Below are 144,179 nucleotides of genomic sequence, written 5' to 3'. Positions count from 1 at the left end.
ATAACCTAATATTGTGTTGGTCCCCTTTTTTCTGCCAAAACAGCCCTGACTTATCAAGGCATGGATCCCTGAAGGTGTACTGTGGTATCTGGCAGCAGATTCGTTAAGTCCCGTAAGGTAGACTTGTTTGTCCAGCACATCCCACAGATGCTTGATTGGATTGAATTTGGAAGCCAAGTCAACACCTCAAACTCGTTGTTGTGCTCATCAAACCATTCCTGAACCATTTCCGTTTTGTGGCATGGTAGGTGATAATTGTCAAATTAGCATCCCCATGGATGGCAGAACTCAAAGTTTCCCAGCAGAACATTGCCCAAAGCATGACACTGCCTTCTTCCCATAGTGCATCCTGGTGAAATGTGTTCCCCAGGTAAGGGTGCGCGCACACAGCCATTCATGTCATGTAAATAAAAAATGTGATTCATCAGACCAGGCCACCTTCTTCCATTAGGTCCAGTTCTGATACTGACATGCCCATTGTTGGTGGTGCACAGGGGTCAGCATGGGCACCCTCACTGGTCTGCAGCCCCATACACAACAAACTGTGACGCACTGTGTAATCCAACACCTTTCTATCAGAACCAGCATTAACTTCTTCAGCAATTAGAGCAACAGTAGCTCGTCTTGGATTGGACCACATGGCCATCCTTCATTCCCCACGTGCATCAGTGAGCCTTGGCCACCCATGACCCTGTCACCGGTTCACCACTGTTCCTTTCTTGGACCACTTTTGATAGATACTGACCACTGCAGACCGGGAACACCCCACAAGAGCTGTAGTTTTGGAGATGCTCTGATGCAGTCATCTACCCATCACAATTTGTCCCTTCGTCAATCTCGCTCAAATCCTTACGCTTTCCTATTTTTCCTGCTTCTAACACATCAACTTTGAGGACAAAATGTTCACTTGCTGCCAAATGTATCCCACCCACTAACAGGAGCCATGATGAGATGATCATCAGTGTTATTTACTTCACCTCTCAGTGCTCAGAATGTTATGCCTGATCTGGGTATATGGAAGATATTTACTATATATAACCTGTAATATATTCACTGACTATTTTACATCATAAATCCCATCAAATTCAGAAAGTAAGGCAGACAAGCAGCATATGAAAAAAGAGGCTCTGTGATCTTACAACACATGATGAAGATAAGCAACTTATAAAGATCTGGGCTGGAAAGAGAGTCAAACAAAAGCAAGAGTTTGATATAATATGAGATGATAGATGAGATATGGTACAAAATGGTATGAAAATCCAAAGTACTACAAAGTGCAAGAGACTATAGGAAAAATTATAATATGGAAGAGGTCACACATGCTTCATAAATCTGAGAAACTGAGAGTTAATACAAATATCCTGATAGTTATGAAAGCTTTAGTTAAGCTGTTTGTATTCAATGTATAGTGTACTAAAGAAAATTAGAAAGAAATGTACAATGCAATAAAAAAATATCAATATACAAAATAGTTTACTTTCTTTAAATATCTAGTACAAAATCTGTAATTTTGAAAATCTGTTCATTTTCTGTAAAATTTTCTAATTTCCAATGTGAAAACATTGACTATAGTTTCATTTAAATTAGTCATTAATTTAACTAAAAGTGTTTCATTTATTTTTATTTGTTCTAAAACAAAATGCAGTCCTACAGTTTAGCTAGATGCTTGTATGTATCATGAGGCAGATGTACATAGACCTTCAGTGAATTTTTCTATAAATTTTTGACCAAAAGGTCAAGTGAAACCCAGGTCACTTTACATTTAGCCTTTTTAATCATCCCCCTTTTATTTCTCTTCATACTCTTAGCTGCCCCCTGGCTTACTTGTAGGAATATATTTTAACCAAATGAAGACTGTAGTAATTAGGGAGTGATAAAGAGCTTTGCAAAGCCCTACCTCAACATGATGGATACTGGATAAAGTACTTCACGTACCTGCTTTGCTGCAACATGGCTAAGTGCTCCATCTTCTTCTATCTTCCCCTTAGGGGACTAAGCGTGCTGCCTATATCACTCACATGGCTGCTACAGCAGATGCTGGAGAATGTCACAGGCGTTTTGTCTGTAAGACTCGGGGCTGAGCAGGCGGGAGGTACATCCTTGAAAACTTTTTTTCTGTGGAGATTACAAACAAGTCATCACTATCTCATATTCAAATGTTTTTTTCCCCTGAATTCTATGTCCAGTATCTAAGACTAATGTTCAAACTGGCATAGTGAATTTTTTATAATTTGAATAATCACACATTATTCACACATAGTACACTGCATAAAAATTCAAGTTAAAAAATATCATGAATATAGTCAAAATGATCTATTGCTTATAATGTGATTATTAAATCTATTTCTAGATATATATTGCTAATTTTAAGATTTACAAGCTCGTTATATCGACTAGATTATTATTATATAGATTATTTAGGTCATTTTAAAGATTCATTTTATGAGGTAAATAAGCTAAAAAAAAAATAGTAAAATATGCCTAGAAATAGGCTTGATAAAAAGATTACATTTTTTTAATGTATCTAGACCTTTCTGTATTAAATTTGCTATTAAAGGATTAATGTTAGATATATGATTTATATCATTATTTAGAGACCTATCTAGTGAACTCCATTTTGTCTTAAAAGCCCCGTGAACTAATTCCGATAATTAACTTTCCTACAATTAAAGCTTTCTGTGGTGAATTTACTACCAGCATTGAAAAAGGTTGGTCTTTTGAGTTTAAGACAGGTTATATGAGGTTATTTAATTGGTGAACTTTATTTTAACTTTAAATTTTAACCATTTGATTTGTTGAATTTTCTCCTTAAGGACAAATTTTTCATCATTTATTTATTCTTGGTGGATCTGGAGTCTATACCAGTATCACTGTGAGGCTGGGATACACCCTGGACGGGAAGCCAGTCTGTTGCAGAAAAACACACACATTCGTATCTACAGACGATTCATGCTAGCTGATGTACCTACTGCTAACTTTCTTGTAGTTTGGAGGTAACTTGAAATTCCAGAAGAAGGAAACAGCTTTACTTTGGAAGTGTTTATTACTCCTGACAACAAAAATCCAAGGACATTTCAAGAAGTAATCTGAGCAACTTCATATCATGTACTTAACTGTATGTTTAATCATGCACTTTTAAAGAGCATCGCTGCTTTGAGTGACAGGCAGGGTGAAGGACATGGTGGGGGAGTGTGGAGTTTGAGGTATTTGTGTTAGGGGGTATGGAATATTAAAGCTTTATTAGTTTCACCCCAGTTATTTTAAACAGAAAGCCTACCTACCACTAGTCTGCCATCATATTCTATAAATACTGCATCACGTTAGGTATCGGTATATCCGCAGTATAAATAAGAGCTGACAAATGTCATTTTTATTTAATAGGATTACATTTCCTGTTCAGGATCTCTCTGCAGTAAAGCTGGCATTCATAATAATTCCAGTAAAGATGATAATAAGCAACAAGGTTGTGCTTTAAAAAAGAAAAACACTTGTATGTGAAGTTCTCAGCATACAAGTCAAAGAGAAATTTCACGAGTATGCAAGAAAACCTTTTTTCGAATAGATTTTAGTCTCTTCAGACCATTTGGACCATCTCTTTGCTTACAATTGTTTACATTTACCAGGAATAGATTATCTTAATTGCACTGGCTTAAACATTGGGCTATACACACACACAGAGACACAAAACACACATAAAAGGGTGATAGGTGAATGTCAGTGTGTGTGTGTGTGTATATATTTCATAAAACATTCTCTACAGAAGGTCACCTGCAGACTTGGCTAAAAATGTACAAAATAATAAAGGCTCTAAATCTGTTTTGGCGCCTACATGAGTGTAATTGGCAGAGAAACTATTTTAAATTTTGATGAGCAGATGGTATCAGCTTCATGTTTTGAATATTAAGAGCTTTCAGTCAGAGGAACAATCCACTTCTGCAACTCATCTGTCAAACCTTGTGAAAGATCACACATCATGTGATGACAGACACCAATCCATCGCTGGACAATGATTAAAATTGCTTTTCACAAATATATAAAATGGTCAATAAATATTACATAGAATACAACTGTGTTTGTCTAAAAGTGCATGGATCAAGCGTTTGAGGACATTTGAAAGAATGAAATATGTCTCAGTTCTTCAATAATGCTTTTTCCTGGCCAAGGTCAAAGTGAATCTGGAGCTAATCCTCAAACGCTGGCCATAAGACGCAAGTACACCCTAGATGCATCACCAGTCCATTGTAGGTCACCAAACACACACACATTTAGGTCACTGTAGTGCAGACAGCACCTCCTCTAATGTAGAAACTGAGCTTCAGACTGATTTCATCTAAGTAGATCATGTGGGTTTCTTGATCTTCGATAAATTATATCAGCAACACTAATTTAAGAACATTTAGCTGTACATTTTCAATTTAAACATTGGCAGACTAGAGTAATTAATCAATCAATCAATCAATCAATCAACAGAAAGGTTGTAGTCCCATCATCTGTAGTTCAAATCCCAGGGCCTGGAGCTAAAGGAGCAAAACTGTATGCATTCTGGGTGGGAGGGATGGTGTACTCTCTCTCTCTCTCTCTCTCTCTCTCTCTGCCTGTCAATCACTAGCTAATCATGCACATCGTATGCAGAAGAGAGCAGACAGAGCTTTCCTCAGAGTGTGTTCTGCTGCCGTGTGATGCAGCATGAGCAGTAGTTCGAAAAAGATGCAGTTGGCTGGCTTCATGTGTCTCTGAGGAAGCATGTGTTAATGGGGATAAAGCAATGAATCAATCACTTCAAATATTTATAGACACTGGAGGAGGCAGAAGTGGCCTGCAATTGGGAGGGATTCAAATGTAAGGAATTGAAGATGAGTGTATCTAACTTTTTTTTCCAAGGAACTTTACAAGCTGGACATTAGGTGGCAGTCACCCAAGATCTAAAATAGCTTCATAAGGAGCCCAAATAACTGAGTGTAAGAAAGTGCCAATAATACACGATTCATATGAAATTTTAGAACATGGCTGTTGTACTGAAATACGTGAATAAAAACAGTGACGGAAAAAGGCTTTTGTCCGAATAATATTGTATTTCACATTTCAAATGCTTTTAAAATGTCTGTCATAAAAGTATAATTATTTCTCTATTTATGGATACAAAATAAAACACTCAATGTGTGAATATTAGAAATTTTACCAGTCAAGTGTGTCAGCATTGCAGCTTTTGATCATTTACTTTTCTAGATTGAGAGAAAAATAGATATTTTAATTTTTGTCTTGTTTTTTTATTATTTAATTCATGTCTATTTAGATGGAAAGAACAGCACATGTGCGCCTGTTGCTAATTACTCACAAAACAGAGTCTAGAGTGGACGAGTTGTTTGGGCTGACAGCTGGCAGAAACAACTTCATGTAGGCTGTACTGTTGAATGTGTGTGTGTGTAAGGAAGAGAAAGACAGAAAAATCCTTAATTACAGTGCACAAGCTTCAAAGAAGCGCAGAAGGTGGCTGAGCCCAGGGGGCAGCAGAACACAACATATGAACCAGTGCAAATGAAAGTCATCAATCAGTAGAGGATTCACTTCGTTTAGCAGGTCACATAGCTCAAAGCCTCCGCGCGCACACACACACACACACACACACACACACACACACACACTGCAGGTGAGCAGACCACTCAGACCAAGCTGGACTGGCTGAGACTTAACCTTTTTCTCTGTTCAAGTTAAAAATGAATTACAAGGTGTTTAAATGGACATGAAGAGTGGAATGATACGAATCATGAAACATTATTTTCTGATTAGTTTGGTTGAATTTAAGAGACTCTCTCTCTCTCTGCTCTCACTGTCTGTTACACACACACACACACACACACACCGTTGTATTTGTCACCAGATCCTTGTGAAGATGATCCATTGACATAATTAAGAGAGCAGCTAATTAATGATATGCTAAATCTAATTCCAACCTTAACCCCGGAAACCAAATGAAATATTTAGGCTATCTAGCATTTTAAATTTTGTTTTATTTAATTAAAGCACTTTTCTGCCTGGGGAGGACATGCAAACACACACAAAGGGGCTTTGAGAGTCTATGTACAGTACATGTTGCTCACATTAAAAGTCTACATATTTGTTTCTTTTGCACTACAATAAAATCAAAATCCTTGGACAAATCAAATGCATTTATCAAGGATGTACGTCCTTGATAAATACCAACACCTGCTGGGTGCAAACTACACCATTGTTACTCATATTTCAATAAAATGTACATTTTTAGCAGATGTTTCTTGGTGAGTAATTCCAGTTAAAACTGTTGGCAAACCTTCAAAAAGTTTTTTGACCTTAAATAAAATAAAATAAAAAATAATAATAATTGAATTAATAATAATAATAATAAATAAAATAACACCCGTTGGTTTAAATAAACTTAAAAAAAAATCTTACCTTGGCAAATCTTGAGTTTAATGTACAAAACATAAAATAAGGATGTACAAATTTGTTTATTTCCATGAGTTAGCTTTTCTGGTTCTAATGAAACTATAATTGTGTACACTTTTTATTTTAACCAATAAACAAAACTTAATTGTGTACAATAATGGCTTGATTTTATTCATAGCGTGTGTGTATTGTTTGCTAATATTGTAAGGGGAGAAGTTTAAATCATTACTAGTGAAGGTTATTTAATATCCTTATTTAATAAACCTATTTTATAGCATAATTAATAATAGAACTTGATCTTGTTTTGAGGCTCTTTATTCTATGTGTATCAGTGCTTGGAAAGATTTATATTATAATGAGCGTTTCAGTCCTGGACAATAAAATATGCTTTCAGTCATGTCCTAGCATCTTTGCAAGAGACTTTGAACAAAATATGAAGGCTGTTACAGAAGCAATTCATTCCATATGTAGAAATAAAACTTATAGTGCGTGATATGAATGCATAATTAAAATCAACATGGAGTAACTTTGCCTCTGCTTTAAAACATGGAGTTATTTTTACTCTCCAGGAATGTTCCAATTAAGGAGCACAATTCCTCCTTGAGTAGACCGCCACAGCTGGGCAGAGTAATTATGCCACTGGTAATTAAATATTCATTTGAACAATCAGAACTGTGGGGAGAGGTGTCTTTGTCACTGGTAGCATACGCTCTTCTGCAGCTGCTCAAATGTCCTTTCGAAGCACCTTGAAAGTGTGTGTTCTGCTCACTCTTCCTTCCTCTGGGTGTGTTTTTGAGTGGTGGTGGGAGTTTGTGGATGTGTTTCCTCATTAAAAGCCATTATCCTCTACTCAAGATGGGTTTTTATCTGTGTGTCCTATATCAAAGCTCAGAGCAGAGGCTTCAAACAAACAGAGTCATACAGGGTGAGAGATCACACACATTTTCATGAAATAACATTTTCCCTTGACGATTCCACACTTGTTCCGAAATCAATTTTCTACCCAGGATGTTTGAGGAAATCAAAGTAGCATAGTACCCTGGCAGCTGCTCAGCAGGGTATGACTCAAATAATTTCCTTTGTGAGTAAATCAGAAATGATCAAGGCAGAAATATGGGAATACAACTGGGGTCAAATGCTGGGACTGCAGCAGTGGACTAGAATATAAAGTCGGAGATCTCGGTTTTTCCTGTTAGATTTACCCTTTAAACAGGTGAACGTTGCTTCAGCTTCAATCATGTGAGGTGCACAATGCATAGAATCATCAAGTAATATTTACACTGAATGGTGGAAAACGTGATCTTCGTGACTCTGATTATGGCACGGTCAGGTTTCAGTATTTGATTTGAAAGCACTTTTTCAGCTTCAGCTGTCCATTTTTGATGATCCTGTGTAATCTCAGATTCCCGTTGTTCCTGGCTGACTGGTGTAGAACCAGAGGTTGTCTTATGCTGTTCAGTCTATCCACCATGTCTGACATGTTGTGTATTCTGAGATGCTTTTGTGCTCACCGTGGTGATAAATAGTTGTTGAGTTACTGTAGACTTCCTGTCAGATCAAACCAGCTCTCAGCAACAAGGCATTAATACCTGCAGAACAGCTGCTCGTAAGATATTTGTTGGTTGCCCCAATTCGTATAAAATTTAGAGACTATCGCATGAAAGTCAGCAGTTTCCTAAAATACTCATCCTCTCCGACACCAAGATCTCCCCTTTGCTGTTCTCAATCTGTTAACCTGTGTGTGCATGACTTTATGCATAGTGCCGCTGCCACGTGATTGATGGATTAGATGCTAGCATGACTGGGCATTCTCTGTGTGTTTAGACTAATGTCTGTGACAGACCATTTAAAAAAATGAATGAATGGACAGAAACCAGGCAAAATAAACAATAAAAAAACAAGAATACAAACAAAGTTTGGCAGGAAGGGCCAGTCTGGAAGCCTATTTGATTTTCTGTTAAACACACACTTGTCCTTAGCCATACACACAACCAAAATATTGGTCTTAAAGAGTTTTTAATAATGATGTATGAATTTTTTTGGACAAATGTAATGTTTTAGGGTCAGGTGGAGGGGTGTGTACAAATGTACTATTGAGAAGGTTTGCAGACAAATTCAAATCGAGACACAAAATCATGATCAGTACACAGGGGATGGACAAGTGAATGGACAAGGCAAAAAAAACAAGAATCAATTGAAAAACCAGATAACTAGAAACAGGTCAAAACAAGATAAAAATGCATGGCTTGGTAACTGACTGGTAACAAGGACGCCAAGTGTATAATTTGCTGTGAACTGTGGGTTGTGTATATATATAGCATTGTTTATGATTAAGTCCCGGTGTGAATAATCAGCATGATCGTGACTTTGAACGCGACAGAGGATGCGTTTCAATCAGCTCTCTAGTTCAGTAGTCAGGGCACTGATCAGGAAGTCGGACAGTTAAGGTTTCGGTCTCTCTCTGTCTCTCTCTCTCACAGTCTCTGTCCTTCTCTCTCTCTCTAGCTCACTGTCTCTCTCTCTCTCTCTCTCTCTGTCAATAAAGCTTCTTTGACTTGACTTGTCTGTCTCTCTTTCCGTCTCTCTATCTCCCTCTTTCCGTCTCTCTCTCTCTCTGTCTCTCTCTCCATCTCTCTCTCAACAGCAGAATCCTTCCAGTGTACTGGAACATTCAGTCTGTTAAAAAAACTCCCACAACACACCACAAGGCCCAGGGAGTATCACTGTTCACTATGTTTCCTAGCTGGAAATGATGTCATATTTTCTGAAGTCTCTCGGCTGGAAAAAAAATATATATATATAGTGTACAAACTCGCAGCCAACTTGATCCACAAATGTTACTAGGCTGTTATCGTTGTCATAGCTCTCAAATGATTACATATGTTAGCAATTTCTAACTCGACATTCTATATATACACAGTTTGCTTGAGTCTTATGACTTAATTGTTTAAAGATTTTATAATATTGTTGTGGTGGTGTTGTAGCGACTTAGATTTTATCTCATTTTTGATACAACTGAGCGGTTGAGGGTTAACCACTAAGCTACCACTTCTCTTTATGTTAATATCCATGCATAAATTAATTAATAATAAATTGTAATTAATAAATTAAAATGCTTTTTCTGATAGAGTTTTCATTTAAAATTAGATTGTGTCCACCAAACAAAAAGTACATTCAGAACTAAGAAGCTACAGACAATTAATTGAAGAAGAAATACAGTACTGGTCATTTTCCACTATTTAAACATCTAGAGTGAATGACCGAACTATTCTGATTTTCTATAGCCTTGAATAGTTAGTATTTTTGACGCTGTAAAAATCAAATGAATTAAGCTATTCAAGACAAAATAACCAATGAAATGCAAAACCCATTATCCATTAGAATTTGAACACGCATTAGCCGCTCACTTTCAGCCAATTTCTTTCAAGCGTCAGCCTTCATGCCGTTTTATAATACACATATTTGTTCTGTTTATCCCAACATGCATATAAAACCCTCTTCAAAGTCTCAAAAACAATCGTGAGGAAATTAAATATGTATATTGTAGTTATCTCGATAAATAATTCACCACTAAGCTGCATGAACAGAATGCCTCAATGCTAATGACTGGAAATTACAAGCATTTCAAGCACACGTGGGAGGATTTTTTTTTTTTTTTATTTCTCCGAATAAACAAATAGAAGTCTAATTAACAACTTATAGAGCAGGAAAAGAGCTGCCAATCAGGCAGTCAGTAAACAATGACTTGACAACCCCTTTCACTCTCAGCTTCGCTAGCCCATCAAAAGGCAGTTGCCATTTAGTTGCAATTATCAATATACAAGGAGACTCTTAATAGCTCAACTTCCTTTTAATTGTGCAATGGCACAGGAGTAATTAAAGATGCATAACTCTTGCTCCAAAGGACCCTAATGCAACACATTAAATCGAGAGATACATCACACAAGGGTATTTATGAGGATCTTATAACTGCTATTTAGAATGTCGGTCAAAAGTTTGGGGACACAGCTTTTGAAATGGGGTTTAATTAAGAGAGTGTTTTCTGTGTTGTTTTCCCAAGCAGGATTGGACAGCAGTAGAAATGCCAGCACTTTCAACATGGTGTGTGGATTCTGTATTAGGATGCAAGTGCTGGTTCTTAATGATTTTATTAATAGTAGCAAACATGGCAAAAAAAAAAAAAAAGTCATTCAAGCAACAGACAAGAGTCCGTGTACAACAAACAAGAGCCAGCAAGAGCAAAAACATTACCAGAAGGTACACAACAAGAACATGTGGCTTGGTAACATCTGCAACAAACACAGATCGCATTGTAAAAGGACTAAGAGTCGATGGCAGCATCTCAATCATCTCCCAGGGCACCAACCAAGACACTGATCAGGGAGTCGGCCATTTTTAAAGTCCTCCCAGTTCACCGGAACATTCACATGCTTAAAAGTCCAACAATGCACCACAATAAGCCAAAAGCAGCAGGTCTTCTACTGGACTTAATGACGTCATATTTTCTCAGCTTGAAAACATATTTAAGTAATTTGTTATCGTTGTTCTATCTCACCAAGGACTTGAGCTGTAAATGCATGAAAGCTCTATATACACCCTCAAGTAAATGAGCATAATACTTATGTCTTTAGGGGTTTATTTTTGGTCCTGAATCACACAGACTCCCAGTGTAGTCTCAACCAAATGCCCTATGAACCTTTCCGAAAAGCTTTCTGACGAAGAAGAAGAAGAAGAAGAAGAAGAAAAAGAAAGCACGTCTCTGATTCTTGTCTATAATCAAGTCTGAACACATTATCCGTTTATTCTGAAACCTTAAGACTGTCCACGTTGTGACAAAAATAGAACGCAAAAAGGTTTATTATTGTAATTTGATGTAATTAAAGTAGACTGCTCCCAGAATGATGTTCCTCATTGCTTCAGAGAGCAGAGTATAGGATCTAATGAACCATTCTGCAGTTTTAGATTAGCAGTCTACCAATCCGAAAAAAAAATATGCTCAGGTCAACAACATTTTGAGGAGAATCCGAGGTTTCTTGCTCCTTTTTCAGCATACGTATTGCTCAGATCACGACTAATATTAAATAACACATTAGAGATTAAATGCAAGGCAAAAATGTTATTCATCTCATACATCCATGTTTCCTATGAGTGAAAGAGTGAGTGTCTGAAAGAGCTGATGGTGCAAGTCTGACACATTTTGATTAAATCTGAATGCCTTTCTACCGTGGTGGGAGTTAACTGCTGCCCAAATTGTGAATGTCAGAGAGAGATAACGTTGCTCTGATTGGAGGGCCTTTCAGCAGAGAAAATAGCATACTATGTTCTGTGTGTGTTTAAAAGGAAAAAGAAAAGCCAGCGAGTACTGTGATGTCTTTAGAGAAAAGGCGAGCATGATACGGCTTTTAAGCTCACATCACACATTTGGAGAGGGACAAGATAGGCAGAACAGGGGAAAAGAAAGAAAGAAAAACATCGCGTGCAATAGCCAAGACTGCATGAAGGCCAGATTCGAAAAGGGGAACATAGAAAAATACAAGAAAATATGGTATCTTACAAGTAGTGCATTTACAGAAGTGAGCACTTGTATGCTAGAATTCCTGGAACTTGTGAAGTTGAGTGCTACTAATGCTGCGGCAATTGAATTCGATACAGCTTTTTTTTTTTTTTTTTATCTATTAAAGGGTTTATATTGTGATCAGTTTATAATAAATAATCCTATAACTTTAATGTCTCTGATATCTCTGTTGAGAGATATCACTTTGTTGAAGTTCAAAAGGTTAAAAATTTTAATAGCAATAATTTTTAGATATATTGCATACATAAAAAAAAATACATACATACTATCTACTATGACATATGTACAAAAAAGGGATAAAAGAAGTGCAGTTTTTGAAGAGAGAGAGAGACTGAAGATTAAATCAGTTTCAGACGAGTTGATTTGTCTTTTTTTAACTTTTAGAAGGAGTTAGAGAAGTTATTGTTCCAGAGCCTGGAAGGTGGAAGGAGGCTGAAAAAAAATAAAATAAAGATGATAATATTCAACAAATAGGAAAGGGAGGGGAACTGTGGAAAAGCTTTACAGGTGAGTAGTAGATTTTTGAATTGGTTTTGATGTTTTGTAGAAATCTATTGCAAAATGTGTAATATGCAGGGCTTCAATGGAGAAAGTAAACAAGATGGCCGAATTTAGTCGTTTAATACACGTTGAATGCGAATGATAACTCCGTGCAAGTTCAATCGCACAAATATGGCTTAAGGTACACAGATCTGGACAAATTATACATGCAAACATGCATTCATTATATCCTGATGTTGGAGGTCCATGCTATTTTCCTGCCTTTTAACAATAACAGTTACTTGGAGGAAAATGGAGAGCCTTGTCTTCAGTGAACTTCAGGGCTTAAAACTTACACAAAGTCCCTATTGGCTTTAAAAAATAAAAAAAAAACATGCCGAAAGGTGCATTGGCTGCTTTAATTAGCCCCTTGGTGCGAATGAGTGTAAGCCTACAGTTCTGAACAGAAGAACATTAACCATCACGATGCTTAGGATGTGACAGTGAATGTATACCCCAGATGCCAATCCATCACACATCTCTCCCTCTCTGTCTCTCTCTCTCACACACATACACACTGAATTAATGTTGCCGCAGACATGGTTTAGTTAAAAATCAGTGATATAGCAACTCTGTGCAGGCCTCATACAAACCTTCAATGACTCAGACTTGTGGTAGGCATCTCAATGCACTAAACACACCATCATCACCATCCCCCATTTACATGTATGGCATTTGGCAGCTGCCTTTATCCAGAGCGACATACATTTTTATCTGAGCAACTGAGGGTCTTGCTCAGGGGCCTAGTAGTGGCAGTCTGGTTGAACTGGGTTACGAATTCAAAACCTTCCGATGAGTAGTCCAACACCTTAGCTACTGAGCTACCACATCCCCCTTAACACAGAGTCTAGCAAGGTACAACCTTGAAGAGTAGAGTTCTGCCACCAGCCTCCAACATTTAAAGGCCTCAAGCCCTAGACAGACATCAACAAAGTTATCACTCTGTCCCAGTTCACTACCAAGAAGTTGTGTGATTAAAAGAAAAAAAAAAAAGTAAGGGCATACAGTTCAAAACAAGTCCTGTGCTTTGTTGTCTCAAAGAATCATGGGTTTCTTCAGGATATATTGAAGCAGCTGAGGAGCAGACCATCAGGGACACTTCGACCATCCGCAAACACATTACAGCACTTGCTCTCATGTACTCAGAAAAATCTCCCTTTCACCAAAAACAGGCCAACCAATGAATCAGGATGAAGCAGATTAATCGAGAATGCTAGCCACCCTGTCACCTCAATGTGTGGCACATATTATTGCAGTAGCCAGTCTGAATTAGCCAAGCTGCTATGGGTACGTACTGGCTCTTGCTGAGGATGCTAGGATTGCTAAAAGCAGCCACAGCAGTGGTCCACTGGACCTTGCAAAAATGAAGACATTTTTGGAAAGGAGTTATCAGCAATGTTTTATTGAAAGAAGAAAAAAAAATAGCCACCAAGGATGCCTTCCTCACTGGATGGGGGTAATGTGGTGCTGAATGTGTCCCCAAGGTATGAGACCAGAATACATTGCACTGGTTATGAGACATCATGTTCCACTTGGGCAAATGCAAGACAGTCAGCTACATCAATAATCTAAGTGGATGTCTTTTTTGCCTCGCCCTATTGGGAGTTGATACACTGTCAAGATACCGTGTAAAGTGGCAACTGTACTCAGAAGTAGACAGATTTGGCAAAGTGCAGGCAAATTGCCAAATGTAGTTTTCCTTAGAGGGTTCCTACACAGCCCACTGAGACAGGAAGTATTGGCCCATATCTGAAAGTCAGAATACAAGACTTGGTGACGCACAACAATAAACAATCTGTGGATTCCTGTAACAAGAGTCCACAGCTGACTAGAAGCATGGTGACTGAGAGTGATGTAATGCCAGGACTGTTTATTTTGCATAGATATTCCTTTTTATTTATGAACACTTCAACTTCCTCAGCTGGGATATGCAAGGAAAAGAATTCCACTGTGCTGTAATGTACTGTGTGGTGATAATAAAGGCTTCTTCTTCTTCAATTTCATTTCCAGGGCTTTGTAATAGCTCTGAGGCTGACCAATTCAATCATGTCACGCTGGCTTTTAAATGCATTTTGTAGATGGTTTGCACAAAAAAGCAATAGATTTAATATATTGAATGTTAATGTCAGATGCATTGTGGTTGAATCAAGGCACATTTTGTGCTTGGACTCCTTATGCACATACGTTCTGGACATATATAATTTCAAACAATTACTGCACAAAGCAGGGAGGAAAAAAAACTTGTTTCTTGTCCATTATAATTTATTCCCCAGTAATGGAACCACATGTATCTTTTCTATTCTCTATAATAGTACAAATAAGTATATGCATAAAGAATAATGGGTCTAGTTTGTTACGGCCATCTGCCGCGAAGCACGTTTTTGCCGTTTGGCTTGGTTTTATGTTCTGCTTGCTGGAGTCTCAGCCTGGAAGAGAGCTTCGAGTGTAAGGTGGATCCACATTCTTATTCATGTCGCGGTTCAACCTGAATGGGCCATAACATAAATTTTGGGATTTGCCCCTTGCTTTGACTTTATATGATAGGAATTAAATATTTTGCTGGTTGTTGGTATCCTTTACAGGGACAGTATGTATGTGTGCTGCAAAGATAGCATTAAAGTCACAGATTTGACTGATTTTATTAGTTCCTCTTCCCTACATAAATTAGATCAGTTTTGTAAGGAAGATTTGCGATTGCAGATGACGTAAGATTAACATTTCAGTCTCTTTAAAAGGATTTAAAATATGTTGTTTTGCAGATGTTGGTGGAGGAATGCGTTCATCTTGCTGCAGTGTAATGTAGGAGGGACTGGTGTTGCCTTGGGTAAGTAAGATGCACTGACAGATACAGAGGTTGTTTGTGGTAGTGCAAGTGCCCAGTGCATAGATCCTGCATGTTCTCTGCTGGGTGTTAAGGATACTGTGGACTTGCAACCTGCTATACAGCTGAAAGAGACTCCGTGTCAGCAAGAGCATACTAGAGGTTTAAGCTTGCAGTCTGGCCTGGAAGTCCAGTCACTTTTTTTGACAGTTCTTAATTATATATTCTTAATTGTTTTCCCATTAAAACCCTTTCAAATTAAACAAGTATGCCGCTCTTTAACATTTATTGTTTATTTGTTATAAAATAACATTTATTCATATGCTCGAACAATTGACTACCTCTTTAGGACAAGCACCGCAACTTGGATATCATCGTTACCTGTTTTAACAGGACCCCTGCTCATAAGCAGGGCATCTATGATATTAGCAAATATAAAACCATTAGAGCATAGAATAATAGAATGATAAATGGTCTGACATTAAAACACTCCAACCTACTATGAAAAAAAGAGCCTCCCACAGTGTCACAGTTGCCAAAGACCAGAGCATAACAGACCTGGTTCTCTGCCAACACTCATCTCCTCACTGTAGCTCAAGGACAGAGATTTGGCCGGAACATTAAATGACAACCATTTCTGTTTTAAATGAATGTAAGTAATGGGTGTATGTGGTTCTGGTTTAAACTGGGATCAACCTGCTGGTCCAAAATTATTGCTTTCTTTTCCCTGGAACTGAACTAAGGCTACTCTTGCGAGTGAAACATTAGCTATGAATTTGAAATACAACACAGAATTTTAGCCACTTTCATACAAATAATGTTTCCTGAATTTGTAGATCACAAGAATTTTTTGCTGCGTAAGTCGGCAAAGCTGAGCTTGCATTTCTCAGTTATTTATACTTGGAGATATCATTAGAGTCTATGGATGATGCAGCATGTAGTCTATTAACTGCGTCTCAAATTAAAAAAAAGGTTATGTAGTGTCTCAAATGATATTTACATTTGACATGGCTTATAATCATAGACTGCAACTGAGTGACTCACTCATTTACTCCCTCATTAATACTTAGCAGATAGATATCTTACCAAAAATGGGAGCAACCTTTGTGTATGATATTTTTCATTAAAAAAAAAAAAAAAAAACTGCCATGAAGCCATATGAGCAGGATCTTTACGATGCATCGGTATTAGGGTCAATAAAAAGCAAAACCTATATGCAAGTAGATAGATGTGCCAGGCCCAAGTTATTTTTAAATACTTCATGCATTTTTTTTCAGCAATGATACACTGAATTCATTAATATCTAAACTTTTATTACAGTGTGACTGTTAAAAGGAAAACTATAGTTCCACATTTTGAACAAAGTCTAGAAATATTCAGAAAAGCCACACCAATGTTCAGTAAAACATAAATGACAAATACATATAAATACAACACCACACACTTGCTTATTCATACAATTATCTAATCATGGGGCAGCAGCACAGATCTCCAGATACAGGTCAGGACCTTTGGTTAACGTTCAAACATCAGAATGGAGGAAAAAGTTTCAGTGACTTTCATTGTGGCATGGTATTTAGTGCCAGATGGGCAGGTTTGAGTATTACTGAAATTGATGACTTGCTGGGAATTTCACATAACAGCCTCTAGAGGTTATATAGAATGATACAAAATTAAAACAAATACAATAAGCAGCTGTTCCACAAGCAGAAATGCCTTGTTGATGAGTGAGGCCAGACTGGATTGTGCTACAGTAACTCAATCACTACTTACAACCTTAGTGAGTGAAAAGCATCACAGAACACAAACAACCGAACCCCGAGGTGAATGGCCTTTAACAGCAGATCTAAACAGTCAAGAACAGGAATCTGATGCACAGATGGGTAGGTGAAGACTGGAATGTTTTCAATCGTCAACTATTTTAGTCATTCTACTGACCTCTCATCAACAAGGTGCTTCCACCCTCATAACTGCTGCTATCTGGATGTTTTTCAAACCCACCTGATTGGCGCTTATAACTGTGCTACAGAGATCATCATTTTTCCCTATTCTTATATACAAGTATAAAGCTTTTAGTAGTATCATGATTTGTATAAATTGTGCTTCTGCTACATGCTTCACTGATTAGAAAATTGCATACAAGACCAAATAAATAAAACACTTTCAGAAAATTGTTATTATTTTGTCACAAATCTGGCAACCACATCAAGAAATTCAACACATTACATTTTTTTTTCCTGAGTTGTGACATTTTCTAAATTCCAAACTGTCGTTATCTAGAATAAAGTGAATTACATTTAATTGCTCTACTTTCATATAAAGCTTATTCCGAACACAGCGGCCTTTTCATTAAAACCAATTATTAATCAAAGGACGTATTAGCTATATTAAAATCCTCCACAGTGTTCACTTGTTCTGCCTTGTGCCTTTATTTAATAAGGACTCCATTTATTAAAAATTCTTTGCAACCAAACTAATTGATAGGTCTTTAGTTGACCATTTTCACAAACGTCGTTCAATTTTATATTGCAATTTGTACTTACTAGGTGGCTTAAATACTCAGTTCAAACAAACTGATGTACTTCCGTCCCTCTGTCTGTTTTTGCTTTGCGCACTGAATATCTTATATAGGTTAAAAATGCATGCATGTAAAACATTTACTAAGGTCATGCTTAGACTTTTCCGATGTTTAGTGGACTAAATGGATGTTGGGGTGTGTGTATATTCTACCCATTACTTCAATTGAAAAGGAAGTTTTGAGATACAAATAGAACAAAATTAATAGGACTGCATAAGAGCTAGTTTTAGATGCTGGAAAAAAAAAAAAGAAAAACAATTAAACAAATGATATGATTTGATTTCTAACACTGTACATTGTCTTACACAGCTCAAGGATGTTCAAAAAGCTCAATAGCAAATGGGGAAAAAATCATTTTGTTTGTTTCCGCACTGCTGATTTAGGGTTGTCTAACAATATGCACAAGCTGTATTTTCACTCTGGGATAATGCTTCAGCTTTGAAATTCTGCCCAATGCGTGCAGGCTTACCTGTCAGTCACAACTAAATGCAACAGCGAACATGCTGCTTCTTTAGAGCTTTCAGTTAGCTCTAAAAGGGCATCCTAAAAACTATCCAAAAAAAATTAAAATGCTGCCTATATATGTTTACACATTAATAACTTTGTTCAGTTTTATCTGGACTTATTTGACTTAATCTATTTTTTTTTTGTTGAAATAAAAAAATTTTCAACAGTCATTTGTTTTCATCCACATATCCTATGCACATTTTGGGATATCACATTAAAAAAATAAATAAATAATTGCTGTGGATTAAAACACCAGATGCGAATAAAAACTCCGAATTTATTAGTGCAAGGTATATTTTTTTTTAATTAAAAAACCAAAGAAAAAAGAAAATGCTAAAAGCTTAATAATACAGCTCTGGAATAAAATAAGAGACCACTGCAAAATAATAAAGTTTATTATGTTTGTTTTTTCTTACAGGTGCATGTACAGTTTTGTTTAATTTTTAGTGAACTGCTGACAATATTTCTCCTAAATTCAGAATATATGCAGTTATTTAGAGTGTATATTTAAAGGAAATGACAACACATCAAAATAACTCAAGATCCTGCAGTATTTGCAGAGCTTTAATAACTCAAATTAATTAAAATGCAGATAATTTGTAAACAAATTGTGTTAATGCTTTGGCTAAATGAGTATTTGGTGGAATAACCCCGATTTGCATGCGTTATGGCTCCATGCTCCCCACCAGTTTTTCACATTGCTGTTGGGGAGCTTTATACCACAAGCAAGCAGCTCAGCTTTGCTTGATGGTTTGTGACCATCCATCTTCCTCTTGATGACATTCCAGAGGTTTTCAATAGGGTTCAAATCTGGAGATTGGGCAGTGGTCTCATTTTTTTTTTCAGAGCTGTATATATATTTAATATTACAATAATATATAATTATAATATGCTCTATTAAAAAGGAGAATTTAATTTTATAAGACGATTTGCACGTAAGCTACAATGGAAAGACAGTTACTGAATAAATTCCATGATGTGCATCAAAAAAACCTTCATGTCACTTGCTTCAACAAATCTTGGAAGTAGCCATTTTGTTCTCTTGAACAAATGGTATGGAAACAGTGCTTTACTCTACAAAAATCAGCAACTAGGATGGAAGCTATTGTGTCTTCCATAAGACATTCAGGCCCAGTGATGATGATGATGTGTCAACATTTGGACAAGTAGCCAATAACAACTACCAAATAAGAATTTGATAATTATAATAGCAATTATGGGTGGGGTGTGGGACGGTGGAATGAAGCAAACTTACAAGTCCCATACTTAACAATATTCTTATTGAAAAGATTTCAATTAGGCCAAATATTTTCAGTCAGGTTATTGAAAAGATTTGGCCTAATATCAAATTCCCACAGCTGGATAGCATATATTGGCTAGCTGCAATAAGGTCTCCATCACTTTGGCATCCACACAACTTATTTGCTGTTACCAAATGGTTTAAAGTGTTTTTTGTCATCTCATCCCAGCTTATGATTATTGAAGCTCAGCAGTTCCAGGTGTCTGTGCTGCATTTTCCCCATTTCACTTAATCAGCGAGCCTGTTTTTAGAAGAAGTGCTCATAATCATAAACTAAAAGAAGCATGCGACAGTACCAGACATTTTAATTATAAAGTAACCAAATCTAAACACAACAAAATCTACCAATATAGTAAACTATCACCCCCTGTGTAACACATTAAGTGAAAATCAAGTTCTAGTGTCAAGGAATTGTAGAAGCAGCAGATTTTCATTTTATAAAGGTGCAACAAAATGGGAAGTGTGAAGCAAGTGGTGGTGCTCATCAGGGTGGTGGCTCCAAACATTTGTTATACTTTATTAAAGATGATAAATCTACAGTGGATAAGAAGTAATATCTCATTGACTCAATGTACACTGTCATCAGTGCTGAAATAATTCCTTTATATCAAAAGAATGTTCTCTTTTCCAGTGCCGAGACACTTGATGAATTTAGGGTCTTCTACACTCTATTGAAATAAATGATTGCTATGTTGTTGTTGTTTTTTTACAGCTAATAATACATTACTACACGCGGCCAGTCAATCACACAGACGTTATGAAAGTAAAATACACTATATGGCCAACAGCTGACCAACACACACATACATGGGTCTTTCCCAGTCTGTTGCCATGAAGTTGGATGCACACATTTGACCAGGGTGTCTTTGTTTTAGCATAAAGATTTCCCTTCACTGGAACTAAAATTCTATCCTGTATGACAAGACACCTGAGCACAAAGCACACTCCATAAAGTCATGCTTTGCCAAGGAGAAATGTGGGAGAAAATGCCTGGCCTGGAAAGAGCCCAGCCCTCAACCACACTAAACACATTTCACTTGTCAAGTTTGAGCCTGACATCAGTGTCTGACCTCACTAATGCCCAGAAGGATCTCTGAATAAGCACACAGCCACACTCCAAATACTAGAAGCAAGCCTTCCAAGAAGAATGGAACAGCAAAATGGGACCAATACTATATTAATGCCCATGCTTTGGAATGTGATTCAACAGGTGTCCATATAATTTTGACCAGATCCTGTATTAATAGGCCAAAAACAAAACAACCATGGCTGTCAGGGATTACCTACAGTGTTATCAGGTCCATATGCCAGATTCTGCTGCCTTCACTTCACTGAACTTTATGGAAACTATACAGATGAATACCACTTCTCTTTTAAATATGTACAAGTGCTTAATACGCATCTCTAAAATCTCTTGTGTGGACATAGTACAAATATTAATGTCCATCTGGTCTTTCTCCAACACAAAGCACATAATCATAGATTCATAAGAACATATATTTTAATTAATATGACCTAATGACATTCAGTTATAATCTCATCATTACATTATGTAGGACAGGAGAGCGGGCCAGTTGTTTAAGCTTATGTTAAACATCTGTTCTAATCATAATGGATCAATGACTTTTAGAGACATTTAGACATTCATCCAATGTATTATTGCCTTAGTGACTTTTTTTTTTTAATTTATGTATAGTCACCATGACCATGGTGCTCTTGCATAGTAAACATAGGAAAGGTAGACATAGCACACACCTTCTGAACACAATATCTCTTTCATGAGATCTGTAATTGTAAGTTCATGACTTCCTTTTTGATCAGAGTCTCTGCATGGGTATAAATAATAATTCAAACAGTGCCTTCATGACAGACTACTGCTCTCATTAGTTAAGAAAAGAAAAGATAAAAGAACACGTGTTTCTTTTAAATTCTGTCTTACCACCAGAAACAGTGTCCAGAGAAAATGAAGTCAAGAGGTTTCTTCTCAGGGATATGATTCATTGTCAGGGTCAACTTCAGCATCCACATCCAACTTTGTTTCTCATGACCTAAAAACAGTTTAAAAGCACTAAAAACCCAAGACACAAGAACTCGGTCATGCTCACTCTAGACTTTTAATCATGCACACCTGTTCCCAATCACACACACACACACACACACACACACACACACACTTTAAAAAGAGACTTTCATTCCTACTCTGGTTGCAAAGTAATACTCAAAGCCTTTTGGTCTCTTTCTTGCCAAGAAGCTCAGTGCCATTAAGTATAAGGGTTTTGTACAATTGTTTGGTTCTGTCTGGTCAATTTCTGGTCAACTTTCTGAGCTGGCTCTTTAAAGTGCAAGTTTGTCCACATACACTATGTTGCCAAAAGTTTTGGGACATCCCTCCAAATCATTGAATTCAGGTGTTGGACTCAGCCCCCTTAGTTCCAGTGAAATGAACTCTTAATGCTTCAGCTTCATACCAAGACATTTTGGACAATTTCATGCTCCCGACTTTGTGGGAACAGTTTGGGGATGACCCCTTCCTGTTCCAACATGACTGCACACCAGTGCACAAAGCAAGGTCCATAAAGACATGGATGAGTGAGTTTGGTGTGGAGGAACTTGACTGGCCACAGAGTGATAGAACCTGATAGAACACCTTTGAAATGAATTAGAGTGGAGACTGTGAGCCAGGCCTTCTTGTCCAACATCAGTGCCTGACCTTACAAATGCGCTCCTAGAGGAATGGTCAAAAATTCCCATGAACACATTCCTAAACCTTGTGGAAAGCCTTCCCTGAAGAGTTGAAACTGTTATAGCTGCAAAGGGCGGGACAACTCCATATTACATTCATGTGCATGTAAAGGCAGACGTCCCAAAACTTTTGGCAATATAGTGTATGTGTTATGTTGTTAGCACATGAATAGCACAGTGGTTTTATAAACCTTGGCAACTATATTTTGAAACAATCATCCAAATCATCCATTCTTGTATGGAAGTATTTAAAACATATTCCTCTTCAGACTTGAAAAACGCACAATATAATCTGGTTTCTATCTGATTGTACAGCTTTGGGTTTTGTTTTTTTTTTTTGGTTTTTTTATTTGTTTCTCTGTTTGTTTGTTTCATCATTCTCTCATCATTCTTACTCCTATCACTTTTCAAAACAAACGATTAACAAACCATTTTTGGTTTGAACAGAAAAAACGGAAACGATTAAGATTTCTCACTTAAATGAGCTGAATCTCAAACTCATCCAGTGCCTCAGGCGTCTTGTTATGATGTCATAAAATGTCATAAATGATTGCTTGTTGCTTGTTGATCCTGTAAACGTCTTCAGAAATGTTGACCTCAGGACAGTAGCAACGTGGTAATATTCAGGATTGCACAGTGTTGGTAGGAACATGGAATATTCGTTGACCTTGCGTTTTGTATGTTTCATATAAAGAGATGTACCCTCAAGTTTAGGGGAAACAGCAGAAAGGTACTGTTTAAAAAAGTTTTCTGTTGGTTTAGATGTGCTTTATAAATAAACCTGATGAATACTTTGCTAATAATTAGAAAATATGACTTCATGAAAAGTATTGTAAAATAATTTCGGGGGAAAAAAATCACACATAGCCTTGCAAAATGTCATTTCTCCAAGAAAAGTAAGACTCCAGTTCTCTGTGTTTTATCCAAATCTCTCGGACACCCTCATCCATCTTCATTGCAGGTCTGTTTCCCTCAGTACCATACAGTCATTGCCTCATACTCACCCCTTCTCACTTCCCTTCCTCCTCCTCCTCCTCCTCAGCTCTCTCTCTCTCTTTCTCTCTCTCTACCTTTCTATCTCTGCACCTGTGTAGAGCAAAAATCCACTCACATGACTCAGCTCCCCTTTGCATTATTATGTTTTTTGAATTACCAACCACCACCTGATCTCCCCAACACCTGCAACACACATACACACACACACACACACACACACACCAGAGACAGTCTACCCCCGCTCAGGCACCTACAATCAATCAAAATATATTTCCCTCAACTCAATTCTATTCCCTCATGGGCTACCTCTCATAAATGTCAAGGGTGAACATTTTGATTTATCTACCCAGAATGGGGTGCACTGTATGTAGGTCTCACATCTTGTCCAAAGACCTGTGGCTACCCTGAAGTTCTGTATTAAATCTTTGGAGACACCAATCCATTTATGAGTTTCTCCTAATTCTGCAACAGCAGAGGTCAGTTTATATCTAAGACCAAATCCCTACAAATCCAGGACTGAGTGCCAACTGAACTGCAAACAGTTCAGTAGTCGATGTGTATTCATCTATTTCCAGATGCTTCTTGCATCCTGGAGCTGGGATAAATGGAAAATGAGTTGGAAAAAGAATGTGAAACCTTTCCTCATGACTGTGCATGTCTGTAGACACACGACTATTTAATCTGAACTTTATCTTTTAGAATTTTACATTAATCATGCAAAAAAGCAGTAATTAAAATAACAAAAAAAATTATTTGTCTGGAAACCAAGGCCGGTTACTTCTTATAAAAGTTAGAATAATTCTTAATATGATTTAAATCCAAAGGAAAGCTACACCTTACGTAATAAAATTACAGTATTGGAAAATACTATGAACCATATTTACCAAAATATATTGAAATAATTGTGTATTTCATATATTTATTATAATAATTTGAAATACATTGGATAAAACATGTCTTACTTTAGTACATAAAATATGCATACATATTATATATATATATATATATATATATATATATATTACTGACCAATAAATGTACTCAATAAACTCAAGCAGCACCTTCTCTATGCTATGATGAATATATATATATAATATATTGATTCTCATTTTTCTTTTTTTCTGCTATGTGTTAAATTATCAACCAGAAATTCATCATAGCATAGAGAAGGTGCTGCTTGAGTTTATTGAGTACATTTATGGCTCAGTAATAGTTTTGTGAAGACACATACACGGTATACATCAAGACAAACAAGAATCTTTTTGTCCATCAAGAAAACACTGATTGAATTAAAAATTAAAGATATTTAGTAATGCTTGGGTTTCATCAAACATTACAGTTTGGTCCTGAGCAAAGCTAAGTGGAGCAGTTTGGATACATTACAGGCATTCATCTTCAAAACAGTAAAAAAGCAGTCATATGCCTATGAATGCTTGGAAGGAGTAGAGAAAAAGTCTGCATGTGTGCATGAATAAAGGCAGCATAAGACAGATTTAACCATATCTTTACTCCTCAAGGTCCAGACACTAAAACCTATCAACCATAACAAACAAGACCACAATCCTTGTTATCAAAGATTGTTGTTTTTTTTTTAATTCCCTTTATTAATTCCCCTCTCAGCATTACTCACAGTGGACAAAACAGCAAAGCTCTTATTTCCACACGTTTTCAGATTACTTTCGAATCCCATAGGATAGAAGCCAACAAACTGTGCAGAGCTTTAATGGTGGGGAAGTTAAACACTGGATATCATCAGCTGGCAAAATCAAGGAAGCACATCGGGAAACTGGACAAATTTCTTTATTTCTCTGGCTAAAATCAAAAAGTATATGAGTATATAAGTGCTTTCTGTGAACTCTGGGAAAAGCAGACACAAGACATAGACACAACATGCATCAAAACAAATTATTAGAATTCTCAGATTACCACTGAGCTTCCATTCCTGTTTAAGTGCAAGGATTTCAACAAGGGACTTTTGTGAATGCAGAGAATGTAGGAAACTAATTCACCAGTAGTTTGGTTGAATCAAAATTGTGGAATGCATCAAGGTAAAAATTACCCCACACTGCCCAAATAATATTGCCTATCCCCCACATGATTCACATACACTTGATAAAACCTTTGATTCCTGGGTGCTTTACACTATCAGAGAGATCCTTGATGTTGATGAGGTAGAATGCAGCACCTCACTAATTGGGAGGAATATGGTTCTAAAGAAAGATGCTGGGTTCCAGCTCATGGGGTCTTAAACCCCATGTTTAATCAGAGAATTTCATGCCCGCTGCCTCAACCACTATCTGGTATGGAGCATGGTGGTTGAGGCAGCAGGCATGAAATTCTCTGATAAGCATGGTGAGCTCTTGGGTGGGAGGGGTTTCTGTTTAGTCGGTTATCTGCTTGCCTGATACTCTGTCTGTGTTCTGGTTTCGAGTTTTTCCTTGTACTATGGATTTGTCTGTATTCTAATGGGCTGTTGGAAGTGGTGGTGGAAAAGGGAACACTCAAAAGCCATTCTGGACAATAAACAGCATCCCCTCCATGACCTACTGGGTAAATAGCAGAGCTCCTTTACTAGAAGAGGCATTCAGCTCTGCTGTAGAAAGGAACAGTGCAGGAGGACATTTGTACCAACTGTACAATAGCTCATCACTGTATTGAGCCTGTCTAAGCTCACTGGACCATGCTTGAACAACCACCATTCACCATTACTCATATTCATATGCACTGCACTACTTCTATTCATTTTCACACTGTTTACAATGTTTACACTGTTGACGCTGTTTGCTCTGCAAAGCCACTTTAATTCCACTTAGGTCTGCTGTTTAAATCTACAATGTTTACACCCTACTGTAATACCCTAACTCATTCTTACACTGTATTCTACTGTTTATATTATTTAGTTTCATTTATAACATTAGTTTACTGTTAGTATATGTCTAATTTTTATGCTACTGCTATAGGTGAATTTCCCTCTAAGATAATTAGTGATCTATCTATCTATCTATCTATCTATCTATCTATCTATCTATCTATCTATCTATCTATCTATGTATCTATCTATCTATCTATCTATCTATCTATCTATCTATCTATCTATCTATCTATCTATCTATCTATGTATCTATCTATCTATCTATCTATCTATCTATCTATCTATCAATGATAATTCAGTAATCAGTGTAGACATTTTTTGTCTCTTTTAGTGGTTACTTTGAGCAGGATTTCTATAAAAAATAAATATCTTATGTAAGTAAAATTGTTTATCATGGCTTCCTTCCTGAATCCAGTGCATCTTGCTGTTTTGTGGGAATTTTGTTCAGATATTCCACTCAGGACTGAATTTCGAGGCACAGTCATTTCAGCCAGCCTTGCTTCATTGAAATGGATACTAAGTGTGGATTATTTTGCTGCTCCAGTAGAATGTGTTGTCTCTTTTAAAGAACCTAACTGCCCAGATTTTCCTTCATTTCAGGTACAATATGCATTGAAACTCTCCCTGAGAGAATACAAACAGGCACAGGAATTCGTGAATTTATTTATTTTTCTTGCTTATTTTGTTTATGTACTTCATGAATGTCATGAATGTAGACAGCCAAACCACCTACACTTGCAGGTAAACCAAATTGGGGGTTATCTATGTAAAATCAGACAATAAGAGCAAGAAAATGGGGTTAAGTGAAAAAGACAAATCTTTTGTCTTAATTTGTAATTATGCGTATAGTCATTCATTCCCTTTTAAGTTCATGCATAAAACATGCACTATACATAACGAAGAGCATATTTTCATTTATACATTACGATGCAGCCAGGCATTAAAGGAAACACTGCTCAAAAACTCAAGGGAATGGAAATTTACAAATGTGCTTAGACTGGAGTTTTAGGCCTGCCTTAACAGGCCATTATTGTAATCTGTGCTACTTAGCAAGGTGCCAAGAAGCCAAGTACATCCAATCCATTTTTCTGAATTTGCATCACAGAGCACGCTAATGACCAAAAAAATGCTTAAATATATTTTGCATTGAAAATAACTGTAGCTTTTGCTTTATTTTGTTTATTTGATTATTTATTAGGCAACATTTTCTATTACAGTGACCTTGTTTTTGCCAAAGAAACAGTTTAACTTCAATGTATCAACACGTTCGAAATGTATTAAATATATGGCAATAATGTTAATTCCTGGAATTTATTTTCATCTGTTATTTGGCTAATGTTAGTGATTATTATTGTTATCAGTGATGATGATGATTGTGATATTATTATTATTCTGATATTATTAATGTTAGTAGTAGTAGTAGTAATTACATCCACTCCAATTTTCCTTCTTATATACCTCATACACTTTAACCCATATGCTTAGACATGCACACAAACCAACCTCTGCCTTTTAGACCTTAGATTTCATAAGAGATGTCTTGGCTGGTGTTTATAAATATAACTTATGTGGCCCTCAGGCAGCCCACAGAACCAAGTTGTAGCCTGGAGACAGCCTGAGACTAGCAACTTGCACATTTTCAGTGTCACTGAATAAGATATACTCAGGCAAGATGCCACTGGCATGGCAATCATGGCATAAATTATTATACACACACTGTCCATTTTAGGACAACCTATACACCTACACTTACATAATCAGCTAATCATGTGGCTTCAGCACAATTCATAAAATCATGCAGATACAGGTCAAGAGCTTCAGTTAATGTTCAGATGTCAGAATGGGGAAAATGTGATCTGTTATTTTAATCAAAGAATTATAGCCTTCGTCAGCTTCTGTTATCCAGACCAAATTACATACATCTTATTTATACAACTGAGCACTTGAGGGTTAAGGGCCTTGCTTGAGAGCCCAGGAATAGCAGCTTGGCAGTGGTGAGATTTGAACACACAACCTTCTGACTCAAATCATGGCATGGTTTTTGGTGCAAGATAAAATTTCGAGTATTTCAGAAACTGCTGCTCTCCAGGGATTTTTACAGACACCAGTCTATAGAGTTTACACAGAATGGTGCAAAAATCCTGTGATGAAGGGTCTGCAGGCTGAAACATTTTGTAGATAAGAGAAATAAGAGAAGAATGAGCAGATTGCTTTGGGCTGCGAGGAAGCCTATAGCAACTCAAATAAGTATCTCGGAGTGCACATCAAACCTTGAGGTGGATGGGATACAACAGGTGATTGAATCAGGTTCCACTCCTGTCAGCAGAGAACACAAATCTGAGGCTTTAGTGAAGACAGACTCACCCAAACTGGACAACTGAAGACTGGAAAAAAAGACTAAGTGATCTCAGTAACATTCACAGGCGACCAGGCCATCTGGTACCAACAACCATGCCCTAATCACAAGTCACAGACATCATATTTTTTCTTGATTCATATATTATATTATTTAAAGATCTTGACCTTTATTTGTATGGTATTTGGCTGATTAGATAACTATGAGCATGCAGTATGCAGGTGTACAGAAGGTTCTAAGTGAACAGTGAGTATATATAAATATATAATATGTCCAGGTGACTGTGAGACCAACAGGGTGGTTTAGATCATAAACCTGTCAGGAATGCATGGATAGGACCCAAATGCAAGACGCAACAGGGGCAGTGAAGAGTCTTTAATGTATAGAGGAGAACAAATACAGGAACGCAGCCAGTTCATTCAAAAACCTAACACCCAAAAAATACCCAGCCACAAAACATAGAGAAATAGGAGCTCCAAAAAAACAGTTCAATAAGTAATATGCACAGAAAATAGGTCGAAGTCCTTACAGGGAAATGGTCTGAGACAATGTTGCGCGGAAGGCCATGGAGGCGGAAAACATGCTGGACCATGAGCTGGGCGGTCACCTTGGCAGACGGAAGCTTGGGAAGGGCGATGAAGTGGGCCATCTTGGAAAATCGGTCCACCACCGAGAGAATGACGGTGTGACCGGCGGATGTAGGAAGGCCAGTGACAAAGTCCACAGAAATGTGTGACCAAGGGAACAGGGAGAGGACGCTGGGGAACAGGAAGAGGACAGAGGTAGCCTGCTGGAGGGGTCTTGGAGGACCCTGGGCTGGGCACAGGTGGGGCAGGCAGCCACAAAGTCCCGGACATCCTTACTAAACGAAGGCCACCAAAACCGCTGTTGAAGGATGGACCGGGTGCGCGAAACGCCAGGATGGCAAAGCAGGCGAGACCATGGCACCACTGAAGGACTTGGGATTGGAGGTGATCGGGCATGAACAGCCTACCCCCCGGACAGCCATCAGGAACTGAAAGGCTGGCTGAAGCTTGCTGGACCCTCCAATTGATGTCAAGGTGGAGAGCTCTGACCACGACGGGAGCTGGGAGGATACACTCAGCAACTGGTTCCTCCTTGCTGGGGTTAAACTGATGGGACAGGGCATTTGGTTTCCCGTTCTTGGAGCCCGGGCGGTAAGACAGGGTGAAGTTGAACCGCATGGTGCATGGATCGGACATAACGGACATGTTCCTCCAGGGAGCGGGAGAAGATGAGAATGTCATCGAGGTAGACAAAGACAAAACGGTTCAGCACGTCTCTGAGCACGTCGTTAACCAGAGCCTGGAACACCACTGGTGCGTTGGTGAGACCAAATGGCATAACCAGGTATTCATAATGTTCTGTGGGGGTGTTGAAGGTGGTTTTCCACTCATCTCCCTCTCTGATGTGAACAAGGTGGTAGGCATTTCTCAGATCCAGCTTGGTAAACACAGAGGCCCCCTGGAGGAGTTCAAAGGCAGAGGACATGAGTGGAAGGGGGTAGCAGTTCTTGACCGTGATGGCCTTCAGGCCCTGGTGGTCGATGCAGGGGCGGAGAGACTTGTCCTTCTTCTCGACAAAGAAAAACCCAGCTCCAGCTGGGGACAAGGATGGACAGATAATACCGGCAGCAAGGGACTCATGGATGTACGTGTTCATGGCTTCCATCTCGGCTGCCATCAGGTGGTAAAGATGGCCTTGTGGAGGTAAGGTGCCAGGCAGGAGATCGATGGCGCAGTCATAAGGGCGGTGCGGCAGTAACGTGGAGGCTCTAGCCTTGCTGAAAACCATACCCAGCTTGTGGTAGTCAGCGGGAACTGAACTGAGGTCTGGAAGGGGCTCATCAACGAGTGGAGCTGGAACTGGAGTAGCAGGGCTGAGATAATGCGCATAACAGTGTGTACCCCAGTCCAGCACCTGCCCGCTGGTCCAGTCGATGTGAGGGTTGTGCTTCCGGAGCCAAGGGAACCCGAACATAACGGGAGCGTGAGGTGATGGGATTACTAGGAAGGATAGCCATTCCTGATGGAGCTCAGCAACCATCACACGTAATGGCTTGGTGCGGCGGTGTGCTTGGTGGAGGACATGTCCATCCAGGGCCCGGACCTGGAGTGCTGAGGGCCAATTATCACTTTATCATGTTATTTCGGTGCGTCTTTGATAAGACACCTGAGAGCAAAGACATTGGACAACAGCTTCTCATTGTCCATCAGGGTAAATCCAGCATGGCTGTGTATTCCCTTACATTTTAAATATTAGCCTCAGGCAGCAGATGGAATGAACTGGCACTGAATGTTGCTTTTTATTCAGGGCCTAAGATCTGATGTAATCACCAAGCTAGCATGCAAAGATGATCAAATATATTTCCATTTGCTTACATAATCTGCTGCAGACCCAGAAAAATTGATTGGTTGAGTGGGTCACACAGTAATCATCCGGGTTCAACTCACCATGGAGGGAGTAGACTCAGGCCTTGGGTCCCTTGCCACTTGCACTTAAAGAAGCATGTATTTTCATTTAATCTCAAGAGTGTCTATAACTTGAGCCACATTCTTTAATATGATGGAAAATAGCCTTTAGCACCATCCCTGGCTGCTATGAGTATTGCATCATATGCTATGGGCTGATAAACAACCCCGCTGTCCTCCAGGTATTTAAAAATGTTGTCTTGTACAATATGCCGGGTAAATTTGGTACTGCTTATATAAACCTGATTTATTTTTTCTCTGGAAAGTCATGTCAAGCAGGTACTTGAACATTAACTTTCCATCAAAAGAGACAAATGTGAATTTCATGTGCCCAAAGTGTCCTTTTAGGATATTTTATCATTAGTGAAGTGGTGACTATGCATCAAGCTAAGGTCAATGTTGTGATGGAATGGCCCTTCCCACACATGATTCAAGAGCTCCTAAGGTTTCTTGTATCTGTAGAAGATTCATTCAGGGTTTCAGGTCTATAGATACTCCTCTCACTTTGTTGCTCGAGAAAGGTCCATTATAACTCACGAGGAACAAGTCCAAAAACCAAGCTTTTAGCCATCTGAAAGAGGCATTCACTACTGCCCCATTCGTATTCACCCTGATCTTTCCCATTCATTCATCATGGAAGTCAGTGCATCAGAGTTGAGAGCATGCTGTCTTAGCAACTAAATAAAACTCTCAAGCTCCTCACTGTGACCAGAGCCCAGTTCATGTCTCAAGTGCCAGATTCCCCAGAGATGAAAGAGTTCAGCTTGCAGAGGTAACTGTTAAACACAGACTCCAACATCCAGACTCCAGAATGCATTTTCCTCCATTTGCCACAAAAATTATGGACTACAAATCCCATTTACATATTCAAGTTCACCAGACTTCTCAGTACACACACCCAATTGCATTCACCGTTTAACTCACTCTTTAACCCTTTATCTTTGACTCACACACAAAGACAAACAATATGTTTGTTCCTCTGGCCAGTGATGATTCTAAGCCTGCTTAGTTTCCTAGTCCTCAACCTTGTTTGATTCTCCCTTTTGCCTAGATTATCCGGTTTGTAGATCATCTGGCTTGTGCCTGTTTTATGACCTTGATATTTGATTTTATTATTTGGACTGTTTGCTTGAAATATTAATAAATATGCACCTGCACTTCCATCCATCTCTGCCACCTGCCTGACATAATGTATACACCTATGTAATGATTTTTAATACATTTTTATTAATTTTTAAACATGTCATTAACATTTTCACCTTGAATTAATTTGTAGGTTTTTTATGTTTCTGTTTGCCTTCGTATATATCTGAATTTAGTTCTATTGCTGAATAAATCTGGAAGGGGTTCTGTAGACAAACATTTCAGTTATTTAATTCTGCAATTTGGATATGCTGCCAAACTTGAACATAATTAAGTATATCCGTTTGAAAACACAACAACAGCAACACAGGGTTTCTGCTTAGGCAAGATAATAATAGTTGCATTAACAATTTTGCTGAAATTATATGCTTTCATTTTATTTACATGTTCCACACATACAAATTAGGACTTAGTTTAAACCTGGCTGTCTGTGCTGAAATGGAGCAACATTGAATATACAGGATGTGTTATTATTCCATGCTTGACAACTTTATAGTGTGTGCCTTCAGATGTTCTACAGATATCTGCAATTTATTGTACAGAAATATTAATAAATGAGACCCAGTTCATATTGGTAGAGATCCCCTTAATATCATATAAGTCGGAAGAACATGACAAACCACTTCAAAATCCCTAGGAAAGAAGCAAGAACAAACAATGGGTCAATACTCGGAGGAAACGGAACCATCCATCTTATACAGGACACTTACATAAATGAAGAAAAAGAAGAAACTGTAATAGCTGTAATTTAAAAAATTTACTTGTACATAGTCTTAAATGCAATGGCTAGATGATTAAGCCTTATTAAGGACAAGTTGGTTATTGATTACATGTTTTCATTAGCAGCCCAGCCTATGTAAATTGTTGGTGTCACGTAACTGATAAGGTCACCAGACTTAAAGAGACAAGAGAGCCTAATTAAAAACCAAACAAAGGACAGCACTGCACACATATGAGGAAAAAAAATGCTGTCCATAAAGCTCAGTGTTTGTCATGTATAAGGAATAAAATTACAAATTGTGGTTGTATGGATGTGAATGTAGGGAGGTGCTGAATCACTGAGGTTTTCATTAGTACACTGGTAGGGTAGTTCAAACTAATGAATAATTCCTTAATCCTTCTCATGAATGCAGGTCTCTTTTGGTTGTTCTTTCAAGCAGTCCATTTTAATGTAATCAAATATGTGATAAATAAGATCTATAGTTATAAACATGATTGAGAAAACAATGTCTAACTTAATACCAACTGTTATTCCCAAGCAAAAGGCTGTCCAAAATAAGTAGTCATGATTAATAATAGTATCTTTTTTTTATTTATTTACAAAACAGTAAATATACACTGATCAGGCATAATATTCTGAGCAGTGAGAGGTGAAGTGAATAACACTGATGATCTCCTCATCATGGCACCTGTTAGTGGGTGGGATATATTAGGCAGCAAGTGAACATTTTGTCGTCAAAGTTGATGTGTTAGAAGCAGGAAAAATGGACAAGAGTAAGGATCTGAGCGAGTTTGACGAAGGCTAGACCACTGGATCAGAGCATCTCCAAAACTGCAGCTCTTGTGGGGTGTTCCCGGTCTGCAGTGGTCAGTATCTATCAAAAGTGGTCCAAGGAAGGAACTGTGGTGAACCGGCGACAGGGTCATGGGTGACCAAGCTCACTGATGCATGTGAGGAGTGAAGGTTGGCCCGTTTGATCCGATCCAACAGACGAGCTACTGTTGCTCAAATTGCTGAAGAAGTTAATGCTGGTTCTGATAGATTGGTGTCAGAATTTACAGTGCCTTGTGGGTCAGGGCTGTTTTGGCAGCAACACAATATTAGGAAGGTGGTCATAATTTTTTTTGCCTGAGCGGTAGACGTATTTATGGAAAAGCAACATTAGTATTACTCAAAAAAAGAAGCGTCACTTTAATCATCCATGTCATCCATGCGAAATACAAGACAAACATAACAAATGTTCACTTGTCAGATCGCTGTTCACTCATTCCAATAACTGCTGATTAATCAGTCAAATAAACAATGATTAATTTAGCAATGCTTTGTTCTTTATGCTGACTTCTTAAATACTTGATTAGCATTTGAACATTACAAATGCCTTTCATCTCTACAGTGCAAGCAACGATATATATGCTAATAAATCTATTACTCTTAGGGGTTAAAGAGAACGTATTAACATACGCACATTTCTTGTGTGTGCCATGCATTTTTAATGTATAACGTGGTCTGGACACATACTGAGCAACTAGCAATATATACTTCGGTATATATATCTGGCCAGTAATAAAGCAGAGTTAACAGTAAAGTGTGTATGACTCCTAGATGACCTGGGGCAAGAAATGTGTGTTCCCAGTTATATAAAAATACCTCTACAGATTCCAGGGACATAGTAGATAATCCCCCTGGTCTTGTCACTTACTTTGGGTCATCAGCTACCAGCTAGCATCTACAGCTACAATGTCTCAGCACATGGGAACAACCAAGAAGATGGATGGAAAAATACTGTCTTGAGAATAGTCTAAGATCATGGTAATGCATGCATAATAAGACATGAACTCTGTATAACAATATTAGCAGTACAAGACTATGATATTGTTAAAATAAATCTAGCGAAGAAGCCCACATGGCTTGGTGTAGGATAAGGTATTGTGTTTGCCTGATGTATTCCAGATTGAGATACTTGGTTTAAGTAGAAGAAACCTGAATGAGCTTATGAGAATTCTTTTTTCCTTTGGGACAGAATAGCCCTGAATCCCACCTCTGAGGTGTTCACCTCCACCACAAAGTGCTGACACAGTACAGGCGCTGTGGTGGTGAATGCTTTAAGAAGGTGAATGACCTTGAAAGTAATGCATGACCACAAGAGCATAAGTGGTGCAGGAGTACAAAGAGTGGTGTATCATGTAGTTCCTTCATGTTTTCAGGATATAGCCAGTGTAGAATAGATTCCATCTTGTGCCCCTCCATGTCCATGCCCTGGAGTCAGAAGATATAAGCCTAGGTAGTTGGAAACAGTGATCAAATAGATAATATTGACACCTCTGCCTTTATGAATAACGTGCTTCAGCAGGCTCATCTACACAGAACCCACATTATGAATGTTTTCTTAGAACCTGAAAAGACCAGGATATTTCAATATAAACAGGACATACCTGTTCAATATATCACAGAGGCCTTCTTGATGATATAGCCGCACAGATAGAACACTAACCAAACTATATGGTATTATGAGATAAGTGTATTACCTTATGGTTGTCAAGAAGGCATTCATACATTCATCTCCTACTTGAATCTGTGCGTATTATATGTTCTTCACAAATCTCGCTTCATATAGAAACTCTCACAACACAGGTACTCCAGAGTGGCCATGATCAAAGTCAAGGTATATTAAAACTTTACCATAATCTTATTCAGATTTAAGTAAGCAATATAAGACCATTCACTGTAAAGATGTTGGGTGATAAATGTCATTGGAGAGGTTGATTTGTCAAATGAACTACTGCTTTAAAAGGCCTCAGTGATGTATCCTTCTATTGCCATTGTTTCTATTATTGACAAGGGGTAGAGAATGGAGCAAGATGGTGACATCCATTAGGTTGCTCTACTTCCAGGGCTAATGACTACTCTGGACAGCTTGGCTTTTAGTGGATGATGAGCCACACTGGAGTTGGGGACATCTTTTTTGACATTTGAGTAACCAAGCTACAATCTTCCTGCAGGTCCAGAAAACATGATTTATACTTTTCCACCCAGGATCACCCACAAAGTATAATGGGGTGAGTCAATGACATACGGACAGATGGTTTGATGGTAATGATGTAACCCTACATGATGTTGCCAGCATAATGTTGTGGTTAGTTCCTGCTCTCTCCCTGAAGCCATAGAAGGGGTGGTTGGCAGGTTGGCTGTTTAGGTATTTCTAGGGCTCTGACCAAATAAAGCTCCCAGCAGCTTGAGAATCAATTATGCCTGAAAATTAAGCAGGATATGAATTAAACTGCATGGAGACACTAAAAGAAGAAGTAGATACCCTCCTAAAAGGTGATTCATTCACAGTAGTAAACCATAACACTTTATCACTTCGGCAAGATTTGAACTCACAGTCTATTCTCAATGATGCAGAACTTCATGTGAGCAGGCAATTAGCATATAAATACGTACATTTAATCTTGACATTTATTCTCTCTTTAAATATTGAGCAATAAAAGTTTATGTAAGCTGTTTTTCCTTGGACTTTGGTGACGGGAGAATCTGCCAATAGCCCTTGGTCAAATTCAGTTTTTTTTTTAAAAAACATAAATAAATAGGGGGCACTCCGCCAATCTAGGAGCTTGTCGGTACAATGCAATAAATGTAGAAACAGTTCAAGCCAGGGAAGTCCATACAGAGCCAGAATGTCCCATTCAGCTTGCGGCTAAAATTCAGTGAGGTCATCTGAGTCTCTGTGTGACTCCTCTAGTACTCATCTCTGATTTTTTCCTAATTCCTTCTGAACCACTTTTCTTTTGTGTCCAGGCAAGATTGGCTTGAAACATACCAACTTGCTTTTTAGTTTGGTATGAGACAGGTGGGAATTTTTAACACTATTAAACAACTGTTCTTGCCTTTCATGAGCCTGGAGATTTGCTCATGGTTCAAGCACATGTACTGAACCTGAAGGTAGCTTACAGGATTAACATCCTAGCTCCTTTTAATCAAATTCAATGCACTGTTGGCTTTCTACTTATATGATAAAGAGGGCCCTATTTTTGGTAAGCAGCCTAAAGGTGCCCTGGAATTTTGCAACCTCAGACTTTGTTCCAGCTCTCGGGGATTCAACTGTGGCACCATGGGAAAGGAGGGAAGAAGAGAGAGAGAGATATTCCATAGGTAGGGAGAAACAGTTTGCCAAGGAACTTTTAAATACTGTATATAGTACCTTGCATAATTACTGACCCACTTTGAATTTTTCATATTTTTTAGTGTTTCAATCTGAAACTGAAATAGACTTAATTATACAATCACCTCATTCACACATTTATATAATCACCCAATCTTATCAGAATAAATGCATAAAATCTTGTAGATGCATGTCAAGAGCTTTGGCTAATGTTCACATCAACATCAGAATGGGTAAAACATGCTCTCAGTAACTTTGACTGGGCCAAGAGATGCTTGTTTTGGGTTTTTCACTGTTGATGGCCTGGGATCTCTTGGAAGTTTGTACTAAAGGATGTGGAAGTCAAAAAAACATTCAGTGAGAAGCTGAGATGCAGTGGGCAGAAAAATAACAGGCAATGTTTTTCCAATCTATAACATACAACAGAAGGTTTGTGATATAAGTTTAAGTTATCTTAAGTAAGATTGTCAAGTGACAGTCCTCAAACACTGTTTCTGGCAAGCATGGTTGTCATGGTAATAATGCTTAAAGATGGACTCGCTTTTCTCTAAGCTGTCTGGTCAGTATTCTTCCTAGCTGGCTAGCCATTACAGTACTTTCCCTCCTCACGGTTTCCTCTTGTATAGAGCACTATTAAAGAAGTCATGTGAACTTGGAGCTTGACACTCTTTTTTTTTTTCCCTCTGAAAGCTCCACTGTGGCATCATTAATGTGGGACATCACACCAAGACACTCACCTACACTGGTGTAATCATCAGCACTCTGTGATAGCACATCTGTGATATCTGTGATGCTGTGGCTGCCCCCAAATAGACTCTTGCAAATCAGCATGGAGCATTTGATGGAGTGCTTGTCCAGGCTGTGTTGGCTTCCTGAATTAATTTTGATTGTCCCTTATGTCCTAAGTCATGACCAAGTCTCACTTGAAATAAATGAAAGTAAACAAATTAAAAAAAACAAATACTACAAATAAGGATGTTGCACAAGTATATAGTAATCATTGTAAATATACGTTTGCAGTGGTACTGTAGAAAAAAAAATTCCCAGTACTTGTGCTGGTACTTATATCTGGGGTATGGTCAAGAGCTTTTTAACTATAAATTTCATTTTTAATCACTTTTATTAAATTCATTTTTATCTGTGCATTGAATTTTTTTTTAGACGAAAAAGAAGAAAGCTGGAAAATTCTGTAAGATCATTTTCTATAATAAACTCCTTCATGGTGTATAGACCTATAAGAATTTGCAAATTCCCAACAAAAACAGTATTTTTCCGTTGATGCTACCATCAAACAAACTGACAGCCTTCCATGAGATGTCAATATTTATTGAGGATCACACATCTGCAGTAAGGCTCTCAACAGGCTCTTACTGAAGTACCTTAGTCGCCCCCATGGACTTCTAGTATTTGTCCTCCACTATGACCTTTAAAGCCTGATGACAGATTCTCTAAATCCTTCATCCAGGGTGAAAGGCTGGGTGTCTTTTACAACCATATTCACCAGGCCTGCATCACATCCTCGCTTTCTGGCCCCTAGAATAAGTTCTAAAGCGCAAATGCTTTCACCCATTGACTTTCATTTTTATCTTGGTCAGGGTCATGGTGGATCAAGAGGCTGATCTTTGAACACTGGTATGAGGTGAAAACACACCATGGATGGGTGCAAACTACCATTTAGAATAAAATTCTATCTATTTTTATAATTGTAATATTGACTGTAATTTTTTTTTCCTTTATTTGTGTATGAAAGAGAGAAATCGAGCAAGACCTGGTAAGAGTTTTCTCCTGTTGATTAAATGTGATTTATATGTTAAATCTTTCATTTCCCAGATGCTTGTTCGTTTTCTTGTGGCTTTATCATTTCGGGTTCTATCAGTTACTCCAATGAGCCCTGAGAAGCAGCCATGCACATATTGTTTATTGTTTCCCGCGGAAAGGAAGTGAAATGTGTAGATTCTGTCTTTTACTTTGGTTAAAAGCATCAGTCAAATGAGAAATATGAATGGAAAAGGAAAGAAAGGGAAAAAATGTTGTTGTTGTTGTTTTTATTAAGCTGTTCTGACTGATCTTAAATCATGTATGCTACGCTGTTGCATCTTCCATATTCACATTACCGCTGAGAAATGTGTGGCAGCGTGACAATACCTTTAAAACTTCCACCTCCTCTTAATCCACCAATAGTATGTACAGCTGAATACTGAATATAAAAAAAATGTGTTACTAAACCCATTCATTACATTTAAGGCTCTGTGTCTGATAGCAGTCTTTTTCTCAACTCTAACTCACCCCAAGATCTTTATTTTCAAGGAATTATGCATGCCTGTGTTTGAGCAGTTATCACTGACCTCCTAGAATTTTGATGAGTAGAGGATCTGGTCATTCTAGAAGAATTTAGGTGCTGGCTATGAACTGATTTCATATTTCTGGCGGTTGCAATATTATGAGATGGTAAGCAAACAGCATCATCTTAACTGGCAATTTCCCAGCAAATCCTGTGAATTTAAATATAGATTTGTGATCTATTTAAGTTGCTGCACCCTGCTGTCAGATTACAGTCATGAGTCAAACGCTGTTAGCTACAATGCCACCTCATATCTGTACTATCTAGCTAGAAAATCAAAATATATTATGAGACATAACGGCGTAGGTAACAAAATTACACGCCGACAAGAGAGCAAGAGTTATGCATTAATGAGGTGTAACAGCACAAGCTCAGTGTTCAGTGTCCTAGTGACACAGTGAAAATGTGTGCAGTGAGTTTGGACATCTGTGGGTCTGAGTGATGACATTTTGTGCAGGTAATGAGGTAGACTAAAGGCCAGGGTAGCATGATGAAAGGAAAAGCTGGATTACCACAGGGATGAGAGGGACACTTAGTGTCAAGGAGGACAGCCCTCACAGAGAGGAGCCTAATCAGTAGAGACCCAAGAACCATGTTACTCTCTCTCTCTCCTTCTCTCTCTCTCTCTCTCTCTCTCTCTCAGATTCAGATTCAGATTCAAGTATCTTTATTAGCATAGTAAAAAGGCTTTACATTGCTAAAGCATTTGGTAACGTTAAATTACAGCCATACAAATGAACACACATACAATTCAAACAATTTTGCAAACATTAGATAAAATAATAGCAGGGCAAACGAGTACAAAATCTCTCTCTCTCTCTCTCTCTCTCTCTTTTTACTACTACTTTTTTATTGGCATGGTAAAAAAAGGTTTTACATTGCTAAAGTATTGGTGAATCTCAAAATTACAGACATACACAATGTCACATTGATTCATTTGGAATCATTTCCAAATGATTCACGTTTAGGTTTAATAGGCACTGTGTTTAAGCCATGGTCTTTGCATGTTCCATTGCCTAGCTTTTGTCTATTGGGCTCTTGTTGGTGTTGGTGTGTACCCTCTGGCCTGTGTATTTGCCTCATAGTTCATGTTTAATATTTTAAGATTTACATGGTTTGTGTTATTCATGTTTTGTGCTAAAATAAACTCCAATCTGCATTGCATCCATTGCTTCCATGATTCCTGACACTGTGTGTGTGTGGAATAGATCTATAGTTTATCTACAGTACCCTCCAGAATTGCTGACATTATGAAATTATGAATATTATGAAAATTAACTGCTCTACGTCACATGCAGTTATTGATATTTATAGCTTAAACATTGAGGGAAGCGTAATAATTTGGAAGGTTACCCTTTAAAACAACTTGCTGTTATGTCGGTGCTATAGGAGATTTTTCTGTGTCTACTATGTTCTTTTTCCCCATGATGAGAGATTAAAAACTGGATTTTACATGTGTGTCACCTCATATTTCTGGCACTGAAACAAGAAATATTCAAAGCCATTCTTGGCTGGATATGTTTTGTTTGGTTCTCAACCTAGCAGGGACACTGACGTGTAAAAAAAAAAATCTCCAACAGCCCTGCTGTGCTGAGAACTAGATAATATAATACCTAAACAATAACTGTATCTAATATCTATACCCAATAAATGTTCCTGTTGCAGGATGGGGTAGAATACAGGTGTAAATGTCAGTTCTTGGGTCTTTAACTCAAAATAAATTCAACTTATGAAGGCGTTGACTTATAAGTTAGGTGATGAGCTGAGATGGGTTAAATAAGGTTGAATGTAAAACTGTGCAAACTGTATAACAAGAGATGAACTACACTCACAGATCTACAGTCTCATATCTAGATGTAAATATCGGGTAGATGTTACTGAGGAAATAGCAAAAGATTTTCTTTGAATTAGTAAAATGAGTTATCTTTAATGAGCCATTTGTAACCATGACGCAGTAATGACAATTATACTACAGTGTAATTGCAATGACAATAAGCATGTCAATGCAGAATGTGATCAGCCCAGCAGGCCCTAGTCTATGTTTATTAATTTTTAGTAAGCTGGTGCATCCGGAGACTTTACCAGAAACTACATAGCAAATAATTACAAAAGTAGTGTTCATCATAATAAGGAGCTCTGTTACCCGGGAGGAGCTCGGAGTAGAGCCGCTGCTCCTCCACATCAAAAGGGGTCAGTTGAGGTGGCTTGGGCATCTGTTTCGGATGCCTCCTGGACATCTCCCAGGGGAGGTGTTCCGGGCATGCCCCACCGGGAAGAGACCCCGGGGAAGACCCAGGACACGCTGGAGGGACTATGTCTCTCGGCTGACCTGGGAACGCCTTGGAATTCCCCCGGAAGAGTTGGAGGAAGTGGCTAGGGAGAGCGAAGTGGGCTATGGATAAGCAGGAGACAATGATGATGATGATGATGATGTGTTCGTCATAATTGTCACCATTTAGAGTCACCTGTATGCAGTACTGGCCGGTTAAACACTTGAAAGGTACAGAAGTGGTCACTTAAAAATCTCATTACATTATGGCAATATTTACATTATTACATACATCAATATACATTACTACATTATAATAACTTATCCAGCATGACCTACATGTATCTCATGTATACAGCTGAGCAGTCTTGTGGTTCAGCAGTGGCAACTGAGTTGTCCTCAGATGTGAACTCACAACCTTCCAGTTTAGTAGTCCAATTCCTTAACCACTGAGCTATAATATATGCAGGATAAGGACACTCCAGGAACAGGGTTGAGAAACATACATTTCTTAATGCTAAAAAGATATAGATTGTACTTCATAGTCACAACCAGAAATTCTGTTTGGAGAGGAGTCAGCAAGTTCTATGAAGAAAAATGCACCATCTACTCTTAAACACACAGATTGATCTCTATCTAAGGGTCTATAACATCTATCTAAGGGTGTTACACAAAGAATTCGTAACCAGAAAGCTTTCTTTCCTTTTTTTTTTTTTTTATGAAAGTGGATAGCTTTAGAATCCAAGAGAATCCAGAGACAAATACTACTACTTCTACTTAAGTAATTAATTATAATTAATAATAACAATAATAATAATAATAATAATAATAATACATTATTAAATATAATAATAATAATATTTTTTATTATTATTATTATTATTATTATTATTATTATTCATTTAAATTTGAATATTTTGAATTTTATAAATGAATATTTTGAACTTTTAAATGTGATATATTTCATTTATTTCCTGCTCTATATATAAATAAATCCTTAAGCTATTTATTATTCGAATATTTTTAATTATATAAAGTATAAAGCAGATTGTATTAATTAGGTAATGACAATTTGTGAGAAGTTTGTATATATGTATATAATTTCAACATATTCAGATTTTTCACAACTTCACATATTTTCATTTTACCAAACTTCTTCTGGCAAGACGGTGATGGCACATTCAGACATTTCTGTGTATAGTAGAGAAATAAACCCCATTACAGAAATAAACAGGAAACTATTGACTACAGTTATAATATAATATAACTTAATAGTATTTGGGGATGTGTACATTAAGAAGATTTTCATACAAGGATATCATGTAAGGTAGACTGAAAAGGCAGTATGTCAAGACGATGTTCGGCCAACCTTTTCTAACATAATAATATATGACTGGAGAGTACTTTTGCCTTGTTTTTTTTTTTTATGTATTCAGAAACAATGTGTAGTAGCCCTTGAGCACACAGTTTATCAATCTAGAACTCATAAATAATTTGATAACATTCGTTGGTGTAATTTGATAAATAAATAATTTGTCATTGAGTCGAGGTGTGTGTGTGTGTGAGAGAGAGAGAGAGAGAGAGAGAGAGAGAGAGAGGGAAGGGGGATTGCATTTTGCATAATACCATTAAATTACCACCATCAGTGATTAGTGTTGTTTTGTTATGTTTTGTTTTTCTTCCAGCCCATTCCTCCTTCTTGTCATCAAATTCAATGCTTCAATTTAGCTTCGTGTGGTCTGAAGCCAGAGCCACTTGATCGTTTTTCCCCACAAGCAAGACTTTCCAGTGTATTTTTTGGTGTGTTAAAGCGGGTAACTTCAATGGCTACACTATGATAATTAAATATCGCAGTGCTAATTTGTTCAGTTGTTTGTTTTACGAACACAGTGTACCGCGTGTGATTTAGGTTATCTTCTATATTCCGCATAACAGGCAGTTATGTTTCTTAATCTTGCTCCTGGTGACTGATGCGTTTCAACTATTCACTGCCTCAAGACGTCTGATCCAGCTTATGTAGGGTTTGATCATTTGTTGATCAGTTGACTCATGTAGTGTTGTGGCCTTCCAGGAGCAGGATTAAGAAACACTGCTGTGAATTAGAATTGACTTGTGTGTGTGTGTTATACTGTAGACGAAGATGATACTGTACTGCAATACAAAGAAAGATAAACAATTAACAATAAATGTGTTAGAGTACAAATCAAGCCTGAGTGTGTGGAAATTAAGATAGTGTTTGAAAGGCTTAAAAGCTTGGTCATCACTGGCTAATTACTGTGCACTTGACTATTATATTATAGTATAAATCAAAAATCTTTACAACCACCAAGTCACGTGCCTGTTATAAATCGTCCTGGGAAACGAAAATACAGCTTGCCTGATTGAAAAACCCAAGGCAAGGCTATTAAAGCTTTTTAACTTTCGACTGACATATGAAACTAAACATTACTACATTCAGTGCATGACAGAAATGTATGATAGTAGTATATGTAAAGAACCTATAGCATGAAATCTTTCTGTTAAAGGAAACTAGGTAACTAGTTATATACTAAACTAACCCAGCTAGAAAAAATAAAAATCCAACAATTCCTAATTTCGCAAATTCCAGCTGTTCTCCACGGAGCTGCGTTTTATGTTGATTGAACTAATCCAGGAATCCAGCATCTCAGTATACTTTTCTAAGCTAAGTTGCCCATCTAACCACATTTAGCAAGCAAACATTAGCCTGTTTATCCAAGCCCAAATTGAAAAAAAAAAAAACGTCAAGTACAATTTCCTAGACATTTGAACAATCGTAGCATAAAATAATGTTCTGAACAAAGAAATCTGAATAATAAATGAATCCATAAAAATCTGAATCATCACAAAAAATCATTTGCTTATAAACACTTATAACAATAAGAAAACAACTATTCAATATTTCAGATGATTTTTTTTTACCTGTGAAACAACTACGTCTTATTATGGCCTACTTTTGACAACAAAAATAAATAAAAAAATCAAATAAATGAATTACAGTCTGATACTTTCAACATGGCTGTTTCTAAAATAGCAATTATAATATGGCTAAAGGCGTTATAATAGACAGCTGCAATCTAAGAATAGACGGAAAGGAAAACACTTTACAGAGGAGCTTTCTGAAGCTTTTTTGAGCACTCATCCTTCATCCTCCAGATCACAGGAAGTGCTGAGAGGCTGTTGAGCATTCATTAAGAGCAACGTCTCAGATTTTGTACTTAACTTTTACACTCTTGCTGCTCTTCATGCCTGAAAGCATTACGTGAAAATACTCAGGCTAGATTAGAATGCAGAAATGGACTTCGAGAAATATCAATTGGACTTGACCATCTTCCACAAGCACTTGTAGGAACCTCTACATTATGCATGACTTGGTAGATAGCAGTCTCTGACACAATCATCGTGTAAGTGTTCTTCTAACCGTGTGTTTTGTTTAAAAGAAACCTGACCATTTGGTGACAACAATTTATATATAATTTTTTTTTAATGTTTTAATTTTTTAATTTTAATTTAGATTTTTTTTTTTATATTAATATTATTTTTATTTTATTTTTTATTTATTTCATAGTGGAAAATAAACCTTTTTTATTTATATTAATTTATTTAATTTATTTTATTTAAATTATTGCACAAAAGCTGTTTTGACTCAGTATTGTACATGTTTTGATATATTTTAAGCACTCATTTATGGTTGGAATTATTTTTAGTTTATTCCTTTTCATAATCCCCTTCTATAATCTTAGGCCTAATTCTGTACTTTAACAATCGACCTACATTTAAAAAACTTTTAATTAACAGATCCCACTTGGCTTTATCAGAATGATGAACACACACCCAAATTAAAGTGCCAGTATGAAGACATACTGTTAAGATAAACACATTCTTATGCTCAAAAAAATAACACTTCATTTAACATATCAAATTAATCAATCATATCAGGCATAACCTATTAAAGTAACAAGGATGTCTATAGTTTGCAAATTTGCGGGAACATATGACGCTACATAGCCACAGGTCTCAAGAGTCAGCTGTCCTGGTGTGCCAGAATTTCAAGTATTCTATATGCCTATATATGTTTTTTCCCCAGTCTGTTGTGACAACATTTGAAGCACACAAATGTATAGGATGACTTTGTATGCTGTAGAATTACAATATTCCTTCCTTTCCCTTCTAATGTATGTTAAGCTCCACCTAGTTAAGGGGTTCCTTCATGGAAGTAAACTAGCCGCTTCCACTTCGACTCCATTTTGTAAAACATTCACAGAAAACCTCACTGACCGGTCTGTTCAACTTTCCCTTAACCTCCACACTCCTGTGTTTAAGATAAAACAGTCTCACTTTTTACATCATGCTTGATCTGTAACGATTGTTTTAACCCTAGTGACCCATTTGGCATGGTGCACCACCACTTAGAACCTGCTTCATTTAATGTTCTACCTTCCAGACTGACCCTTTGATTTCCTTCCAGAAATAATAGAGACTGTACATCAGAGTCATCAACAGGGCTTTCTTTTTTTTTTACCACTTTTAATGCATTTGCTGGTCACTGGACTCTCTGGGCAGCACTTACTATACAGTAAGTGCTAATACCTTATAATAATAATAATAATTTCCTGATAGAGGCTTGCTACAAGACAGCACATCCACCCTGGTGTTTATTACTGTGTTTTATCAAAAGCACTACTGAGAGAGAGAACAGTGCAGAGGTGCATATGCATACACAATGCCAGAGAAGCACTCCTCCTTTTCTGTGAGGAGAGAGAGAGAGAGAGAGAGAGAGAGAGAGAGAGAGAGAATTCATTCACTGTTCCATTCTCAACATTTGCAAAGTACAAAGGTACAAAACAAAATAGAGCAAAGAATACAATTTTTATATAGTGTCCAAAAATACGTATCTTCGCCGTAATCAAAGGAGACAGTTTGAGAGTTTGATTATGTAGATTTTATTATGATAGAGCGTATATGATTCTAAGAGCAGACACAGAATGCAGAAAGAAAATACACGAATGCCATACCCCCAATATACTGTATATCAACACTTCATACTCAGCTGGTTAAGGAAAAATCAAGACGAGTCAAAACACTAAAGTCTCATTTTTCTCCTTATTAAGCTTCCTTATTATTTGCTGAAAAATCATCACCTGCAAAAGGTGTATGTTACAAAACCTGCTAGTGGCAAACGTTTTGCAAAAAAACTGATCAGGGAGATAAGATCAGCCATCAGTGTCAGTATTCATACATACAATTACTTAGTAAGCTATTCTTGGAAAAGAAGAGTTGAGTGAAAAAGAAAACTTTGTGTAAAAGTCAGCAAGCCACCATGAGAAGACAGTATTTGGCTATGCACTGTCAATGCACTGTAAATTATACAGTGCACTGTAGCCGTGTCAACCTCCACCTTACAGTTTTATGGACCTTTTCAGTGACAGCTACGCAATGTGTGTTTTCCTTCTGTTTTTGTTCTATATTATCATATAGGGCACATTCACTCCTACCTTGGTTGCTGCACACCGAGGAGATTTTATCTTTACTCCAGTCTGCTTCGTTCCTCGTCCAAGTGACTGACAGTTCTAGTTAATTACTATCGAAAAGAAAATTTTATGATCGTCCACACAAAAAAGAAAATAGCTTATAGTCGTTTTCTGTTAACGGTAATGCTCACTTGCTTTATATTTGACAAACTTAAAAACAGAAACACAGCAAGTTGCAAAACTTGAAGTATAATAAAGAATCTGACACTTCATACCCAAAGTAACACTCAGCAGCTATTGGCATGTCTAAGCAGCTGACTGAGGATCTAAAAATGAAGCTAATTGATGGATGCCAAGCTGAGAACTGCTATAAAAAGATATCAAAGTATTTCCAGCTCACAATGTCCTCTGTATAAAAAAAAAAAAAAATGTCATTAAGAAAGGCTAGTTAACTGTAGAATTCAAGGCATGGACCAAGGCATAAAATTTTAGACAGAACTGTCTGTATGCCTGGCAGCAGAAAGGCGTGGTGTTGCAACTGGGAAGCGCAAACATGATCATCAGAAGGAAGGCTAACCTGTAACATCACAAATGTCAATTATGCTAGGCATTTTGGAAATCAGTGCTGTGGACTGACGAAGTTGTCCAAAATCGACATTGAAATGTTTGGTAAGTAGCAAACAAGGAGTAGCAGAGTTCCACAGGAAACATTACACGGGTCAGCAAATGTGACACGGTCAGTCAAGAACCTCAAGCTGAGAATAGATTGGCTTCTACAGCAAGACAATGATTCAAAATATACCCCAAAATCCACCATGAACTACTTCAGTAAATGCAAGCTGGAGGCTTTGGAATGGCCCTCATAGTCCCCTGGCTTTTTAAACATGCTGATGATCCAAGAACTAGAAACAGTGGTCTAGAATTCCTAACAATACACCTGGTAAGTATAATCAGACACCTAGCTGGCTACACAAATTGTTAGACAATGTGATATATGCCAAAGAGCACTGAATTAGCAAGGTGTCCAAAAAAATGGTAGAAAAACAAGATTAGCTTATTGAGGTGCTTCTAATCTCTAGAGACCTGCTAATCTTTTATATTTAAACACAGTAGCAAATTGTCACCCTTGTAAGCTATTAGGATTTTTTATGGTGTGATCTAAAGCACACTGATGAGGACAGCAAGCGAGGACCATATGAGTATTCTGAATAGACTGAATAGAGCTCAATATAGATTTACATCATTATGCATAATATTACCTACAATATTGCACACTTTCAATACAAATCAACATTATTTATTAGAACACAAAAAGGTAAAAAAAAAAAAAAATCTTCACAATCACCTACTAAATGCGTTTTTAAATGTTATAACATTTATAGCTGCTAAGAGCTCTTAGAAATTGACGTGTAAAGATGCCACTTCTTCTTATTCACATAGTCAATTTATTGTGCATGTTTAGATTTAAGTGAATAGTAAGGTGAATAATATTAATAGTCCTGCTTATTTTAAACTTGATATTAAAAAGGTGATCTATCTGCTTATCCTATTTAATAATAATAATAATAATAATAGCAGGAAGAAGAAGAAGATGAAGAAGAAGAAGTAGTTTAAAAGCACTGGGTCAATAAAAACATTATTCGGATCAATGTAAACATTATTATTTGTTATGCTTACTGTCCACAGAAAGTGAGTGAGGAAACGTGAAAAAGAAAAACACACATCTGACAGTAATTGGATGCAGAGAGCAGCGTTGTGTTGGTATGCAAGAGGCTTGTACCGGGACCAAAAAAGTCGTAGAGAACAGGTAATTTTTAATCCCATTTCAGACGTGTGCAGACGGGCAGATATGAAGCTCAGGGGGGGGGGGGAGATAATACGTTTCCAATAATGTTCAGTACGACTCTATTAAACATCCTAAACTACACTAAACATAAATCAAGTATCTTAGTTTTAAATGAAGCCCTTTTTTTTAAAGCATAAGAAGATGCATGGCACGTCTTAGCCACTCTGTAAAGCTTTTCACTTTGCACCAGAGGGCTGCTCTGAGATGGAGCATCCATTTCTCTTTTTTGTTTAGTGGTTTAATAAAAAGTGACTTGCATATATCTGTACTGCCAGATTATCATGTGGTGCTTTACTAGTGCTACTGTATACACATAATAAGATTCCAATGAGATTTAAAGGTTTAAGTTTGCTAAACCTTAACAAAGTTGAAGCAATGCCAGAGCATGCCCATTATTCGTATAAACCGATGTCCATCAAGTGCAAAACCACACACACTGCCACTGATAGAACGAAAGTTTACTTTCAGAGGAAAATTTATGCTTGATTATGCTACATGAAATACACTATATTGCCAAAAGTTTTGGGACACCCCTCCAAATCATTGAATTTAGGCATTGTTTTTCAGGGGTTCCAGTGAAAGGACATTTTAATGCTGCAAAGGGCGGGCCAACTCCATATTACATTCATGTGCATGTAAAGGCAGACATCTCAGTTTTGGATTGGCTTGCAGTCTCTGGTCTAATTCATCCCAAAGGTGTTTTATCGGGTTGAGGTCAGGACTCTGTGCAGGCCAGTCAATTTCCTCCACACCAAACTCTCTCATCCATGTCTTTATGGACCTTGCTTTGTGCACTGGTGTGCAGTCATGTTGGAACAGGAAGGGGTCATCCCCAAACTGTTCCCACAAAGTTGGGAGCATGAAATTGTCCAAAATGTCTTGGTATGAAGCTGAAGCATTCAGAGTTCCTTTCACTGGAACTAAGGGGCCGAGTCCAACCCCTGAAAAACAACACCTGAATTCAATGATTTGGAGCAGTGTCCCAAAACTTTTGCTAATATAGTGTATGTTTCCTTCTCCTAATTAACCTGTTCTTCACAGTTTTACAACTCTTTAGGATTCTACAAAGAAACAAACAACATATTTCTCATGTCAGATGTGACTCCAATAATTTAATAAGCTAAGAAGTGCTCTTCATAAGTCCCTTGTCAATATGGACACATAATTTCAAATTCAGAGGCATTTGATATATAGAGCCCATAAAGGGACCTGCAGTAACAGGCATTGTGTTTTCAAAAGATGAAAAGGGGACAGACAGATTTTGCCCCTACACTGAACCCTGAACCTCTTCCATGCTGACACATGAAGGAAATAGGCCATTTTTGTAAGTCTTAATAATTTATCAGTTCTGTGAGAATTCAAAATGATTAAAAAACAGGTGGGTGGATTTCTGACTATAGTCTCAAAGAGGCACTGCAAGTGAAACCTCTGTTCTATATATCGTAATGAACAAATACAAACATTTATTGAGCTTCTCCAGACCCTTTTTTATTTTTTGTGAGTATAAGCATTTCTCATTCCCAGTGGGCACACAGCTCCTCATCTCTGGTACAAAGGGGAAAATTTGCAAATGTAGAGTGCCGTTCCCTAGGGCACCAATTAAAACTTCCTTTGGCTATGAGGCAGCTTGAATACCATCTTCCTACTTCTTTTCCTACTCGTTTTCCTAAACCAGTACAGTAGCTGCATTTATTAAGCTTAGTCATAATGGGGGCCTCACTATTAATCATGCATTAGGCAAAAATTACTGAGTAATTATATATTCATATCTAGGCAATCAGTGTGTCTTGTGTAAATATGAGCACTGTAAATTTAACCCTTAATAACTTTTGGTAGAAATTGGTTTGTGCTCATTTGTTTGTGCTAACTTTCACTAAAAGCCAATGTCATACTATGCCACAATGTAAATTGCTCTTTTACAAATATTATATATTGTGTGAAGTTCACTGGCAGGACAAAAACCAATGACCGTTAAACCTTAGTATTACATGTGCCAAGAAGGGCACTTTATATATTGCATAAGACAACCTAGAGAACAACCATGCCTCAGTTTGCAAAAGAGATGATAACCCAAGGATACTGACCACAGGTGAAATAGTCAAAGTTCTGCAGCTAATGCATATCTGAGTAAGATCCTGGAAGGGCTCCAAGGAACAGTTGTACAGAAACTTGGGAAAATGAGAAACCTAATTTACAACTATGGGGCCGAAAGGTTTGGTGTACAGGAGCCAAAGAGGGGAGAAAACAAAGGCAATCAAATCTAGTAAGCAACTAGTAAGTGAAAGACTTATCAAGGACAGAAGGATCTTGAGAAAATAGTGGAAGAAGGCTACTTTGATAAAAAAAAAGAAAAAAAGTACTGTTCTTCAGCTTTCTTCAGGCCAGAAAGAATACCTGCAAAGATTAAGAAGAAATCTTATTATGTGCAACAAGTATATATAGAATATCTAATTTATTTTTCATTTATATTTTATATTTCATTTATATTTTCAAATACATTTTGTACTTTTTAATACAATTGTATATATACATTATTTCATTTATTTTTCATTTATATTTCATTTTTTCTGAAAAATGAATCTGAAGCAGCCTCTGGCAAAAGAATTTCCTCCAGAATTAATCAAGTTCTTATCTCTAGTTAAGATCTTATCTTATCTTATCTTATCTTATCTTATCTTATCTTATCTTATCTTATCTTATCTTATCTTATCTTATCTTATCTTATCTTATCTTATTGCAGAGAGCAGAGAACCTCAGGATTATGAAGCAAAATGAAAGAGAAAGTATGAATATATTTTAATGTGGAATTTGTACTTTCTCACAAAAAATCAAATTGTAACACAAAACCATCAAAGACGGAGCCGGAGACCCATTTTTAAGCAGATCTGATCAAAACATTCAGCTGTTCTGCAGAACACTACATTTCTTACCAAGGTTGGGTAATCACATATCCTCAACCCTCATCCTGAACACTGGTGTCCCACAAGGCTGTGTGCTGAGTCCACTGCTCTACTCCCTGTTCACCCATGACTGTGTTCCGCAGCACCAACTTCTTCATCAAATATGCAGATGATACCACAGTTGTTGGCCGAATTAGCAACAACAATGAATTGGCCTACGAGGAGGAGATCCAAAGCCTGTCAGCATGGTGTTCCATGAACAACCTCACCCTCAATGCCACAAAGACCAAAGAGCTCATTGTGGACTTCCAGAAATCTACCAGCAGCAGACACTCCCCTATCTACATCAATGGGTCTAAAGTAGAGCTTTAAGTTCCTGGGTGTCCACATCTCTGAGGATCTGTCTTGGCATCTGAACATCTCAACTCTGGTTCAGAGAGCACAACAGCGTCTTTACTTCCTGAGAAGACTAAAAAAAGTTCACCTATCCCCCAAGATCCTGACCAACTTTTACCGCTGCATTATTGAGAGCATCTTGACGAGCTCCATCACAGTGTGGTATAGCAGCTCCACAGTGTATGAAAAGAAATCAATGCAAAAGATACATCATCGGCACCCAACTACCTGCCATTGAGTCTCTTCTCCACAGTAGATGTCTGTGCAGAGCACACAAAATCATCAAGGACTCCTCCCACCCGAGTCATAAACTGTTCAACCTCCTTCCATCCAGGAGGAGATACAGGTCCATCTGCACCAGAACCAGTTTTTTCCCCTACAACCATAAATCTTCTGAACTCTACACTACACCACTAGGACACTTATGTCTCACTACACTTCACCACCTTGCAGTTCTGCTCCACCCTGTACTATCTGCATATATACTGTATATTACATCTGTTACTGTTGTATACACATTTTTGCACAATATATAATTACACTTAACACATTATCTGCTGTAAATACAACTTGCACATACTTCTCTATGCACATACTGACATAGCCTTATTTATTGATGTACATATTTATCTGCACTTGTGCACTTGTAGATGCTAAGCAGCATTTCGCTGCTATGTACCTGTACTTTGCAATGACAATAAGGTTCTATCTATCTATCTATCTATCTATCTATCTATCTATCTATCTATCTATCTATCTATCTATCTATCTATCTATCTATCTATCTATCTATCTATCTATCTCTGGTCTGTAATAATGGCAGAATGCAACACATTATATGTAACCACCATATTCATTAAATGATTGCTGGAGAGGCTTCATTTGAACATAACATGGTGATGAATAAAGTTCATGAAGGTCTAAGGCACTAGGAGGTTTGAGCAATTTTACAGCAAAAGCCTCTAGGATGTAAAAAGGGAGAGAAAACATTAAAAATCAGCATAAGTAAAACTGTCCTTCCAGGAAGTCTGTGGCCACCTGCAACACTATACCAAGTAGTCAAAAACTGGAAAGAACATTCAGTTCATATCTCAAGACACCGACTGTCAAAGCAAGCATTTAGACGCTTTGTAGCCTCATCAACTTCTAAGGCTTTTCAAAATGGATGGGAGTCCAAGGACAGGCCCTTCAACAGGGTATGCAGTCTCTGAAGCTGCTAAAGCAGCCAGTAAGTGGCTCTGGCCAAACGAAATTACTAGGAGAAAAAAAGGATTTGACCGTCAAGTACCAGGAAGGGTATACAAGCGCATGTTGTCTTCGTCACCATGGTAACGCCAACATAAGTATTCAAACCTGCATCATAATTACAGACTTACGTGCTACTTGGACAGTTGCGTGGGAGATGTGTATGCAAGGCAGAGTGTGCCAAAAACAAAAGTTCCGCCACAGTTACGCATGCGCAATTCATTACACATGAGCAAGAAGCAGTAATACGTTCAATGCCAATGGCCGTTGGTGTAACCACAATATTTCACCCTGAAACTAGATTCCAATACGTGAATGAGAAAATGACAAACATTCCAATAAACATCTTATAAGAGTATAGTATATTTTCACAATATTGCTGGATAAATATTCCTTCTTGAAATTATATTTTTTACAGTATATAATGCAATGCCCTACACTACATGCCCCCCACCAACCCCCTATTTGCTGATATAACAGCTTTCACTCTTCTGGGAATGGATAGTGACTGTGGGGATTTGTGCCCATTCAGCCACAAGAGCTTTAGTGAAGTCAGACATTGTTGTTCAGCAAGAAGGCCTGGTTAGCTGTCAGCATCCCAATTCATCTCAAAGGTATTCAAAGCAATTAAGGTCAGTACTGTGTGCAGACCCACTCGAACTCTTCCACACCAACTTTGGCAAATCATGTCTTTATTGAACTTTGTGCACAGGGGCATTGTCGTGCTAGAACATGCTGGGACTGGGGCGCTTAGTTCCTGAGTAGTGAAATCGTAGTATTATAGTTAATAAAAAAAAAACTTTTAGACAATTCTGTGCTTCCAGCTTTGTGGCAACAATATGGAGAAGAATCACATATAGGGGTGATGGTCAGGTGTCTCCTTACTTTTGGCTATATGGTGTAGATCATTTTAACACAATAGACGTCATTTCTGAGTGAAAGTGCAGTCTGGGCTACCTTTCCATATAGTGTAAGCATTCATTTGTTTCCCTGTGGGAAGAAACTTCTTTGTGACCTTTAAATGCATGACATGATTAATTAATTAATAATGTCGTTCATTATCTTCCTCAGATGTGATTCCACAATTTTCCAGTGTATTTAGACAGCGCAAAATATGAATTTAATTTTACCTTATACATACTGAACCAGTTTGCACATAAGTAACGTTCTTGCTCGAGTTTCTTTCGAAAGGAGCATGATATATTGTTTCATGCTTTTTCTGTCTTCTCAAAGAACATAGTCTGTATTTCCAGTGCTAATTTGCTTTACTTTTCAAAACATTCCAGAATATTCTTCTAACATTGCCTCAATATTGCTATGGGAATAAAAAAAGACATGTAATACACTATGTATAAGGCACAGTAATATATACTCCTACCCTCAACAGCACACGCCTGTAGTACACAATATCACAGGAACAAACAGCGTAAACATGTGTTAGCCCTGACAAAATAAGGTAAACACAAGATTGTAGGTTTAAACCCTGGAGGATATTTTTATTAAAAAGCACAGTAAGGTGGAGGGGAAAAGTGCAGCCATCTCTCTGGTGTGCTCTGGAAGGTTGCAGGTTGCTTGCTGCTCATTCTTGGGTGTCCATGAATAAAAGAGATCACAAAGAGGTCGTTTTTTAAATACATGATTGGAGTCCAGTGTTGCTCTGGGGAATGTGTTAGTAGAATTTGCACACAACATCCACAGCTCTCATCATCTCACCTTTCTTCCTCTGCCAAACAGAAGAGTCTGGGCTTCTCTTCTTGCCGGTTCGGATGTGATCTCTAACAAGCATCTTTGCATTGTCAAAGTTTGTTTTCAGTGCAGTGAATATCCAACACACATGCATGATTGTATAGTGTCTTATTTGTCCATCCTAGTTTGACATCCATTTGCTATTGTTTCGACTGTCAGAGCTAGCCTTTATCCTGGGATGGCAAAACATTGGAAGAATTGATCTACTTAATTGAGGCAAGCTATTGCAACAACATGGTCAATCAACTCTAGCCTGTATTTAATTACTCCTGTTTGCCACTCTTTTCCAGCTATCTCTTCCTCTCTCTTGAGCTCACCAATCCTAATATACAAACACACCTCTGGCACTATTTATACTTCCTGAGGTTTTGACTGATGTGTTGACAATTTTTCTTCTGGGGGTTACATGTTAATTAGGTTTGTGTTTGGATGGCCTAAATGAATTGAAATTCCACTTGATTAATTGAGTACAATTGTTATTATATAACCACATTAAACGTCCCATGCTTGACGGAGGGATAACATGCCTTAGTGCTTAGTGTTGAGTTTGATTGTGTTTTATAATAAGAATACATGTCGCTAATATTAAGCAGTAGCTTATAGCAAATTAATCTATTAAAGATTAAAGATTATTACTGTTGAAAGTAATGATACTTAACATTCTTGACTGTGTTAGTAAGCATTTTTTTTCCAGAATTATTAAAGTTTTGTGAATTAAAATAGATAATAAAATAAATAAAATAGTAGTATCCCTGCTAGAAATTCTGGAATCTTAGCGGATTTTACTTTTAGTTTTAATCAAAATACTTACCATGTACCACATACTTGCAAGGTTAATACATTACTTTATACAAAAAAAAAATAATAATAATTTAATTAATATTTCTTTTTAATTAATTATTATTTCCGCTCTATTATAACTATTAAGGTTCTTGCTAATAAAAAAGTGTACATAAATTGAGTTTGTCAATATACTGTTAAGCAGTGTAAAGCAATTGTTAAGTCACATTAATTAATACATAAACATCTGGAAATTATATAGAAAATAATGTTATTTATTATTATCATTAATAAATGATCAGTGCTTAATGTACTCTTGTAAAGTGTTACCAAATTCTTAAGTTTCAGTCTGTCCAAATTCAGACACTTGTTACAAGAATTGTCCACTGTTCAAATTACAATAAAAATTTTCCAAAACACTATCATCCTTTACCTAATAGAGGCCTACGGACCAATAAGTGGTTTCTTGATTGTCCATGATGAGAAGGAATATCAGGGGGTTGGGTTTTCATAGCCAGACTCGAGTTCACCATCCCACTAGGCAATCTGAAATAACAGAGGAGATATTATTACAGTCTGCAAACCACATATGGAGACTGATACTTAGTTCATATTTCACTTGGCCTGAGTGATTATGTTTGCTGTAGTAGGATATACTATTGGTTTCCCTACTCAGTGCTTAAATGGAAATGGGGACTTTGTGACATTTGCATATTTCTTACTGCAGTATAAAGCTATATTCAACTGGTTCCAATTGTCAGTAGTAGTTTGCGTTACAAGTGACCACTTGTGATACGCACCTCTTGTGATACACACTGTCTAAGTGTCCTCTGCAATAAACACTTCAAATGCTACCTTGAAGATTCAATAGCACCCTGTCTACCGTAATACAGCATTTCTTTATGCCACTGGGTATAATACTGATACCGAGATTATTGTCTAGCTCCTAGTCAGACCCCACTTCCGTTTGCTTCAACCGTAACTGAATCTCATTCGTTCTGTTTATCAATGCTGGAAGATGGTGGCAGCTGTGATCCTAAGGAAAGATTAAACCTTTCAGAGATGCCATCAGATCCATAAATATTAGAATATTGCACCCTGACATTTGTTAACATTTGCTCATTTGTTTTCCTGGGGGTTTTTTTATATAGTATTTTTAAGTCTGAATGTTCTTATGCAGTACCACATGATGACTAAAATTGATGTGAAGTGTCTTATTGAAGGAAATACAAGCAATGTGGTTATGTTATGTTTGAGTGTCGCAAATATTACATTTTTATACAGATATTGCACGTGTGTGACTTTGGTGGCTCTCTTTTTCATCTAAGAAGCAATGTTAAGGTGCCTTTTGTATGGTTGCTCTTCAAAAGCATTAGAATTACATAGTAATTTATGGAATATTTACTTAATTCAAATGCCAAATCTCACTCCCGATACACTACTGACTACACAATGTTTTGTCGTCAGAGTTAGGGCTAGAAAGTAGTGCTATGGATTTAGAAAGTAGTGCTATGGATTTAGAAAGTGGTGGTATGGATTCTTCACAGGATGTGATTCTTCTTGGTAAGGTTCAGGAACAATTAAAACATTAGATATTAAAACTGATTTGTTCCTTCTGTTTTGTTCAACCATTTTAAGAAAATATCAACTTTGTTTGAATTTCCAGCCATGCCTTACGATGATTTTACTCTAGTGCCAAACTGTCCATTAACGTGCCTTTAGGTACATGCGTGTGTGTGGTGCACTGCGTACTGGTTTTCCTTCTAGCCTGTATTATTACTTTTCCTATATCTTTGCTGATTTTTTTCCCCAAGATTCCCAGGGTCCACATCTAACACAACCCTGACCAAGATAAAGTAGTTACTGAAGAGGAATAAACAAATGATTACCAACTGGAATAGAATGCAAAGTTATTATATTACAACTGAGCTGAAATTGCCTGGGGATTAGTTAGATTACACGTAGGTATCCTGAAAGTAGAGAAGTATTTCGGGAGCAGTTTGATGAATGACAGTCGGACCGGCGTACAGTATATGCTGAAGGAAAAAAATCAGGCTGCATCAAACGTTATCGTCACTGAATACTGATAACCTGTTAGAAAAGTGTGCTTTATGTGACAATTAGTGAGCATTTCAGTGAATGACACTTTCCGGCAAACGGATGGAATAGATAAGAAGAAGCTGGAAGAAGTTGAGTCTGAATGTGAAGGCTATGTTGCTCTTTAGCTCTATGTAAGAAAGTCCCTGAAAATTCTTATCTACAATGAAATGTATAGGATTTTAAGACGATGCAGGCGAACGGGACATCATGGAAAATATTCCCCAAATCTGTGATGCTTATCTGGGCTTTCAGATTACCATCATATTTCTTAAGATCCTCTTACCAAAGGTGGGTCTAAAAAGACCATCATTTTACAAGCTCTCATTTAAAAGTAGATCTGTAAATACTAAAGCTAAAATTGATTTGTATTGTTTGCCTCGCAAAACATGGCTACATCCAACACCCAAATTCTCAACAACTGTGAGAGAAATGGTCTTCTTTTTCACTAGAAATTCCAAGAGACTTACACCCTCAATGTGAACAATGTACAAAACAGAAATGTCTCATTAAATCATTTTAAGCTAAAAGATTCACATGACCTTCAATCTTATTATTATTTAAACAAGGACTTCAGGAAGGACACAAAATTGGAGCATACTGGGAAGTTTTGCTGGCACTTTGAGTGCATTCAGGGTATCGGTAAAGGTTTCTTCCATACCCCCATAAATCAAATGTTTAAAGGTGAATCTCTCCTCAAAGTTCAAGAAGGGTAACGGTAGGGTGGCAGACTGACTGGCTATACAGACGCGCCATTAATTTATAGCTGACAAGCTGCAAAAAGCAAACATTTGTCACCCAATTTATTTATGATGAAGAAATTTATAGTCAAAGGATTATCATTATAATTATGATGGGAAATGTGTAATCACTCTGGTTATGAGCATAATTGGCATCAGTCTTTCTAGTCCAGTAACCTGTGTTTCTAGTCCTTTAACCTCGCTAAAAAATATCTAATCACACAGCCAATTTTGGATAAGTTTATGCTCCCAATTTGTGGGAACCAACATGAATTCATACCAGGGCACAAAGCAAGGTCCATAAAGATATGGATGAACGAGTTTGGTGTGGAAGAACTTGACTGACCTCAACCCGATAGAACACTTTTGGGATGAATTAGAGCGGAGACTAAGTTGGAGAGCATGAAATTGTCCAAAATGTCTTGGTATGCTGAAGCATTAAGAGTTCATTTCACTGGAACTAAGGGGCCGAGCCCAACCCCTGAAAAACAACACCTGAATTCAATGATTTGGAGGGGTGTCCGAAAACTTTTGCCAATATAGTGTATGTATCCATATAGAACATAGCAGGACTAATCCCACTTCTAGAAATAAAGAAATGGGAAGGAGAAGTCTGTGTTTCAAAATAAAGTGAGTTCTTCGGCTCTTCCTCTGAGGAAAACACGTGAAGGCTCTGCGTAGAATCCAACAAGATAGGGCTTCCTTGTCGGAAAGGCTACAAGCAGAATCCCTGCAGGAAGCAAAGAGTCCTTCACTATCCAAAGAACCCTTGAAAATCCTTGACGTGTGTAACCAAGCTCTGTGACTTTATTTCAGACTTTATTTTTCCAGACTGCAACATATGAGCGCCTGTGGTGACCAGCATGAATATGAATGGAATGGACATAATTAAAAGCCATATCAATATCATTGTTCGAAAACATTATGGCGTTTATCTGTACCTCTACCGTGATTCGACAGAGCCATCATGTGGTAGAATCAGCTTACTGCTGACAGCATCTGGTTTTCTTGACTCACTCAGGAACACTTGAGAACATTGGCTGGACCCTTAAGCAACCCCTTTAACCCTCAAGCATTTGTTGGATGAAAATACTCTTAAAGTTAAGTCTTAGAAAACACATTGATGGTGTAAAGTAACAACAATAGATCCCAGAAATCAAGGCATTAGAAACTGGAAGAAGAAGAAAAACGTTCACCAGCTTAAAATCTCATGTCAGTTTGGGTCTTTCTGGTAGGAACAGCTTTGTCACAGTGGTTTGGGGCTTCCTGGGCAATCACTATGTGAAGCTAGTTGAGATTCTGTCAAAGAACTATGGCACAATGGGCTTCAGGATGTCTGTAAAAGTCTATAAAATATGATTTATGGAAAAATACTGAAAGCAGCAGGGCAAACACTAATAATGGGATATACTGATCTTTAAGCATCACTACAAAATACTGTAAAATTATCACTTCTAAATCTTTTGTGGTCATTTTTGTATAACTTTAAAGTAAATGCATGTTAATTTTATTTTATTTTATTTTATTTATTTTTTTTCTGAATAAAAAATTTAAATATCAATGTTTCGGTCACAAAAGCAATGTTGGGGTATGAATAGCCATTTTCTTTACTTCTGAAGCATAAGCAATTAGAAAATAACCCTTACTACCCCCAAAATTGTGTTAAATATTGTCATTTTCCTGTAACAGCTCACCCTGCCATGTTTTATTCCCTGTGTTAATGATAATAATAACTACATATTTGTCTAAAGCTGTTCTCGGCTGCTTTCAGCAGTGAAGAGAAAACTCATTCTGATCTATGTTTCATCTGCATGAGGAAAATGCAACACTGGTGCCTATTAATATTTACACCCAGAATGCAGCTAATGAGAAATCTGATCATTTAATTATGGCTGTACAAAATGTTTAAAATGATTAATTCCACTTTGAAATGAAAATGTTTTTGCTATGAAGCAGCAACAAATTGGAAGTTAGTGCATGTGAAAATATTCAGGGAGCGTTAGGCAGAAACAATTTATCAGATCAGATTAATTAATGTATTTGTTTTACATACATTCTTTCCACATCAGATAATAGTAACAATACATTTTTTGGTGTGTGTTCTCTGAAGAAACAGGGGGGGTGCATTTAATATTTCAGACTTGGCTTATTAGCATCACACAGCCAAGAGCATCCCATGCATTTTTAAAGGGCATTATCCTAAAGAATTGCTGCCTTGATAAACATTTTCTTGCCTTCTTCATGCCATACAGTAAAATATAATGTCTGGAATTTGTACTTTTTAAAATTCTTACTATTATGAAATGCAGATAGAATTATTTCGATACTGTAAGAATTGTTTATTCAGTAATAACTGGTGATCTTAGCATTGCAATTCTTTTACTTTATAACCATATACACCATATGCCTAAACATATGTGGACACCTGAACATCAGTATGTGCCCATTCCAGTGGGCATTAACAATCAGTTGGTCCTGCCGGTGCAGTTATAATAACCTCTACTCTTCTCAACCAAATGTTGGAGCGTGGCTGTCAGGAATTGTGTTCCTTCAGCTACAAGAGATCAGGCACTGAGGAGATCATTTGGTTTTCCAGTTCGTCCCAAAGGTGTTCAGTGGGTTTGAGGTCAGAACTCTGTGCAGGACACTGAAATATTTCCACATAAGACATAACACACCATGTCTTCATAGACCTTTGTCCACAGGGGCATTGCCATGCTGGAACAGGTTTCGGTCTCTTTAGTTCTAGTGAAAGTTACATTGTGCAAACAAGAACCACATATGGGTCTGATGGTCAGATGTCCACAAACATTTGGCTACATAATGTACTTTTGTACATATTACAGAAATTTGATGTATGAAGAACCTTCTGTCTGGTTAAATGGCTTTACATCATACCATGTAACTAAAAGACAACATTTGCAGGTTATTCATGTTCGCCTTTGGTGTAAAACCATACACCAATTTTATCATACTGTAGGAAAAGCTGCAATGCTTCAGTCTTTGTTGCCCTTTATACACAAAAGAGATTCAATACTGCTCTGTAGCCTGCTGCAACCATCTGATGCTCCATCTGTGCTCACTTCACTTGCAGCCCAGACAAATGTTTATGGAGTTCCTTGAGCATGTGAGCGCTGCCCAGGTCTGAAGAGCATGATCTGGACCCCTGAGCAACATCTCTAACATTTTTGGGTCTGTGTCTTCCAGCAGCAGCTCAAGCTTCAACTCACTGAAAATGAATGGATGAATTAAGAAAGAACGGAACCGTTCTTTGGAATTTCGTTCCCATGAGAAAAGCATACTGAATTTTGCTCTAACTTTTACTGACAACATCTTGAGCTGTAGTTTTTAGAAACTCAGGTACAAAGGTTAACTGTGTTTTCCAAGATCTTCACATTTCTGTTCTCACTAACCACATATAGCACTGAAACCTCATAGAGACTACCCCGGGTCTGGTTGTGAACAGCCAGTCAGAGAGAAAGAGAGATAGAGAGAGAGAGAGAGAGAGAGAGAGAGAGGACCTAGTGGAGCTGAAATTGACCCTTAACTTAACCCTGAATTTGAGCCAAGCAGTGAGAAGCACCAGTGATTTTCCATCATGTTTATGAAAAGAAAAACACAGCCTCAGAGAGTGACAGAGGATGGTGTGTAAAAAAAAAAGTCCTCTGGATAAATACTAATAATACTAATAATAGTAATAAAACAATACTAATGCCTGTCTCGTGTCTAAAAAGTGAACTATTACCTGTGATGAGTGATCCTGTATACAAAAGTATAAAGACATCCATTGATCCAGTACACAACAGGTTAGTCGTGGTATAGTAATCAGTGATAAACAATCCTGTGGCTAAAAACCTAAATTATTTGTATAGAAAAAAAACACTGTCAGTGAATAGTAAGCATGTTCCAAACACAGCTAGTAATCTACATTCATGGCATTTGAAAGGCACTTCGTTGAAATAGTAGTCCAATGTTTAACCACTGAGATACCAGTGTCCCACATAAGATACTAGTGAATTAAAATACATTTTCAGTGATCAGACTTAGGAACAGTTTTCTCCTACTCCCATCATTATTAAAGACAACACACCCATGAACAACACTCCATAATGTATGTACACAATGACCTTATGTCATAGTCATAAACAGCAACTTTGTATTTAACATACTTAAGTTGTCTTTATTTGTCATATATACATTACTCTTCTTCTTTCGGCTTTTCCCTTCAGGGGTCGCCACAGCGAATCATCTCTCCACCTATCCCTATCTTCTGCATCCTCAACACTTGCACCCACTAGCTTCATATCCTCATTTATTACATCCATATACGTCCTCTTTGGCCTTCCACTTTGCCTCCTGCCTGGCAGCTCCATGTCCAACATTCTCCTACCAATATACTCACTCTCCCTCCTCTGAACATGTCCAAACCATCTTAATCTGTCCTCCCTAACTTCATCCCCCAAACGTCCAACATGAGCTGATGTACTCGTTCCTAATCCTGTCCAACCGTGTCACTCCCAAAGAGAACCTCAACATCTTCAGCTCTGCCTTCTGTCTCTTCCTCAGTGACACTGTCTCTAAACCATACAGCATGTCCAGTCTCACCACTGTACACCTTCCCCTTGATTCTTCCTGATATGTTTCTATCACAAATATAATATAAACTTTACTGCACAGTGAAATTCTTTCTTTGAATATCCCAAGCTGGGGCACAGGTTCAACCATAACACAGTGCCCCTGGAACAAATGGGGTTAAGGGCCCAATAATGGCAGCTTGGCAGTGTTGGGGCTTGAACCCCGATTATCCAGTCAGTGACCCAGAGCCTTAACCACTTGAGCTACCACCACCCCATACTTGGATGCCATATGGACACTACAGTCCATAAGGAGTGTTCACACACACAGAACCTCGCCGCATCAAAGTGACCATAGACCATTTATTTTCAATGACCTGAAACAACTTCCAGCATTAGCGATAGTTCATGGTGAGAAAAGTTTAACTTTATGCAAATATGAAGCAACTTGATGCAGCATCTTCCAACGGGCGTGAAGACGTTGCTTGTTCTTCGTCTCCTATGATATGATGGATATATAGAATATATAGAATATGCAGAATGTTTCATTTTAGTGGAAGAAAATCTGAACGCTAGTCGCTCCACCAACTGATAACCGCTGTCACTATGGACCCAGTAATAGGAGCCTACAGGAGACTTCATAGTACAGAGACTTGGGACAATAAAATCGCTGTGTGTGTAAACGCAGCATATTATAAAGCGCTGCCAAGACCATGTCAATGCCAAGGCTGCAACAAGAAGACACTCATGCTGATGATAATTCACTGCTTTTTTTTTGGCTTAAACTGCGCACCTAATAAGAGACGTTAGGGGGCGCGCTCGGGTTTACAGCCCGGAAGTAACGTCATTGAAATCACTTTGCTACACAGCAGTATTTGAAGCCTTTTGTTGTACGATTCCGGCAGCCATTTTACGGAGTGGATTCACACGAGAGTGGTCTGTTTTTTTGTTAAAGAGCACTGATTCGCGAACAGAATCCTCTCTCTTTGTGTAGTAGCGTTTAGAGATCATCGGAGCGACTTTTTTTTTTAATTTTATTTAAGATTTAATTGCTAGTTAGCTATGTCTCGTGACCGTTTTAGGAATCGTGGAGGATTCCAGCAGCGAGGCCGCGGAGGCGTCGGAGGAATGCGGGGCGGCATGGGAAACCCAAATTTTCGAAATAATCCACAGCATCCGTTTCAGAACCGTGCCCCGCCGCCTGTTGGTGGTTTTAAGCCCAATCAAGGGAACCAAGTAAATCCAGGCACCCCGCAAAAACCGGAGGGACCTAATGTTCCACCGAAGCCCGAGATGAAGTCGCCTCCTCCTCCGCAGCAGCAGCAGCAGCAGCCGCCGCCACAACAACAGCCGCCGCCACAACAACAGCCGCCGCCGCAGCAGCAGCCGCAGCCTGATGCACAAAACAAAACACCGGCGCAACAAGTACAACCGCCTCCTGTTCAACAACCACCGGTCCAGTCACCTCCACCGAAGAACGTTAACCCCAGACCAGAACCCGCAGCACCACAGAATCAGCCCCGAAAAAATCTAAATCAGCAGAAGACTCCGGTCAGTGGAAATGGACAGAAGCCTCCTAGCAGTGAAGGCCAGGCGTCGCGTGCAGTTGATAACCCCGGATTGCAGGTCAGAAAAATGACACTTGTTGTTTTTGTGCATTATCTTGATTGTCTAATGCACGAAATGTTCAGGTCACTGGCCTTTTAGTACGTTTTGTGGCTCACAATTAACCGTTTTCGGCCATCAGCGGCCCTGTTACGCATTTACGCTGTTTGCGTAGCCATTTTGTTGAACTGAACAAAGGTGCTATAACCGAGCTAGCTAACGGTGCCGAATAACTGGCTAGCTAATTAGTAGCTCTAATAAGCAACAATAAAGATATATTTGTATATCTTAAAAAAAGCCTTATTGCGTTATTTCGAGTTAGCAATTGTTAACCTTTTCCATAGGGATATTTTCTTTCCCTTCCGTTATGCTAGTCAGCTAATATTAGCTGGTCTGCTATACGTATAATTTAGCTATCTGGCTGTAGATTATGATCATGTTTAGACCATTCGCTTGAATTGTGTAGTTGTAGTATTATTATTATTATTATTACCAAGGATTACACTTTATAATGCTGTTTTGCCGCTACGGACACGAGGAGGGCGCAGTGTTCCCTCCTTGTGTCATTTCAAGTGCACTCGTGTGTCCATTAGGAGCCATTTGGGACATGGCCCTGTTTACGCGGCCATTTTGTCGAGCTACACAAAGATGTTCGCCGAACTAGATAACGATGCTAAATAACCAGATAGCTAACGAGAGAGCGAATCGACACAGAGACGAGATATGTGTGTGTGTAATGATAACGTTTGTGTTGCCTGGATTGAATGATGTTTCATGGACATTAACGTGGCTATTTCGTCATATTCATTTCGTCCGTCCCCCCATGCTAGCTATTTTGTTGTACCGGTTGCTAACTGGCTAACAGCAATGGAGTTTTTTTTTTTTTAAACTAGTCATTCGTGTTTTAATGTACTAAGTACAACGAAAATATAACTTGACTATATTATTAGCCTTTTACAGTGTAATTTTCAAATTTTTGATTATTAGAAAAGACTCATTTTAAATGCTCTCTAGATTAACAGTCTAGAAACAGGGTGCTTTTAGTGAGCTGTGAATCTCATTTATTTCGGTTTCTCTCTCAAGTTTCAGTGGCTTTACTACATGATAGTCTTTTTAATACTTGAACAAAATGCTAATGTTGAAACTAACTTTCAGGAATTGAAGGCATCGCTCTCAATGCTGCGCAAACCCGGGGAGAAGTCCTACACTCAGCGGTGCCGCTTGTTCATCGGCAATTTGCCAAACGACATTACCGAGGACGAGTTCAAAAAACTGTTTTCCAAGTATGGAGAGCCCAGTGAAATCTTCATTAACCAAGGCAAAGGATTTGGCTTCATCAGGCTGGTGAGAGAGGACTCTTACACATTTGCCTTGAGCTTGTAATTCTTCCAGATCTTAAACAGCTTTGTTTTGTATTCGTCCCACTTTTGATTTCAGGAGTCACGTGCTTTAGCAGAGATCGCGAAGGCCGAATTGGATGATAAACCCATGAAAGGCAGACCACTCCGGGTTCGCTTTGCTACCCATTCCGCTGCATTGTCTGTACGTAATCTTTCCCCGTATGTCTCCAACGAGCTTCTCGAGGATGCTTTCTCGCAGTTCGGAGTGGTCGAAAGGGCGGTGGTTATTGTGGATGACCGCGGACGCTCTGTTGGAAAAGGCATCGTTGAGTTTGCTACCAAGCCGGCAGCTAGAAAAGCTCTTGACCGGTGCAATGATGGAGTCTTCCTACTCACTTCGTAAGATTTTTATTATTATTATTATTATTATATATTTTGGGTTTTAAGTTGCATGTGGAGTAGTATCGTTGAGGAGAATAGGACAATATGCAACACTAAACATGTCAACTGCCTTATGTAACTCAGTGATTTAAGCCAGTCACTTTGGTGGAAAACACACTGGTATTCTGCAGATGATGCTAAATTGATAGACCAGAGTTATTTTATTTTAACAAGACTGGCTGATTTCCACAAAGAAAGTTAATCACAATGCCTATCATAAGTTTACTCTGGACATATTTGCTTTTGGCAATCCTGCTTCATGTCTAGATGGTTTTGAAACATGTCTTTCAAAGCTATGTTATGTAATATCCCGATCTAGCAGATTTGTATACACACATACATGTACTGAATGAAAGGATCTGGCCCGGTGTGGTGTTGACAAGTAGACAGGAAAGTGTAAGGGCCTTGGAAGAATGTTTGACTATTTTTTTCTCTCCTTCCACTAGGTCACCTCGTCCAGTTGTTGTTGAGCTTTTGGAACAGTATGATGATGAAGATGGTCTGCCAGAGAAGCTTGCTCAGAAGAACCCAAATTATCAGAAGTGAGTTCTTTAAGACATCCCTCCCCTTTTTTAGTTAAAACTCATGTACAATCATGATCATACATTTCTAACATGCACAGTTGCTGTTTTGTTTCGGACGTTGAAAGACAGTGTGATTAGGATAAATGTTAATTGGGGAGTTTCTTTAGAATATATAGTGAACATAAACATATACAGGGGTTGGGCAATGAAACTGAAACACTGGCCAATATAGTGTTGGAGGTTTCATGGCTAAATTTGACCAGCTTGGTGGCCTAATTTAATTAGCAGAGCCAGCATTAAACTGGTGGTTTAATTAGCAGAGTAATAGCACAGTTTTGCTTTAAATATTGCAATGCACACAACATTATGGGTGACATATCAGAGTTCAAAAGAGGACACATTGTTGGTGCACGGTTCGCTGGCGCATCTGTGACCTAAGACAGCAAGTCTTTGTGATGTATCAAGAGCCACGGTATCCAGGCTAATGTCAGCATACCACCAAGAAGGACGAACCACATCCAACAGGAGTAACTGTGGACGCAAGAGGAAGCTGTCTGAAAGGGATGTCCGGGTGCTGACCCGGATTGTATCCAAAAAACATAAAACCACAGCTGCCCAACTCACTGTAGAATTAAGTGTGCACCTCAACACTCCTGTTTCCACCAAAACTGTCTGTTGGGAGCTCCACAGGGTCAATGTACATGGCCGGGCTGATATATCCAAACCTTTGGTCACTTGTGCCAATGCCAAATGTCGGTTTCAATGGTGCCTGCAGCGAAAATCTTGGGCTGTGGACAATGTGAAACATGTATTCTGAGTCCACCTTCACTGTCTTTCCCACATCCGGGAGAGTTACAGTGTGGAGAAGCCCCAAAGAAGCGTACCACCCAGAGTGAAGCATGGGGGTGGATCAGTGATGGTTTGGGCTGCAATATCATGGCATTCCCTAGGCCCAATACTTGTGCTAGATGGGCGCGTCACTGCCAAGGACTACCGAACCATTCTGGAGGACCCTGTGCACCCAATGGTTCAAACAGTGTATCCTGAAAGCAGTGCCGTGTATCAGGATGATAATGCACCAATACACACAGCAAGACTGGTGACAGAGTGGTTTGATGAACATGAAAGTGAAGTTGAACATCTCCCATGGCCTGCACAGTCACCAGATCTAAATATTATTGAGCCACTTTGGGGTGTTTTGGAGGAGCGAGTCAGTAAACGTTTTCCACCACCAGCATCATGTAGTGACCTGGCCACTATTCTGCAAGAAGAATGGCTCAAAATCCCTCTGGCCACTGTGCAGGACTTGTATCTGTCATTCCCAAGATGAATTGATGCTGTATTGGCCGCAAAAGGAGGCCCTACACCATACTAATGAATTATTGTGGTCTAAAACCAGGAGTTTCAGTTTCATTGTCCAAACACTGTGTTTTTACGTATTGTTTTTTTTTTTTTTTTCCAGAGAGAGAGAGCAGCCCCCACGTTTTGCCAGACCAGGAACCTTTGAGTTTGAATACTCACAACGATGGAAGTCTCTGGATGAGATGGAGAAACAGCAGAGGCAACAAGTGGAGAAAAATATCCGCGAGGCGCGCGAGAAACTGGAGGCAGAAATGGACGATGCCTACCATGAGCACCAAGCTAACTTGCTTCGGCAGGGCAAGTGTCTGTTCATCAGTGTGTTATATTGTTTGGTGTTATGAGTTGAAAGTAAATTTTGATGTTTTTCCCCCTCCTTCAGATCTTCTTAGGCGACAGGAGGAACTGCGACGCATGGAAGAGATGCACAATCAGGAAATGCAAAAACGCAAGGAGATGCAGCTTAGGTACAGATAATTACATTTTTATTTCTAGTATGAACTGTATAACCAAGGTGTACCAAATTGTGTGTTTGGAAATGCCCATGAAATAATTTCAAGAGACCATATATATATAATATATATATACACACACAAACACTTTATTTATTTTGGGTGCCAAGGACTGGTAAAAATGAATTTGACCTTTACTGTAGCCAGCACAATGGACCGTATCTGTTTGGCAGGCAAGAGGAGGAGCGCCGCAGACGGGAGGAGGAAATGATGCGGCAGAGAGACATTGAAGAACAGATGAGGCGTAAGCGTGAGGAGTCGTACAGAATGGGTGGTTTCATGGATAATGTAAGTCCATGTTTATCCATCAGTATGGATGCTGTGGCGTTCCCTTTTTTTTTTTTTTTTTTTTTTTGTATCTTGATGTTTTACCAATTATTACAAAAATCTCTAATCTATACAATTTTTTTTCATCAGAGGGAAAGGGAGATGAGGATGGGTTCTGGAGGTCTTGGATTGGCAGGTGAATATAGTTTTCATGTTTTTGTGGTAATGCGCTTTGAACAGTGAAGGCTTGTGCTGCTTTTTCTATACATGTAAGCTGTATTTAAGACAATTATATTTTGCTGAGTCAATTTCTTTTTGTCTTTTTCTTAGATATGCCTTTTGGCGCCAACAACCAGAAGTTCCCATTGGCCAGAATGAACTTTGATGGTCACCAGGGACTCGGTGGACCAGTGGCAGGGGGCATGGTGCCCAACGAAATGGTAATGTATCCTGTGGTGGAAGTGTGTGAATGGCAATGTGGTGCGTGTGACCGTTCCTACAATGTTAATTTTATTTTACTCGACAGAGTGGTTTGCACTTCTACCACTAAACGCTTTGGGAAAATTCATTCAGTAACCTGATGATTTTTGGTGGCTGATGTTTGAGAGTTTGGCTAAAAATATTCAGCCACCATGCTCAGCTTTCCCATGATATTTCTGAGTTACTTGGAAAGTCTATCTGTACTAAAGCCCAAAAACCAGTGGACTTTGAATTTGCTCACTGCATTTGCTTGTAAGTCCTGTCTGGCGTGATGAAGGCAGGCATGTTTTGTGTTGAATCAGTGAATTTTTTTTTTTTGCAACAACTTGTAACACCTGGACTCTTGTTGGGAAACTTTTGGACTAATCATGTATTCTAGTTTGCGAGCCAATTTTGATATGGGCAATACTCCAATATGGAGTGGATCAACTGGCACTTTTGTAGCTTTGTAGTAAACATTTGAAGGGTTTTAGTGCGGATGGACTTGGAAGCAAGTACCTTTTTAATGTATTTTCTAACCCATACATTAACAAACAAGAAGGCTGAGCTTTTGGATGAGCTGATGGTGGCCAAATAGTGTACTGGCTAGGTTGGTCAGCATGCCCTTTGTGAAAATGAGTGGTTTAGCAGGGGCCCCGGCATTAAAAAAAGACCTAGTATTTAACTTGTAACTAGTTGAACATGCAGATCTGTTCGTTCAGTAAGAAAGTTGTTGGTGTGACTGTTTTAGTTAACAGATTAGTAGTTTATTTAGTGTAGTATGGTGGCAGTAGCTCAGAATTGTTTTTCCCCCTTCCTCTTTCACCAGGGATGCAACAGGTTGCAATCTCATTAGAGCCTGTAGTAGCTCAGTTTGCATTTACACAGTCTATTGTGCAAATGCGATTATCAGGTTTTCGTTTGCTTATTGTGGTGTTCCTGATACCTTCACACAATAGCGCTTTTTCATCGGGCAGTGCAGCTCAGTTAATTAAATGACTCTATCTTCCCCTCATCATTTCCAGCGCCTTGTGATTTATACCGTAAGCAAATACCTGTGCTCAGTTGTTACCAATTCTGTGGTCTGTGGGGGTTTGTGTGTGTGTAGCATATTTATAATATTCTTAAATGAATATTTGCACCGCTGTATACTCGCAAAGAATATACTCTTGCGTAGTATTTTACCGACCGAGTTTGTCCACCTCAATCTAGATAGATCTGAATGCTTGGTCTTTAAGTATTTTCCATGAATTGCTCACCCACACTGAAATATAAATATATATATATATATATATATATATATATATATATATATATATATATATATATATATATATATATATATATATATATATATCTCTCCTTATACTGCACATGCGTGAAAAGATCTACTTTCTTGTCTTTTTTTTTAAATGGTCAAAGAGGTGCAGTTTCAGAGAACTTGATTTTTTCAGACTAAAAGTTGATTAATATTTTACTGATCATGGGGTCACCACCCCATAACCTCCAGAAAAATCCCTGTCGTCACGGGTAGGTCTGAGTTCAGATGAGCCGCATTGTTCGATGGAGAAATGCTATGTATGTGAACACCCACACAGTTCATAAAATCTAATCAAGGACCTCTACAGTGGCTGTAAATTAGTAACACATGTACAGTAATGAAATTATCGCTCACAATCATGTTGTTGAAACCTGAGATACCTGATCTTTTACACCTTGACGGAGTAAACATTGTGAATTTTATTAGCAGAGTGAACGATGTAGGCCGAGTTTCAACAGCCATCTACACCCAAACATGAACAGGAAATGCAGGATCTAAAGTGTTTTGCTGGCATTTTTTTCACTTTGTTAGTATAATGGTATTGAAGTGAAGAAGTGTTTTATACAATTCCAAGCGAAGTGCTAATGATTGTAGCTGGGATTGGTACGTTTGCTGCTGAACTACTGATCTGTGATTGCTGTAAGAGCACTGGTAATAATGATTATATAAGAGGTTCAAGACTGTGTCCCTGTACCATTTTATACCTGAATTGCTTCTTTTTGTTAAGTTATTGGACACAATACCATTTTTGCTCCTTCATAGCCCATTTGCTTTCAGAGGTTTAAGTTGTTTCCTGATTTTGAGCTCAATGACATGCTACAATCTGTGACCTTAAGTTACTGACTGATTAAAGTTTGCAGCCAAGTACCTGTTAAGGTATGCACAGAAAATGTTTTCCCCTTTATATGCGATGTTCCAGATTTCTTAAATGTGAAGTGATTGTTTGAATCAACTTCAAGAAGTAAAGTGACCATAGCGAGTCTGCTAATTCCCAGTTTATACATTTTTTTGATTCGCTGCCTTTGTAAAAAAAGTAGTGAACTACTCCATTTTCAGAGTAAGCCGTTGGATTTTTGGTGTACAGGATTCCAGGCAGCTTTTAAATTGATTAAAGTGAGTTCTACATGTCTGCCTGCCCAAAAGGAAAAACTGTGTCCATTCCAGGATTTGTGTGCTTTCATTATAACTGGGATTCGCTGCTACTCTTATGGGTATAATCAAACATTTAGCATTTAGGACACAGCACTCAAATGATTTATTTCAAAGAACACGTTTTTATCTTGCTTTCTTTTATCCGTCAGATTTTGTTAAGTTTGTGATTTTGCACAGTGTATATTTGTATGTTGTCCTGTTGTCCTATTCGGTTACAAATAACACATTTCTGGCATGTTAGTAAGTTTTCAAAATTTCAATCATCTGAAAATTTTGCCCCAAGTTATCAAAGTAGCTCTAATCTCTATGCTTAACTACAAATCTGTTGGAAGCAACCAGTTCAGGAGCTTTAGCCCAAATGATATGAATTCCAATCAGTTTTTCAGTTTAGAGCCAACTTAACTTTGAGCATCCATTTGCCATAAGTGGTTTAAAATAATTGGGCTTTTTTAAAAGAGGCCCTGGAAACTTAATCCAATTAAAGGTGCTCATCCATTAACATATGGAAAAATGGCCTTGTAGGGTTAACTTATGGCCTTGTAGATTGTGTGATCTGATTTATGGAATGCTCAAATACCAAATAATTAAAAGGAAATAAATTGATACTGTAGCTTAAATAGTTTATAAATAACTAATGGGCTAATAACCTGATTTGTACCTATATAAAGATATAATTACATCCAGCTGATCCAGTTAAATCTAGATCTAGCTACATGATGCAAAGATAATGTACAGGTCCTCTTCTTAACATAAGGGATCTGGAATAAAGTTTAGGCTAGATGCATCTCTCAAAGAAACGAGCCGTTAAAATGACATTAACCTTTTCCTAACTAGTTCAAGTGGTAGCTATTATTCCACTCTTGACTTCTTTTATGGTAGGATCTTGCTAACAAATACATTACCCTCTTTTCCTTTTCCTATGTTACCCGTGGCACCCGTGGATCTGCGTGTTGGAACGGTTTCGTCGAATGTTTCCCTTGGACCCCACTTTATTATGCTTGGCTCAAAATATGAACTCATGGAACTTATGCCAATGTTGCACTTTATTCCTGTCACGGATGCGCAATCAAAACCGCAATTTCTCCACCAATTTCCCTACCTCATATGAAAACGCATCACTGTAGCACAATGAGCGTTTCCCTCAAGGTGGCCCTGCAGGTCCGAGGGGCATGGGTCCTGGCAATTCAGGATTTGGCAGAGTCCGTGAGGAATTCGAAGGACCTGCCAAGAAGCCACGCTTCTGATCTGGCACTTTTATATAGCAGAGCTTGTTTCTGGATTCCCAGTGTTTCTGGGGTCTTAATGTATTTAAGTTTAAGTTTAAAATATTCCCTTGGAATTTTAGCCTGAAGATCCAACTTTTTTTTTTTGTTGTTTTTGTGGCAAAAAAATTTTTTTTTAAGTAATTTGTCTGTTCAAATTTAGATGAAAGTAGTGAAGCTGTTAAGCAAGTGAAGTCCTCTTGCTCAGCACATCCTATTGTATCCTCCTTTTCTACGTATATTATCATGCAATGTTACTTGTTATGCTGGTTTACTCTTGTAAGATGTTCTGCTATTTCTATGGTTATGTACTGTGCCATTCAACATTTTGAGATAATCCATGTAATTTGCAATAAAGAGTCATTTGGTTGTTCAAACCCCATTTCAACATTTTAGCGCAGTGTTTGACTCCTAAAAATTCACTCGGGCCCCTATGAGAGATCTGATTCATGAAATATTTGGGGTTTGTTTTTTGTTCAGTTTGAGTTCAGTTCATTCAAACTTGAGCTAGAACTATGTCACATTGATTAATAAATGCAGGAGTGGACAAATCATAAATGTTAGCTAGCCCACCTGGCAAGTTAAAGACCCAAAGTCCCATTTTTAGTTGCTTGAAAAGCTAACAAGGCTTAAGTGATGTACCTTTTGAGCATATGACTTAGCACTCACAGATATTAGCCAGCATTGTGTGTGTATGCTGTGGTGGTCAGTCTACACATCACTTGTAAATGATATTTGAATCTGGCTAATGCAGATGGGTAAATTGGCTACACTGAATTGTCCCTAGTGTGTTGGCATGTTGGTGCCTTGCGAAAGTCCTTTCGGGTGGCAGATGTTTGTAGTGCAGCAGGTGGTACGAATCAGAATGAGGATTTAGTTCAGTAGTTGCACGATCATTCAGTGGTTGTCCAACTTTGCAACGCTGTAGCCTACATGCTAAAAGAAAACTTGTTTTGCCAGTAAACAAGTCAGTTAGGAGGTTTTTTTTTTTAATGCCTGTTGAGTTTGTCAGGCAAATAAAATTACCCATGCAAAAAACTTGCTTGTCCAGGGTATCTGGGCCAATGATTTGTCCACCCCTGAAGTGCATACTAATGATAGAGATAACTTGGAGATGTGTGGTGTGAAATGGACGCTTAAAGTACTTTAGTGTTTCAGTATCTTGGCATTCATTAAATTTGATGCTCATAGTAATTGGCCAAATGTATTTAATGTAAAGTTGCAGTAGGTAAGTTTGTTAAAATCAAGTTCCGTGGTTATCCTGCTTTCCAATAAATTTTTCTTAAATTTTCTTTCATGAAAATGTTATTTAGCTTAGTCCTATATATGATCCTGAGCCTAAAGAGATCAAGGACATATTGTAACTACCTGCACAAACCTTCCTGAATTTTATGGCATGGTTAATAAAGTAACAAGGTTATGCATGCTAACCATGTTGGGGTTTCTAGCATCCTTTATAAAATAATCCATTGCTTTTCACATAGTGAGGATGTAATTCAGGATCTTGCATGGCTGAGCAGGGTTTGCTCAGACCTATTTAGTGTAGAATTTGGCTAATATTGCAGAAGCTGTGGAGTAATCAGCCCTCATTATTTACAGTGCTGCCTGAACATTGTAGGACTCCACTGTGAGAACAGTCGTTTTTAATGGATTCTTGGCTCTTATTTGTTTCTGCAAGGGAAAGGAAGTCCTCAAATTCCTATCAGACATCCTAGAGTTTGAGTTATTAGCCCAAGTATGTATTAATGCGAATTAGGTATAATCCTGATCATGAGGTGGTTTACTTGTATGACTGGAGGTAAATACATACATAAAAATGTCTTGTGTTTTGTTGGTCCTCTGTATATTTTCTCCCTTAACAGGTGACTGTCCAAAGTTGTGTGCACCGGAACTTTGATTAATCCTCCATTAGTGAGGGTTTTAGTGCAGTACTGTCTTGTCTATGCAATTAAAATATATTTAGGTGGATGTCTTTGAGTCTTTAAGTTTTGCCGAATCTACAAAAGAGATCTGAGCTTCTTTCCCCTACTAGCTGTAGCAAGTGTGAAAACGTACATGGATTACTTCATCACTGTGAAACAAGTGCCTTTAAAATCTGGAGCTGTTTCTCTTGGCCAGCTCTGATGGCATAAAAACAGTGACTAAAAGCTAAAGAAATAACTTTTCAGAACTCAAACATGTTGCTACATCTCACAACAAGGGACAAAAGGCCTAGTGTAGGAGGCACCAGACCTCCCGCAACATCTACCATTGTATCGTCTCATCCGCAAAGTGGGTTCCTCCTTCAACAAGAAACCCCAGTGCTGTATTAATTTTGTTTATATCAACCGATGTGGCAGACACTAATATGAGCAGATAAATGGTGAACAAAATTTCAGCAGTAGGTTTGGACTCTCATCAGTAACCAAAAGCCTTAACCTGCAAGCCTCCACTGCTTTGAAGTATTGAGTGTGCATTTACTGAACAATATATACATCTCTCACTGAAGTGTCACCCTACATGGATTCACTTACTGACCTGCCACCAAGGCATAATGTGTCTAAAAACACAGTGTGGTGTGTGAATGCATTCAGTGATATTCATCATTGTGTGTGTGGTGTCTATGGTTAGAAATCCGTGCACCACAGTTTGAGGGACTCATCTACAGCAGTGATGTCGGCATACCTGAATGGACAAATATAGGGTTTTGCATTATATCTTTTCAGTTATTTGTGTGTGCTAATGTACATAAGTGGTGTAACTTTTCAGCCTACTAGTTCTGGAAGTGCAACCTAACAAACTAAGCCCTGTAGTGGAAAGAGACTTCACTGAAGTGGGTTGCTTCCTACCAAAGCTTGAGGCATGTGCTTGCTATAAGCAAAGAAAACTGTCAAGGAGTAACAAGGATTGACATCATGTTTTGGCTGCTGAGAAGCAACTCTGTAGCATGATGCTGCCACCACCATGCTTTACTGTAGAGATGGTGCCAACCAAAGCAATACCCCTGCCTCATCAAACCAGAGAATCTTTTCCCCTCATAACCTATGCTTTTTATTCCGGAGTGTCTTCCATCTAGTTACTCTGTCCTAAACACAAGATTGAGAGAGAGCTGTCTTTCTGCCAGGTTCTCCCCTCTCTGCAGAGGACTCCTGAAACACTCCCTTTGTAGTCCCTTTTTTAAGATTAGCTGGATGGTCAGCACGAGTTCTAGTGGTTCCTAACTGTGTGCAATTCACAGTAATGGAGTTCACTGTGCTCATGGCTAGAAATGTTTCCAGAGCCTTGCCCAGATCTGTCACAACACAATTTTATTTTGGAGATTTTTATTTTTTTTATTTTTTTAAGTTTGGCATACTACGAGAAATTGTGAAGCCTCGCAGACACCGGTTTGGGCCTTCCTAAATCATATCCAGTTAATTACATTTGCCACAGATGGACTCCAGGCAAGTTCTACAGACATCTCAAGATGAACAAAGCAAACACGATGGAACTGAGGTCAGTTTGGAGCGTCTTAGCCAAGGCACTGAACACTTGTCTAAATGAGAAATTTTTTAATAAATTTGCAATAAAATTCTATAAATATTTTGCTTTGTGATTATGGGTTATTGTGTGTAGGTTAATGGCCAAAAAGTGAGTAAACAATTTTAAAATTAAAATTTATAAATACAATGAAGTACAAAAGTTGAATAAGTCTGAATTACTTAATTCACTGACTCACTGTACACACTCAATGGGAGTGTACTGAAGGTATTTCTAAATATTTTTGGATGATCTTAAGCAGAGCGAATGAAGTTTGGCAATTTGTTGCGCTAGGATATTATGATTTATGAGTTTTCTATAAAATTAATATAGCTCCAGAGTTGTGTTGCATGCTCTAGTTTGAACAAAAAGGTTCAATTGATAGTACTATATCCACTGCATTATACACAACACCTTTATTTTGAAAGTCTGGCTGTTGAACCTGAGGGAAAACTCATAGTTTTCTGACTCGTGGTTTAATGTTTACTGTGTATAACTCTTGTCTATAAGCCAAGTCACTTGTTTCAGTAAGCAGACCTTTCAAACTGTAGTCCCTTAAAACGGTGTTTACTAAAGCTCAACAGATATTTTGCAGGTTTTTCATCTAGTATTCTAGCTCTGAATGGCTTCTACGTTTACTCAGCATTTTCAGGATCATGGTGGAATCACATGGAGGTTCAGTTGGAACTGACAGGTCTGGCACCACACAAATAACACTCACATTTTAGTTGTTATACTTTTCACATACTTGTCATGGAAAATTTTATTTAGGTGGAAAATATTTTATGATTATCGGTGCAAGGACGCAGGTTATGGAATTCCTCAAAACACACTGAAGAGCATTTAGTTTAACTAGAAGTTAAACTTTTCCAAATAGTTAAATTAATAAGTGAAAACCTAAGTCATGATTGTTTTCACAAATCCATTTCTGCCACGCCTTAAAAACGAAAAGTAACTGAAGCTGAAACCCCTCATTTATTTCTGTGTGAACTTGCAGAACATTTGCCATATACAAGTAGAAATGTAGTAGCAAACCAATTACCTGTTATATTTTACTACATTAGTACCATTAAAAAAAAAAAAACCCTGAAATTTAAAGAATTTGTACTAATTCTAGTGAACATGCTAGTGCCATCAAGAGGGAAAAAAATGTAAGACTGCAGTAAAGATGAAGCCCAACAGTAATGTAATAAACATTTCCTTACTAGACTTGCTTTTGTGAAAAGAAAATTCAACTACGACAATTTAGCCCATTATAGGTTTGTTGTAATGTTTTTTTTCTGTTTTTATCGTCTTTTTTAAAATTAAAGGTAGTAATTTTTGCTCAAATTAAAGCCTGTAAAAATCTGATTTAAATAAAGACTTAAAAAGATTTTAATACATTTGTTGTCTCCAGTAGCTATACAATCTAGAGTATCTGGAAATTGGATATAAATGTTTTGAAGAAAATTGGTGCTGCTGATCCTTACTGCAACATTTGGTGCTACCACTTAATAAATGAAAATGTTTGTCACATGTAAAAAAAAAAAAAAAAAAAATTTGTCTAATGTTAGTGTTGTATCTGCTGCCTTTGGGGATAACAGAACGACTTGTATTAGATATTTTAAATAATCCATGTAGAATTTAGACACTCCATAAAATGGTTGCCTTGCTGTGTTTTAATGCATGGCTTTATTGAATAAAATCTTTAGCGGCACCAGGAGTGTCCAACCAGATTGGAGTATGCGGTCAATAATGCAGCCCTCCCTACCCACGGCTACTCACGGTCTACGCAGACCAATAGATTAGAAACAACAAAAAAGTTATTAGTACTGATCTTTCTTAGTTGGTGTAGGTTAATGCCATTAGCCCAACACTTGTACATACATTTATACACTAGTGGAGACCAGGTTGGACTTTTGAGCACCCTGTAACACCCTAGAGCGAGTTAGTGTTGAGTGTAAACCTGGTTCTTTTCTCAGTGAGCATTGAACAAGAATTTAGCATAGTTCCATTAAAGAGCAGTTCCAGTGGACTTTCTCCTTTTGTGTTCATTGTTTGCAACTAGCCATTGAGCACCTTGATGTAATAACCAAGTCAGGAAAACGTAAGGCAATGTGTTGGAAATGTGTAAAGATTTATTTTGGTCACTTTGGTACTTGTTGAAGTGTGAATAAAGCCTTTTACCCTACTTAGAGGCAAAAGGTCAGATTTGCTAGCTGCCTTTGCGATTTTTGCCCTTTTTCACACTCTTTCCAATAAAAAGGTAGTTTAAAAATCTTAATTGGTAAACTTCCCATGACTGCTATATAATTACAGAGTTTGAGATTTAGTATATTGTCATCAGCCTTCTATAAAAGCCCCTTTGCATAAAGTACATGTAGTCATGGATTTCAAGAAACAAGCAATGATTCCTTTTTTCCTATCCTTTTCATGAAAGTCACTGGAGTTGCTCTTTAAAGCTTGCAGAAAACGCTCAGATTGCTAATCCATAAACTTCAGTAGCCAAAATCAGCTTTGCTCCAATTCATGGATGGTTAAATGTAAATACTGAAAACCTTGAATAATCATGATGCAGTTCTATTTGAAGTCCAATTAGGTGCTGTTTGTGCAGCTGGATTAAACAGCATGGAGGTGAGAACTCTGTTCTTCACCCGTAATGCCATTATTCAATATCTGATGAAAAGCAAACTCTTTCTGTCGGCGTCCACACTTGCCATTTCCAGTTCTTTGTGAGGAGAGCTTGTCTCTGTGTGTGTAACGTGTATGGCATGGATGGTGGTGCTGTAGCTAAGCAGTAGCAGCCAGTGTCCAGCTTGCCCTGCTCCACAGTTGACACTCCAGCAGTTGGTTACAATGACACAAGATGAGTAGTTCTTCAGATCAGTGGACAGTTGAGCCTGGACTTGTTTGCATCGAGAGGTTTGCTTGCGTATCATCCGAAAAGGTAAGTCCTCATGTCTTTTGTTCAATGACGATGAAAACCACAGGGCTGCTTCACCTCCCTGATTCACCTCGCATGCTGAATTTATTGGGGTTCTGGCATCACACTTCTAAAAATGGATTCACAGTGCAGATTTTTGTTGTGGACTCGATGTGTGTAACAAGTTGTGGTGTTATCTGTTCTCTGAACTTCTGTGAAATGCCTTAGAGTAAGCAACTGACGGGGATGGGATGGTGTATGGGGGGGGGCACTTTCTTCAAGGACGTAGTATTGTTGCATTGATATACCATGGCATATTTGTGTGGACGTGGGCAGGGGTGGGCTTGACATTGAAGAAAATCCAAGATTTAGGCTCTTATCAGTGTTTCAAAGTGTATACTTCTTTTGCCAGATCCTTGACTTGAAGGCATCACTGTACATTTTAAACATTCCAATGAATTTCCTCTGTGACATGGGTCTCAGTCTGAGTTTAGGAATCCTAATGAAGTGGAAATATAATGAAACCTGAACTTTGAATTCACTTGCAATAATATACTTTACCCCCATAATTCAGAACAAAAGACATTTCACAAAGGGGAAAGGGCACAGGGGACGTAAGAGGCATGTGGTTCTAAGTTTCACTTTTTTAAACAAAAAAGGATCCGTTAATACTGGACAATTTGCTTGGTGCACATTCTTGATGTAGGGGTGGAGGTTAATAGTAAGAGTCCTACATAGATCACTGCTCAAAACAGCATAGTGGAATATTCATCGATCTTAAATTTGGCATGTATGCAGCATAAACTGTTTAGAGTAGTGGTGGTTACCTCAGATCAATGGATTACACAGTTCACTATTCAACGTTTAATATATAGACTGTAATTGATCAGGATATTGCAACAGGAATCGGAGGTCTCACAGTCTAGAAAAGATCTTCGATGGCAACAGAATTCCTTGAATGGTCCAGTACCTGGAATATCTTTATTATTGGAAGACCTCTTCCAAGGTACAAACCTTGGGGCTTTGTATGTGTACTGATTTTTAAAAAACAAATTCACCATTTTTTTTTTTTCTTCTCGTTCTCCCCCAGATAGCCTTTAACAATGTCTTTGACAAAACACTGACATAATTCTCATGGCTGGAACAGAAACTGGATGTGTGATTACATGTTTAACACCAGATACGTTACACAAGTGAGATGCTTGGTAGGTTTGTATTGTTGCTCATGAAACGCAAAAATAAATAAATAAATAATCATATCGTCTGTTAGTCCAGAATCACATCATTCTTTAATCATTCTATCGTAATAGCTAAACACACTTTGAACCTTTTTGGATTTTGAGTTTTTGTGTGGATTTTTGCTATTCCACAAGTACTTGACACGGTTGCATTTCCCACACCACTTGACTTGGCATCACTATTCACTGTTCTTTTTTCCTGCTTGGCCTCCCTCTCTAGGTCCACTATGATCTTTCTTGTGCAAGTTCCCCCTCATTGAATTAACCCACAACTGAAGTATTACATGTGAACATTTTACTCTACGCATCCAGATGCATGGTGTGTCAATACATACTCTGTGAAGACTACGGTGTTCTTGAAGCGTTCTGATCTAGCAGTTTGGCAGATTTTGTTGTCCAGGGAGGTGTGTGTCTGTTTATCTGCACTGTGATCCATCATCTCATTCTCCCATCCTCGGGCTATATATTGCCTTCGCTTAACCCATTAGGGAGTGTGATGCCAGAACTGCCCTGTTTGCTTAACGGCTGCCTGTGGAAAGGCAGAGCATAACCTCACACCTCAGGATCTACACTTCCAGAAACCCAGCACTGTGTAAAAGGTGATGTCTGTTTAGATAACTCATAATGTGGTTTATAATGGACTATACATCAAGCATCAACTTCACACTTAGTCTCACTCAATTTATCAGCAAGATTTGAGCATCTTGTTGTTTTTTTTGTTTCCTTCCCCATGTGTCCTCAAGCAACACACATTAGACCTTCAAAATGTCTGTCTCAACATATAACTTGTCTGTACAAAAACGTCCCCATTTTGTTGTTACACCTTTGGGCTAGGTAGTTCACTTTATTCTTTAGAAACGATTCATTGTATATAAATACTTATCCTAAAACTAAATATCAGTCTATTAAAATATACTAGGGCTGAGACCTTCTCATTTTTGTGTAGTTGATCATAGTCCTATATAATTTAGAATTTGTTTTAGTTTGCCTTGACAGAGAGGGTCATCGAAATAAATTGATTCGTCGTAATAGATGATTCACAGTTCTAATTTTATAGTAATTTCTAGGATATGGATTTTCTGTACTTCTATACCAATTTTAAGCGTTTGTTTTAAACGTGATTACACCCAATACGATGCGGCTTAATTTTCTATTGTGTTCACACCGTTTGCGATTTCTTTCTATATTGTTCCTCGTCTACGCTCTGCTTCAATTGTCGGTCAGTCAGTAATAACAGTTTACATGTATTGATATTCATAAGAAATGCTGATGACCATGCCGAATGGCGCTGTTTAAATAACTTCAAGAGCTATCTCGATTAAAATAAATATCCAGCTCAAGCTTTTACAATTTTTTCGATGTGTGTTTCTATATTAAGTAAAATTTGCCAAACAGCAAGATGAAATTTAGTTTGTCTAAATTTATAGCAGGGGAAAAAAAGTTTACCAAGAATTTCAATTATAATATAATAAGGACCAATATTATTAAATTAGCATTTAGTGTGATTATTCAGTAGAGAGACAAGAAAAAGTTCGCTTGGCCAATGTCGTAATGTAATATTTTGGACATACTTCCCTGTACTAGTTAACGTTATCCAATAAATAAAGAGTGGCCGTGATTTTTAACCTGTGTAAGCAGCCCTAAATAATTTGAAATGAACAAAGCACAGTAAATGTCTCTGCCATATTCCTTAATTCTATAATACTTTTTAGATTTCCTGTCTTCTGGGACTTTTGGTATGTTTGGATAATGCTGCATATATTCCCATAATCTGTATAAACTCATTCATCAGTAGTAGTACTCCTAGTCTAGTGTTAGTTTAGCTTCATAATGAAATGTGAAGGCCATGTCCACTCACTGTCTCTCTCACTGCAGGGGCCTCGGGCATCTGACGGAGGCTGAGCTCCACACCTCCAGAAATAAGGTTAATTAAGTCACACTTGAATGTAAAAGTACATGTGGCAGACATACCTTGAGTACTAAAAAGAGTCTTTTCTCCTTTTCTGTTTTAGGTCATTGGTTAAGTGTAATCTATGATCCACTACATGTTAAGACCTTTATGAACAGTGCTATCTATGGAGTACGAGCAGCAGACCAGCTGATCTTCACATCGCAGTACTACTAGTGAGTGGCATTTTAGGGAGAAATGGACCTTAAAGTGTTTGCTGTGAAGTTAACACTTGTTTTTGTTTTCTGGTTCTTAGGGAGCTTGACCAAATGGACCGGACAGTGGGAAGTTATCGAGTTCAGCACATGGATTCGTCGGTTCATTCATCTGGGTGTCACGTGTGCTCCTTTTGAATAATCTGAATAGCAAAACTTAAGTTCCAGTACAGAGACTGACCTGTGTATCCTATATCCCTGGAGTGTTGTCTTCAGACAGGGTGTGTGTTTCACTCGGTTTATCACTGTCGCATCTTATTGGCTTGTTGTTAATAGCAGCTCTGATTCAGGGCGGACGTCTGCAAGCTGATCACGCACAACAGAAGTGGCTGTGAATGGATCCGTGTTTCTGTCTGGCCAACATTGTACGCCATCAATGAATAATAAAATGTTTGTTTACCATTCGTTGTCCTACAGTGCATTTCATTAGATCCACTTTCTTTTTGAGAGTTTTATATGTACATTTTTTTCAGTTTTCTAATTGAAGGGTTAGAAGAAACAAATAAAGCTCTTAAGGAGAGGAAGTTGCTTAAGTGTCCTCAGTTAGCATGTGATAAATTCTTGTAAATGTAAAAGTCTTGAGGTGGTTTTGGTGTGTAATTAAAATTAAAATCCATTTGTTTTTCTTACAAGAACCCCCTGTAAGAGAGACACAATGTACAGATGTACAATTTTGCCCCTTTGAATATCACTTAAATTGTATTGATTGATTGTGCAATAAATTCTGTCTATTAGACAGATTTTAAGTAGAAGAAGAATTTATTAAAAGCTTTCTAATGGCTGGATCAGGAAGCGGCAATAGACTATTAGGGGAGGGAGAGAGAGAGAAATCACCCAAGGCACATCTTTGAATTTGCAAGCTTGAAACTGCCAGAAATCTCATCCTATAAAACGACTGAATCACTGTATAATCATAATTATGTGCAGTTTGGCTCTTGGGTGTCTTTAAACTATTTAATTATGCCCGTGATATCTGGCCTCTCCAAATGCTTGTAAGCGGACCCTGCGGAAGTGGGGGAGAAAAAGAGAATTGGGTAGCATGTGGCCAATGGGCCTACTCTTTGCATCTTTAATGCCCATTCATCATTCATGAACTTGTTTCGACACAGGCACCCCCAGGTGCATGTGCCCATTCACTGTGTTAGTGACTGGTCTGCAGACATGAGTGGTACTAAGCCTAGTCCTTACATGGGCTGGAATACTGCAGAGCGTAGACAGCACCAAAAGATACAGAAGGGTCTTGCTTTGACACGGATGTACCTACTTTCCAGCTCTGTGCTTCCTGCAACACCTTCAACTGGGCCTAGAATATGGGAATCTTTAAAACTTCCATCACTCACCAATATGGCACATCGAAGGACACCAGGGTAAGCTGATATCTAGAATCTTAGTTTAAAGTAATAATACATTTTAAAAATTAGCAGTTGAGTCATGGGGAAAGTTCTGTCCTGGTGATATTTTAGGCATTTACAATGTAAAACCTATGGCCAGAATGAGTGACTTAAATTAAAATACCATGTTATTTGAAATATGTGGAAGAGAAATCTAGTTTTTAAGCTACAATCTAAACCATAACTACTTTAAAAAAGGGAAATTTTTCAAATAAATTATGCATACTTTATGTACCGGCTAAAAAATATTTGTGTGGATCTTCATAGCATGGACCTAGACCTTCCAATGAAGGCACAAAGTGATATATGATGCAGTAATTGCAATATATATATAATCAGTCTTCAGAGCTATGTGCTTGTGACTACAGGATACAGCCCCTAGTCCAGTTCTGGCAAAAGACTCCTGTCATCTGTTCAGTTCTATTATCAGTTTTTTGGTAAAACACAACAGGACTCTGTGGCATGTGTTGCCCCAGCAAGTTGCCACCAATGAGCTGAGTACGACTAACATGGATTATCCATGCTGTGCAGCTCACCGATCATTTCTGAGCCTGGTACGGTAGCCAGGTCTTTAAACAAACAACGAGGCTAGGCTTATTCTTGCTGGTTGGGGTTTCTCTCAGTGTTATTTGTTTTGATATTTTTTAAAACTCCAGAACAAGTAATATGCAGATTTGGGGCTACGGCTGGATTTTGTCCTCCACATAACAAACCCCTAGATACACACACTGTGATTAAGCAGAGCCAGGCTGGTAAAAATTTGTGCTCATGCAGCCAGGGTCTGAATCCCATGGAAGCCAAGAGAGAGGCACCAGCCATGTGCTTACTGCCTCAGTATTGATTATCGTAAAGATGCAGTGCCTGGTTTGGACATCCCCTGTGCTGATGGTGATGCCAGCACAGCATGCCTGGATGGCAGATTTGTGCCTGGATTTAGAGTCAGTTAAAAATACCCACACCTGGCACAGATTGATAAGACAGCAATCTCAAAGAATATGGGCATATGAATGTTACAGCTGAAATCAGGTTTCTGTGCAGGCAGTGAGTGCTTCCACACCAGGCTTGGCAAACCATGGCTGTATCCAAATGTCCTTACCACCCTATTACTCAGTAGGTGAGAAATCCTCGGATGACTTACAGCTTTGGACGAGAATCTGCAGTATGGAAATAATGGGTACTGCAACCAGGCAACAGAATTGAACACCTCTCACATGTTAACAGACTGAAACACAGCTCAAGTACAACACACAATAGACATATCAGGTCATTTACATTAAAAAAAAAATCAGAGATGGAGAAGTAATTATGATTTCATCCTTTTCTTTCTAGAAAACTGAGCAAAGGTTGTTCTATTATCCCAAGCCATGACTTTATATTTACATTTTAAACTTAAACCCAAAATAACTTCCCCATAATCATGTGCACTTAAAGCATGTTAATCAGCTGATTGTAAATTTACAAGTATAGCTTCTGTCCATTTTTCGCACGCATCCATGAATGATGAGTGACAGATATGCATGTATCATAAAAAACAAAGACTTTACATATTGAATTACGTTATTGCTGAATTACAATAAAGGAATTAAATAATTATTATTAATATTATGTACAGAAACCTTTTATATACTAAGCTATTATTGTTCCATTTGACAGGTTTCAGTATTTTATGTGTTCTCTGCTCTTTTCATTCTCTTTTGAATGTTTGCAGAATCACTGAACCATCATTGTCCATCCCGAGTCCACAGTGTGAGATGCTACCTTACAAATTCTGCCCTACTTCTCAAAAACGCACCTCGTCACTTCCTTGTGAAAGCAGATCCCCGCTGGCCTGCAGACCGGTATATACACATTTTTCTCTTCCACTACGACCTCTTCCCAGGCTCCACCATGTCGCTAACCCAGCACGTAGCCTTAACGTCAGCCAGTGTGGCCTTCGACCTTTGGTGAAACAGCAACAGTTGCCTGGATGCCAGGTGGAGAATTTATCCATTAAAGGGATACCATGTTTCAGCAGAGCTTCATCCACTAAGGGCCCAAAGCAACTGCATGTGTACTTACCAACTGAGGGCACTGTAGAGGAAGATGACAAGGACAGTGAGTCTATTGATGAGGGTTTCATGGATGAAGTGGATCACAAAGCTGTCTTTAAGCTGCAAGAAGGAGAAAGAAAGACACCTACATAATCCCAATCTTTAATATTGTTAAAAGCAGATTTGGTTGTTTTTTTCTCATAATATTTATTACAATCATTTTTCATAAATGGAAGTGAACCGAGCCTTAATTATCATAGAAATAAGACTGTGAACTGTAAGGATGTTTATCTATATTGTTGTATTCTTGTAAATATATCTATTTGTTTTATAATCATAAATCAGAAGACTAAGCTTCTGGATGTAAGTCTGAAATAAAATGATTTATTCAAAGGTTTCTGTAATATTCATAAGTATAAAATAATGGGATATATACATTTTTGTCAGTCATTTTAAAGCATAATATTATCAGGGAACAACAAACCACATGTAGACAGAATAGTAGTCTGTAATTGTATTACTATAATAATAATAGGGACATTTTTGCTTCCCTTTGTACATAAACACTATAGTTCTATTCATGGTAGCTATTTACAGACAAGTCCATATACACTATACTGGCAAAAGTTTTGGGACACCCGTCCATATCATTGAATTCAGGTGTTGTTTTTTCCAGGGTTGGGCTCGGCCCCTTAGTTCCAGTAAAAGAAACTCTTAATGCTTCAGCATACCAATACTGCTCTGCACAGAGAACTGACCTCAACCTTATAGAACACCTTTTGTATGAATTAGAGTTGGAGACTGTGAGACATCTGATTTAACATCCACATTAATTTAATACAGAGTTGGCCCGTTCTTCGCAGCTATAACAGCTTCAACTCTTCTGGGAAGGCTTTCCACAAGATTTAGAAGTGTATTTATGGGAATTTTTGACCATTCCTCTAGAAGCGCATTTGTGAGGTCAGGCACTGATGCAGGACAAGAAGGTCTGGCTCACAGTCTCCACTCTAATTCATCCCAAAGGTGTTCTGTCAGGTTGAGGTCAGGACTCTGTGCAGGCCAGTCAAGTTCCTCCACACCAAACTTGCTTATCCATGTCTTTATGGACCTTTCTTTGTGCACTGGTGTACAGTCATGTTGGAACAGGAAGGGGTCATCCCCAAACTGTTCCCACAAAGTTGGGAGCATGAAATTGTCCAAAATGTCTTGGTATGAAGCTGAAGCATTAACAGTTCGTTTCACTGGAAATAAGGGGCCGAGCCCAACACCTGAAAAAGAACACCTGAATTCAATCATTTGGAGGGGCGTCCCAAAACTTTTGGCAATGTAGTGTATATAATGTAAAATATATAGACATATCTTGGCATGAGTTGTCACATAAGTGATGTTACATGACAGAATCTTACAGGAACATTTACAAAAAGTTACTTGTATGCAGGAATTAAAACCTAAGCAAAGCTTTGGTTAACCTCAAGAAATTGGGTTTGTGGTTACAAAGAATAGTACCTAAAATCAACCTGTGATGATCTTTGAGAACGTCCTGTAAGAAAACTTTTTGCTTACTTAAGGCAAACATTATAGCAGTGTTTGCAAGGTTACAGAGAGGCGCCTTGGATAATTGGCTATACAAATAGCAACAATATTCATTTTCAGTTTTCATCATTTGAACAAAAAAGCTGCAAACAGAGTCCTATCGACCAAAATGCCAATACACAAGCCTTTTTTTTCTGTTTTCATTTCATTTCATGTACCGCTTATCCGATCTATCCTCGGGGCACGGGGAGCCTGTGCCTATATCAGGCGTCATCGGGCATCAAGGCAGGATACACCCTGGATGGAGTGCCAACCCATCGCAGGGCACACACACTCATTCACTCACGCAATCACACACTACAGGCAATTTAGAGACTCCAATCAGCCTAGAAGCATGTCTTTGGACTGTGGGAGGAAACCCACCAAGCACGGGGAGAACATGCAAACTCCACACACGGGAGCGAGACTCGAACCCAGGACACTGGAGGTGTGAGGTGTGTATTGTGCCGCCACAATACACAAGCCTGAAATATTATATTATTTTTCATGGTCTGTACCGCTTATCCGATCTATCCTCGGGGCACGGGGAGCCTGTGCCTATATCAGGCGTCATCGGGCATCAAGGCAGGATACACCCTGGACGGAGTGTCAACCCATCGTAGGGCAAACACACACACAATCACACACTACGGGCAATTTAGAGACTCCAATCAGCCTAGAAGCATGTCTTTGGACTGTGGGAGGAAACCGGAGCACCCGGAGGAAACCCACCAAGCACAGGGAGACTCGAACCCAGGACGCTGTAGGTGTGAAGTGTATATTGTGCCGCCACACACTCCTTCACTCACGCAATCACACACTACGGGTAATTTAGAGACTCCAATCAGCCTAGGAGCATGTCTTTGGACTGTGGGAGGAAACCGGAGCACCCGGAGGAAACCCACCATGCACTGGGAGAACATGCAGTGAGCGGGAGCGAGACTCGAACCCAGGACGCTGGAGGTGTGCGGTGTATATTGTGCCGCCACGATACACAAGCCTGAAATATTATTTTATTCACGTCCTAAATCCCAAACTGAAACTTCTCCGTCGTCTTTGGCGGAATGGCCACATTGGCCGCAAGATGGCGCCGTGTCATCCTCGGAGGCCTGCACAAGCGGGGAGTGTACTACTACTACAACAACAACAACGTGCGGAAGTAGTAATTTCGCGGGAGTTCTCCACGCTCTAGTCCCTAATCTCCGTCTCGTATGATCACGCATATCGTCTCACACCGTGCAGATCATCGTGCGGTCCGTGTGCATGGTCACTTTTGCGTGACTGCAAGCCGGCTGAGGTGAGTATCTTCCACACACTTGCACAGGGGCTAGTTTTAGCTCTCCTGCACAAATGGCTAAAATCTGGTCATGTTTGTTTTGTTTTTTTTGTTTTTTTTTTGCGTTGGCCATTTCCAAATGTGTGACCATAAAGAGCACGAGACAGTATGCATGACGTCATCAACTCGCCTGATTGCAGCCCACTGTAAACAAATGTGTCCTGAGTGTTCTTGCTGTTTGTAAACAATATGTACATATGCCTTTTTGAGCTACCGAAGCTAGCTGAGCCCTGTTCAACTAAATCCATGTGAAATCAGAGCTGATGCCATAACAGAGGACTCCTGCAAAAGTTTCTAACACTGCACTGTGCATTACATGTCTACAATGTAATGTAAACATTTGTGCCAGTGTCAGCCATTCCAGTGGTGGCTACAATATAATTTTCTCAGCCAACTTTAATACTTTTATAGTCACAGTTATCAGCCATTCTAATGGGTGCCAACCCTGGCCCAATATAATTATGTCCATTGAGCCACCAGACTTTCAGTCAACAACCAAACAGCAGCAAAGTTTCAGCCACATTCATATCTAACTCGCCAGTGTTGGACCACAAGGTCCTCCAACATCATCTGCCAGGGCCAGCAGACACTATTAAATCCACATTGGTTGTACGCTGACAAGTTTATGACGAAAATTTCCCAGTCTTGCCCCAGTGTCGTCGACATTGGGTCAGAGTTGGGGAAAGATAGACGGAGTTGTTAGGAAAAGTGCCTCTTTTCCAATTTTGGGTCAGCACTGGCAAGGTTGTTATAACAAAAAGTAATACTTCATCAGTTTTTGCCTAAACATTTGCATGTTTGTTATGAAAAATGCTCCTTTGCCAAAATTTGGCACAAACGTGGATTGCTGTAGCTTGAAATTGTAACTCAAATCGTTTTGGACAGTTAAAATTGATTTGACAAATATTCAGAAAATAGTATTTCGCTTGAAAAAGTTTGTGTTTGGTGATTGATTTGTCTCAATCTACAGCAAAAGTAAAGTGTTAACCAGGTGAACCCAAGGACTGAAATAGCTCACTCAGGAAAGTAGCTATGTTTGGAAAAACTGGATTGCTGAAATGGTTAAACGTTCTTCATATCCGTCAATGTATGTGCTATTTTTCAGACTTCTGCAATATATAAGAAGAGACTGATACACAGATGGATGCTGCTTTGCCTGTTGAAGAGAAACCTGCCAGTGTAAGTGCTCCAGATCACACAAGTTCCTCCAGCTTGGACTTCCCAAATGTCAGGCAAAAGGTGGACAGTGAGAAACCTGGGAATGGCGAAGTAAAAATAGAGGTGGATGAGAAAGACCATCAGATCAGCCATAAAGAAGAGCCTGAAAATGAGGGGATGAGTCCAGAAGAAAGAGGCATAAAAGAGGAAGAGATGGCGTCAAAGCATGGAAACTGTGCAGAAGAACGGAAAGAGAGTGAGGATATGGCTGAGGAGAAGAATAATACCGGCCAGGAGGAGGAGGAGGAGGAAGAGAAGAACATATCACAGGTACATTCGGATCTAAGCCTCCAGCTAGATAAAGATAAAACACTAGACGAGAATATTTTGGACAATGAAGGAAAAGAGGATATGGAAGAGATGGAGGAGACATCTGAGGAAAAGAACAAAACGGAAGAAATGGAGCACGAGAATTCAGAGCAATATCGGGAACCCAAAGTCATGGATGTAAATGTAGTTGGGGCAGTTACCCCTGAAGGAGAAGGCGTAAAAGGCGACCCAGAAGAGAAGATGCAGGTGGCTGATCCGGAAGCTGCAGAGCCTTTTGTGAACGTAGGTAAGTGTTCAGACAAACATAAAAATATATCAGACAAATACAAAGAGCTGCATGTGTGTGTGAATGGTCATTTCAGCCAGACACATTATCAGGTTAATTCTGTGATCATCTGGCTTTTGTAAGTCAATGGTTTGGAGGATTAATAGGTTAATACGACTGCCTCCGTATCCCTAAACACATTCTCCTTTACCTGGGCAAGACAACTAACTTCCCTCTGGTACCTGAGCATCAGCTATGTGCATGGTGACAAATTTCCAGATCTATTAATAACTGCGTAAAAGAATTATTACAAGTAATCTCTACTTTAATTCAGTTTCAGCATAAGCAGGATAGTTTTGTCTGAGTTTAAACATTTTCCTCTCTCTCTCTTTTTTATTTCAGGTTTGTTTGAAGCCAAAACCGAAAGCTGTTTGGGTGAGGAACGCTCTGAGAAGGTTTCTGAAAGCGCATCACAAGACTCATCTGAAAGCTTGATTAAAACAGGTACAGACATAATAATCACCGTGAATTCTACATTTTTAATATTGGTCATGAATTATGAAACGTGAAGACTTATTAAAGCAAGTCAGACAATACAAAATTACTATGTGTTATTATTATAATTATTAAAAAGATTCTTTCGGCCACATGGACATTTTGAAGAAAGGTAATGCTTTCTTCTTCATTAAAAAAGTCTTGACAGTTGAAATTTGTGGTCTTGGTCATCCACAGTTTACATAGGTGACAGTGTTTTGACTTCCTGTCATTTATTTGTGTCCAACAGAAAACCATACAAATCAAGATTGGGAGAAGAAACTGCCTGGACACACAGTGAGCATGTGACCAGCAGTCACTTCATAAAGCTTCATAAAACTCTAATGAGAATGTTTGTGTTTATGCATGTGATGTTCTACGCACATCTCATTCCTTCCCAGCCGGAGCATTCTGTCCATCCTGAAATGGAGGCTGAGAAAAAGACGGCTCCTCCCACTTCTGCTTCCCTTCTCGTGAAGATCAAGGATGAACCTGTGGACGAGGAATATGAGAAAGCTCTTGGTCCTCAGGCTCCAGCTGGAAACATCAAGGACGAGCCAGATACATCTGAAGTGAGTTCTAGCTCGCATTCCAGTTGAGAATTTTAATGTATTCATTAGGAGTGATTGAGTCATGGTGACAGGGTCATGGGCGGCCAAGACTCATTGATGTATGTGGGGAGCGAGGGCTGGCCCGTGTGTTCCGATCCAACAGACGAGCTACTGTTGCTCAAATTGCTGAAGAAGTTAATGCTGGTTCTGATAGAAAGATTTCAGAATACACAGTGCATGATGGGTCAGAGCTGTTTTGGCAGCAAAAGGGGGACCAACCCAACATAAAGCAGGTGGTCATAATGTTATGCCTGATTATTGTAAACAGTGTAAACAGTCGTCTCCTCAATAGCCTTCTTTTTATGTCTTGTCATGTTTAAAGAATTTCTGTGCCAGATTCTTTGCTTAAAATTACAGCTTTATTGCAAAGCCAGTACAGTCTAGTGACACTGGAGACTCCTTCTAAAAATGCAAAATAAACATTACAGAAAGCTTCAGTGTATCAGCGATTACTGATTATTATTAGACTTAAATTATTAAAGTTGATAATGATATCAATAGTGTTAAATAATAATGATTGATCTATGATAAATTGTGATGAAATAGCTCATTTATATGAATTTGTGATTTGAATTACAGTCATCATTTTTGTGAAAACTGCTTTTATAGGAAAATAATCACCTTCAGACCAGTCAGAATTAAGGATTTGTTTTCAGCATATTTGTCATGTTATGACTGCAGGAATTTGGCCAGAAGACCTCAGAGCAGATCAAGATCAGTGCTGTGTTCTCCGTCGGTGGGAGCTCCATGGAATTAGGTAGGAAACTAATTTTTTGTCAAATGTAGAATTTTTCTATATACATTCAAGTTTTACAAAACTTTGCTAAAGTCCAGTGTATCTTGCCACAGTTAACAATTATATCTGAAACAACAAATTCAGCTGATCACAAATGACTGAGACTGTCGCGTATAGATGCAGGAAGAGAGTTGCAAACAAAACACTTCACTTTTCCAGTTTGCATTTTTTTATGTTGAGGTTTCATAGTGTCCTTACCTTACCACAGGATCTCCAGTTGTGGCTGCTGCAGCAAATGCCCCATCGAACACCTCAGTGCCCGTCCCGTCTTTAAAATCTGCCACATCCCTGTGTGTGGTGTGTTCAGGCTGTAAAAAAATCCTGCTAAAAGGCCAGACAGCATTCCAGCGTAAAAGCAGCCCTCAGCTTTACTGCTCACCGCGCTGCCTCTACAGCAGCACATCTGCAGAGTCGGTGGCCATGACTAGCTCTAAAAAATCCTGCTATTACTGCCTCAAGTGAGTATTGTACAGTAGTCATTTATTTATTTATATATATATATGATATACACACACTATATTTCCAAAAGTTTTGGGACACCCATCCAAATCATTAAATTCAGGGGTTCAGGAAATCTTACTGCTTTAGCATACCGAGACACTTTCATGCTCCCTACTTTGTGGGAACAGTTTGGGGATGACCCCTTCCTGTTCCAACATGACTGCACACCAGTGCACAAAACAAGGTCCATAAAGACATGGATGAGAGAGTTTGGTGTGGAGGAACTTCACAGAGTCCTGACCTCAACCTGATAGAACGCCTTTGGGATCAATTAGAGCGGAGACTGTGAGCCATTCCAAAACTGGGACGTTTGCCTTTACGTGCACATGAAGGTAATATGGAGTTGGCCCAGCTATAACAGCTTCAAATCTTCTGAAAAGGCTTTCCACAAGGTTTAGGAATGACCATTCCACTAAAAGTGCATTTGTGTGGTCATGGAAATGATGTTGGACGAGAAGGCCTGGCTCGCAGTCTCCACTCTAATTCATCCCAATGGTGTTCTATCAGGTTGAGGTCAGGACTCTGTGCAGTTCCTCCACACCAAACTCTCTCATCCATGTCTTTATGGACCTTGCTTTGTGCACTGGTGTGCAGTCATGTTGGAACAGGAAGCGGTCATCCCCAAACTGTTCCCACAAAGTTGGGAGCATGAAATTTTCCAAAATGTCTTGGTATTCGGAAACATTAAGAGTTCCTTTCACTGGAACTAAGGGCCCGAGCCCAACCCCTGAAAAACAACACCTGAATTCAATGATTTGAAATGGTGTCCCAAAACTTTTGGCAATGTAGTGTGTATATATGACTTTTAGTGCAACTTTAGTGCAGTCTTGAGGTTGGTTTACACACATTACATAACTTAATGTTAATTTCATGCCATTGGGCTTCATATTAAAACTTAATAGCAGCACATGCAAAAAAGCTTCACCTGAAATAAACCTAAAAGGTTTCAAATAAAAATAAGTTTTTAAATATTTATGGACCTGAAAGATGCATGTCTGCATTTATCTATGCATATGTATGTTTGTCTGAGTAATTGTCTCCCTTTATCTGTGCAGAAACATTCCAAACCCAAAGGATGTCATCACTGCTCCTGTGGACTCAGACAAATCAGTAAAGGATTTCTGCAGTCAGAAATGTCTCAGTGCCTTTAACTACAAGAGGGACAGTGCATTTTCTGCACTTGCCACAAAATGCAGCATGTGTCAAAAATCCTGCACTGTAAGTGTTACCTTGATTAGTTGAAAAAAATTACCCAATGCCTAAAAAGGTTCTTGAATGATAGTCCTCCCAACCTTCTATGAGTTAGCCATTCAAAAATATACCAAAAGGATCTATTACTCTGTATTAACTGACAGCCCCTGGAAGCCCCTATCTCTAATTCTCATCTTTTTTCAGTGTGTTACTTTAGACAAGTATAGCTAGCATCAGTAAACTGGGATGGCTTGAAAATATTCAGCCGTACATGGTGGCATAGCCACTCATCTGTTTTTGTGTCAAACCCAAATGGGTAGCAACATCTTTCTGCAGGTGTGTGGTGTTTACCGTAAAACCCTGTGTATATACTCACCCTATTTTCTCCTTTAGACAAGTAACTTGCTGCATTTCTGCCCAGTTCCCCTGGTCAGGACTTTGCATTCTTCTCTGAGGGTTGTGTGGTCTGAGAATGACTTTATTGATGCTCTGAACAAATTCTTGGTTCATAATGGCTAAACATATACTTTATGAACCACTTGCATGCTGCTGTATGCTTATATACACCGATCAGACATAACATTATGACCACTGACGGGTGAAGTGAATAAGACTGATCATCTCCTCATCATGGCTCCTGTTAGTGGGTGGGATATATTAGGTAGCAAATGAAGATTTTGTCCTCAAAGTTGATGTGTTTGAAGCAGGAAAAATGGACAAGCGTAAGGATTTGAGCAAGTTTGACATGGGACAAATTTTTGATGGCTAGACCAGAGCATCTCCAAAACTGCAGCTCTTGTGGGGTGTTCCCGGTCTGCAGTGGTCAGTATCTATCAAAAGTGGTCCAAGAGAAGAACAGTGGTGAACCGGCGACAGGGTCATGGGCAGCCATGGCTCACTGATGCATGCGGGGAGCGAAGGTTGGTCCGTGTGATCTGATTCAACAGACGAGCTACTGTTGCTCAAATTGTTGAAGAAGTTAATGCTGGTTCTGATAGAAAGGTGTCAGAATACACAGTGCATGATGGGTCAGGGCTGTTTTGGCAGCAAAAAGGGGGACCAACACAATATTAGGCAGTTGGTCAGAGCAGGGAATATCTGTAAGCCTTGAATAACCTTCTTTCTCTCCTCTCCAAGATTCGCCATGAGGTGAACTTCATGGGCAGTGTTCATAAGCTATGCAGTGACGCCTGCTTTCATCAGTTCCGCGCATCCAATAAGCTCAGCATGAACTCCTGCATAACGTGTGGAGGCTATTGCTACAGCGGCGATGACAAGGGCACAACCTTGTTATTGGACGGCAGCGCTAAGAAGTTTTGCAGCCAAAACTGTCTCTCCACCTTTAAAAAGGTAGTGTTAAGATCGCTTAGTGGATTTTTGTGCTATGCGTGGGTATTCAGTTATGATCCCTGCCAAAATGCAAAAGAGATTGGACACCCTCCCACATTCAACACACAAACACATACACACACACACACACACACACACATGCTCCCATGTCCAACATGAAAATACTCCCATGTTCACCACTCTCCCACATTCAACACACACACACACACAAACACATACACACACACACACACACATGCTCCCATGTCCAACATGAAAATACTCCCATGTTCACCACTCTCCCACATTCAACACACACACACACACAAACACATACACACACACACACACACATGCTCCCATGTCCAACATGAAAATACTCCCATGTTCACCACTCTCCCACATTCAACACACACACACACACACACACACACACACACGCTCCAATGTTCACCACCCTCCCACATTCAACACACACACACACACACACACACACACGCTTCAATGTTCACCACCCTCCCACATTCAACACACACACACACACACACGCTCCAATGTTCACCACTCTCCCACATTCAACACACACACACACACACGCTTCAATGTTCACCACCCTCCCACATTCAACACACACACACACACACACGCTCCAATGTTCACCACTCTCCCACATTCAACACACACACACACGCTCCAATGTTCACCACCCTCCCACATTCAACACACACACACGCTCCAATGTTCACCACCCTCCCACATTCAACACACACACACACACGCTCCAATGTTCACCACCCTCCCACATTCAACACACACACACGCTCCAATGTTCACCACTCTCCCACATTCAACACACACACACACACGCTCCAATGTTCACCACCCTCCCACATTCAACACACACACACGCTCCAATGTTCACCACCCTCCCACATTCAACACACACACACACACACGCTCCAATGTTCACCACCCTCCCACATTCAACACACACACACACACGCTCCAATGTTCACCACCCTCCCACATTCAACACACACACACACACACGCTTCAATGTTCACCACCCTCCCACATTCAACACACACACACACACGCTCCAATGTTCACCACCCTCCCACATTCAACACACACACACACACACGCTCCAATGTTCACCACCCTCCCACATTCAACACACACACACACACACACATGCTCCAATGTTCACCACCCTCCCACATTCAACACACACACACACACACACACACGCTTCAATGTTCACCACCCTCCCACATTCAACACACACACACACACGCTCCAATGTTCACCACCCTCCCACATTCAACACACACACACACACACGCTTCAATGTTCACCACCCTCCCACATTCAACACACACACACACACACGCTCCAATGTTCACCACCCTCCCACATTCAACACACACACACACACACACATGCTCCAATGTTCACCACCCTCCCACATTCAACACACACACACACACGCTCCAATGTTCACCACCCTTCCACATTCAACACACACACACACACACACGCTTCAATGTTCACCACCCTCCCACATTCAACACACACACACACACACACACACGCTCCAATGTTCACCACCCTCCCACATTCAACACACACACACACACACACACGCTTCAATGTTCACCACCCTCCCACATTCAACACACACACACACACACACACACACGCTCCAATGTTCACCACCCTCCCACATTCAACACACACACACACACACGCTCCAATGTTCACCACCCTCCCACATTCAGCACACGCACACACTCAGACAGCCCCCTATGTTCACCACCCTCCCACATTCAGCACACGCACACACACACACACACACGCTCCAATGTTCACCACCCTCCCACATTCAACACACACACACACACGCTCCAATGTTCACCACCCTCCCACATTCAACACACACACACACACACGCTCCAATGTTCACCACCCTCCCACATTCAACACACACACACACACACACATGCTCCAATGTTCACCACCCTCCCACATTCAACACACACACACACACACACACACACGCTTCAATGTTCACCACCCTCCCACATTCAACACACACACACACACGCTCCAATGTTCACCACCCTCCCACATTCAACACACACACACACACACGCTCCAATGTTCACCATCCTCCCACATTCAACACACACACACACACACGCTCCAATGTTCACCACCCTCCCACATTCAACACACACACACACACACACATGCTCCAATGTTCACCACCCTCCCACATTCAACACACACACACACACGCTCCAATGTTCACCACCCTTCCACATTCAACACACACACACACACACACGCTTCAATGTTCACCACCCTCCCACATTCAACACACACACACACACACGCTCCAATGTTCACCACCCTCCCACATTCAACACACACACACACACGCTTCAATGTTCACCACCCTCCCACATTCAACACACACACACACACACACACACACACGCTCCAATGTTCACCACCCTCCCACATTCAACACACACACACACACACGCTCCAATGTTCACCACCCTCCCACATTCAGCACACGCACACACTCAGACAGGCTCCAATGTTCACCACCCTCCCACATTCAGCACACGCACACACACACACACACACGCTCCAATGTTCACCACCCTCCCACATTCAGCACACGCACACACTCAGACAGGCTCCAATGTTCACCACCCTTCCACATTCAACACACACACACACACACACTCCAATGTTCACCACCCTCCCACATTCAGCACACGCACACACTCAGACAGGCTCCAATGTTCACCACCCTCCCACATTCAACACACATACTTCCTTGTAGACATTTGCAAGAATTTTGGGCCTTTAAAATGAGCTCACCTATTTAAAAAAAAAAAAAAAGAAAAGTTGAGAACCCTTGCCTTATAACTAACCCATACGTTCTACTGATTTTGTTTTATTGCTGGATTTCTGCAGAAGTACACGAAGGTCGTGCCCTGTACGATGTGCAGAGTTTACCGAACCATAACAGAAATGGTGGAAAGCATAAATTCCGAGGGTAACACAGAGCTCTTCTGCTCCACTGCATGCGTGACTGCTCACAAAGTGCAGACGGTCAGCTCGTCAGGTAAAGGGTTCCACTTCACGTTCAAGTCAATTTACAGAAAAGTGGGTTATGGTCATAATATTATAAAAGGGGAAAATGAAGCTGAAATGTACATTGTGACGAACTCTCTCTCTCTCTCTCTCTCTGTCACACTAACACACACACATTTAAGGTTCTGCACTGAAATGCAACCACTGTAAGAAGGTTCTTGTGCCTCAGTATCACCTCGCCATGTCAGACGGTACCATCCGTAACTTCTGCTGCTTCACCTGTGTTGTATCATTTCAGGTATGCTTCAGTCTTTTTGCATACTGCATATCATATAAAATACTACTGCAAACAGTCATACAAACTGAAGGAGATCACCTCACCATGATGTAGTTTTTGACATCAAATCTCCTTGGCTATGGTTTTCTGTCCTTCTCTCTTAATAGAATAATCTGACTATCATCGACTTTTGCTATTCTGACCGCAAGGTGACTTTCTTATAGCAGGACAGTTATATGACTGCGTTTTAGTGCACTATATTTTGTGTTTCTGCGTAATTGTCATCTCTAATAGTTCATAATTTCACTCTGAGGAAGATTAAGAATTGGCTTTGTTTTTCAGTCTTATGTAACCTGTTTTTTTGTTTCCATCTTCGTTGTATAGGATGCCTTCAACAAGACAAATACTCAGAGCAACCAGCTTAATGTTGCTCCTCCTCTTAGCACCACTCAGTTGAAGTCTGCCCCCACGGTGCAGCCTGTATCTGCAGAGTCCAGCTCGCCCAGCGTAACCCAAAACTCCTCAGTGACCAAATTCTCCTGTGTACAGTGTCAGCGTTCATTCTTCTCCAAACCTGAGCTGCTGGAATTTAAGGTACTTTCTTGCATGGACTGACTTGAGGCCAGGTTTCAAGTCAGAATTCAACGCTAAAATCAATCCTGTGTTGCATTAGACGTAGATCTTTTGCAGGGAGTTTCTAATATCTCATGAGATCTGTTCTGCATAACGTTGCAGGGAAAGATGTACGTGTTCTGTGATAAGACATGCATTGACGAGTTCAGGAGAACACACTACATCATGGCACAGTGTGTGTACTGCAAAATCGAAAAGGTGGTAAAGGAGGTGAAGAGGATTAATAATGTGGACTGCTCTTTCTGTAGCGAAGGTGAGGTTCTGCTATGTAGAGACCACGGAAAGTTCTCCTGGTATAATAAGGATGCTTTAATTTTTTAGGTACAGGTTGCACCAGATGATTGTAAATCAGGGGTGTATTGTTGACCCTGAACCATTCATTGAAAATAACTAGTTTAAAACTAGTTTGTGCCACAGACACTCAGGATACAACTAGTACCTGATCACAGATCACCCGATCAGAAACACGGCACAAACGGGAAACACTACTTCCACACCTGAGATACAGGGAAGTTATTAAAATTTGTTTTTGTGTAATATTGTTTATTTAAAAAACAAATATGTTTTAGGCTCACCTGTCCAGGGTGTACCCCTGCCTTTCACCCTATGTGTGCTGGGATAGGCTCCAGCAGACCCCTGTGACCCTAATTAGGAATAAGCGGGTATAGACAATGGATGGATGGATGGATCGATGGATGTTTGGGCTCACTTGCAATGGATTTAATGCCTTTTTAATAATGCATTTAAGAATGCATTGAATGACAATAATACTAATGTAATATTAATTTCACATGCTAAGAGGTAAGTGTAGGCTCGAGGCTATTTTACTTGTTGCAGCTCAAACATAGTGGCCATTTATTGAGGGAGAGTTTCCGTTCAGTGCTTATTTTAATTACTTTAGTCTAATCTTATCCATAAAGGGCTGGTCTGGTTGCAATTTTCATCCCGACCAAGCAGATCCCACACCTCATAGTGTTTTGAAAGGCAAGGTCAACTAATTAAATATGAGGAATCAGGTGTGGCTCCTGTCTGACTGGACCAAAAACCTGCCCCCCAGACCGGCCCTTTGCAGGTTAGATTGGACGCCCTGCTTTAGTATTTAAAATTTTTGTGTAGCACACATTTTCACTATCAGACTTATAGTCTCCCTGTGTTTTAATGTGCAGGCTTACCCCAGAAATTAAACATCTCCAATTAATCCACAGGCTGCAAACTTCTCTACAAGCATGACCTTGCTAAACGCTGGGGAAAGAGACATTGTCGCAACTGTCTCTACTGCAGCAGCACTTCCCAGACTGTCATGACCAGCATCTTTTCTGGTAAACAAGAGGAGTTCTGTGGGAACGAATGCCTCTCTCAGTACACATTGTTATTCTGTGAGGTAAAAAAAAAAAAACCCAGAATCTTTTCATCCTCTCTATCTTCCTGCTCTCAAACCAGGATATGATAAAAGTGTCATTTCCATAATGTAGAATGAAGCTAATTTTGTTAAATTTTAAAGTGTAAATAACGTATTATAGTACAGGATTGTGAACTATCTCTGTAACACACAGGTGGCCAAATGCAGCATGTGCAAACGTGCGAGGAAGATGACGGAGTCAGTAAAATGGCTGAATGACATGAAACACTTCTGTAACCTCAAGTGTCTGATGCTCTTCTGTAGTCAACAAGCGTGCACTACGATCTCTCCTGGAAATGCTTCTAAACCTTCTCTTACTCAAAGTAAGATAAATTTTGTTTAAATAGATCCTAAAAGCTAAACTAAAGTGTGAATAATTACATTTAATCAAAACAGACACATCTATCAAAAGTGGTCCAAGGAAGGAACAGTGGTGAACCAACGACAGGGTCATGGGTGACCAAGGCTCATTGATGCACGTGGGGAGCGAAGGCTGGCCCGTGTGATCCGATCCAACAGACGAGCTACTGTTGATCAGATTACTGAAGAAGTTAATACTGGTTCTGATAGAAAGGTTTCAGAATACACAGTTAATGACGGGTCAGGACTGATTTGGGAGCAAAAGGTGGACCAACACAATATCAGGTGGTCATAATGTTATGCCTGGTTGGTGTAATTTACTAATCTGGAAGAGAAGAGAAAATTATGCAGGATGTAGAAGAACTTTTAATTTACAAATCAACACGGTTTGAGAAAACAATTTTTTTGTTCAGGACTGCATCCTCAGTGTTTTGTATATTCGTACATTCACAGATAGAGGGGCCATTTTGACTCTGTGAAGCAGTAAAAGCACTACATTTTATTTTGTACTCACATCACATTTTCTCATCTAGGCTCGACAGTGCCAATCTCCATAGCACCTGTGGCACATTCCACCACCACCAACAAACCAACTCTTCCATCATTGGTTCCAAAAGAGGCCACGCCTGTTATCGCCAATGTTATCTCGCTGTCCAGTGCCACCAATGGACAGCCTAATGTCCTGGGAAGTGCAGCATTGCAAGGTATTTTTTCTCACTAATCTTTTGGCATCATTCAGATGATTTCTCGATCAATGAGAGTACAAATATGATGTAATCGTTGCATTTTTTTTATTCACACCTACTCTTATGTGAACATTCTGAAAAGAAGAAGATGGCAAAAGACATTAACCTTCCTTGTATATTGTAACTTTTCCACCTCAGTTTAGCTTTTTTCTTGTCCACTCATAAGATTTTTAACTTTTACTTTACAGGAACTGTCCCTACTGTTGTGAAGCTGTTAGGACATGTGAGTATAAAACAGTGGCAATATTTGAACATGAACGCTAGATTATTTAAATTGTCTTAAATTTGATGGTCAGCAATATATTAATGACTGCGTGGCCTTCATTTTACACCATGCTGCGGTGCTTTCACACTGTCAGATGTGACAAAGGTTTAAAATCAGTTCTTTCACCTGGTCTGAACAGTAAGCGTTTATATATTTTGTGGAATAATCTCTAGTAAGTAAGCATTTATACACCGATCAGGCATAACATTATGAACACCTGCCTAATATTTTGTTATTCCCCCTTTTGACTCGTCATGCACTTTGTATTCTGACACCTTTCTGTCAGAACCAGCATTAACTTCTTCAGCAATTTGAGCAACAGAAGCTCGTCCATTGGATCAGACCACACGTGCATCATTGAGCCTTGACCGTCCATGACCCTGTCGCCGGTTCACCACTGTTCCTTCCTTGGACCACTTTTGATAGATACTGACCACTGCAGACCGGGAACACCCCACAAGAGCTGCAGTTATGGAGATGCTCTGATCCAGTGGTCAAGCCATCACAATTTGTCCCTTCGTCAAACTCGCTGAAATCCTTACACTTGTCCATTTTTCCTGCTTCTAACACATCAACTTTGAGGACAAAATGTTCACTTGCTGCCTAATATATCCCACCCACTAACAGGTGCCATGATGAGGAGATCATCACTCTTATTCACTTCACCTGTCAGTGGTCATAATGTTATGCCTGATTGGTGTATATTCTGTCTAGAATCTCAAAATCTAAATGAACTAGAAATCTTTTAGCTGTTATATTGAGAACAAAATAGAGTTTATCCAGTGAGAGGTAGTGCTGATGAACGAAAAAGCATTAAACCTCGGCATAAATGGAAGAAGACAGTATCAGGATTTGAGGCTACATGAAGCACGAACTCACCGAATCTGGATAGTTAATGATTGTCTTCTGTTTTTTTGCGTCTAAATCCCAGTGAAACATTCAGCAGAACGAGACTCCGTTTCTTTTCTTTTGCCTCATGAATGAGTTTCTTGTCATCAGCGTATGAGGTGCAGCAGTACTGCATGAAATATAAATGGGGCATCCACCTGTTGTTAGGATAAGATGGTAGAGTAGCTTCGGCAACATTGACCATGATCTGTTCATGACTTCTGTTATAGAGGTCTTGAAGTAAATGGTGAGCAAGAAAAAATATCTAGATAGTAATCAGCCTTTTTAAAAAAAATATATAAAGGCTTAATTGAATCAAATTAGTGTTAGTTTTTGATAACTAATGAATTCATTGTTCGTAGGCCAGCACACAGACGGATAGTGTGAAGACTCCCACTGTTCCCCCGAGAATCCTGAAGAACAAAGCTTTGCTGTGCAAACCGATGAACCAGAACAAGGGCACATCCTGCAAACCCAACACTTCCAATATTAACACACAAACAGGTATTCAACAGATCACCATTAAAGATTTTGCAGTGTTTGCCGAAACAGTCCTTGGGCACAGTTTTGCTTTTTCAACCAGATCCAAACAGATGTTTAGATCTTGGTTGTTTTTTTAAGGAAAAGACTAATCAGAGCACCTGAGGACCAGTTTGGGAAACATTGACTATATATAATATAGTATAGATATAGATATATTCTTAATGAATTCATGTTCACAAATCTCTCCACAGATGAAACCCCACCTAAAGTAATAGTGTTACCCTTACCAGTGCCTGTGTTTGTTCCTGTGCCTATGCACCTCTTCACACAGTACACACCACACCCTGTTGGACTTCCTTTTCCGGTGAGCTGCTTCCTGTCCACTATAGATCACTAATTTATTACTTACATCTTAACTCCTTTCACTTCAACTTATTTCTGTACAGTGTACTGGTATTCCACATTATCTACAGTGCCTTGCATAAGTATTCACCCCCTTATATATATATTTTTTTTTTGCAGTGTTACAAATTAGATTGGAAATAGAAACGTTTGGGATGATATATAGTCCATAATTATTATAGTGGAGGCGGTAAAAATGTATATTGTTTAAAATCTTTAATTAGTTGCCATCAGAAGTCATATACTGAATGGAGTCCATTTGTGTGCAATTAAAGTGTCACATGATCTCGATATGAGAACGCCTGTCCCTGGAGGACCCAGAAGACAGAAGAGATATGGCTCAACTACAGATATGCTTAGAGTTCATCAGGCTGACAGTGACCACATTAGGGGAGCATTGTTCAGAAAAATGATTTGCACCTTCTAATGTTGGACGTGTAAATCAAAAGGTACACATCCCAATTAAGTCCATTTTAATTACAGGAAGTGTAGAGGGGTGAATACGTGAATGCAAGGCACTGGATGCTGCAAAATGACAATACATGATATATCATATTGCCAGGCACATAAGTCAGTGGCTTTATGATACATAACTGACCATCCTGTTGAAAAATGTCTATCAAGCAGGCAAGATTATAGAAGGATCATCTGATTAATTTGCATATTAGATGGCTCTTAGGAATTTGTTTTTTGGTAAAATGACCTGTACGGGTCCGACTGACCGTACAGTTAAAGTACTGATTCCATTCATTAATATCTCTTTGCTCATCATAGGTGCCAGTGCCTATGTTTCTGCCCACTACTCTGGACAGTGCTGAGCGAATAGTAGAGACCATTCAGAAGATCAAAGAAAGAATCCCAGACAACCCTCTGGAGGCCGACCTGATCATGATGGCAGATATGGTGGCGGAGGACAGTGAGAAGGACAAAGCTGTCTCCCAAGGAGGTGCGTGTCCAAAAAAAAAAAGCTTTTCATGTAAATGTGTTACATATCAGCATTCACTTATTTATAATGAATTAAAGCTGCATATTCAATAGCAAACACTTAATTCTGCATCACATCAATAACAAATTCATGTCTGAATTTCTTTCTAAACCAGAATACCTTCCCAATCAGATCAAATGAATATTGCAGAAGTTTTACATAAATTCTTAAAAAGGCTTTTAAGGTTTAAATATTGCTGGAGACTTCACAGCTTAGTTTGGTATGGTAGTTTTGATTATTTTGCATCTGTGTCTGTAATTAATTGATCCTAATAATGGCTGTGAAACATACTGGTAGGTTCGATGTGGCATCGATTGCCTATTACTGTAATATCACTGTGCTATAACTTGGCTAAAGTTGGCTACAGCAACTACCAAACTTTCTATAAGCACTGACATTTCTCATCTCTGCCAAATAAGTAACAGGTAAAAGTATTCCAGCACATTTTTCTCCATTAATTTTTCTTATGTTCATAATGTTAATAACTTTTTTTTTTTTTTTTTTTTTTAGTTTTTCTATAAATTTTCTATAAAGATTTCTGTTGCTTTTGATGCCTTTGAAAGTACATTGAGCTGTAATGTGGATCTGCATTATAATACCTAATCTATAATTAAATGATATTAATAATATTATAAATATATATATATATATATTAGATAATGAAATGTGATAATGAATCTACCATGCATCTAAGGTAAAACTGCCGGAAAATATTTTTTAGAATACATTGGCCTTTTAATAACAACAAGCGCAGCAGATCAACATACTTAAATATATTTCAGCTCATTACAGCATCATTTTATATGCTAGAATAGTTCTAAGAGAGTATGTTATCACCACATGTGGTTTGTATTTGTATGTAAGTTTCCTTGTAGAAATGAATCAACTGCACAGAGTATTGAATAATTAAATGGTTCACTGCTACCAGATTCCTTCCACTTGCTGTTGTTTTTTTTCCCATTTAGACCAGGATGATAATTTTATCGAAGATTTCGATTTGGAAGCCCTCTCCAGCCACCTAAGTTGGGAGGACGACAGCATCTCCAGCACCTCCCGATGGGTACATAACTCAGAGTCTGAAAAAGTGCCACCATCCAGAGAGGCAGAGCAGTCTCCTCCCAGCCCACCCCCACAAGAGTCCCAAATGGACCTGGAGGCAGATTTTCCAGTCGGTAAGGACTGTGAAGAGCATCACTTTCAGTTCTCTTTCATATACTATGATTACTGATTTGCTATTGGTTGACTTTTGTGATCAGCAGAGAGCATTGAGCATTTGGAACACCGCACACAGGAAGACAAGCCCGTAACCACCAGGGCGAAAACGCGCAAGAAGAATCGTGATTGTTTCTCTCACAAAAAACGAGTATGAACATCACAGGCAGCTTCCATTTAATTGTTTATTCATTCTGCTGTACCTGAGTAACATGATACACCTGTCCTGTAGGCTGGAATAGGCATTGCACAGCTAAACTTTTAAATCTACACTCTTACACATATATATCTTTGTATTTGTCGATGTATTCATTCGAGAGCTCAGTGTTATGATGCATGTAAATGCAGGCTCGTAAACGCGCAGAAGCTCCTCAGTCATCAGCAGCTGATGTTCCTCACCCGACTAAAGTGCACACTGAATACGGCATTCAGGCATGGAAGAGCTGGGTACGCTGGAGGGAAACGCAGCCTACTATGGAGATGCCCAAATTTGGCTGTGAGTAACGGCTGATTTGTTACTTACTTACTTACTTACTTATGTGCTTACCTGCTTGCTTACTAATTTGCATTCTTTCTTAACCTACCTACTTACTAACTTAGTAATTTATCTTATTATTTATTTACACTTACAGTGTAACCTCGGCATACGAATGCCCTCCCTTACGAATTTCCACCTTAAGAATTGAAATTTTGCAAGAAATTTGCATCGACCTATGCGGCATTTTCAGCATATATGAACAAAGTGAACCGAATGTCGGTCAAGTTTATTTTTAGCCCAATCTTGGTGGCACGACTTCCTGTTAGGACCCTAGACATGGAATGCTTGGCTTGGGTCAGTTCTTTGTAAGCAGCCATACAGTTTACATACGCTTCATATTGGTAATATTTTTGTGTGGCTGGAACGGATTATCTGCATTGACATTATTTCTAACGGGAAAATTCTTTTCACAATACACTGGTACCTCGGTCCTCCACCACCCGTGTTAGAATTTTCGGTATCCGATTAGAATTTTCGAGCCAATCCGTGTACGAAAATATTTTCGGTGTATGACTCGACCGTCAGGAACGCCGATTCTTGTTTCATACCGGACTGCAACGAATATCAACATTTCGAACATCGAACATTCGGAGAATCGCAGAATTTTTAGGGGGGCTGAGTAGAAATGTTAGGGGGGCTAAAGCTCCCCAAAAATGGCCTAGCGACGCCCATGCCGCACACGCTTTCCATGCGGCGTACCCTGGCGTAGACAATGGAGATGAAGCAGTTTACGCGGGTCATCTGTTCTGAAAGCATCATCTCTGAGTGCTTGTGTTATAACCCCACGCTATCTTTTGTGGTATAATTTCAGTAGCCATGTCTCCGAAAAAAGGGAAATCAGGCATCAGTGTTGCCAAGAGGAAAGTTGTGAGATCAACCATCGAGTTGAAACAGATTAATTTGTTTTACATTATTTCCTATGGGGAAAAATAATTCGGTTTTTGACCAAACTGGTATTTGACCAGACTTTTGGAACGAATTAAGGTCGAACACCGAGGTACCACTGTACAAATTTTCAACTTAAGAACTCGCCTCCAGAACCAAATAAATCCGTATGCCGAAGTTCACTGTATTTACCTACTTACTAATTTACCTGCTTACTTTATTATTTGACTACTTAGCTACCTACTTGCTTACTTAATCATAATCTACTTTTTTTTAACCTATTTATTTATTTTTATTTATTTATTTTTACTAATATCTTTCCTTCATTTTTACATATCTATTTATTTACTTACCTGCCTCCTGGTGGTTCAGTGGTAGGATCCCGCTCTCTCATTGTTGTGGCTCGGGTTTGCAGTGAGAGTTAACTCTCAGTGCCGGTCCTAAGCCTGGATTAAATGGCAGGGTTGCATCAGGAAGGGCTTCCGGTGTGAAACCTGTGCCAAATCCAAACATGCGGACTAAATATTCCGCTACGGCGACCCCGAACAGGGAGCAACCGATAGACCAAAAACAACTTATTTACTTACCTACTTAATAACTTGCCAATATACCTGCATACTTAATTTTCCTACACACACACACCTTATTTTATTATTTACTTACCTACTTATTCACCTGTGTATTGATTTACCTTTTTACAAACCTACAGTTTTTCTACATATTTACTCTTTATTTAACTACCAACTTGCTTATTATTTGCATATTATAACACCTCCACATATGGGAAGAGTATGTATTTTACACGTGACTAAAATCTCCGATTTGACTTTTCTTAAGCAGCACGTAACATTACAATAAAGGAGGACCTGTTACAGTGCACCACGGCTGAATTGAGCTACGGCCTCTGTAAGTTCATCAGTGAAGTTCGTCGCCCTAATGGAGAAAAGTACAAACCAGACAGCATCTATTACCTCTGCTTAGGCATTCAGCAGGTAGGCAACTGTATTCAAAATGCTTTATTCAGATTATAAGGCACCATAATTTAAGACTGTTGTTTAAAAAGAAAGCACACTGCGATAGGATGGATTCTCTTTTCCTTTCCTCTGTAGTACCTTTTTGAGAAAAGCAGGATGGAGAACATCTTCACTGACTTTTTCTACACTAAATTCAGTCAAATTTTGTCCAGTTTACTGAAAGACTGGAAACCCACTATACTTCCAAGTGGTGAGAAACAGACAGTTTATATAAATAATCTGTAGTCTAAGATATAATTTATGAATATCTATGTCCTTGGTTAAAGAAAAAAATATTCCTACTTTTCTCTTCCCTTTGAATGTTTTTTTAAAGTTACACAAAAATGATATACAGCTAGCTTTAACATGGTGTTCTGATGCTGTATGTGTGTGCGTGCAGGCTACGTGCACTCTCGAATGGAAGAAGAGTATCTGTGGGAGTGTAAACAGTTGGGCGCTTTCTCCCCGAGCGTGCTCCTCAACACTCTGCTTTACTTCTTCACCAAGTTCTTCAACTTTAAGACTATAGCACAGCACCGGCGCCTTTCCTTCGCCCACATCATGCGCTGCACGCGCTCACAAAGCAACGGGAGCAAGATGTCCTGCCTCCGCTTTTACCCTCCCGTGCACAAAGAAAACAAAAATACATGTTAGACTTTGCATCAAAGCACCAATAACACTTACATTACCGCTAAACCCCCTCGACTTTGTATTAACTTCTTTGTATTTGAACTTCTTACAGCGAACGAAGAAACAGATGGCGTCCCTGCCAAGAGGAAAAAAGAAGAGGAAGAGGAGGAAGGAGTGGTGCTGGAGATGCAGGAGAATGTTGAAAACCCTCTCCGTTGTCCCGTTAGACTCTATGAGTTCTATCTCTCCAAATGGTACGCCAGTGATTCGATGCTGTATTTATAATTAAAGTGCTTTACATTGTAGCACTGGCACATGAATAAGGAGTAAGATGTGATGGGTCCAGTGAGGTGGCATGTTGTGGTCTGATCCTGACAGAATTCTCAAATCTGATTGGTCAGAATATTCAGTAACAGCAGCCCAAAATGATGATTGTAGTTGCTATAGAGCCAGGAGCAAACTTATTTCACAATGTATTCAGTGAAACTTGTAAAAGAGTATACAGAACATTACAGTAGACATACATAGTACACGGAGGGAATGGAATACATGTGCATACATGAATGCATTGTTTTGTAATAAATGAAATGATGTAATTTTGGGCAACTTGCTTTAGAATAAGATGCATGAAACACTATTAACTTTTAGAGACTATTAGAGACAGTGTCACTGAGGCAGGAGTCAGAGCTGGAGGTAGCAGAGCTTCCAGGTTGAGGTTCTCTTTGGGAGTGGACAGGATTAGGAACGAGTACATCAGTGGGACGGCTCATGTTGGACGTTTGGGGGACGAAGTTAGGGAGGACAGATTAAGATGGTTTGGACATGTTCAGAGGAGGGAGAGTGAGTATATCGGTAGGAGAATGTTGGACATGGAGCTGCAAGGGAGCAGGAAAAGAGGAAGGCCAAAGAGGAGGTATATGGATGGAATAAATGAGGAGATGAAGCTAGTGGGTGTAAGTGGTGATACAGAAGATAGGGATAGGTGGAGAGAGATGATTCGCTGTGGAGACCCCTGAAAGGAAAAGCCAAAAGAAGAAGAAGAAACACTAATGCTTGTCCTCTTTTAAAATTAAATACTGATCCATTCATCTTTACACTATCATTCATTTCCTTTCTTTCTTACTTTTCTCTCATTTAATAATTTGCAGGTGTGGGGTAAGAAAGAATTACACTTGCAGTCTAACAAATATTTTGTCTCTTCCAGCTCAGGCACGGTAAAGCAGCGCACCTCTGTCTTCTATCTACGTCCAGAGCGCTCGTGTATCCCCAACAGCCCCTTGTGGTTCTCCCACATGTCACTGGATGACAGCGAGCTGGAGAGCATGCTCGGTCGCATCCTCACCATCCGAGAGATCCATCTGGAGACTGAAAAGCCTCTGAACGTTTCTGAATCAGAGAACCAAAGTGATTCAGAATAACACAACAGTGATGCTTCATCTACAGACCAGATGCTTTAAAACAGGAGATGAACGGCTCTAGAAAGCCACTTTGTGATGAGCCGAGTTCTTGCTATGTTTCTTGTTAATGTGTCTCAGACTTTGTCGAGGACGTAGCGGTGCTCAGTAAGGAGAAACGTGGCTGGAATCCAAATCTACAAGCGCACAATATTCAATTTCAGTCCTGTAGATCATTCTGCGGTGCTTTTTGTTCACTATTCTGTTTCAAACGGTTCACATTTTACAAAATAACACACACTGTCTAAAATCACACCATCGGACACACTCGAAGAGTCTCTTGAGTTCTGAGTGGCAAAGCATGATACGAACTGTTGTATAGTGCTTTACATTTACCTGCTTGTATAAGCTCATTCATATCATCATGAAACACTTCCGTTCACTTCTTGTGATATTTGGCAACACTAGATCACAATAGATCTCTGTTTCACCCATTTTTGTGTAAGTATATTTTTGTTTTTGAATCAGTGTTTTGTTTGATTTTATGAAATCCGTCCATGTCTCAGAAACGCCACCAAACGTCTCTCAGATTGCAGGTTTTATTTTCTTCAATAACTTTTTTTTTTAACTGCTAAGAAATCCAGCAAATACTTTAAATAATTCAAACAATTAATATGCTAAGAAAAATCATGTTTTGTGATTTTTTTTGAAAATAATAAATATGAAATACTGATAAAGTTTTTTCAGCGGTGCTACAGGATGCATTTCTTAAACATCATAAAGTGATTTCTGTTAAATGTTGTGTAAGTGCACAAATCTGTTACTTTTCCTATACTAAGATTTTCATTTGACATTATTTTATATAATGGGCCTCAGTGTTATATGAATGGGGGGCACCTGTTAGTGGGTGGGATATATTAGGCAGCAAGTGAACATTTTGTCCTCAAAGTTGATGTGTTAGAAGCAGGAAAAATAAGGATTTGAGCGAGTTTGACCAAATTGTGATGGCTAGACGACTGGATCAGAGCATCTCCATAACTGCAGCTCTTGTGGGGTGTTCCCAGTCTGCAGCGGTCAGTATCTATCAAAAGTGGTCCAAGGAAGGAACAGTGATGAACCGGCGACAGGGTCATGGGAAGGCAAGGCTCATTGATGCACGTGGCGAGAGAAGGCTGGCCCGTGTGATCTGATCCAAGAGACGAGCTACTGTTCAAATTGCTGAAGAAGTTAATGCTGGTTCTGATAGAAAGGTGTCAGAATACACAGTGCATCGCAATTTGTTGTGTATGAGGCTGCATAGCCGCAGACCAGTCAGGGTGTCCATGCTGACCACTGTGCACCACCGAAAGTGCCAACGATGGGCACTTGAGTATCAGAACCGGACCACAGACCAATGGAAGAAGGTGGCCTCGTCTGATGAATCACGTTTTCTCTTACAACACGTAGATGTCTGTGTGTGTCGCTTATCTGGGGAACACATGGCACCTGGATGCACTATGAGAAGAAGGCAAGCCGGTGGATGCAGTGTCATGCTTTGGGCAATGTTCTGTTGAGAATCCTTGGGTCCTGCCATCCATGTGGATGTTACTTTGACATGTACCACCTACCTAAGCATTGTTGCAGACCATGTACACCCTTTCATGGAAAAAGTATTCCCTGATGGCTGTGGCCTCTTTCAGCAGGATAATGCGCCGTGCCACAAAGCAATAATGCATCAGGAATGGTTTGATGAGCACACCCACGAGTTTGAGGTGTTGACTTGGCCTCCAAATTCAGTCCAATCGAGCATCTGTGGGATGTGCTGGACAAACAAGTCCCATCCATACAGGCCCCACCTCGTAACTTACAGGACTTAAGGGATCTGCTGCTAACATCTTGGTGCCAGATACCAGAGCACACCTTCAGGGATCTAGTGGAGTCCATGCCAAAAGGGGGACCAACACAATATTATGCAATATCATAGTGTTATGCATGATCGATGTCTTATATATAATGTTACACTACACCAATGACCACCTGCTTTCACGTCCAGATTTTCTAAAGTGTAAATCTCAAAATCCTTGTGCTCACTCTCCCGCAAAATAAGACGAAACATTTAGTGTCCATAATTTTCTCAATATTTGTACCTACATCTGTTCATTGTGTAATGCGTCTCTATAACGAAGAATATATTTGCATTCGATCCATACACACACTGCAAACTGTACACTAAACATGGAGGATCCCTGAAATGCCCAAGCATTTTTCATATATTTATATAAATGTTGGAATTCTAGTATATTAGGTCATCAGTCCCACATTTGGTCACCCCGAAAAGAAGGAAAAATGGATAAAAATCACTTCTTTCTTGAATTTTTAGAGCTAGGGTTAAGTGAGGGACTTTTATTTTAGAAAAGGATTCACTGAACGTTGATTATAGTTTGAGTCCACTCTTCCTGCTGAGAGCATGACACAGACCTGACACCCTGAACATACATTACACCTGTGATTATTATTAGTATTATTTATTTACAGTACTGTGCAATGGCGAAAGAGTAATGTATTTAATATTTAATGTGAGCTATTTTCTAAAGTCAGTAAGCTAGCCATTCCAACATGGAGGAAACAGGCACAGCTGAGGAACTGTTAGCCAAACAGCATCGCAAGGAGAAGAAAGAGCTGCAAGGTGGGAGACTTTTTTCCACAAGTTTTCTGTTTTTATTATTTACGTCTAATGGCTTTCTTAACGTGATTATGTATTTATTTATTTATTTTTAATAATTCCTTCCGAATGGTTCGGAAGCAGAATAGCAGGTAGCTTAGTTAGATCTCCTGTGAGAGACCGGATCTCAAATGGCTCCGAGTTGAATATAAAGTGCACTACATAGGGTGCGAAAGCCAGTATATTATACACTAAATAGTGCACTAAGCTAGGCCGCATGGAACTGTTTAGGATTCAGCCGTTCAAATGCATTACTTATGCTGTTTTCCACCTTCTGTAGCCAAAATCCAGAGTATGAAAAATGCTGTACCTAAAAATGACAAGAAAAGGAGGAAGCAGCTGACCGAGGACATCACCAAGCTAGAAGCTGAGCTGAATCAGAAACACGAGAATGAGCTGAGACAGCTCCACACGTCCACTGCTGAAGTTAAGGTGGTGTAAATGGACAGTCCTGTGCTGTTGTTGTGCTTGACCTTCAGTCTGATTGAGCAGTGGAGATAACTGGATCTGTGTGATTGTCAGGTGAAGGTTGAGGAGGTTACGGATGCTGTTGAGGAGATGAATGTGTCTGGTGGAGAGCAAGCAGATATCAAACAGACCAGAATATCCAAAGCTCAAAAGAGAAGGGTGAGTTGATCTGTCTGTCTGTCTCCCTGTCTGTCTGTCTCACTTCCCTACCTGTCTGCCTGTGTCTGTCTCACCCCTGTCTTTCTTTGTCTGTCTCTCTGCCTGCCTGTCTGTCTGTCTGTCTGTTTTACTTTCAGACCTGTCTTCCTGTGTCTGTCTCACCCCTGTCTTTCTTTGTCTGTCTCTCTGCCTTTCTGTCTGTCTGTTTTACTTTCAGACCTGTCTGCTTGTGTCTGTCTCACCCCTGTCTTTCTTTGTCTGTCTCTCTGCCTTTCTGTCTGTCTGTTTTACTTTCAGACCTGTCTTCCTGTGTCTGTCTCACCCCTGTCTTTCTTTGTCTGTCTCTCTGCCTGCCTGTCTGTCTGTCTGTTTTACTTTCAGACCTGTCTTCCTGTGTCTGTCTCACCCCTGTCTTTCTTTGTCTGTCTCTCTGCCTGCTTGTGTGTCTGTCTCTCTCTGTCTGTTTTACTTTCAGACCTGTCTTCCTGTGTCTGTCTCACCTCTGTCTTTCTTTGTCTGTCTCTCTGCCTGCTTGTGTGTCTGTCTGTCTGTCTGTCTTACTTTCAGACCTGTCTGCCTGTGTCTCTCACCCCTGTCTTTCTTTGTTTGTCTGTCTGTCTGTCTGTCTGTCTGTCTGTCTGTCTGTTTTACTTTCAGACCTGTCTGCCTGTGTCTGTCTCACCTCTGTCTTTCTTTGTCTGTCTCTCTGCCTGTCTGTCTGCATGACTTTCATACCTATCTGCCTGTGTCTGTCTCACCCCTGTCTTTCTTTGTCTGTCTGTCTGCCTGCTTGTGTGTCTGTCTGTCTCTCTCTGTCTGTTTTACTTTCAGACCTGTCTTCCTGTGTCTCTCACCTCTGTCTTTCTTTGTCTGTCTCTCTGCCTGCTTGTGTGTCTGTCTGTCTTACTTTCAGACCTGTCTGCCTGTGTCTCTCACCCCTGTCTTTCTTTGTTTGTCTGTCTGTCTGTCTGTCTGTCTGTCTGTTTTACTTTCAGACCTGTCTGCCTGTGTCTGTCTCACCTCTGTCTTTCTTTGTCTGTCTCTCTGCCTGTCTGTCTGCATGACTTTCATACCTATCTGCCTGTGTCTGTCTCACCCCTGTCTTTCTTTGTCTGTCTCTCTGCCTGCTTGTGTATCTGTCTGTCTGTCTGTTTTACTTTCAGACCTGTCTTCCTGTGTCTGTCTCACCTCTGTCTTTCTTTGTCTGTCTCTCTGCCTGCTTGTGTGTCTGTCTGTCTGTCTTACTTTCAGACCTGTCTGCCTGTGTCTCTCACCTCTGTCTTTCTTTGTCTGTCTCTCTGCCTGTCTGTCTGCATGACTTTCATACCTGTCTGCCTGTGTCTGTCTCACCCCTGTCTTTCTTTGTCTGTCTCTCTGCCTGTCTGTCTGCATCTCTGCTTGTCTGCCTGTCTGTCTGTCTGTCTGCATGACTTTCATACCTGTCTGCCTGTGTCTGTCTGTCTTTGTCTGTCTGTCTTTGTCTGTCTGACTGTCTGTCAATCTGTCTGCCTGCCTGCCTGTCTGTCTGTCTCACTTTCATACCTATCTGCCTTTGTCTGTCTCACCTCTGTCTGTCTTTGTCTGTCTGACTGTCTGTGTGCATGACTTTCATACCTGTCTGCCTGTCTGTCTCACCCCTGTCTTTCTTTGTATTCTAAGAAATTAATCAACACTTTCTGACCAAGAATTCAACACTGCTGTCACTGTCAATACATGATAAAGTTGATGATTCTGTCTGGTCACTTTAGTGCTCTAAGTGTTTTGTGGGACATTTTCCAGGACAAGAAAGCAGCTCAGGAGAAGGAGAGAGAGAACCGCATTGCTGAAGCTGAAGTAGAGAATCTGTTAGGATCCAGACATCAGGAAGGCCTAAAACTGCAACAAAAGCTGGCTGAGAAACAGCTGCAGATTAAAGAGATCTCATCTGATGGCCATTGCATGTATCGTGCAGTAGAGAATCAGCTAACCGGACGTAGCTGTTCTATGGGGATCCAAGAACTAAGAGTTCAAACAGCTCAGTACATGAGGAGCCATGAGGACGATTTCCTGCCTTTCCTTACCAACCCTAATACTGGGGACATGTACACTGCAGGTGAGCTGCAGCACTAAAGCCTTCAACAACAAACAACAAAAGCAACAACAGCAATAATAATAATAATAATAATAATAATAATAATAATAATAATAATAATAATAACAAAAACGACAACAGCAATAATAATAATAATAATAATAATAATAATAATAACAAAAACGACAACAGCAATAAAAATTTAATAATAGTAATATTACTAACAAAAACAAAAGCAACAACAGCAATAATAATAATAATAATAATAACAAAAACAAAAGCAACAACAGCAATAATAATAATAACAAAAGCAACAACAATAATAATAATAATAATATTAATAACAAAAACAAAAGCAACAACAGCAGCAATAATAATAATAATAATAAGAAAAACAAAAGCAACAACAGCAATAATAATAATAACAAAAACAAAAGCAACAACAGCAATAATAATAATAATAATAATAATAATAATAATAATAATAACAAAAACAACAACAGCAATAAAAATTTAATAATAGTAATATTAATAACAAAAACAAAAGCAACAACAGCAATAATAATAATAATAATAATAAGAAAAACAAAAGCAACAACAGCAATAATAATAATAACAAAAGCAACAACAATAATAATAATAATAATATTAATAACAAAAACAAAAGCAACAACAGCAGCAATAATAATAATAATAACAAAAACAAAAGCAACAACAGCAATAATAATAATAACAAAAACAAAAGCAACAACAGCAATAATAATAATAATAACAAAAATGACAACAGCAATAAAAATTTAATAATAGTAATATTAATAACAAAAACAAAAGCAACAACAGCAATAATAATAATAATAATAATAATAATAATAACAACAAAAACAACAGCAATAAAAATTTAATAATAGTAATATTAATAACAAAAACAAAAGCAACAACAGCAATAATAATAATAATAATAACAAAAACAAAAGCAACAACAGCAATAATAATAATAACAAAAACAAAAGCAACAACAGCAGCAATAATAATAATAATAATAATAATATTAATAACAAAAACAAAAGTAACAACAGCAATAATAATAATAATAATAATAATAACAAAAACAACAGCAATAAAAATTTAATAATAGTAATATTAATAACAAAAACAAAAGCAACAACAGCAATAATAATAATAATAATAATAATAATTATTATTATTATTATTATTATTATGTACACATTAAGATATTGTCTGTGTTCCTTTTTTCTGGACGATTTTTGGCTCCCGAGAAAGTCTGTCCAATGTGCTTCCTTGTTTCAGATATATTTAAAAGAACTTTAAAAGAACATATATATATTTTTTTTTAATTATAATTTTGTATTTTCAAATAAAATTGTAAAATGCTGGGCAGTTACCATGATACAAAAAATTAGTATTAGTAGACTAAAGGTAGTCAGAATTCGTCGTCTTTACTTTTAAGGCAGCTTTAGGAAAGTAGTCAACGACAGGCTAGTGCCAGACACTAGGCAGGGTTTACTGTTATCACACCACAGTTCATTATTTGTGCTTCATTCATTTGCCCTCAGAAAAACAGACATTTCCAGTGAATTAAAAGGCAAGCCTTCATAGTTTTAACCACATACACTAACAGTATGTACAAGTATGTAGTTATTAGGTTATAAGTACTTTTTTGAACAACCAACACAATAACAAAAAAACCCTTTTGTCTTCCTGTACACAGAGGAATTTGAGAAGTACTGCAGTGATGTTGCAGAAACAGCTGCTTGGGGAGGACAGTTAGAGGTAAGAAACCTTTATTTGCTCAACTTTTTATCTAAATTGCATTTTTATAAGAATTACTCCACGGTATATTTCCTTATTGTGAATTCTTCTGTGGGATGTTGATTATTTTGGTATTCTTTTAATTCTATTTATGTAATTAATTTGTATTTTGATATAAAGAAGTAATGAGAGTTGAAATAAGGTGAATACATGAATAACTTCTTATTTTAATATATGAAGTTACTTCGACCTGATAGACTATATTGCCATACGTTTTGGGACACCCCTCCAAATCATTGAATTCAGGGGTTGGGCTCGGGCCCTTAGTTCCAGTGAAAGGAACTCTTAATGTTTCCGAATACCAAGACATTTTAGACAATTTCATGCTCCCTACTTTGTGGGAACAGTTTGGGGATGACCCCTTCCTGTTCCAACATGACCAGTGCACAAAGCAAGATCCATAAAGACATGGATGAGTGAGTTTGGTGTGGAGGAAATTGACTGGCCTGCACAGAGTCCTGACCTCAACCTGATAGAACGCCTTTGGGATGAATTAGAGCGGAGACTGTGAGCCAGGTCAAAACTGGGACGTCTGCCTTTACATGCACATGAATGTAATATGGAGTTGGCCCGTTCTTCACAGCTATAACAGCTTCAACTCCTCTGGGAAGGCTTTCCACAAGGTTTAGGAGTGTGTTTATGGGAATTTTTGACCATTCCTCTAGCGCGTTTGTGAGGTCAGGCACTGATGTTGGACGAGAAAGTCTGGCTCTCAGTCTCCACTCTAATTCATCCCAAAGGTGTTCTATCAGGTTGAGATCAGGACTCTGTGAAGTTCCTCCACACCAAACTCTCTCATCCATGTCTTTATGGACCTTGCTTTGTGCACTGGTGTACAGTCATGTTGGAACAGGAAGGGGTCATCCCCAAACTGTTTCCACAAAGTTGGGAGCATGAAATTGTATAAAATGTCTTGGTATGAAGCTGAAGCATTAAGAGTTCCTTTCACTGGGTCTAAGGGGCCGAGCCCAACCCCCGAATTCAATGATTTTGTATAATATTATAATTAATTTATAACTTAATGTCTCATTACTTTGGACTTGATTGGTTAATTCAGTTCAAGGCAATATTTGTGGCAATATTTAGACTTCTAGTGATCTTGTTATTTTGATAATTTGCTAATGTTGTTCGAAACATTTCCATTGTTTAACCTGTTTTTTTCTCATCGTAGTTAAGAGCCCTTACACACGTCCTCCAGTTACCGATCGAGGTCATTCAGGCAGATTCTCCTGCCATTATTATTGGTGAAGAGTATGACAAGCCTCCCATCACTCTTGTGTAAATATCTCAAAATAAATAACCAAATAAAATTTCCTCCTTTTCTTTTACATTTTTGTTGTATTCAGTGATTTTTTTTCTGTCCTTCACAGTTACATGAGGCATGCGTATGGACTGGGCGAGCACTACAACTCCGTGGAACCGCAGAAGGATGCAGCAGGTGAAGAGCAAAACTGAGAAAAATACAACTTTGCTTGCTCCAGATTTACAGTAGATGCTAAAACAGAGGAGAGGTGGCTTCCAGAAGAACCAAGTGATGTTTTAGGTGGCTTGTTAATGATCTCATCACCTGATGCACAGTATTCCCAGGTCATAATTAATAAATGTGCAGTGGTTAGGGCTGAGGAAATAGTCAGTAGCTTGTCTTGGAATAAAAAAAAACAAACCTTTTTTTAAAAAAAAAAAAAAGTTTCCTGTTCTTCTTTTTTCTTTCTGAGAGTCGTGCTTTAAAATATTATTCAATAGATATTAAGTCTTGCTGATAGATCATGGGACGCCAAATATTATGCTTAAACAAAGTAGTGATGAAGTAGCAAGATAAATGAATATTATCTTGTAATTTTGACAGATTGCGGGATGTTAAAGTTTATTTTTGTTTAAAATTAATGAGATAATGCTGAAATAAGGTCAAATATTTCATAAACATTACATTATTTCTTTTTAGTTCTCTTGTTATTTCAATAACCAAGCTTTCCTGGGAGGCCATGATGGCGTAGTGCATGCTTGCCTCATACCTCTGGGGCAATTAGCATGCTTGCCTCACACCTCTAGGCTTGGGACTTCTGTTCCCTCATCTGCCCTGTGTATGCCGAACCTGGGGGTTTCTACAAGGGGGTTTCTTCTAGGGACTCTGTTTTCCTCCGCACCGCCCAAAGATCATCATCTCTAAATTGTCTGTAAATGTGTGAATTGGTGTGTGTGTGTGCGATGGATTTGTCACCCATCATGTACCCTGGGTCCTTTTGGTATAGACTCCAGGTTCTTTGTGACCCCATGGTCAGAAAACTGGACAGTATTACTGATAGATTGTAGGTTGCTAAATGGTTAGAAATAACAAATTATGTCACAATGTCCTCTTGACTCATTTGTTATTACAACATTATCTTGTCACGTGATTTTGACAATGTGATATCTACAATCAGTAAGGCTAATTTGTTGAATATTATGTTGAAATTTAACAGCATTATGTCAAAATAATATGATACTAACCTAATTATAAATAATGATTTAAGTTAGTGGGAAATAAGACCTGACAAAATATCCTGAAATAAGGAATTAAGGCGCAAGCACTTCAGGTCTTCAGTACTTTTCATCAACACTAGAGGGCGGTGTTCATTTCCAGCATACTTCCGTACTAACTAGTATGTGTAGAATAGAGCGGGTTCAGATGAATACACGTACTTATTAGTGGGAGAGTGTGCGACCCACGTTTCTATGGGAACGTGAATAAATCGCTATGCTGTTGTATTTTTGAGCTGGTTTCCGGGCAAATGGCTAATGATCTGGTCATTCGAGCACTGAAAGCTAAAGCCAAGTCGTTGAATTTGAGCTCGAGGAACATTACTGAGCTTTCAAAAGATTTTGCAAAGTTACCCGAGGTTAGGGATCTCCGTGTAAACAACAACCGCCTCGTGACTCTGCCTCTGGGGCTGCAGTGTATGCGACAGGTGGGTGAACAGGACTGTGCTTAAAACCATCAGTACTAGAGTTTGTTTATTTCAGTGTTTTCCTGCTTCAGTTGACAGAACTTAACCTGGGCAATAACGCATTTGAGGAGATGCCACCAGTCCTGAAGTATCTACATAGCCTGAAAAAGCTGCATTTGTTTGGGAATCAGATTTCCACACTGCATGCAGAGGTTCTGGGTGAGTTACAGACATACTGTAATAAGCCTTAGATTCACTGAAACAAGAAATAAGGCACTGGAGATACTACAGTTTACAGTCAGCGCCTTCCAGAATTATTCATAAACATGAGAAAAAATAATCTGATTTACGCTTAAGTATCCCTCTTTGAACCTTTACACATTTTCTGGACTATGAAAATACTTCCAAAAGCATCATGAAGACTAAACGCTATCTAGAAAGATCTAGAGCTATCTAAGGTATCTAAAAAAGACTTAATGGAGAACGAAAATTTACAAATAATTTCCTCACCTCATAAGCACAAAAAACGAGCTTGACCTGGCCTTCAAATTCCCCAGATCTCAATCCAATTGGGAATCTGTGGGATGTGCTGGACAAACAAGTCCGATCCATGAAGGCAACTTACAGGACTTAAAGGATCTGCTGCTAACATCATGTGCCAGATACCACAGCACACCTTCAGGGATCTACTGGAGTCCAGGGATCTACAAGAAGCTGTACACCAAAATTCAGTCACTGGATAAGAAGGGCATTGGTCAGAGAAGGAACAAAGCAACCAAGGCTAACAGTGAAGGTCCACAGTGTAGATCTGTGAGATGTACACAGGGCAACCTCTTGACTTGGCTATACATGAGCTAAAATGGTTAAATAAAGAACCACAAAATTAAAAGTTTGACTATGAGCACATCATTCTCTGGATTTGCTGAAAACCTGTGGTTAGTATTGAAGAGGGGTGTCTATAGGCACAAACATATAAACCTCCAAATTTATTTATATAGTAATGCCAATATTTCTGATAGGCATTGTATTTGCAGTACATTATAAGATACTTATTATCTTCCAGACCAGGTTGCTTATTAATACAAAGAAATAGCTAAATAATTCTGTAACATGGATTAATTAATGAAGGTGCATTGATATTTCAACTCGAGCTTCTTTTTTATTCTTCAGAGAATCTTCCAAACCTCATCCTTCTCAACCTGAACCACAACAAAATCAAAATCATTCCTCCAGCTATAAAGAGGTGAATGATCTAGTCGGCTTCCATACCGAGTGTGATGTTGACTCGAGACTCTTCTCATCGCTTTCGAATGATTTCATTTACAGCCTCTCGAATTTGGAACGATTCAGTATTGCAGACAATCAGCTCGAAGAGATTCCTGCTGAGTTGGGTCTGGTCAGCAAGTTGATGGAGATGAATTTGTCCAGGAACAAGCTGAGTGAAATCCCACAGGAGTTGTATAAGTTAACACGTCTGAGGAAACTGAGCTTAGCTAGAAACGGTCTCAGACAGTTGCCAGAGGTGGGTTCTGAGGTAACAGCTTCTTTCTGTAGGTTTAATTCAGTAGTCTTGGGATGAATCAGAACACCTCTAGTTTTTCCAAAGGGAATTCCTGGATGGAAAAACCTGAAGATGTTAGATGTTGCAGGTAACCGCCTGTCTATGTTTCCAGTCAACGTAAGTCTCTGATATATATTTTGACAAACATTTTCCATTTTAATAAAAAAAACATCTGGTGAGATAAATAGCACAAGTAGCCATGTAGCTAATTCTTTTTGTAAATGAAATTCTCAGATAAAACCAAGTAAAATTAATAAAATCTAAAGTTATTTATACCACAATTCTCAGTTCTAACAGCTTTGAATGTTGAATAATTTTGTAGAACACCATCCTTGACATTAGGTTATATAAATAGGTTTGTATACATGTTAAAAGTTCATGATGTATAATATAGCATACTTTTTATTAGTCTTCTTTGTTATCCTTTTTTAATATCCCTCAGTTCCACTTTCTTGAGCTGGAAGAATTCTACTTTGAGGAAAACGATCTTGTTCGGTTGGAACTGTTCACCTCTGCTAAAGTGAAGGACGTTTTCCCATTAAAGGTGAGCTACTGTACAACGATACTGTACTCCCAAACATAGTTTATACAGTATTTTAATGTGAACTCATTATTTCTTTACATGTAGTATGGAGTTTTTATATTACCCTTGTTACCCACATATTACCCTTGTGTTCCCTTTAATCCAGACCAGGTACACTTTGTCGAAGCCAGTGAGAATTTGCTGTAAATAAAAGATCTAAGTGAAATATTATTGTTCATGCAGTTGGGTTAATAAATCCTGCAGCACATTTGTGAACCCCATTTCTTATATTTTATATATTAGGTACAGAAAGATTTTTCTAAACATTCAAAATAGTGAAATCTTACTATTTAGTTGTCTATTACTATTACTTATTTGCTTACAACCCACACAAGATATTTTAGAATAGATGCCTGAAACATTCATACAGGTAATATTTATACAGTTTAGACACGTTCGCCTCACACCTCCAGGGTCCTGGGTTCGAGTCTCGCTCCCGTTCACTGTGTGTGTGGAGATTGCATATTCTCCCCATGCTTGTTGGGTTTCCTCTGGGTGCCCCGGTTTCCTCCCACAATCTAAAGACATTCTTCTAGGTTGATTGGAGTCTCTAAATTGCCCGTAGTGTGTGTGCCCTGTGATGGGTTGACACTCCGTCCAGGGTGTATCCTGCCTTGATGCCCGATGACGCCTGAGATAGGCACAGGCTCCCCGTGACCCGAGGATAGATCGGATAAGTGGTACAGACAATGAAATTATTAATAGTAGTGGTGGTGGTGGCTCAAGTGGTTAAGTCATTGACCGGAAGATTGGGGGTTCAAGCCCCAGAACTGCCAATGTTGGGCCCTTGAGCAAGGCCCTTAACCCTCTCTGCTCCAGGAGCGCTGTATCCCTGTGCCCTGTCCCCAACCTCCAAGGACTGGATATGCGAAGAAAGAATTTCACTGTGCTGTATGTAAATGAAGGCTATTTCTAGTCAAGGCAGGGGCAGCAGACTTAATCCATCTTTTTGGTCAAAACATAAATCTCAGGCCAATTCACAGGCAAAACCAGAATGACTGAAAGCTAGGAGACACTGTAACTAGTGCACAGCTCAAAGATGCTGTATAACCTCGGCAAAACGATGGAGTATATACACTGGTTAGTGAGAGATAATGAAATGAATGAGAAGTGACAGGTGGTAATAATCACGATTCAGACTGAAGCAGGAGTGAGGAAAAAAAAAATAGGAAGTGAACAGGTGGGGACTTTGACAACTGATAATATTGTTTTCTTGCACAGGAACTTGCTGCCAGATTCATCATGAAAGAACATTTAAATAAGTTGTCCAGGGCTTCACTACTCCTTCCAGATGTACAGACGATGCTCTCTCAGTCTGGAAGGTGTGCTGTGTGCTTTGAGCCCTTTCTGACCACCTGGGTGGAGTGTGTGCAGTTCATCAGCTTGCGCAAGGTGCAGATCCTGTATTAACACTCCAGATTCACAAACGAGGAAAATAAAGCGTAAAATCATCCACTGATCAACCATAACATTACTGGTGAGGTGAATAACATTAAATGCCTTGTTACAATAGCACACGTCAAATGGAGGAGTATATTACGCAGCCAGTTCTTGAAGTTGATGTGTTGGACGCAGGAAAAATGTGCCAAGGGAAAGGTCACAGCCGTTTCGTTGGCACAAGCAGGACCTACACAATATTTGTCAAGTGGTTTCAGAAACTACTGATAACCTGGAATTTTCAGACACATGACAGTCTCTAAAGTAAATTTTTGCAAAAGCAAAAATCATCCAGTGAGTTGTGTGGACAGAAACACCTGTGAGAGGTCAGAGGAGAATGGTTTGATCTGACAATGAGGTCACTCCATCACTCTTTACAAGAGCAGAAAAGCATTTCAGTATACACAACATGGCTGAACCTTGAGGTGGATTGGCTACATCAGCAGAAGCGTATAAGAAGTGTATGTGTATCAGGCTTTTAGCAATCACACGAATGAGGAACAGTATATTATACACTAATCATGCATAACATTATGACCACCCACCTAATATTGTGTGGGTCCCCTTTCACTGCAAAAAACAGCCCTGACCCTCCATGGATCGGACTTTTTTTGTCCAGCTCAATTAGATTGAGATCAACACCTCAAACTCGTTGTTGTGGTCATCAAACCATTCCTGAAACATTTTGCCTTGTGGCACAATGTGTTATCCTGCTGAAAGAGACCACAGCCATCAGGGAATACTGTTTCCATGAAGTGGTGTACATGGTCTGCAACAATGCTTAGGTAGGTGGTACGTGTCAAAGTAACACCCACATCATGGCAGGACCCAAGGTTTCCCAGCAGAACATTGCCCAAAGCAGGACACTGCCTCCGCCAGCTTGCCTTCTTCCCCTAGTGCATCCTGGTGCCATGTGTTCCCAGGGTAAGTGACTCACGCACCCGGCTATCCATGTGCTGTCAAAGAAAACGTGATTCATCAGACTAGGTCACCTCCTTCCATTGCTCCGTGGTCCTTGGCCTTCATGACCCTGTCGCCGGTTCACCACTGTTCACCACTTTTGATAGATACTGACCACTGCAGACCGGGAACACCCCACAAGAGCTGCAGTTTTGGAGATGCTCTGATCCAGTGGTCTAGCCATCACAATTTGGCCCTTCATCAAACTCGCTCAAATCCTTAGGCTTGTCCATTTTTCCTGCTTCTAACACATCAACTTTGAGGACAAAATGTTCACTTGCTGCCTAATATATCCCACCCACTAACAGGAGCCATGATGAGGAGATCATCAGTGTTATTCACTTCACCTCTCACTGCTCATAATGTTATGCCTGATTGTTGTATTAGTGAAGCACACTGATTCATTAACAGTGTAAAATATTTCAATTCTAATAAGGCAATTTATACAAAATGTGATCTTGTATCTTTATTTTTCCTAGGACATGGGGATAAAAAATTCCCAGAATATTCCAGTCCGAGTGCTGCTGTGTTCCTATTCCTGCTTCAACAAGAGCGGCCACTCTTACTACAGCGTCGTTAATGCAAAGCCGTAAGAGGTGGTCTCATTATAATTCCAGTATGTTCAGGTCCACGTCCATTCCAGGTCTCCTCTAATCCTGTCTTGTAGTAGGTCAAAAGCAGGTGAAATTTATATAACTAGTCAGCCACTAGATGGCAGTGTATGATCACTCACTGGCTCTGGATATTTCTGTGAAAGAACTTTGTACCTGTAAAAGTTCATGCCAGTCATACTGCATCTGATCGCTGTGCTTCTGTTTACATTTATTAATGCACATGGATCTATTCTTATGGACATGATCTATTCTTATGTGGGAAATCTTTGAATATTTTTACATTATGTATAAAGTATCAACATTATAGGTTGACACATACAGAGAGAGAGAGAGAGAGAGAGAGAGAGAGAATACTTATGTGATACAGTAATTTAGATAGCATTAAAAGGAATTATAAACATTACATTACTGTCATTTATTCAAGCAGTAGAAGTTTCTCATCAGGGTCTGCTCATCTGCTTTATCCTTGGAAGAGTAGAAGGACGGCAGAGGTGGAAGAGATGGAGTTCGCCTTTTTTGCTTCATCATTTATTTAAAACAATGTCCTTCATCTTCAAGGAAAGTATCATCATAAAATGCATAATAAATGTATGTATGTTTTTATGAAGGTAAATGACAAATAGTTTAATAATGCCTATATTGCATGCTTTTATGACTTACTAAATATGTCATAAGTAAAACTACAAGGAACCTGTAAATAATCAAATCCATAAATGTTAAACCCTAGAACTATTATTCTCACTAAATAACAAAATGATTTGAAGTAGTTATTACATTAAAGCACAATGTAAAGCATATTAAAAGGGCTAAAATGTATGTCAGTGTATATTTTAGGCACCTTATTTTGCTACCACTAACCATGTTCTTCCAATGTATTAATCCTAAATTACATTAAATTGGTCTTGTGTGTGTGTGTGTGTGTGTGTGTATGCAAATACATCCTGTGTTCCAAGAATAAGTGGTTGCTTAAGATGAATGAATAATAATATATAATTTGACACTTTGCAGTTTGCAGTATTTATTTTCTAAGCAGCGAGAGCAATCCATCAAGGACATATTTGTTTATAATTCCTGGTAGAGCGATGACTGAGAAGTCACATAGTGGGGAAATGGAGAAATATTTAACAAAACAATTAGTCACTGTAGAATCATATAATGCACTGTTTTCCTTATTGCTTGTATACTGTGCTATAAATGTGTTCATAGTTACCTTAGTGGCATGATTGTTATACGAATAAACTACAGGGACTGGATTTGGGTAGATATTTTTAAGCAGGAAGATATGAAAGCCCAATCCATTTGCTTAATTAGGAGGAACATCGCTGGTTTCGTACCAATGACACTAAAATACATTGCAGTTAATGAGAATCGTTTTCTCCCTCTCTTTAACAACAATGGCGCTAATCCTGAAACCTTATTTAAGGAATAAATCACTGTGTCTGTTCATCCATACATTTAACATATCAGTGATCCCAGTAATATTCCTCTTTCTACTTCGTCACATTCACGCATTTTCAGTTCCATAAAGCCGTTTAAAAGTAGATCTTCCTTTGCTAGCACATAGATTTCAGTAGCCTAGCTCTCTATAGAGCAGTCTTCAGTTCTCCATATCTACCCTTAGTTCATCTGTTCAACCTGAGAGAATTTAATTTCTCCGAGTTAATTTCCCATGCAGGCCCTCTGAGCTCTGAGCACAATCCATGGAGTTGGGTCTGATGAATAATGCAGCAGGTTTAATTGCAAGAGCCAGAAACTAATGATTTTGGACTGGTTAACAGCAGGGGAACCATACATCTCTGCAAACTGAATGAAAAATCAGTTTTTAAAAAAGGGAATAGGGGAAAACGCTAATTGATGAATAATTAAAGCTTCAGCTACAGGGCATAATTGTGACATTTTGTTTCAATCAGTTTTGAAGTACAGGGAAAAGTGCACTAAAGAAAGTAATGACAACTGTGAGAATGTCCGGTGCGAAAGAAGGATTGAGTCACTTAATTATACAGTCTTCAGTCAAAGTCTAGATTAGAAATTTTTTATCTGAAAAGAACGAGTGAGAAAAAATAGGCAGGTTGTGTTGGATAAGATTTTTTCTATGTAATTTCGCTGGATTAAAAATGTTATATGTAACCAGTATGTTGTGTTTATGTCAGAATATTTTGTCATAGAACAATATTTGATTCGATATTTCTTTTGTTTTTGTTACAGTAGCTTTGTATCCCTTTTCTTTTCCTGAAAATATAACTATTATTCAGCCATGCATTCTTACTTCAGACAATTGATAAAAAATATAGACCCGTGTTTGGAAAATATAAGAAAGTGAAATTTATTTTTCAAACAAAATATGATTTAAAAACAAAAATAGATGTAACCTGAGAGTAACATCTTGAAATTATTATTATTATTTTTTTAATCATACCCATACACACTCTTGCTATTCGGATGATAGCGTGATAGAAATAAATGGAATATTACAGATAATTATGAATATTTTATTCATCTCAATTCTTATTTATTTATGTTAAATTAAATGCATTTATGACACAAGTGATGCAGTGATAATTTCATTTTCTTTCTTTTTTTTCTTATTAATAAATAAATAAATAAATAAATAAATAAATAAATAAATAAATAAATAAATCTGCCTTCATAGATTTTTCGACTTTATAAGTCAGTGACCAGGTTCTGTAAGGAATGACACACAACATGGCATGCTTTAATAGGAAAATAATCCACACTGTGTGGTGTTACCTTCTGAAGCGGATTATTTTAGTGAGGCAGTACAGCCTGAAGGCCGACCGTAGAAGTCGATCTGGAATTTGTTGCTATAGAAACAAATACATATGCTATGAAAACAATGTACAAGTACATTAATATAAACATGTCATTTATATATTATTTATCACATCAAGATATTCCTATCAGATAGAATTCTTTATCAGGAATTCAACCATGCTGTGGTGTAAATGTATATGGAGTGTCATAGATCCAGGGTCATGGGTCAGATCCCGAGCTTGGGTTACTGTGTGTGTGTGAAGATTTGCATTTTCTCTCTGTTTTCACATAGGTTTCATCTGGGTTCTCCGGTCCCACTGTCCAAAAACATACAGTACGTTGATCTGTTATGCTGTAATTGGCCCCAGGTGTGAGTGAATGAGAGAGAGAGAGAGAGAGAGAGAGAGAGAGAGCGCGTGTGTGTGTTTGTGTGTGTGTATGTGTATGTTTGTGTGTTTGTGTGTGTGTGTGTGTATGTGTGTGTGTGTGTGTGGTGCTCTGTGTTGTGCCGGCATTCCATTCAAGCTTGTAATCCTCTTTTGTGCCCAGTGTTCTGGATCAACTGTGATCCTGATGATAGATAGATAGATAGATAGATAGATAGATAGATAGATAGATAGATAGATAGATAGATAGATAGATAGACGGAGGGATGGACGGATGGACGGACAGACGGATGGATGGATAAATAGAAAGAGAGATGGATGGATGGATGGATGGGCGGATGGACAGATAGATAGATAGATAGATAGATAGATAGATAGATAGATAGATAGATAGATAGATAGATAGATAGATAGATAGATAGATATTCCTACTCTCACTCTCTCTTTCTCTCTTTTCTCTTTTCCTCACTCTATGTATTGTATAATATATGCATTATTCCAGTGAGCAGATGTTGGGCCCTGCAGCAGAAAACCTGCCTCAGGCCTTGTCTGGTGTGTGTGTGTGTGTGTGTGTGTGTGTGTGCCTCCTCTGCAAAAGAACACTTTGTTAATACAGAGCTCAGCCCTCACCTCGTTGTTTTGCTAGGCTCATTTCACACAAGCATACCCAGCACACACTTGTTTTCATGCATCAGTGTTTCAGGGATATTACAAAAACACCAGCTGCTATTGATCCCTCTATCTGAGAGCATTTGCGCTGAATAAAGAATAGGTGCGTTGATTGACATTAATGGCAGGGAAGACTGGCTGTCAGAGGAGACGCTATAGCACAGTAGGAAAACGTATAGAGAGCGCCGCATCGGTACGTTTTGAACATGTATGCCATATGTTAATTAGGAGGTCTGCACTGATATGATTACCGAACAGGATTATAGCCTGTGGTGCCGTGCCGTATCTCTGCGCTTTCTCATGGGGAAAGCATGATATGATAAAGTAGCTGCGCATGCATTTTAATTTACCGAGCTCTGTACGGGCAGTGCGATGTTGGCAATTCCGCTCAGGATGATCTATTGGAGTGCCTGTTCATTACACCTCTTGTCTGTTAGACTATTTAAGCTCCTATCAGCCTCACATGCTCGAGGCCTTCGGTGACTACGGTTGAGGAAGAAAAAAGGGGGTTTCAAATCCATAATTCACATGCTTGGAATGATAAAGTAGGTGAATGGTTGCTAATAGCAGTCATTAGTAAGAGCTCAGGGACATTTGGAAAGTTGTCTGTGCATCACAGTCGTACTCTGTGGCATGGGTTCGATCGAAATAAAAGAACTTCATTCTGATTCAAATTGAATTTATTTAGAAGAAAAATGTTTGTGCTATATGTGTGACTATCTATCTATCTATCTATCTATCTATCTATCTATCTATCTATCTATCTATCTATCTATCTATCTATCTATCTATCTATCTATCTATCTATCTATCTATCTATCTATCTATCTATCTATCTATCTATCGATAGATTCAGGCTAATTTCACTCAATCTTCCTTGTAGATTTGTACAGATGATAATGCTATTTTTCCCCATAATGATACAAACACTGCCAAACCAACCAGCGCACAATCACACACACATTTACACACCCATTAACTGATAATTTAGACATGCCTACAACACTTTGGACTAGGGAAGGAAACCGGAGTACCCAGAGAAAATCCTTAAAGCACAGGGAGAACATGCAAACTCCACACACACACGGGAATCAAACCCCCCCAAAATCCCGGAGGTGCGAGGTAACACACTATGTTCAATCTTTTAACACGGTGTGTTGTTTCATTCTTTACATATTACATGTGTTTCTCAGTCATGAACTGAAATAGACCATTTCTGAGTGTCTGCACTAGAACTTCGAGTTGACTTTGGTTCCACTAAGTTGCACTCTCTGAGTCCGTGTGGAGTGGGTATATTAAAATGAGTATCATTGATTGCTGGATTAAAGACTGTGTGTCTGAGAGGGAGAAAAACAGCCACTCTGTCTCACACAGAGAAGCCCTGTTGAAGTGAGACGAGCACTCTCCAATCAGGCCAATCTATTGTCTTGCATCTTATGCTGAATGAAGTATCTCCCGTCGAGCCGCTGCCACAGCACTATGGCATTGTCAGCATGATGGCTGCACAATCAATTCCCTCTTTCCCTCTGCCTTTCTGCCTCCTTCTCCTTCTCTGATCTGCCTCTAGAAGGCACTGTGCCTCTGTGCAATCGACCTCAGACGGGCTCGGAAGTCACAAACAATGACTCAAATGCCTTCAGCTACACAAAGCCGGATAGCTGAGGATAAAAGTCAGACCTACCATGGATAATGTGGACGATAAAGAGAGTGTATTTGACATTCGTTACAGCTCGAGTGAATGGGATTAAAATCAGACTTGAAAGAAAATATTTTGCCTGCACTGTTTTTCTCTTAAGTGCTGCTCATAGCTTTGAACCACACTGGTTTTATGTCTTGTATTTTTCTTCTTAATAAGGCTTTACTGCATGATAGGTGTGAGGGAATCCAAGACAAAAGTGACTTTTTGGACAGAATCATCTTTCTATACAATTGATTTCAGGTTTTTTGATTTTTGATTGAATTTCATGACCGATCTACATCAAAGCTCTCTTCTTATATCGTGTCCCAGAATGTTCTCTGGTAGGGATACGGCTACGTTATTCGGATTGAACGTTTTTTAAATGGGTAAAAATCTAGAAACAAATAGGAGGCTCACTATTTTCTTTGTCAGTCTTCAATAAGTTTACTTTTACCGTCTCCTGATCGAACCACATTTCTATAGAAACTGCCCCAGAAAAGAAATCTGATCCAACATATTTCTGCCTGGGTCTCCAAAAAGTGTTTTGAAATGAAAACCACAAGGGATTTATAAATAAGGTATGAAGTTTGTAAAAGCATGTCCTGTGAATTCCTTTAATCTTTCTGGAAGGTAACAAACCTGAAGACAATCAAGAAGAAAATCTGTTCGGAATATTTTTAGTCAGCTGTTATTGTTCGTTATAAACAATAGCTCTGAGATTGTTCGCTTGGTTACATCTCCCCAGAAAACTTGCCAGAGTTTTGGAGCTGAACTTGAGTTTGCAATTTGTTGGTATATTTTATATATGTTTCTTGATGTTTCAGCGTTGACATTTAATACTACTACTAATAATAATCATCCAAAGTATAGTCTTCACTCCACAGTACAAATATCGCCCCCCGTACGCGTAATAAGGTGATGAGTGATTCTTTGGTGGACACAAAGAGGATGAAAGAGAGATTAACAACAATAATGGACACATTCCTCAAGGACGTTCTTCATCCCCCTCTGTATGCGCCAGATGTTGGGCCAGCCGAGGCAGAATGCCACAGGCACTGCGTGTTCCAGAAAAAAAAACCCGCAGGTCCAGATGCCGCTACCTGGACTGTGATGGTGCCAGCTGCTTTCCTTTACTGAGCATGCTCCCTACAGATCATGTGACCCTATCAAACATAATATGCTAGCAATAAACATGGAAAGATGGCATTTACGTCCATCTCCGTTCTCTATTCTCCGTTTTGTTTCTCTCCTCACATTTAAAAAAAAAGGGAAGCCTCGTTTTTTGTTATTTATTGTTCTCCGGAGAAAGAACATTTCATCTGAAAGAAAAAGACAGCAGGGTTAACAAAGAGAAAATGTACTCGCAAAATTGTCGCACCACCTACCATACACATCTTATAGCGAATAATATCGGGGAAAAAAAAAAACGATTTATTCGGGAACTGGTAATTTTCTGTAATTTGCTAGTTATGTATTAACTTCCCATTCAAAGCGCATCAAAGAATTCATTGTGTGTGTGTGTGTGTGTGGTTTGCTTCAAAATCACAAAACTTCCAATCCAACTCTCTGCAGGTTTGAAAGGTAAAGTCTTGAAAAAGAATACAAAAAAACCCCTGTACACACTCCCTGGTAATTTTCAAGGTGGGAAACTTTCCGAGTGCGCCACAAGATTAAAGCTTGTTCCTTCTTTGAAGTTTCTGCTTCTTCCGTTTTATTTTTTTTTATTTTAGAAAATGAGGGATGACCCAAAACTGCCAAAATGCATTCCAGGTCTGTATGTGTGTGTATGTGTGTGTATGTGTGTGTATGTGTGTGTATGTGTGTGTAAGTCTGTGTATGTGTGTGTATGTGTGTGTATGTGTGTGTATGTGTGTGTATGTGTGTGTATGTGTGTGTAAGTCTGTGTATGTGTGTGTATGTGTGTGTATGTGTGTGTATGTGTGTGTGAGTGTGTGTGTGTTCTCTACGCTCTCCTGTAATGAGAATAATGGGATGGCTTCACTTCAAAGTCCATGAGCTTTATTTTTGTTATGGATATTTCATGTTGGTCCTGAGACAAACCACAGAGACAAAGATTCGGTATTCCTACTGCTGTATTTTAATGTCTTGTCTTAAGGATTTCCAATAGTTTTGACTAGAAACCTGAAAGAATTATAGGATTGATTGTTTTTTATTTTTATAAGTGTAATTCTCACCTTCAAGATAACACCGAAGAGCGGATGTGACAGGACATGGTGTATCCTAAACCTACTTATATATATAGGAATGTTAGATCATTTGTAAACATGTGACAGAGATGAGAGTTTCAGGATGTTGGGTTCATTTTGTTCACTCTTTTGTGGAATTTGCAGCTGTTTTAGGGAGCCCGTGTTCAGAATTGAATTGCTTTAGCATCTCTCACTCCACAGTGGAGGTTAATGACTCATGTGAAAGTAGACATAGACGTAGACTAAGACTAAGGAGTAGCATTTCATATGTGTTGCTGTTTCCACCTAGGCTACTTGGGGCAATATTCATAGAAAAACAAAAATGGATACTTTTCATTCACGAAAATGTCCGATAAGTTCATTTCTATTCTGTCTGTGGAACGCAACACCAGTGTACTCGTAAAAAGGGTTAATATGCTATTTAGTTGTTGTGGATGCAGATCATTGAGATTAAGTTAAAGGTCAAATCAATCTCAGTGACACTGAGCATGGCATGGTGGTTTGTGACAGATTTCATTTGGAGTATTTCAGAAACTGCTGATCTCCTCAGGTTTACTCTGAGAGTTTACGCAGCATGGCGCACAAAACAAAATCCGGTAAGCAAGGGATATGCAGTGTTGATGAGGAAGGTCAGAGAACGATGACCAAGCTGACAGGAAGGCTACTTTAACTCAAATAATCACTCTTTTACAACCCTGGTGAGCAGAAAAGCATCTCCGAATGCTCAACACATGGAAACAGTGACAACAGAAGATCACATCATGTTCCTCTCGCATCAGCCAAGAACAGGAATCTGAGGATTCAGAGAGCACAGACTCTCCAAAAATGGACAGATGACGGTTTACATAGTACATAGTGCTTTGTATTTCACAACATGATTTAGATGGGGATGTGGCAGCTTAGTGGTTAAGGTGTTGGACTACTGATTTTCAATCCCAGGTCCACCAAGCTGCCACTGTTGGGCCCTTGAGCAAAGCCCTTAACGCTCAGTTGTGTAAAATGAGATAAAATGTAAGTCACTCTGGATAAGGGTGTCTGAAAAATGCTAGAAATGTTAAAAATATCCCTTACAGAGCAGTTTCTTCTATTAAAATAGTCACTAATGTGTTATTAATGTTATAATTACAACAAATATTAATCCAAATCCAAAACAAAATCCTATCACGTGTATGTGTGTGTGTCTGTGTAAATACAGTATGTCCTTATTAATGACACAAACCCAGTCTAATATCTTTCACAGCTTACTGTATTAAACACATATCCATATGGAAAGGAATGAACCAGTATTAAATGCTATGTTGGTGGTTGGTTGATTTTTTCGTGTTATATTGTGCACAAGAATATCTCTTCCAACCAAACTACTTTCTTTTAGTTGTTTTTCTTTTGCTTGCAATTTTTTTTCCCTGAATGTTTTGCTATTTCTTAATTATTGACTCTCAAGTGTGTATTGAATGTGCTTAGATCATTGAGCACCATATGGGGATGTGAGTCCACTCCAGCAGGTGTGTCGATGGGAAACATATCCAGCGGCTGTGATTGGAGGCAATGTGCTTTTCTGTGCTGGAGCTCATCCAGCCTAATTGGAGCACCTGGCTTGAGTCAACCACCTCGACCCACCCACTAATTCAGCTGCTTAGTCCAGTGTGGAAATCCAAAATGAGATGATGAAGAGAATCATTGGTGTTGGAGGCTGCAGATTTTTTTCCCTAGGCTGTGTTTAGGAGCTTGTCTGGACAAGCAGATAATGGTAATTCCTGGGAGAAAGGAAGGCAAGACAACTTATAATTTATCATTTCTAAAATGCTGCAATTTTTGCTGCAATAAAATCTGATCATGTTTACCTTCTAGCACATTGATTGTTTACATTTTTATGACTGTGCTAGAACATTCTCAGTCTCAGCTCTATTCACTGAAGCTAACAGGCCTGTTTTATCCTGAAATAGAAAATAAATGCTTTTTATTTAAAATCTTTTATTTAAGACCAAACGCATTAGGTTGACCAGCCTAGCTAGCTAGCTGCCTATACTAAGAAGCATCCCTCGTACACAACTGGGCATAGGCCTCAAATCTCTGCCATCCTGCATCCTAATGCCAGATGCTGTGGTGTTTTTTTAAGTGATGAATCTTTGTGGCAGCCTGGAAAAACCCATACCTAACCAATCTCGTAGCAGTGGCAAGACCACTCACTCTGCATAAAGATGTCTTGTTGGAATTAATCCATTTTCTGTCGCACCTATCCTACACAGGGTTGTGGGGAGCCTGGAGTCCATGCTCGGGGACTTGGGGCACAATGCCGGGGACAGCCTGGATAGGATGCCAACGCATCATAGGGCACAATCGAACATACAGTACTATAGACAATTTAGTGAAGTGAGAAGAAACCAGAGTATATAGAGGAAACTCCTGAAGCACTGGGAGAACCCATGCATACAGGGCAGGAATCAAAGCCCCACCCCAAAGGAGTGAGGTGGAATAGTTAAAATAAGAATATTTAAATGTAATTTCTTCCCTTTTTACTTTTGGAATTTTAATTCTTCACGAAATATTTACTTTTGTGTAGAAGTATAGAATATTTCACTACAGGAATTGACCGTTTTTAGAACTTTTGTAGTTTCTAACTCACCATTTGTAGGGTTTTTTCTTTTTCCAGACCATGCATATACTTTGTGGTTTATAAAACCGTACTTATTAGAATACTTATAAGTTTTAGCCCTAAGTTTTATAAGTATATAACTTATATATAAAGTAGTATAAGTTTTGGCCAGTGTCCCTGGCCAAAGTGAAATGAAATGAAAATCAGGCATCATTCATGGATTAATAATCAGGCAGGTTTTGTCATGCAAGTGGCCAACAGATGGCTAAATGAAATTGTTTTACATACATACTTATAGTACAGTATAGTACAGTATAGTATAGTACAGTATATGATGAAGAAAATCATTGGTGTTGGAGGCTGCAGATTTTTTTCCCTAGGCTGTGTTTAGGAGCTTGTCTGGACAAGCAGATAATGGTACATACTACTGTATAAGACCGTGCTGCCTGTTGATGTGTATGCAAAACAGTGCAAATGTACATTTTTAAACCAGCAGATGTCATGACTAAATACCATTTTTGGCAAGACCACCATATCTACCATATTCCAGTACTCAGCCCAGACAAGGAAGCAAGAACTTCCCTTTAAATCCACCTGCATGAAGCAAAAGCAGATCAGACCAACACTGATTTTAATTATGTGAGGCACAAGGGATGAGATGAAATAAAGAAATGTTCGTTTTCTAACAACTAATCCCAAATCAGCAGTCAAATTATTTGAATGAGGTTTTGAGTTAAAAAAAGGTATCTTTCTTTCATGAACATATTCATTCCAGGGTCTAAACCCTCTACATGGTTCCTTTTAATCAGAGGGTGACAAACCAAACCCCACAAAGGCCATTTTAAAAAACGTCGGAGGTCGATATAATCCATGCAGCACTGTGAGATTTGAAGCTATAAGAACACTGTGGTGTATCAGGCTGTCTCCTCATGTGTTAGATGGGTTGCAGGTACTGAGTCCTTTCGGGTTTTGGGTGTGAATAGGCAGATAGCATGTTAACCAAGACAAGTGTTGCTCATCTTATTCCAGCGAACTTACAGATTTTTTTTTGTTGTTGTTGTTGTTAATATGCTTTGGGAGTACCCTGAGCTCAGATCCATATTTCAGTGCGATTCCGAAGCATCTGGTAGACCTGAATGCAATCCTACTAAGATGATAGGAGCGCATTTTAAATCTCCTCATTTAAGAAAAAAAGGCTGTTGAGTTTGCATTTCAGGGCATGTTCTCTATAGCTTCACATTTCAGGTGGGATTATTTTTTTATTAGATATGCATCTGACATCTCATGTGTGACTAATAAAAGCAATTTATTCACCCCATGAAACCCCATATGAGTATATCACACTCAATGAAGTCATGGTGAGTGACAGCATGAAAGGACTATTATATGGATTAGGGATGGAACTGAATGTGAATACATGATGTAGAATGAACAGATATAAATAGATATGGGTTCTAAACAGATATAATATATGTACATATAATATATGTACCAGAAGTGCACTTTTATTTATTTATATTTATTTATTATTTAGTTATTAATCATTAATTCCTGTGAATTTTTGAGTTTCTGTGAGTTTTCACTTTCAACATTTGCAGCACAAAGGCCACATTCATTAAAATGCATGTTAGTGGGCAATATGATTTAAAAACAAAACAAAAACATGATATATATACATATTGCCACCTCTCCAAATCATTGAATTCAGGTGTTGTTTTTCAGGGGTTGGGCTCGGCCCCTTAGTTCCAGTAAAACAAACTCTTAATGCCTCAGCTTAATGGGTAATTTCATGCTCCTAACTTTGAGGGAACAGTTTGGGGATGACCCCTTCCTGTTCCAACATGAATGCACACCAGTGCACAAAGCAAGGTCCATAAAGACATGGATGAGAGAGTTTGGAATGGAGGAACTTCACAGAGTCCTGACCTCAACCTGATAAAACACCTTTGGGATGAATTAGAGTGGAGACTGAGAGCCAGACCTTCTCGTCCAACATCAGTGCCTGACCTCACAAATGTGCTTCTAAAGGAATGGTCAAAAATTCCCATAAACACACTCCTAAACCTTGTGGAAAACCTTCCCAGAAGAGTTGAAGCTGTTATAGCTGCAAAGGGCGGGACAACTCCATATTACATTCATGTGCATGTAAAGGCAGACGTCCCAAAACTTTTGGCAATATAGTGTATTTTAGCCTTCTGAGTTTTCAAAAATCTTTTGGTAAAATGATCTGCCTTTGTAGGATTATATCACGTAGTAAAAACCATTAAGTCTCACTTTCTTAATTTAAAAATTCTGTTTTTCTGCACAGTGAACAGTTCAGTATTGAGTTCAGAGTACAGTACCATTTGTATTGAAGAAAATATAAATATTTTGATATTTGTTTGGTGTTGCGTTATATTCTGAGGTTGGTGTGTAACACGGGGATGTTAGGAAAGGTTTTTGTTTAATTTTAGATTTAGACCGCTCTTACCTCCAGAGAGCACCTGCTGGGTGCAGCGCTTCTCCACCATTGCCCTAGGAGAGATGGATAGCTCCTTCTCTCTCCTGGGCCCACATCCAGGTGTAGAACAGCTGGGGAAGACCATGGTAGGGGGATGACAGGGAATGAGAGAGGAGGAGGAGGAGGAGGAGAAGGAGAAGCTTACGATGAGAGCTATAAATTGCACAGGAACTCCGGGTACTTAACACCGGCACGTCTCGATGCTGATATTAATCATACGCAGGTGCTCAGGTGTGTCCTGTCAGTCCTCCGGCCGTCAGCTTCACTTATTCACTTCCTCCTTCTCTTTTTCTTCTCCGCTCCGGAGAAGTGTATGGCTGAGCCCTGCTGATTTATGACCTCTCCCGGGTCATTTATTTGATAGCATGAGATGCATCGCCAGCCGTTTCATATGAAATTCCTCTCATCCTCCACCCTCGGAGTAAATTGTCATGCCTGTGCACACTCGAGTGATGGGAATGTAACAGATGAGGAGCTGACTAGCGTTAATAAAACAGTGTTCAGCGTTAATACATAAGAGTAATATCACAATTCAGGTTCTTGTCGTCATTGAAATGGAGTGTCTCTACTTCAGAATTTTAAAAGCAATGCATCATGTTGTGAGGAAGTGAATGAAGTCGCTGTAGAGATATTTCTGTGACGTATGATGTTTTAGTTCGCGCTCAGAGAATTATTTATTTATTTATTTATGCTTTGAACCCTATGTGGTTTTAAGCTTCCCCTGAGCAAACAGGTCACAAGATATAATATAATTTAATTCTGCTTGTGACACAGCAGCTATATAAACAACTGTGCCACTGGGTCTCACAAAACAAAAAGATATAGGCCAGAGCAAAAAAATAAAAAATAAAAAAGTCTCAGACTTGAGATATGATTTTCTTCAGCCGAGGGAATGTGTTAAAGGTGTTGCATAGAATCTCAAGCACATGGGGTGGGATAATAAAGATTTCCTACTCAGATTTTTTGCTCTACTACCATTTCATGGTATCCATGGCAGCCTCGGAAAAGACGGATGAAAGAAGGTTAGCTTGATCTCAACTATTTTATTATATGTAGCCATTTATGTTGTTTTATGGTCTAAGAATATGCTTAAGAAAATTCCTACTCTGAGAATGAGGTATTATTTCAATTAGTATCTAAAAAAAGAAATCATTTTAAAAAGTTAATATAAATGGTTAGAAACAACAAAAGAAATGCTACAGCTTTCCAAGGTTTTTTGTTTTGTTATGCATTTGTTTTTGTAAAACACACACACACACTAATTCTGGAGCTAATACTACTAATAAGATAATAAAAAACGGGGTGATGATGATGGTATATTTATCACAAATTATTACTATTTATTATAATTATTATTACTATAAGTAATGTGATATAATTATGAAAAGTATCATTACTATCAGTTGCTACTGATGATGATACTGATTGTCTGATTCTCATTAATATTTTTTTGTTACTCATATTGCCAAAAGTATGGAGTCGGCCCACCCTTTGCAGCTTCAACTCTTCTGGAAAGGCCTTCCACAAGGTTTAGAAGTGAGTTTATGGGGATTTTTGACCATTCCACTAGAAACACATTTGTGAGGTCAGGCACTGATGTAGGACGAGAAGGTCTGGCTCGCAGTCTCCGCTCTAATTCATCCCAAAGGTGTTCTATAGGGTTGAGGTGGCAGGTCAGTCAAGTTCCTCCACACCAAACTCACTCATCCATGACTTTATGGACCTTGCTGTGCACTGGCCATGTTGGAACAGGAAGGGGTCATCCCCAAACTGTTCCCACAAAGTCCAAAATGTCTTGGTATGCTGAAGCATTAAGAGTTCCTTTCAGCGGAACTAAGGGGCGAAGTTCAACTTCTTGAAAAGCAACACCTGAATTCAATGATTTGGAGGGGTGCAAAGGGCAGGACAACTCCATATTAAATTAAGGCAGATGTCCCAAAACTTTTGGTAATATAGTGCATTTAGCCTTCTGAGTTTTCAATAATCTTTTGGTGAAGTTATCTTCCTTTGTAAGATTATATCACTTAGTAAACACACTTAAATCTCACCTTTTTATTTTTATTTAATTTGAAAAGTTTTTCTGCACAGTGAACAGTTCTGTTATTCCTGGATGTCATTCCAGCCATGGAAAAAAACACAATGATGCCTGAAAGTCACAGCGTCTCTCAGCACGATAAAGTTTCCCCATGCATGACGCACACTCTCGTAAACACAAACTTTACATTTGAGTCAGCAAGAGTGGGGCCTGTGTGTGCAAGGCACGAGCTGGATCTGTGTAGAGGGGGGATCCCTGCGTAGCATCAATCATGCCTTAAACACACAGTGGGTGCCATGCGGTCCGCTCCTCACTCGCTTCTCAACAGCCATCAATCATCTCAGCAGCGTGAACCCTGAGCCGTGTGCGCACTGACACTGTTGGCCCACACCTGAGATTTGGGGAGAACTGAAATGATCCCAAACCAGATTGGAAGAGAGCAACGTTTCCCCTTAGTGCAGCTGTAGAAACTCAGAGCATGAGAATAGCAACCTTATATAGGAAGAGGGGAACATTTTCATAGCAGCTGTGAAGGATTTTCAGTCAGTCAGGCTATTTTATTTCTAGGCTTCTGAACTAGACCGGAAGATGTTTTCGATCCGATGTTGCAGTTGGAAATAAGTGTCTTATATAGACAATAGGTCTCTATATGTGATGCATAATGAAAGCATTAAAACACCTTTATATGCTGTTATAGGAAAATAATCAACAGGGGTGATTATACTCACTCTACTGAGGTGGAGTTACCCCCTATATTTTCCAGTAACAACAGATTTCTGTCATATGTTAAAATCAGAACAAGCCAACCTGTTTATCCATCTTTACCAAGGTTGCCATGGTTACCCTGAAATCATACTAGAGCAAAGCCTTCTATAGGATACTATTCCCTTAGCTGGGAGAAAATCTTTGACTTTTTCTGATCCTTGGGCATCAAGGCAGGATACACCCTGGACAGAGTGCAGCAACCGATTACAGGGCACACACACACTACGGGCAATTTAGAGACTCCAATCAGCCGAGAAGCATGTCTTTGGACTGTGGGAGGAAACCAGAGCACCCAGAGGGGACCGACCAAGCACGGGGAGAACATGCAAACTCCACACACACAGTGAGTGAGAGCGAGACTCGAACCCAGGTCATGTGAGGCGAACATGCTAACCACTAAGCCACCGTGCCACTGATTGGAAATGCCTTCCAGATAAATGAACATATTCCTACTGAGAACTTTACCATACCTGCAACTACACACAAATACATCCATTTTAAGTAAATCTTATATAAACTGTTTAGGGATCAAACACAAACACTTTAAGATAAACCTGTGATTTACTTTCTGACCAACCAGAATTGAGAATCCAAAAGTGCTCTGGTGTTAATTGCGATATTCTTTATGTCCCATTTCACATGTATGCATTCTCATGCATCTCTCTGAAATGAGGACAGCTGTTTTTGCCAAACAACCTTTAGTGGATTCTACGTTGCCGCAGTAGAGCAATGCCCAGAGGACAGAAGGATGAGAGTGGAGTCATTCTTTTTCTCAGTAGAAATCTAGGCTTGAGCTGTGCTGGCCACTAGAGATAAAGAGATGCTCTCGTTTTCTCGTCCTGTTCAGCTACAGGACTGAGCAAGGCCATTAGCTGACATTTACACAATGCTTTTGTCCAGTCTCTTTATCTCTCTCTCTCTCTCTCTCTCTCTCTCTTTTGAGCAGCTGTGTTTGGGTTGATGGAGAGCTCATTGCATGTACCATTCAGGGTCTGTGTGGAGATGTACTGCTTTAATAATGTCATTTGGACTGAATGCCATTAACTGATTTTCCCAAGGCCAGGGCAGTGATGATGGAGGTGCTACAGAAAAACATAACCTTGCAATTTAACATGAAGGCAATGTTTTCCTCATTGAAGTTGAGCACCAGTGGAGCTTTATTTTTTCTTTTTACATTGCTTTTCCTCCTGCACCTAGTCTCGCCGCTTTCTTTTACTGTTGACCTTAAGCTACCTGAATGAGGTGATGGAGAGCTATAAACACATCCACCATCACTTGAATCCACATCAGAAAATGTGCTCTCACTT

General features: G+C 38.9%; 4 protein-coding genes across 10 annotated transcripts; all 4 read left to right on the top strand.

Moving 5' to 3' along the window:
- The first annotated feature begins 64,527 nt into the window (after positions 1-64,527).
- Positions 64,528-84,093, top strand: sfpq (splicing factor proline/glutamine-rich). 3 transcript variants are annotated; one of them, XM_058404676.1, is made up of 12 exons: positions 64,528-65,274; positions 66,409-66,597; positions 66,691-66,992; positions 67,481-67,576; positions 69,021-69,217; positions 69,300-69,384; positions 69,573-69,717; positions 69,847-69,892; positions 70,027-70,136; positions 83,404-83,452; positions 83,541-83,652; positions 83,733-84,093. In XM_058404676.1, the coding sequence occupies exons 1-10, from the start codon at positions 64,711-64,713 to the stop codon at positions 83,428-83,430; spliced, it is 1,761 nt and encodes a 586-aa protein (XP_058260659.1). In that variant the 5' UTR covers positions 64,528-64,710; the 3' UTR covers positions 83,431-83,452; positions 83,541-83,652; positions 83,733-84,093. The 3 variants fall into 3 exon arrangements, with proteins under 3 accessions (XP_058260659.1, XP_058260657.1, XP_058260658.1); XM_058404674.1 differs by having other exon boundaries at positions 73,753-83,452; XM_058404675.1 differs by having other exon boundaries at positions 64,529-65,274; positions 69,603-69,717; positions 73,753-83,452.
- Positions 84,094-89,796: 5,703 nt separating this feature from the next.
- Positions 89,797-112,699, top strand: zmym4.1 (zinc finger MYM-type containing 4, tandem duplicate 1). 3 transcript variants are annotated; one of them, XM_058405117.1, is made up of 28 exons: positions 89,797-89,981; positions 91,126-91,794; positions 92,176-92,277; positions 92,558-92,604; positions 92,709-92,879; positions 93,600-93,675; positions 93,923-94,172; positions 95,271-95,433; positions 96,544-96,756; positions 99,730-99,880; positions 100,032-100,147; positions 100,511-100,720; positions 100,862-101,012; positions 101,965-102,140; positions 102,313-102,481; positions 103,052-103,222; positions 103,453-103,487; positions 104,780-104,921; positions 105,152-105,264; positions 106,077-106,248; positions 107,253-107,459; positions 107,547-107,650; positions 107,848-107,995; positions 109,763-109,914; positions 110,032-110,146; positions 110,336-110,584; positions 110,678-110,819; positions 111,770-112,699. In XM_058405117.1, exons 2-28 carry the CDS (start codon positions 91,161-91,163, stop codon positions 111,981-111,983), a joined length of 4,593 nt encoding a protein of 1,530 aa, XP_058261100.1. In that variant the 5' UTR covers positions 89,797-89,981; positions 91,126-91,160; the 3' UTR covers positions 111,984-112,699. The 3 variants fall into 3 exon arrangements, with proteins under 3 accessions (XP_058261100.1, XP_058261099.1, XP_058261101.1); XM_058405116.1 differs by having other exon boundaries at positions 89,798-89,981; positions 107,544-107,650; XM_058405118.1 differs by lacking the exon at positions 89,797-89,981 and having other exon boundaries at positions 91,653-91,790; positions 107,544-107,650.
- A 1,662-nt stretch (positions 112,700-114,361) lies between these two features.
- Positions 114,362-120,867, top strand: otud6b (OTU deubiquitinase 6B). Of its 2 annotated transcripts, none has more exons than XM_058404417.1 (7): positions 114,362-114,624; positions 114,941-115,092; positions 115,189-115,287; positions 117,067-117,379; positions 119,088-119,149; positions 120,360-120,466; positions 120,559-120,867. In XM_058404417.1, the coding sequence occupies exons 1-7, from the start codon at positions 114,555-114,557 to the stop codon at positions 120,641-120,643; spliced, it is 888 nt and encodes a 295-aa protein (XP_058260400.1). In that variant the 5' UTR covers positions 114,362-114,554; the 3' UTR covers positions 120,644-120,867. The 2 variants fall into 2 exon arrangements, with proteins under 2 accessions (XP_058260400.1, XP_058260399.1); XM_058404416.1 differs by having other exon boundaries at positions 115,183-115,287; positions 120,559-120,864.
- A 1,041-nt stretch (positions 120,868-121,908) lies between these two features.
- lrrc69 (leucine rich repeat containing 69) lies at positions 121,909-129,314 on the top strand. Of its 2 annotated transcripts, none has more exons than XR_009206205.1 (8): positions 121,909-122,133; positions 122,205-122,331; positions 123,283-123,355; positions 123,439-123,634; positions 123,719-123,790; positions 124,116-124,217; positions 125,478-125,733; positions 127,133-129,314. XR_009206205.1 is itself a non-coding variant. In XM_058404522.1 (8 exons), exons 1-8 carry the CDS (start codon positions 121,957-121,959, stop codon positions 127,244-127,246), a joined length of 1,032 nt encoding a protein of 343 aa, XP_058260505.1. In that variant the 5' UTR covers positions 121,909-121,956; the 3' UTR covers positions 127,247-129,314. The 2 variants fall into 2 exon arrangements, 1 of the variants encoding a protein (XP_058260505.1); XM_058404522.1 differs by having other exon boundaries at positions 125,478-125,648.
- Positions 129,315-144,179: the final 14,865 nt, after the last annotated feature.

The sequence above is a fragment of the Hemibagrus wyckioides genome, linkage group LG12, assembly GCF_019097595.1.
Source record: "Hemibagrus wyckioides isolate EC202008001 linkage group LG12, SWU_Hwy_1.0, whole genome shotgun sequence".
NCBI lineage: Eukaryota > Metazoa > Chordata > Actinopteri > Siluriformes > Bagridae > Hemibagrus > Hemibagrus wyckioides.
Note: the sequence above shows the minus strand (reverse complement) of the source record. Positions and strands in the feature narration are given on the sequence as shown.

Coding starts and splice junctions, on each gene's coding strand:
- zmym4.1 (XM_058405116.1), top strand. CDS start 91,161: ATGGATGCTGCTTTGCCTGTTGAAGAGAAACCTGCCAGTGTAAGTGCT. Junction 92,605..92,708: donor AGAAACTGCCTGGACACACA/GTGAGCATGTGA, acceptor ATTCCTTCCCAG/CCGGAGCATTCTGTCCATCC. Junction 92,880..93,599: donor ACGAGCCAGATACATCTGAA/GTGAGTTCTAGC, acceptor TTATGACTGCAG/GAATTTGGCCAGAAGACCTC.
- sfpq (XM_058404674.1), top strand. CDS start 64,711: ATGTCTCGTGACCGTTTTAGGAATCGTGGAGGATTCCAGCAGCGAGGC. Junction 69,385..69,572: donor CGCAAGGAGATGCAGCTTAG/GTACAGATAATT, acceptor CCTTTACTGTAG/CCAGCACAATGGACCGTATC. Junction 69,718..69,846: donor TGGGTGGTTTCATGGATAAT/GTAAGTCCATGT, acceptor TTTTTTCATCAG/AGGGAAAGGGAGATGAGGAT.
- lrrc69 (XM_058404522.1), top strand. CDS start 121,957: ATGGCTAATGATCTGGTCATTCGAGCACTGAAAGCTAAAGCCAAGTCG. Junction 122,134..122,204: donor GGCTGCAGTGTATGCGACAG/GTGGGTGAACAG, acceptor TTCCTGCTTCAG/TTGACAGAACTTAACCTGGG. Junction 124,218..125,477: donor AGGACGTTTTCCCATTAAAG/GTGAGCTACTGT, acceptor TTTCTTGCACAG/GAACTTGCTGCCAGATTCAT.
- otud6b (XM_058404416.1), top strand. CDS start 114,555: ATGGAGGAAACAGGCACAGCTGAGGAACTGTTAGCCAAACAGCATCGC. Junction 115,093..115,182: donor CGTCCACTGCTGAAGTTAAG/GTGGTGTAAATG, acceptor TGTGATTGTCAG/GTGAAGGTTGAGGAGGTTAC. Junction 115,288..117,066: donor CCAAAGCTCAAAAGAGAAGG/GTGAGTTGATCT, acceptor GACATTTTCCAG/GACAAGAAAGCAGCTCAGGA.